Source organism: Ursus arctos, unplaced genomic scaffold (genome assembly GCF_023065955.2).
Source record: "Ursus arctos isolate Adak ecotype North America unplaced genomic scaffold, UrsArc2.0 scaffold_1, whole genome shotgun sequence".
Lineage (NCBI taxonomy): Eukaryota > Metazoa > Chordata > Mammalia > Carnivora > Ursidae > Ursus > Ursus arctos.
Window position 1 is genome coordinate 45543579 of NW_026622763.1, and position 144179 is coordinate 45687757.

Here is a 144179-nt window from a genome sequence, read left to right on the forward strand (position 1 = left end):
TTTGCTGACTTTTTTGTTCTACCAGCTCAGATTCACTCTTGAACCCCTTGAGTAAATTTTTCACTGTAGTTATTGTGCCTTTCAACTCTAGAATATCTGATCCCTCCTACCGTAGTCTGAGCTTGTTGTTATTATTTGTTTGGGTGCTTGTTTTTTAATTTTTAAAATTTGGCTGAACAAGTTTTGTAAAGTCTATTTCCTCTATGGTGTGCAGCCTCTGATTTTCCTGCTCAGATTGTTTTCCCTTATTTTTCTGTCTTAGTCTGGATACCTTGGTGTTGCCCTTGGGTCCACATTAACTACTTATTATTAGTCAAAGGTTGTAGTTAAGCCCCCTTATCCAGTTAGATTTTTACTCTTTGCTATTGGATGTATATGTGGCTTGGAGACTGTTGTCCCCGTTCAGGGAGTTTGGGGTTTTGGCTTCATGTTCAGACAGGGACTCGTAACTTGGAATTCTCCTCCGTGCTCCTGAGGGAGTACAACCTTAAACATGCACACAGTCTTAGACTGCCGGGCATGATTCTGAATTTATTTTTAGTGAATAAGAGTCACCCTTGGTTAGAATAGTTTATTGTTCAGTATTTGGTCAGAGATTGTATTTAAAACCCTTATGTAGCTGAGCAAACTGTCCTGTGTTAATGAGTTTGTGTGCAGTTTGGGGGCTTTAATGTGTGCTTGTTCTGATTTCTCCTGAACGGCTCAAGCCTAGTGCGTGCATATAGGCTTCTTGACCCACAGAATTGGCTGTGACCTCAAGAGGGTTTGTTTCAGCTTTCTGTTCCTTGGTTCACTCTATTAAACGTCTGGCTGTTCTACTGTTTTGCTTGTAACATTGTTGCAGGCACACGAAGAGTGGTGGGCAGCAAAGCAAAGTTTCTTGAGTGATAGTATAAAGCTCCTGGAAAGGGAGGGGGGCCGGAGAGGGTTGCTCTTGGAGTTTCTAAGTGTAGGGGTTTTTATGAGCTCTTTTGCAGAACTATCTTAAGCAATCAGGGTGTGCTGAGTCATGCTAACCAGGGTTTTGGTCACATATCTCTCTACCTATTAGGTTAATGTCAATGTGCTGATGGTCTTTTTGGCTGTCATCTGGGGGCTTATGTCCTAGCTGCCCCTTGCCCGTGATAGGGACAAATGCCTTGTGGTTAATTGTCATATTTTAGGATGTTTTGCATAAGTCATTTATGCAGAGGCTGCAAAACAGAACACTAGTGTGGTCCTGTTTTAGCTGCAAAACAGGATGTTAGTGCTGTTTTATCTCAGCTGTCCTGACTCCATATTTTCTTGCTGGGGACCCTAGCCCTGACTACCTAGTTGTCCAACTAACTCCAAATAACACAGAGCTACTAGCATTCTCTTAATAAATGTCCATCAAGATATCGATTGTTTTTTATAACACTCTTAGACATGGAATTCTGCACTTTATGTTCCAAATAGTCAGTCCTCTCAGGAATGTTCTGGAACTCTTTGTCTCCTGTGGCCTGCCTTCTCCTCTGGACAGAACTCCCATACCACTACAACTGAATTGGAGTCAGAGTCCTGCTTAAGGAGTGGGCACTCTATGGTGAGTGGCAGCCCCTTGTATAGATTTACCCCTCCTGGAGAGGAAACAGTGCCCTGTGAATAAGCTGTTGTGGGGCAGTTGGGATGCCAGTATTTTGGGCCGGCCAACCATGTAGTAGCACTTCTGCTCTGCAGATGGGACTGAGTTGGGGAAGAGTTATCCAGTTCTCTCAGTTATGCCTATTTGGAATAGAATTTCTGCAGTCTGTGGCTGGGGATGGGAATGGGGATGGGGATGAGAAATGAAGGCAGCTTGTTCCTCCTCTAACTGGGCACTGGGGCAGAGGGAGTCCTGCGTTCTTGGAGTGCCCAGGATAGAGCTTTTGTAACATGAAACTGGGAGCAGGGGAAGACAGTGAGTTATGGCTCAAATGCCACAGACGCTCACTGTTCTTAATGATATTTACTAGATTTTCTTGAAGAAATGTTTCTCTCTTCACTATACACTCTTAAGACGATTTCCAGAACTTAAATAATTGTTCTTAATACTTTTCACCACTTAAATAGTTGTTTTGCTAGTGAGAGAGCCCTCTGAGTCTCTTACTCTGCCATTCTAAAAGATGCATCTATTTTACATTTTTAATATATTGATGGATTTAGATTATATATATGTATATGTGTGTGTGTGTGTGTGTGTGTGTTTATTTATTTATTTATTTATTTATTTATTTATTTATTTATTTATGTTAAGAGTAAAATTGGCCAGTAATTTTTCTTGCTGCTACTGTTCTTGTGTAGGTTTGGTATCAAGGTTTAGTTTAGCTTCTAAGATGGGTTTGGGCATGTTTTATTCTTTTTCTAATCTGTGGAAAGGTTTTTATATGATTATCTTTTACTTGAAATTTGCTTGCAATTTGAAACCATATGTGTCTAGTCTCTCCTTATATGTTGGAGGGGCAATGATTTTAACTATTAATTAGACTTCTTAAAAATTAAAAATTTTACAAAAATGTTTGTTACTATTTTACTTTCACTGTTGGTGTGCTAATTTTCTCAGAATGCATTTATTTTGCCTTTTTTCCAAAACTTTTGTGTAAAGCAGTCTATTGCATTCTATTCCATTATTATTATTATTTTTAATCTCAGCAATACCTATGATTTTGTGTTTTTTTAATTCCTCATATTGTTTACTTTTTTTGGTCAGTCTTATCAGAGGTTTAAAATATATTAATTTTATTTCCAAGAACCAACTTTATTTTTGTTCGTTTTGTCTTTGTTCATTCTAATACATATATGTTTTTTTGTATTTCATTAAGTTTCTATCTATCTGTCTATCTATCTATCAGTCATCTTGCTTCTAAGTGCCTTGGAATTATTCTCTTGTTTTTAAATTATTCCTCAGTTCACTAAGTTTTAGCGATCTTTATTTTCTAACAAAAAGATTTCTGTTGATAAATTTATCTCTAAGTACCACTTTAGCTCCATGTCACAATTACTACAGTGTAGTGATTTTATATTGTCAAGCTCTATTTTCTAGTTTTCATTTTTAAAAATTTAAAAATTTTTTACTTAGATCTTTGTTTTCAGCAATGTTGTGTAAATTTTATTAACTAAGACTTGTGCTTTTTAAAAAAATTTCAGTATAATTAACGTATGGTGTTATGTAAGTTTCAGGTGTACAATATAGTGATTCAACAATTCTATACATTACCCAGTGCTCATCAAGATAATTGAACTCTTAATCCCTTTCACCTGTTTCACCCATCCTTTCACCCATTTCCCTTCTGGCAGCCATCAGTTTGTTCTCTATATTTAACAGTCTTTTGTTTGTCTCTTTTTCCCTTTCTTTGTTTGTTTTGTTTCTTAAATTCCACATACAAATGAAATCATATAGTATTCATCTTTCTTTGACTTATTTCACTTAGCTTATACCCTCTAGATCCATCCATATTGTTACAAATGACAAGATCTCTTTCTTTCTTATAGCTAAGTAATAGTCTATTGTATGCCACATCTTCTTTATCCATTTATTTATCAATGGACACTTGGGTTGCCTCCATATCTTGACTATTTTAAATAATGCTGCAGTAAATATAGGGGTCCATGTATGTCTTTGAATTTGTTTTTGGGTAAATACCCAGTAGTATAATTACTAAGCAGTTTTGAAAAAGAAGAACAAACTGGAGGTATCATAATCTTAGATTTCAAGATATACTACAAAGCTGTAGTACTCAAAACAGTCTGATACTGGCACAGAAATAGACACATAGATCAATAGAACAGAATAGAGAGCCCAGAAATAAACCCATGATTATATGGTCAATTAATATATGACAATGGAGGCAAGAATATACAATGGGAAAAAGACAGTCTCTTCAACAAATGGTGTTGGGAAAATTGGACAGCTATATGCAAAAGACTGAAACTGGACCACCTTCTTACACCATACACAAAAATAAACTCAAAATGGATTAAAGACCTAAATATTAGACCTGAAACCATAAAAATCCTAGAAGAGAACACAGGCAGTAATTTCTCTGACATTGGCCATAGCAAAATTTTTTTAGATATGTTTCCTAAGGCAAGGGAAACAAAAGCAAAAATGAACTATTGGGACAACATCAAAATAAAAAGCTTTTGCACAGCAAAGAAAACAACCAACAAAACTAAAAGACAATCTGCTGAATGAGAGAAGATATTTGTAAATGAAATATCCAATAAGGAGTTAATATCCAAAAGAACTTATACAACTCAACACCAAAAAAACAAATAATTCAATTAAAGATGGGCATAAGATATGAACAGATATTTCTCCAAAGAACATATATAGATGGCCAACAGACACGTGGAAATGTGCTTAACATCACTAATCATTAGGGAGATGGAAATCAAAATTACAGTAAGATATCATCTCACACCTGTCAGAATGGCTAAAAACAATAACACAAGAAATAAGTACTGTCAAGGATGTGGAGAAAAAGAAACCTTCATTTTATTTTTTTTAATATTCTTAAGTTATAAAGAAGTGTATTTTCAGATTTGTTAATTTCTATTGATCTTTAAGTTCCTTATCTGCTAACATTTTTAATATCCTAGATTAGATTATATCAGATACTGTATTTTTCAATTCTCAAATTTTCTTTTGATTTATTTTATAGTTTGTATTTTTTCTTCTGATATTTCCATAATGTTCATTCATTACAAGCATATATTCCTTTACAATCCTTGATTATAATTGAAACACTTTGGAATTCCTGGCAGTTAAATCTAACATTTGGGCCTCCATTGTTTGCCTTTTCTTTTGAGTATTGTGAAAGAAATCTTGCAGATTTTCTGGCTTCTCTCCTTTACCTCCGAAGAATATTGGCCGAACTTAACTCTAGACTCTCTGTCTTCTTGTGGTGGACAACGACTGAAAACTCTGAATCTGTATGCCTTGGCAATGACTGCTTTAAATCTAGCCCACACATGCAAAGTTCAAGAATCAGCCAGAGAATTCAGTTAATATGCTGAATTTGGGGCTTCCCATCTGTGTTTCTGTAACTCTTCAGCTGCTGTGATTGTTTTAAACTCTGTCCTCTGAGTTCTCAATCAGTAAGACTGCAGATTTTTATCTGAATTTCAGCTCAGTACTGACTGGTCCTGAATTCAGACAAAAGCCATAATAAACAGGAAGCTCACCTAGTGCCATTTCCTCTGGCTTTTGGGGGTTACTCTCTAGTACCCACAGATAAGTGTATTTTGTTCAAGATTTATGGTTGTTATCAGAGCATTGGTCTGATATTAGCTCCCTCACCATTTCTAGGACTGGAAACTAGAAGTGCATTTTTCAGCCCCCAAATATTCCAAAAAGTTAGATTCCTAATTTAATTGCATTCCTTTTTGGTGGGGGGGCAGAGGCAGAGCGAGAGAGAATCTTAAGCAGACTCAATGCCCAGCATGGAGCCCCACTCAGGGCTTGATCTCACAACCCTGAGATTGTGACCTGAGCCGAAACCAAGAGTTGGGTGCTTACCAGCTGAGCCACCCAGGTGCCCCTATTGGATTCCAAATAGACACCATAGTGTTCTCTGTTTGATACCAATTCTATGAAATTTTTTGACATTTGTATTTTGGTCTTTCATTTAATGCATTTTAATACATGTGACATGTACATTAAAAAAAATCCAGAGACTTTTTTGCAGAGTTGCAGATGTTGCAGAGTTCTTTGTATGTCTAATAGGTGAAACTATTAATTGTAACCATAATTTGCATATTCGTTTAGATTTTCTATCCGCTTGAGCCATCAGTTATTCAGGGAAGTATGTTAAAATCTTCTTTATGTGATAGATTTGTCTATTTCTCCTTGTAATTGAATAGATTTTTGTTTTGTGTATTTTAAAGATAAGCTTAATAGGTACATCCAGTTTGAAATAGTTATATCTTGGAGTTTTAAACCTATTTTGACTCTAATAATAAAAATATGTAATTATTTATTTGTGTTTCCCTTATTTTTTAAAATTTAAATTCAATTAATTAACATATAATGTATTATTAGTTCCAGAGGTAGAGTTCACTGATTCATCAGTCTTATATAACACCCAGTGCTCATTACATCCCATGCCGTCTTTAATGTCCATCGCCCAGTTACTCCATCTCCTCATCCCTCTTCCCCCCCGGAACCCTCAGTTTGTTTCCTATGATTAAGAGTCTCTTCTGGTTTGTCTCCCTCCCTGATTTCATCTTGTTTTATTTTTTCCTATCTTCCCCTATGATCCTCTATTTTCTTAAATTCCACATATGAGTGAAATCATATGATAATTGTCTTTCTCTCGTTGGAAACGGCAAGATTTCATTTTTTTTTTTTTTGATGGCTGAGTAGAATTGCATTGTGTATATATATATATGCATCTTTATCCATTCATCTGTCAATGGACATTTGGGCTCTTTCCATAATTTGGCTATCGTGGACATTGCTGCTATAAACATTAGGGTGCAGGTGCCCCTTTGGATTACTGCATTTGTATCTTTGGGGTAAATACCCAGTAGTATAATTGCTGGGTCATAGGGTAGCTCTGTTTTCAACTTTTTGAGGAACCTCCATACTATTTTCCAGAGTGGCTGCAGCAGCTTGCATTCCCACCAAGAGTGTAAGAGGGTTTCCCTTTCTCTGCATCCTCGCCAACACCTGTCGTTTCCTGACTTGTTAATTTTAGCCATTCTGACTGGTGTGAGATGGTATCTCTTTGTGGTTTTGATTTGTATTTCCCTGATGCCGAGTGATGTTGAGCATTTTTTCATGTGTCTGTTGGCCATTTATATGTCCTCTTTGGAGAAATGTCTGTTTATGTCTTCTGCCCATTTCCTGAGTGGATTATTTGTTCTTTGGGTGTTGAGTTTGGTAAGTTCTTTACAGATTTTGGATACTAGCCCTTTATCTAATAAGACATTTGCAAATATCTTCTCCCATTCTGTCAGTTGTCTTTTGGTTTTGTTGACTGTTTCCTTTGCCGTGCGAAAGCTTTTCATCTTGATGAAGTCCCAGTAGTTCATTTTTGCCTTTGTTTTCCTTGCCTTTGGAGGTGTGTCTAGCAAGAAGTTGCTGTGGCCGAGGTCACAGACTTTACTACCTGTGTTCTTCTCTAGGATTTTGATGGATTCCTGTCTCAAATTCAGGTCTCTTGAGTCTATTTTTGTGTATAGTGTAAGAAAATGGACCTGTTTCATTCTTCTGCATGTGGCTGTCCAATTTTTCCAACATTGTTTGTTGAAGAGACTGTCTTTTTTCCATTGGATATTCTTTCCTGCTTTGTCGAAGATTAGTTGAACGGAGAGGTGAGGGTCCATTCTGGGTTCTCTATTCTGTTCCATTTATCTATGTGTCTGTTTTTGGGCCAGTACCATACTGTCTTGATGATTACAACTTTGTAATATAAGTCCAGAATTGTGATGCCACCAGCTTTTTCTTTTTCAGTATTCCTTTGGCTACATACAAATTTTAGGATTATTTGTTCCAGCTCTGTGAAAAATGTTGATGGTATTTTGATAGGGATTGCATTGAATGTATAGATTGCTCTAGGTAGCATAGACATTTTAACAATATTTGTTCTTCCAATCCATGAGCATGGAACATTTTTCCATTTCTTTGTGTCTTCCTCAATTTCTTTCATGAGTATTTATTTTTTTAGTATTTGTCTGATATTCTTCCAAAACTGTTACTTTTTCACTTTTCTGAATTTTTATGTTTTAGGTTCTTAAACTCCCAATAACAAATGTTTTCATTTCTTTTTTATTCTTAAAGATACTTTTTTCCTGGATATAAAATACTGGTTTTAACAGACATTTTCTATTTAGTTTTAAGATTTTCTCTTGTACTTTATTCTGAAATTTATTAAGAGTTGTCTGGTTATGGTTTTCATTTATTTTTATTAGGATTTTTGTGATTCCCGAATGTTAGAATTTGTGTCCATTATCAATAATAAAGAATTCTTAATCATTTTGTAATCAAATATTCACTAATTGTTAATATGTTAATTTTTCTTTTGGCATTCCAAGTGTTTTGTACCTTCTCACCTTTACCGAAATTCTCTTAAGAGTTTCATACATCTTAGCTTTTTGCCTCTGCTGTTTTTCTTGTAAATTTTTCAGATTCTAATTCATGATTTCTCTCTTCAGTCCCATGTAACCCGATATTTAAGTCTTACAGATTGTTTTAATTTCAATTCATTTCTAGAAATGGCATAATATTCTTTTTCAAGTATGTCTCATAATGTTTATTTTTCACCATTATTCATACTTTTTAACCCCTCTTTTTAAAATGCTTTTAAATATGCTTATATCCTATATCTGAAGAATTTGTTGATATGTTCTCCGTTTCTCATCTGGCAGCTTTGTTTTCTCATTGTTTTGTTATTTTTCTTACTGTGATTTCATGTTTCTTGGACTTTATTTGTGGGATATCTTTGAGGCCTGGGCTAAGATGTTTCAGGAAGGATTTCAGTTAGTTTCTCACAGAAGCCTGGAACTACTAGCAACTTGAATTTTTGGCTTGTAGTATTTTGTACTAGGCGGATAGTATAAATTTGGGCCATAAATCCAGGTGAATTCTGGACCAATGGCTGTGAGTCTCAAGAGAGGCTTTTCCACATAAACTCAGAGCTAAGACAAGACAGAAAAAACTGCTTGCCTTGTTGCCTTCCTGTCTGCTTTTGCAATACTGCTTTTTGAAAATGCTTTTATTAAGTGTGTAGCTTTTGGGGAGGGGGGAAACAACTGTAGCTTTTTATGTGCCTTGAATTTATTCAGGGTCACTAACCCATACTGGAGCCAAATCTTTGTGTTCTATTTCTTGTACCTAATTAATTTAAACCAAGCTATAGGTCACTGGGATTAATAGAAGCCCACCAAGTATCATCTGACTTCAGTGTTTGCTTGCCTTTCTCCATCAGCCCCAGGGAATTTCCCTTGCTTTCTTGTATGCCCAACTATACATTAGAAATGGTCTTTTAATAATAGTTTACCCTCCATTTTTAGATATTTTATGATGGGGGGAGGTTAGGATAGTTGTCCCATTATATGGTAAAATATATGTTTATCCAGCAGATTCCTAAAGTTATTAGTATATTACCAGTGTACTCATGAATTATTAAAGTTAAGACTATCTACATCAAGATAGTGAGATTAAACCTGAGTCTGTTTTTATCTATGCAACATATTTCTACTGAAGACAACTCAATAAAGTTATTTCACTGCTAGAGTTTTTGTTTCAGTAGTTTTTGTTAGGTAAAAAAATTACTTGTTAACATAGTTACTAGGTGCACAGTATTTCCAAGATATTTGTATATATTTCAACTGATTATAAAGGTGTATTGTCTGAATTTACATGTTAATAAATTTGAGATGTGTCGTCTATAAGGACTGAAAAAGTTTATTAGTATTTCTTGTTTGGCACTTAAATATATTTGTGTGTTTCTGCAAGAATCAATTCTACTAACAATATATCTGAATATTGATAGTCACATATTCTGCTAGTCCTGAAGGAAAGAAGGGTGACGAAATTAATATGATCTGTCCCATACATTGGATGTGCTACAATCTATTAAAAAGTGATAAATGCAAAGGAGGTAATACAGCACAGTATGATCCACACCATCATAGATCACATTAGGAAGTCTCAGGAGAAATGATTTATTCTACTTGGCGAACTCTGAGTAAGCTACCTAAATGATGATGATACTTGAGCCAGTTCTTGAAAGAGAAGCAATGATTTGCCAGGGGAAAAAAGAGAGGGTAGGACATTTCAGGCAAAGACAATAGACAGATGTCCAAGACAGGAGAGATGTCAAAACATTATGTACCTGGAGAGTGTGCAATTCTGAGGGGTAAGAGGCATGAGTTGTAGAGTGGTGGTCAGTGATGGATATTAGCAGCGGAATAGGTAAGGGGCAGATTACGCAGGGATTTGTTCTGTTTTTACTCCATAATGGAAGGGAAAATTGATATTCTGAGCAATGGGGTGCTGTCAGGTTTAGAAGGTTTCAGATATGTATTTCATTATGTCAACTGGCTGAATTAGGGAGAACAGAGAGATTCTGCAGAGAAGAGGAAGGGAGAAATAATGCTGAAAAAAGGATCCATAGGAGTTAATAACAACAACAGTTTTTGAAAAAAATAAAATGATTTAGATGCTATTATAAGAAAATGATGTGTGTCTTTTACTCTTTTGTAATAAAAACAGTGCTCTAGGGAATATAAGACTAAAGCCCAACTTGAGGTTTTGTGGCAAATGTTAATGACAAAGAAGAAGGAAGTACACTGGTGGTTGTAGACAATTTTACAAGTAAAGTTGTAAATTATTAGTGACTTTGTTTTAGTATATATCTTTTTTTAATATCTTTATTTGAGAGAGAGAGAGAGATTGAGAGAACAGAAGCAGGGGAAGGGACAGGGAGAAGCAGACTCCCATCTAAGCAGGGAGCCCCATGAGGGGCCCTGGGATCATGATCTGAGCTGAAGGCAGAAGCTTGACCAGCTGAGCCACCCAGGCGCTCCTCACTTTTGTTATATATCAGGTGTTGTCTTTTAGAAATCTATAACACCATAAAGAAGAAATAATAGCCATCCTTTCATTTATTTAAAGCATCCTTCACCTTGTGTCATAAAATTTTTGAGGACAAGAAAACTTTTTTCTTAATGGGCTGAAGGCAAAGCCAAATGTGGTTCTGTCTATTTAAGCTTATCTGTGTAATGTCTTAAAAGGTTTATTGACAATTTGTATTTTTTCCTTAAGTATTACCCATATAGAGAAGATTAATCACTTTGAATAGACAAGTTGACTTTGAACATAGAATTTTAGAATTAAAGACCTACTAGAGGCAATAGCCTCATTCAAAAGAGGAGGAATCTGAGGGGCCAGAATTAGATTTGCCTGAATTACATTGCTAATTTGATGCCAGAACTGATATTGAGAGACAAGTGCTAGAATTCTTGGTCCAATCTTTTTGGTATTTTCCAACTCTGCAAAAATGGTCAGCAAGAACTTTCTTTGTGATTACTACTGAATGGTTTGAAATGCATAAGAATGATTTTCATGTTATTTTATTGTATTCTTGTTATTTGAAAATTAGTAAACACATAAATTTATATAGCCATTATCTTTTGGCTATAATATATAAAAACTGGAATATCCATTTTTTTCCTCCATACAAATGTTCTTCCCTTACTAACGGGCAGCCATTCAGTATCACTTATTGGTGAGTTTAAGTTTCCGTAATTTCATAGTATTGTTATTTCTAAGTTGATTATTTCTACTATTTTATTTTTAAAATTTTTTTCTAGTATGTTATTTTAAACAGAATTTTGTCATGAAGTTCAATAATATTTTTTTCTTGTGGAATTAGTTATTTAAAAAATCTATTAAACTATATTAACAGCCCTATATTCTGAACAGCATTTTCAGATTATCCGTTAGCTAGATAAGTATATATATATATATATATATTTAAAGATTTTATTTATTTATTTATTTGACAGAGAGAGAGACAGCCAGCTAGAGAGGGAACACAAGCAGGGGGGTGGGAGAGGGAGAAGCAGGCTCCCAGCGGAGGAGCCTGATGTGGGGCTCAATCCCAGAACGCTGGGATCATGCCCTGGGCCGAAGGCAGATGCTTAACAACTGAGCCACCCAGGTGCCCCTAGATAAGTATATTTTTAAAAGTATTTTTTTTCAGCTGAAGGCTCTTGTGACTATTTTGGAAGATAATCATTTAGCTGTAATGCCTATCAACTAATAGAATACTTGGCCAAAATTGTATGATGGGATGCATAAAAAGGCTAAGCGTTTTGCAAAGTAATACTTCACTTCTCTGTGGTGTTGGTGAGATCTGAAAACTGGCTTAGCAGAAAGAAGGCAATGAATTCTTCTGAAGCTAGTTTATATCATTTACATTGAGGAAATTATGAAATGCTTATTTAGATCTACTTTGCCTTACAACTGGGGTTTTCCACTGAGAATAAACATTTGCTTTTGAGATGACATAAATCCAATGGCCCTGGAAAAAAGTTAACATAAATTAATTATGTTAATTACTAATATTAATGATTAGTTATGTTAATTATTAATTATTAATACTTTATATGTAAATAGGAGTTCATAAAACACATTTAATAACAAAGTATATAACCTTTGCTACCTACTAAGAAATTTGGTGAAGGCATCAATAACACCGAGAGGAGTTGAGATTAAAATTCTTACAGCCAAGGGAAGTAATTAGTATTGACAACCACTGTCAATGGCTACTATTGTTGTTACTGAAGCTGCAAGTTGGAGCATGTGGATTTGATCCTTTGCACACAAAAAGTTCACAAAAACTGCTTTTCAGAGCTTTTATTCTGTGGTACTCCTTGGTGAATCATGTATTAGGTTGTTATAAAGTGCATGTGAACTTTTATGTATACAAATGTCAGACCAAGTACAGGTTTCATTAATTATGTATATTTTAAACATCCATCAATTAAAAAAAAAAACAGAGGCCAAGAAATTAAATATAATAAAAAATGAAATATTTATTCTTTTGGCTCAATAATGACGTAGCTCACCATTCTTTTTAGTAATAGCAATTCCCTGCATGCAGTTCATTAGTACACTACAAGTAAATAGTTTTGTAAAAGGTTAACATTAAACTTTTGGTCTGTGCAAAAAACAAAATTTATATTGTGTTAGGTAATTGCACAACTTTGCCACTTCGTTCATGGCTAAAAAGGACAGAGCCCATGTTATTTCTCTAATAGCTCTAGTGTAGCAAGAATTAAAAAAATAAGACTAGTCTGCATAAGCAAATACTACAAAAGTTTGAGTAAAAAAAAATTTCCATGAATAATGGGTAATATTGAGGCAACCATAGTTGGTAAAAAAATGATCTAAGTTTGCATGTTGACCAATGTATCTCCTATTGGAATGGTAGAAAATATATTATAACAAAGAAATCCACAAAACCCATTGTCTAACTTTTATTTTAGGAAATTATCCATTGAAAAGTCTTATGGATTCAAAAGTTTGGAGTTGTGATTAAAAATAAAAAGCAAAAGCATAAAGTAAAATAAATTGCCATGTCATCAACCTGAAAATAATTTTCTTATGTACAAAATGCAACAAATAAAATTGATCATATTTTTACATTATTTATATTTAAACAAGTTTTGGACATATTTTTAGCAAAATATGAAGTATAGGTTTTGACAATAGGCAGTACGCAGTGTGTTTTTTTGAAATATAGAGAGACACCATATGACACTCAAGTTGAATTAAAAATGCAAAAGTAAAGGTACTTCTAAGTAACTGCAAGCTATTCTGCTTGACATACTGGATAGAGCTGTTTGAATTCACTCTACCAACATGTGACTTCTTCTAACCAAGGCTTGTGAAGAATGGGTTGAGTAAAATAGAGCAGCATAGGCAATATTAACATGCATTAGTGATAGTCTTCAAACTATTTATGTTTAATGAATGGTACAGGATACATCCCTGTTGGAAGCTCGCAAAAGACACATACACTGTGGTACATATTTGATTTAATAGATGTTGTTTAGCAGAATATATATATATATTCCTGCCCAAACATGCACCACAGGATAAAATAACTATTTACATAACAGGGGGTGTTGAATTGACATAAAATGTCAGCTTTGCTGAGAGTAGAAGATGGCAAAGCAATACCGCAGCAAAAAGTGGGACAACTATTCTAAAGTGACACTTTAGATATACTTTTTCTAGATTTTTTTTCATTTTGTTTTTGGAAAGCATTTAACCAAATTAAATATAGAGCTCTGGAACTTAGAATAAAATTTGCACTTGCTGAAACAATATTTGCATAAAAATAATCCTTTAAAAATTAGAGAAGACTTTACAGGCACATAACTGTTCAGATATAAACAAATGTAACAGACTAAAACACTTTCAAAATTAAAGCCATCTAGAAAACGGAAGTACCTGAAATTATTGACATTAGAATATTTTTTTTCTGGTTTTGAGTGCGAATTTTATCTCTCAAAACACTTTTGCTAATTATTTGAGAGACTTATGGAGTAGGATCACAGGGCTCTTATATGTTTTTTCTCAACTTAAACTGCATTTACAAAAATAGTGACGTAGTATTATGAATAAACTATGAATTAGGGAGCAAGGAAATCCACTAGAACAAATTTTGTAAAAATATGGCAGATATGGAAGTTAAAAATAGAGTGGATGCAAGTACTGTACTAAAGGTGTTTGGTGTAGTTACAACGATCACTTTGCACAATTATCCCTACAGTCTAGATAGCCATTGAATTTCTCTTCAGCAGTGTCAGCTGGTAATGAAAACAGCAACCTCTTGTCAATCTTGTTGATACCCTGACTCACAGAGTTGTAGTGATGGAGAGGTCACTGTCTTGTTATAGGCACTGACCATGAGTATTTATTAAAACAGTCAGTTTGGCATAGACCTCCTCTGGGAGTCCAGTTGACACATAGACTTTACCATCGTAGGCTGTAAACAATTGATCACAAAGATAATTCTTTGTTTCTTTTTTACTTTTGATTTTCCCTGACCTCTTTCCCTTTGCTTTCTTTTTCTGGTTTGTCTTTCTCAAACTTTTCTTTGTCTGGCTTTGTTACACTGTCATAGGAAGGAGGAGATGTGGTAGAGGAACTTCCATCTGTTTTTTCTGGGGTGGAGTTTCCATTTAATTTGTCAATAATCATGTCTTCTTTGATAGGTAAGTCAATCCTTCCTTTAATTGCCTCTTTGTTATATTCACTTGATACCCTTTTTAACCTTTGTCTTAAAAGATAACATCTGAAATTACGCTGAATGATAGCAGCAGACACCTCCTCTTGTTTGCGTTTCAGAGTGGTTGTGATGGGCTCATAGGAGACTTTGGAGGGATTTGACGCCATGAACCGGTCTTCCATCTGTATTCGAAGGGCATCCATCTCTCCACTCTCACCCAAAACACGCTTTGTAAAGGCAAATAAAATGTCGAGGCAGTGGATCCGATCTCCACTGACCATGGGCAGGTCCATGGCAATGAGCTGGACTTTGTTTGGTTTGGCTATGAGAAGAGGAGGATCCAGGGCAGCTGCAAAATCAGAGAGCTTGGAGAACTCTATAAACTGGGTGGCATCAGGATCAAACTTCTCCCAGACCTCATAGAACATCTCAAAGTCATCCTCGCTCAGGGGCTCTGCACTTTCCTCAGTAGCAACACTGAAGTTCTCCAGGATGACAGCGATGTACATGTTCACCACGACCAGAAATGAGATGATGATATAACTGACAAAAAAGAAAATCCCGACAGAGGGGTTCCCGCAGTCCCCCTTAACTGAGCTTCCAGGGTGAATTGTGTCGGGATCACAGTCAGGGGGCGCACTGTTGAGAATAGGTGCTAGCAGTCCGTCCCAGCCAGCAGAGGTGGTAATTTGGAACAGGCAGATCATGCTGTTGCCAAAGGTCTCAAAGTTGAACATGTCATCAATTCCAGCTTCCTTTTTAACATAGGCAAAGTTGGACATTCCAAAGATGGCGTAGATGAACATGACCAGGAAGAGCAGGAGGCCGATGTTAAACAAGGCCGGAAGGGACATCATCAGAGCGAAGAGCAGCGTGCGGATCCCCTTGGCGCCTTTGATCAGACGCAAGATTCGGCCAATCCTGGCGAGCCGGATCACTCGGAACAGGGTAGGAGACACAAAGTACTTTTCTATCAGCTCAGCCAGAAACATGCCTATGGAAAAATATAGAAATCAACTAAACAGTGAATATTTTATGCTTATATGAATGCTTTATCTTTTCAAGGTTTATGAAAACAGCAAGATTGTTATGAGTATAAACTTTCACTAAATATTTGAGTCCCCTCCCTCATATTAGTAATTAAAGATTACAGAATTCTATTTAATGATGCTATAATGTTATAAAATTTGATTTTTGGAAAAACCAACAAATTAATCTCAGAGTGTCATAGCAATTTAAGATTATATACTCAGTTACTTTGAAGTTATCCCCACATGTGAAATATTCTGATTATAAACAAAGATTATTTCTGAAATTTCTAAATATATTGTTTTCTGTTTTTGAATACTGACATTCTTCAGTTAGAGGAAAATGAATGGTAGTGGTTAACTTTAGAATTACACATATTAACATTCTCAGATCTAATTTCCGTGTTGCACAGCTGTCAGGCTTTGGGGAGCTTTACTTACAATGGTACTTCTCTGTAATTAAACTATTCTTACCTACAATGGAGAGAATCACCACCACAAAATCAAAAATGTTCCAGCCTATGGTGAAGTAGTAGTATCTGAGAGAGATGAGCTTTAGCACAAATTCTCCAGTGAACAGGATAATGAACACAAGGTTGATCCGGGACAAAACTAGAGTCATGTATTTGCTCTGATCATCAGTTTCCACCATCATGGTGACCATGTTGAGGCAGATAAGGATCATGATGCTGATATCAAAGACTTGTCTAGTTACAAAATCAAAGACCATTCCTTGGAATTTGTTCTAGAAAGAGAGGAGAGAGCAGGTTTATCTGCATATTTCATAAATAATGATCCAGTAAAATTGCAGGTGAAGTCCTTCCATATATGGCCATGAGCTATACACCCTTCACATTAGTCTAAACAATTCTTTGTGCTCCATTTCTCTTCACATTAAAATATGAGAAGGAAATGAAAAAAGTCATAAAATTGGTGGCAGTTGGCTGTTACTATGCGTGGGCTTTGCTTGATTTAAAAAAACTATGATACTTTTTACAAAAAAATTATGAAAACATAATGAGGATTTACCAAGTAGGTTGATACAGACAGACTTTTAGATGGGTGAATACCCTAATTCATTTATCAATACTTTAGGAATTTTGGTTTATATATTATATATATCTTTCCCTCCTTCAAAATATGTCAGTCATTATCTGTTTTATTCTACCTCTTCTAATGGCTTTATGATTTTGGGTACGATTTTTTGGGGGCCTCAGTTTCCTTATGCATCTAAGATAGATAAGTTAGAGTACAGCTCTATGAACGTAACATTATTATGTCTTTTCATATATTGTGAAGCTCTGCAGAGTATGTGTTCTGATTCTTTTTCTTTTTTTGTGTATTTCGTGAAACAAACTATTTTGATGGTGCCCTTTTCCTTCCTAAGAAGGTTGAGTATTTTCTAGTCATACGAAATGGAGAGAACAAATAGTATGGACGGAAGTGATGGGGTGAGATGGGAGTTTTCCAGACTCCATCTATTTAAATGGCAAGAGAGTGCCATATAACAAGATTGGGTACATTCCTGGAAGCAGTAGATGGCAGCAGGAATATGAAGGCTGCTTTGGAAACAGTTATTGGGAACCTCAAGTGGGATGTTTTCAATTGACAAGCTGTAAAGAGCATTACCTCCTTTTTAAGAACTTAGTAATTCTTATTGAGTGTGGCAGTTGTAAACGGTGTTAAACAATATCAACTTTTACAATTAGGGCATATTATACATTGGTGATATCACTCAGTATGTTCTCATCCAGAGCACTGCCAATTTCATCACATGGAAATAAGGCTTTAGAATATTAAAGAAGATGAGTAATTCTTACTGCTGGCCGAGGTATGGGCTTCTGAGGTTTCTTGGATCCAAGTTTCTTCATTGCATTGTAGTATTTTTTCTGTTCCTCTGTCATAAAGATGTCTTGACCTCCAAAGTAAAGATATAGTATAAAACTGGTTACAATCTCAACATGTGTTAAATAGTATGTGTACAAAAATATTTCTGAGTCTTTAGTCTTTTCTCAATTTTTAAATGGAAATTATCCCATTTCATATATATATATATGAATTATATTTATATATATATATATATATATATATTCTGCTTTCCTCATTTATGTGAAATTCTGAGTACTTTGTTATTATGTAAAACCTATAATCACATAGATCTCTGATTAGTACAGGATCCTAACTTGATTATATTATGTTTTAAAGGAGGCTCAGGGGTCTCAAATATATTTTTGTGAAAGAAAAAATGTTTTCTTAGTCCATTTCACTGTTTTCTTTCTTTTATTCAATAATTTTAAGTACTTCCCATATGCTAGAAAATGTAACTTATCAGAATTAAATAGATACATGAGACACAATATCTTGTTGTCACGTGGAGTAGGAAAATGAAAACAGTTGGAAAATGTATAAGAATATATAAAAAAGTATTGTAGAGATCAAAATAAACCCTAAAGACTCAGAAACAGGCTTTATATAGGAGGATACCCTTAAGCTAGGCCTTAACAGATGATTAGAGGTGTGCTAGGCAAAGCATTCCAGGAAAAGAAAATACCCTATATAAAGTCATGGAGGTACAAGAGCATGGCTTGTTCAGAAAGGGCAAAAAATCCATGTAGCTATGTGTGTAATGTGTTTTAGTCGTGATGTCAGATATAGACTGAGGAGTAGGGAAGTAGATAAAGAAATGTGGTGTGGGAGAAAATGAAGCTAGAAAACTGGGTGGAAATAATTCCTGAAATTCTCTGTAAGCAAGGGTAGAGCATTAGAGGAGGCCCACTGGATGCTTTGAAGCAGTGGTCCTATTTTTTTGTCGCAAAGACACTATAGCAGCTCTGCAGAGGACGAACCTAGAGAGGAGCAACCAACTAGAGGCTTAAACTCTGCAGCTGAACTGACTACACAGTGAACTGAAAAGAATATAAAAATGATCTAAGTCTGTGTTGACTATGCGTATCCTGATTATTCGGATGTACAGCAGACAGAACCTCAGAATGGGGAAAACTGAGAGCTGAGGAATACTTATCTTCTTTTTCTGTTGGTTGAAGTTATCTATGATTACACCAATGAATAGATTCAGAGTGAAGAATGACCCAAAGATGATAAAGATGACGAAGTATAAATACATATATAGATTTTCTTCATATACAGGCTGAAGTTTTACCTAAATAGTATTGAAAATATTAAATAATATTTAAAAACATAATAAATATTTCAACTAAGTTAACAATTTGGTGAGTGTTCTTACTTAATCTAGAGCTATTTTTGCTTTGCTCTGAGATACTGCAAAAAAAGTTCTTTTTTCAAAGTAGTATGATTTAAGATAATGAAAATTTGTAATTTTTATGCTTGTTCTTGAATCTGTTTTTCCATTGTGGCTTACCTGTACATTTTCTTTAGAGTAAATGATAGTGGTATAACAAGAAATATTTTGAACCTATTATTAGTCTTATAAATTTTTTTGCAGCATTTTAAGTTTGGGTCTGGAGATGTTGGTTCTTGAAGATATTACTTTAATAATAGAACATCAACTTCTAAGAGGAATGCAACATAAACAGATGTGTTCTGAGGAATTTTTTTTTAATTCGTATTTTCAAAATTGAGTTTCCCTGAAACTTGCTTGCTGTTTTCATGATATTTTTGGAAGTTGCTTCACAAAATCTGATTTGTACTCTCCAGGGATAGGGAGAGGCAAGTTACTTTCTCATGAGCGATGTTCCTGATCTTGAGTCTCATTTATGGACCAGTTTGGTGTCTTCTGATCCATGCAGTTAGATATCCTTTCATAGTAGATATATGTATCAGACATATACGAACCAAAATATCATCTTATTGAAGTACATTAGCTTAAGAGGATCATTTCTGTAATTATTAATGTTCTGATTGCATCTAGTATAAAATTCTTGGTCATTCACTTAAATTATTACAAATGTTCACTACAGAAAATCTTTTAACTGTAAGTAGTATTTGAGTGATACTTACATCTCGTGAATCAACAGCTGCATACATAATATCCATCCAGCCTTTAAATGTGGCCTGTGAAAAATACATATTTGAATTCTACATAAAAAATTAATCCAAGAATATGGCATTTTACCGTACTACAAGTAAGTTTTTGTATGATATCATAAAATTCTGTGTCAAGAGATTGAAATTAATTGAATGAAAAATTGAATTGAAGTAGAATATGATTGTATTTTGAGTCTGGAATTCATTTTCTTTGTTTCTCTTGGAAGATATTAATTTTTTTCTACACAAAAATTTAACTGGAGGCTTGACTCATAAAATACCCATCTTAGTCTCAAATTCTTTCTATATCAAAATATAAGTTCTGTGATTCAAACCTATGGTGTGTTTAAACACAACTCAGTTGTTTTCATTAGTGAATTACTGATTACTTAATATGTGGTCAATTAAGTCAAAATTATTAAACATTATGCATTTTGAAATCTACTCCATAAGATTTGTATTTCTGCAAATAGTAGAAGCATACTCCTTAGATGTTGGCACAATAAATTTCCCGGCTAATAATTTATACATTTAATTCATCACTAAAATATGTATATTGTTATTTTAACATATAAAATTCCTCCTTTGGCAAGGATTGCTAAGGAAAGCTAAAAACAGTAATAGTGCAATAGCACTCAATAATATAATAAGAAAAAACCAGGAAGCAGGAATATATGACCATATTAAAACATACTAAAAGCTCAATACTGAGGAAATACATATTAAAATAACTGTAAAACATCTTGAAGTCAAGTTAAGCTAATAGTATAGGTGTTATCATCAACTACTTTTGTACTGTCAGGTATTAGTTATTCAAACGAAGGACATCACAGAAATGATCTTTTGTGAAACATTTTGAAAACGTTTCCAGAACTCATACAGTGGCAACCTACCACTTGAAGCAATGCAAGATAGCCAGCACCAACATTATCAAAATTTACTTTGACATTTTTCCATCGAGCTTGCTTGCCAAGAGCCTGACAGTCGCTCAAATTGTTGACTTCACTGACTTCAAACATGTTACCCGTTGTCGTGTTAACACAGTGGTAGAACTTGCCAGCAAACAGATTCACACCCATAATGCTAAAGATCAGCCAGAAGATGAGACACACCAAGAGTACATTCATGATAGAGGGAATTGCTCCAACAAGAGCATTCACAACAACCTAGAAGAGAAATGAGGATAAGGGTGCTTACAAATCACTAAAATGAAAACCATTCCTTTCATTTATTTATTTAATACTAAAATGGGTGTGAAAAGAGTTAAATAAAAATCTAGGTGGATATGTTGTTTTTTGTTATATTTTCTAGGACATATTTGATAAGGGAAAACAAACAGTGACACAACTAAAGAGCTAAAGGATTTAAGGAAAGCAAAATATGCCAAAGTGTGAAAAGAAATAAAAACCTGATATAGTAAGATGGAGTCAGAAAATGTTTGTATGCTGGGGAGAAAAGAAAAAAAAGGCATTAAATACCAACAGAAGAAATAATCATCATTCAGCAATACATTTTAATTTTCAAGAGTGTTAATGAGTGGTTGATGATTTGAAAACATGGTTAAACAAACCCTTTGCAAATAAAGTATTAATAATGCCTTAAATCTGCCTCCTTAGATCAAGTCAACTTTTTATGACTATGAAGAATAGGGTTAAGAATTTACAAGGTTCTTTTTTTCTCTATTGGTAAATCCCAGTTTAAGAAAGTTTATTAAATGAGATGTAATTTATCTCTGGACATAAAAATACCCAATACATCCTCATTATTATTCTAAATCTCTCAGATGTTCACTTTGGGGTACATGTTACTTCATCAACCTAAGCTGATCTGTTTCTTGAAGGAGAAATTAAGTTACCTATCCTCTCACTAAATTCAAAAGCTTAAGCTGTATTTTGAAATCCCTAGGGAGGTTGACAGTATTTTTTCTTATCTAATTTAATCTGATTCATATTGGACCATTTGTTAAGCATTTAACATGAATGAAACTATTAAATGAAACTACTGTTTTATTTTAAAATAATGTAAATTTTATGTTAGAAATCAACACCAAAAATTTTTAAATTGACATCAAAACCTGAAATCCAAAATCATAAAAATTTCATATGCTACTTGAATTGTATTTCTTTTAGAAATTAAGTTATATATATTATACTTGCCATGTTTCTTTGCTACTAAAATTTGTGTAAAATGACCTCCACAAATTTTCTTATTAAATAACTGCATGATACATTTTACCATATTTCATAGCTGGAACATTAATTCTGTCATATGATTGAATTAAAAATGCAAAACTGAATATGTTTTCAGATTAGAGCAAATATATAAGTTTCTTATTTTGTTCATTACTATCTTCCCTCAGAAAGGAATTGTTAATGTGAAACCATGCAAGCAAATGAGAGCTTAAGTAGTGTCAGTAATGGCAAAGATTGGTTTGAGATTGTATAATAATTTTTATGAATTTTGTCTTGTGACTTTTTTTTATCAAGTAGCACTGAAATGAAATTAGAATGTAAAACCAAATATTTCTTTGCTTATAGTGCTTCTGGGAAGCCTGGAGAATGGTTTCATTCTCCCTGATGAGTGAATCTCGAAGTCAAGGCTGAAGTGTTTTTATTGCTCTAAACAAACCTCCCAACATAAAAGCCTTACGGCCAGGGAAACATTCAATATCCATGTGCATTTGCATGCTGGATTAAACAAACCTGGCCTTTGCTAAATAGTACTTTGAGGGATGCGACAAGAGGTTGTGTATCTAAATAAGTGTGTACTTTATGTGTAGATGCATAAAATACGCACTAAAGAAGAGAGCTGAAAAGGAAAATACACATGCTGTGGAAAAAGTGAACCTCATTCAGAATGCTCACTTAAAAGGGTGATCTTTAAAACAAACCCCAGGGGTTGCCTGAAATGCCTAGTTAATTTTTCTAACCCCTTATTTTGGTCACTTAGGATGTATAGATTTTATCAGAGGCTACAGTTTAGAGTTGTTTTCTTGTACAATGAGTATTTTTGTTACTGATATTAATTGAAGAAGTAAAGCACACAAAACCATTTACCTTTCATTCATTACCAGTGATTTTTGAGGAATCAAACTGCCTCTTGGGAGGAAGAAAAACCCCTACTAGGTTGAATGTCATAGTAAAAAAATCATCTAAATATGTATAAGTGATGAAAAGAAATAAATGGCAGCACGTGTTTTTTTGGATGTTGTGGAAACATCCTTGAACTATCATCAGAAGACTTGGATTCCAGTCCTAGTTCTGCCACAAACAATTTCTGAGGACCCATTGAAATAAACATCAGTTTCAGGCAGCTGGCCTTAGTGATAGCTAAGATTCCTGCTCTGAAATTCTGTAATTCTATGAAGTAAATATCAGAGGAGTGTGGTACCCCTCTGTATCTAAGTCATTACCTACATTTAATTCTGATATGAATTGTCAGAGAGCTTTTATTCTTCTTACCCTCATGCCTTCAAACCGGGACAAAGCTCTTAGAGGTCTTAAAGCTCTCAGTGTCCGTAGAGATTTAATGGCACCAAGTTCTGAATAGCCGAGAGCATTGGCTACCAAGCTAACCAAAGAAACCTACAAAAAGAAAAGATATTAATAGTTCACCTGGAAATAAACTGCTAACTAAAAGCATAGGATGTGGTGTCTATTCTTTAGTACCAACTAAATAAAATTCAGACATATCTTGGCAGCCATCATCTTCCACATAGTGGGTTCATCTTATATTGCCAGCCTCATGTCATGTTGTTGCTTTTCTTACCAATGAAAACAATCTTTGCCCATTTCTATAAACATGTAAACCCTTCCAGTTAGATATTTAACCCCCTGGGGCCCCTTTCAACCTGTGCATATATCACTGATGATTCAGGATTTGGTTCAAAAGCCAGATCATCCATGGATCTGTGCTTAATGTCATTGATTGGAAATCATGTTTCTCTCCTGAACTTATGTAGTATCTTGGTTATGTGTACTGGAGGCATTTCCCATTTAATAGAATCAATTGATTAGATATCTTCTTTCCCCGTTCCAGGTCACATAAACTTTTAATGGGCTGTGATGAAACATTCTTCTCTTACTGTGCCTAATACTGCCTGGTTAAAATGCTTTAGTCAATATGTGTTGGATAAATAAATAACGGAATAATTTTTTTATCAGACCATGTAGTTTCATAATAACGAAGAAATGTTTATCCAAACTTCTGGACTTATAATTCATAGTGAGAATACATCTTCTGATATTTACACATATACTAAATTTTACTTAAATATATGAAAGGTTAAAGAAGACATGCCCTTTTTTGAGAGAAAGAGACTTTATTTGCTTAGATTTTCTTTCAATATAACAAGATTTATTGAACATTTACTATATGCAAGGTTCTAAGTGCCTTATGCATATAAATCTTAAGAAGTAGGTACTATTACTATTGCCTTTTCACTGGTGAGGGAGTTGAGCCCCACTCCCACTCCCTCTCCCCACCCCAAGAAAAGGGATGCATAGTAATAAGAGGTGGAGTTGGGTGGGTCTTGAACCCAAGTGATCTGACTTCAAAACCATATCTTAACCTTTTGCATACATTATCAAAATTTTATTCCTCATCTGAGCCATGAAACACAGAAAATGGTTTGAGTGACTATCTTTTCAGTTCTTGCAAGGACTGTACAAAGATAGTACTTTCCTTGCTGCATAGGGAGGAGTTAATTCATTATATCTACTGGATGGTTTAAAGGCATTGGAGCTTAATTTCTTTCAAGAAGGGCTGTTGAAAATGGATCTAAATGAATCCTTCCAAGAGTCTTATGAGGTAGGATGGAAACTGATCTGCCCAAGAACACATGGTTTAAAGGGTGACACAAAAACTAGAACTGAAGCTGTAAAGGCAAAGGGAGCCACTCTTCCCTCGTTGTTTAATTTAGCATACATCTCAGAGAATTTAACAGAAAAATAAGTGACTAGTGGCAGGATAATTTATTGAGTTATTCATTTCTGTCTACCATTCGCTGCTACAGAAGACTGGAAAGACGGGAAAGGTTATTAGAGAACATGCGGGCTTCTATGTTCTGGGCTCCTTTGCCTCGGAAGCATTAACAGCTTCTTTAGGCTTCTGGAGCTCCTGTCTGAAGACTTCCCTCATGCTCTCCTAGTCCTTTATTTGAGAACTGGGCATTTAAAGGGAAGTGCTGCAAATTCCTCACAACCTAAAGTAAGGAAGCTTATGGTTTGAAAAGAAAAGACAGGCAATGGCCAGAATCAGAGAGTACTGGATGGATAGGAAATTTGGGATTCAAAGGCTGGGAGACACCACTTGCATATAACCACCCCACAGTGGGGTGACTCTGTGAATTCCTAGAGAAGTGGGGCATTAGTGAACTGAGCTTCTTATTTTAATAGACCTCATTCTAATTTGTGTAGGACAAAAACTAATTTATTGAATTAACTAATGCAAAAAACTTAATATGGCTTAAAGGCAATTTTGAAATAAATAATTTTAAAGATTTGCAATGTACTTAAAATTTGAAGATACCAACACATATTGGTAGTGTGCTTTTTTACTTATTTTCTCTGTCTGAGAGTGGTCAAATGACTAGTCTAAAAAAGGTAGCAACGGACATAACTAGAATTTATGTCTTCTGTTTTCTAGTCCAGTGTGTTTTCCACCTCAGCAAACATGTCCCCAACCTTTCAACATCTAGTATTTTTATCCTCATTTCTTATGTGTTCAACATAAGAGGCTCTCTTGCTAATGTGTGCAAAGTGTAACAGAAATGCTTTAACAAAAACTGATTTTTTAGTATAAATTTATATGAGTCTAGGTGCCTCACAGTACAGCAAATATAGAAAACTGTCCCTGTTAGAAGTTTCAGGAGGCTGGTTTGGTTGTCATCCAGACCTTTCTGCATTCCTATGGCAGCAAGACTGAGAAAGAGAAATAGTGCAGGAGGGATTTGATGGTTCTGAAGAAGACCTTAGGAGTTCTGTGATTGCTTAACAAACCACATAATACGAATGTATTTCTCTTTAAAATGGCTAAACATAATTTTTTTAAGCTCAGTATGAGCAAGTTGAGATAAAAAACATATAATCACTTCCATGCATTCCAATGATACATTTCAGTCCAAACACTTGCATAATTTTTGATGGCAAAATCTAGAAGCATTCTCATTGAAATGGGCTAAAAGAATATGCCCACTACCAACGTTATTTTTTTTTAACATTTTCTGGAAAAAGAAATAAGAGCTGTATGAATTTGAAAAGTAGAATTCATTATTTGCAGATATGTTTTTGTTGACCTCAAAAAAAAAAAAACCCAAGAGAATAAAGTGAAAAACTATTATAAGCAATACTATAATTATTTTAGGTGCTAGCTGATATATTTTTTCATATATTTTTTAAAAAGTTATATAGGAGTCTTTTGGAACTACATAAACTTTAAAATATTAGCATGAAAAAGTGTAACTTAAAATATTATTTTAAGAAGAATGGAGAGGACTGATCCCATCAGATATTAAAACCAATTATAAATCTGCAATAATTAAAGCTGTCATATTAGTAGACAAAGAAATGAATGAAACAAAATAAAGTCCAAATTAGACCTAAGACATGCTGAGATTTAGCATGTAGATAAGGGTAGCATTTCAAATGAGAGGTGAAAAAAATAAATGAGAAACAATTTTGAGGAAATTAATATTGGGTCCTAACCTCACACCTTACACCAACATAAATTTCAGACTGATAAAAAATTAAAATATAAAAATAAAGAAACACAAAACTTAAACTATAAAACTGGGGAAAAACATAGAAAAATGTTTTAATAATCTTGATATGAAAGGGTTTTCAGAAGCATAAACAAACCAAGAAGGGGAAAAAAATAGGACTGGTAAGTTTGACCAAATCAATGTGAAACATTTCTTCATGACAAAAAAACAAAGCCAAGAAACAAAAACCCAAATAGGAAAAACAATCATATCACATGTGACAAAATAGCTTATTTTAAAATTTTATTTGTTTACCTCTTTACTGTTTGTTCCTGCCTCCCACAAGGTGCAAGCTCTAACAGGGCTTGGTCTGTTCATGTTCATACCTCTTTTGTTTAAAATGGCATATGGCCCTTTTTAGGTGCTCAACACATTTACTGAATAAATGAATGAATGTTAGGAGGTTGGATAGATAGCCCACTGCAGTCTACTTTTACTTTTAGGTAAGGAATTGAAGAGATTACATTTTTTACACAGACAAATTTTTCAAGGTTTGAAAGCATATTCTTTCTGGTTTGAAGTACTTTACTTACACCTCAGATTTTTTTTTTTTTTTTGTAAGCTTTCTATAGCTTTTTAGTTTCTTTACATCAATATACCTGATGAACTGGTGAAGCTCTTTTAAGTATGTTTTACTTGTACTTTCAAAAACAGTTTTATCTCTACATTTACCGAGGTTATATTAATCCACATATTTCCATCCTGGCTTAGTAAAGAATAGATCCATTTAAGAGACCATAACTTGTCCCAAAGTAGAAGGTTTTAATTACCCAGTTTCAGCCTACTAATTGAGACTAAGAGGGAAGTAATTTTTTTTTTGGCACATTCTTTGAAATTAAATTTATTCATTTAGACATTATTCAATGGATACTTAAGTATCTATAGTAGATGTCTCTAAGGATATAAACAGGATACAAAACCCCTGCTCTTGAGAGATTTTTGCATCTTACTCATATTTTATATATATATATACATATATATATACACACACACATATATATATAAAATACTTGAAGTACAAGGTAGTATTTCAGTAAATGTAAAATTTTTAGTAAGTGTAAATATTTCAGTAAATTTCAGAATTCTCTGGAGAAGTTCTATCACATTTGTAAATGATCTTCATGCATGACAAAATCTTTCTGAACCAGAGAGGATTCTTCAATGTATTCAGTGTTCCATCATTTCAGTGAAAAGCTGGAGATTATAAATGCTAAATCCCAAAGCCAGTATGAAAATATAGTATTACATTTATAACAGTTAGGAAACCCCTGGAGTAAAGAAGAACTGAATTGAGAATTAGGAAATTTGGACACTAATCTCAGCTTTGTTACTAAGTAGTTGTATTATCTTAGGAAAATAATTTAAACTGAGGCTTCAGTTTCCTAATGTCTAGAATAAAGCGTAGATGCTCTTTGAAGCTCGTTCCAGCTGCAGATTATAAGAATATTAAGTGTCCCTTTATGGATAGCTTTTCAGGATAACATTAAAATTCACCTCTATTATCCATTAAAAGCTAACCATGGAAATTGGAAATCATTTCTGGTCTATGAAAGTGACTTGGTAGAAGATTTCTTATCAACTCAAAGGGTTAAACACATTTTGGTTATAGACTCTAAGTATGTATGTGTGTGAGAAAGGGGAGTAGAATTTAGATAGGCCCTTACTTATCAAAATGATAAAAAGAATGAATGTACACATACAGCAATTATTGATTCTTATTGGCAAGTGTTAGAGCTAAAAATAAAGTGCTTTATGATTGTTAGGGAACAGCTAGAGATAGTGCTTAAAGTACCTTGTTTTGTTGGGAGGCTGTGAAGCCTTGTGCAATGGAATATCACAGACTACAAAGAACCAGATGACTGTCATTTTGCCCCAGTGCTTCTTCATTGCTTGGAATAAGAAAATAAGCTGCAAGTCAGACAGATCCTATAATTGGTAATGTTTTTATGACTACTTACCCCAGGGTAATCAGATTCAGAGCAGGGCTCCTACACCTAACTCTGCATGGTAAATTTCTGCATAGCTACTGGGATATATCTAACTACTGATTTAAGAATGGAAATATATTTTATTGTCTCTGGGGGTATGTGGCCAAATGAATACAGTAAGTGGGATATTTTTACATTTTTTAGTAACAGGTAATCTAGTAAGGGATTAAAACACAATCTCACAATTCCTGGCCGAAAGTCTGTCTTTTTTTTTTTTTTTTTTTTAGATTTTATTTATTTATTTATTTGAGAGATAGCAACAGAGGTACAAGAGAGAGCACAAGCTGGGAGAGGGAGAAGCAGGCTTCCCACTGAGCAGGGAGCCTGATGCAGAACTTGATCTTAGGACCCCAGGGTCACGACCTGAGCCAAAGGCAGATGCTTAGCCAACTGAGCCATCCAGGAGCCCCAAATCTGTCTTGATTTTTATCTCCTGTAGTTGTTTTTTTAAATGTAAATGTTAATAAGCTAAGTGCTTAGATCTGTCAACAGATTTTTAGTTATTCCCTACCTTGAGGTCCTTAACTTTCAGAAAAAGAACTGTCTGCTTGTGGCATAGAACACTCTCTGTGTTTTCCTTCCTTACCACTGTCCACATTTTTGGGACCTCTTCTACTGTTTCCCATGAAACTTTCCTAATTTTTACATTTATTGTAGGCTGTTTTTTTTTTAACTGCATAGTTGTGTCAGCATTAGTGAAACTAGGTTCTCAAAATCAAGGTTTTAATCACAGGAATATATGAAATGTCAAATGTGCCTCTTTAAAAAATAGTTTCATAAAAATCACTCAGGATACTTACATCGACAATCAAGAAATCTAGCCAGCACCAGGCATTGGTGAAATATGTTTGAAATCCATAAGCTACCCATTTGAGGAGCATTTCCAGAATGAATATGTAAGTGAAGACCTTGTCAGCATATTCTAGCATGGTTTTGATAGTCTTTCGCTGTTCGATGTATATATCTTCAAAAGCCTGTGAATCAAGAATGCTTTTATTTTACCTGAATGGCTTGCCTCCCCCAAATACTTGATAAAATTGCTTAGTATAATATTGGTCACAAAGCAGTAATTTGATAAATAGTGGCTAATATCTCACAAACATCAGACAAAAGCTAAAGACTAAAACTAACAGAAAATGTTGGCAAGGAAATGTCAATATCTTTACTGATTTAGTATGTTTGTTCTTTCCTGCCTCTCACCCCAAAATCTCTATCTCAATTACTGCTATAAAGACATGCTTTTAGAGAAGTAATATGAACTCAGGAAATAACTAGAAGTTCTGTTAATGAGGGATAGGCTTGGCCTAGTCCAACATTACTTTCAGTGATTCCCTGACTGATCTGGCTTATTTTGAAAGAATAAATTGATTATACATAAAGAAAACAAAATACACTTTTAGTTCATAAATGTTAATATAATTATTAGGGTGAACTGGATGGTATTTGACATGGAAGTTAACATAGTTACAGAATGTCTCTGTAAATGGTTGTCTCAGTGAGGAAAACATCTATTAGATAAACACCAGATGAGAAATTCCATCTGGCTGTTCATAGTTCTGATTTATTATGTACTGATTTTGCACAGTTAAACCCTGGGTGCCACGTTCTGCCAGGCATAGATATGCCTCCTCTTTTGCTTCTTAAACTCAATGTGTGTTTGTGGTATTTTCAGAAAAAAAGCTATTTCACTAGAATCTGACTCTTACCATTTTGCGTTTCACTTACCAAAGCACCACTGCTGAGAAGAATCATGAAGACAATGAAAGTCTCAAACCAGTTGTGTTCAACAATGCTATAGCAGGTTTTCCGAAGATTCCACCAGACCTTTCCTTTGCCTTCTTCTATACTTACTTGACAGAATGGAAACTTTTTAATACATCCTAAAATATAGCATTAAATATAAGAAATTAGAGAAAAATGTATTTTGTACAACATATGGATTCAACAGTCGCTCACCACAGTAAGTGTAGTCACCATCTGTCACAAAGTTATTGCAGTATTACTGACTGTATTCTCTTTCATCTCTATGACTGACATCTTATAACTGGAAGTTTGTACCTGTTAATTCCCTTTATCTATTTTGCCCATCACCCTACCAACCTTCTTTGCTTTCCCACCCACCTCCCCCCTTCCTAGAAAATATATCTTAATCTTTAATCTAGGAAAAAATAAACTTTGTTGCTTTCTCCCCATGCCAATCTCAGATCATCATTTACGGGGTAACTGACTACTTCATTCCTTAGTTATCTTCAGCATCCCTTCTATACAATGAGTCATTCTCAGAGGCATATATTTAGCTAGGAACCTAAAATTCAAGGAATTACTTTATCTAGAGTTGTATGAGTATAAATAGTTTCATTTTTAACACTAGTTAGAATGCGTCTTTGCCTCAAGGCCATTGAAATAGGGTCCAAGAACACCTCTCAGGTTTGGGGAAAAGCTCATGTTCAAATAATTTAATTTTTTGACGTGATCCTGAATTTTTCTACTTCCTTCTTTTCACGCACAGGAAAGCTCCGTCTTCCTAGGTATCAGCAACTGTCAGTTTTCCCAAGCTAATTTATTTTCAGCCTCAGTGCTTTTCTTAGTTACACCTATGACTCATCTTGTTAGTCAGTATCGCTGTTCCTTTGTCCTCCCCCTCCTAGTTTTCATATTATTTCTCATTTCCATCCATTCTTTGCTCTAACTCTCTGAGCTACTACTATTGGATTAAATCCAATCACATTGAATCAGCAAATCTTTATTGATTTGTGTGCAAGACACTGTACTGATCGTTGTGAGAACAACTACTGTTTTGCCTGTCAAGGCTCTACAATATATCAGCATCCCCAAACAGCTCTAATCACAGCACAAATTAACCACATTTGAAACTGTGAGGGATGGGGTGTAATTATTGCAGCATCTATAAATCAAATCACAACATTGCCAATGAGGTCTGAAGGGATTGCAGTCAGTATCAATGAGATGACATTCCAGAATGCCATTTATCTCATAGGGTTAGCTTCTCCACATTCTGGAGGATAAAGAAAACAACAACAAAAAAGACATGTCAGATCATCTTAATTGTCCAGGCACAGTGACTGCTATAATATAATTTGGAAATATAGATAAATTAACTTTTCAGAAGAAAAGAGAAAAACGGAGATAAACATGCCTTTACCATTTCTTTGAAATAGTTCTTTCAAGTGAGGTATTTTCAGTCACTGTAAGAAAAGAGGGTAGATTGCATTTTAAGCATGCTAGAGCTTGTTTACCTTCAGTAAAGCAAGCTTCCGGTTTAAGGTCTTCCTCAGGTTCAATTTCAGCTTGTTCACCTTCTCGGGGTGGAGCAACATCAACTGTGCTTCCTTCAGATGAGCTGGTTGCATTTAATTTCTAGAAAGAAAACCCCATTGCAAATTGTGATTTTTCTCCCCTTTTATTTAGCTAATTTGTCATAGTGTGAAAAAATGATAGTGATCACATTTGACTCTATTAACATTGCTGATAAATTATGTACTAATAATTTAACATAATTAATGTCCTAATATTTAAAACAATGAAACTACTGACCTGATTCAGACAGAAAAAGTTTAGACAGCATTCAATGTGGGTGATTTGGGAAGGATGAATTGTACTGGTTAATTTGTTTTATGATCTCTATTTGTATATGGATGTCATATGAAATAGTTTAATAAATTAATTCTCAGGCCAAATAAAAAATAGTTTGATAAAAGTTTGGTATGCTGACATTCACTACTGATTATATTAATTAAAATGCATCAAATTAAATTGTAATTTCCACCTCTTACGATGGAATTTTTCAGAGCAAAGGCCATTACCAGTTGTGTCTAACTACTGTCCATGTTTCTATAATTTTAGAAAGGAAAAGCAGCACATTAACATTAGTCACAGTCATTATATTTCAACTTTGAGCTATATTTTTCCTCTGGCTTACATAATCTTCTTACTTTACTAGCAGAAAAATGATAGATCTCTCTCTATCTCTTTGAACTGCTTAAATGAGTTCAATACTTGCCAAAGAATTCTAAATGAAATGGAAATTTCTTCATAAATGGCATTGGGTAGAATCTGTATAGACTTTTATTAGGAGCACATTCTGAATTCATCATGTTATCAGGCTGTGAATTTTTCCTTTAAATAAATCATTGTGACATGGTTAGGAAGAGCCACTTTAATGTTACAAGAATAAATATATAAGTACTTTGAGATCACTTGGGAAAACATTTGCAGTGTTTTATGAAAACAGATGCAAAGACATGACATACAACACAACCTGGCCAATGTAAAGCTTTTAGGATGAAAAAACAGCACATGGACTTGGTAATGGTTTCTAAGCCCCCATTAACTTTAGTAGCTAAGTGGTAGGGGTCACTCTGCCCTAGCGTTCTGAAAGAGTTAATGTGTTACTGAAAAATCCCCAAATGACTCCCTAAACATTGGTCATATTGGAGAAAATTTAGCTCATGATTCCTGATTTACTGAAATCATAACACAAATGTAGTTTAATATTTTATAATGTGAACTAGTTGTAAAGTACTATCCAGATGGTATTTTCTCTGATGTTACTCTGAAGGTGAGGTTAATCATGTCCAACTAAATATATTATGAAAATTAAATATATTATGAAAAATAATTTAAATCAAAGCATAATTCTATTTAATAAAATACTCCTAGTCTGGAGTATGCTAACGAGAGAAGCTAGGCCATCGTTTTTGGCTGATGGTTCTTAGGATCATTATAGTGCAAGAGTTTTTACCATTAAATTCCTCTATTTTTTGGAGAGGTGAGAAAGGCCAAGACATATTTTCTTCCCCCAGGATTTTTCTGCTTCTTATAACCAGAATACCTTTATTCTTTTAAGAAAATCCCAGGAAAGCTATTGCTGATTAGAACTGTAACAGCTTCTGATATAATGAATTAAAAACCGAATAGCTGTTTGAACTCAACAACTAACTCTTCCCTTCCAATTTCACTGGTGGTTGATGGGTTGAACCCTATGACATTGGATGAGTGGCAGCAATAATATCCACAGTGTAAATAAATCCAATAAGAAACCAAATTATTTTGAGGTTAGTTATAAAAAGCTTCATGTTTCTTCGCCTGTTGGTCAAACCAAGTTGGATAATTTCTTCTGAGTCTAGTCATGGTCCACCTCCTCCATGAAGCCTTTCTTTCTTGCATGATTTCTCCATGCTAAATTTTATAGAATGTTAGCCATTATACTTGTTTTGCTTGATCTGATAGTCTCATTAATATATGTAAATTATATATGTACATAAAATTATACATAGGTACAAATTATTTATGTACATAAACAAAAACATATATACCAAAAATACACGCACACATACATATACCAAAAGACCCAAGCATAGAATAGACACTAAATAGTTATATCAAATTTATAGAGAGCCAATAAATGAACGATTGATTGCATTTTGAATTACTTTTATAGACAGAATTATGTTTAGATAATTTCATCTCTCTACTTTGTTATATAATTCAATAATGACCTTAACAGAAGTTTATTTAGTTGTATTAGAAAATACATTTTTAATGAATAGGAATTATTTAGTTAATAATATTTTAGCTGTAGAAACACATGGTATTACAAAATGTTTTTCTAAAATATTGGCAGACACTCAATAAGGAAATATGAGTGAAGAAAGTAATCAGTATATGTGTATATACACACAAATACACGTATATTTTTCCATTTGAAAACTCTAGAAAACACACTGTTCTCATTTTACCACTATTAATATAATGTGAAATGTTCAATTTTTTGTATTATAAATTTCTGCCATATACTCTACAGGTGTCTTATATTTAAATACAAATACTTACTTAAAACAAACCCAAATGGCACAAGTAATGGTAGCCACTAATCTGGATGACAACTGAATCTACTCTTTACCAAGTACTGACCCCGGATGTATTTTTGTTATTAGTACTCTCTTCAGATATAAATATTTTTGTGAATGTGGTTAACATGTTTGGATGTAAATACTTTCAATTTTCTAAATAGCTGTGGAGGTTATGCTTTTATATATTGTAAAGATTGTAAAGTAGAGGGACAGTAGTGAGTTCGTTTGCCTCTGTCTGCATGGTATTATGAGCCATAACATGTATTGTAAAAACAGATACCCCGACCCCCTGCCAAAACTCCGCATGTATTCTGCTCTTTCAAATGAGCAGAACCCATTTTACATGGAGAATTACTTCACTGTTATTCAGGAGTTTTTCTGATTATAAGGATAAGCTTTTTAAACTTATACTCTGGAAAGCTTCTTAAGGAATGTTCAGAGTCTCTTAGACCTCCATGCACCAAAGCTTAAAAGATAGTTGGTAGGCTAGGGTTTATTTCATTAAGAAGTGTTTTGTGGGAGCCTCCTTTCCCTGTGGAGGTTGACATAAAGTTAATTCTTCTTAACTTGGAGAATCAGGCTTATTCATTTTGTAACCTTCATAGGCCACTTTTTTTTTTTTTTTTTTGTCGTAGGAAAGCATATACGTTTTTTCTATAAAGTTTAAAAATCCTGTGTCAACCACATAAAATTTCAAAAGTTGTGAATTTATTTACATTTTTATAAAGTAAAGCTTAGGGTGTGTTTTTATTAATGTAGAACAATTTACCAATTATGATACAGTGCCTGATATGCTTTAGTCATTGTATACGTAAAGAATTTTACTACTGCCTTTTTAAGTAATTAATTTCTGCCCTAGAAACTACTTAAGCATTTAAAATCCTATATGTTGATATAATACCATCCATGTAATGTAATGTAAATATTTCCTAATTAATTTCAATACTTTGGCAGTCATACTCTAGTAGAGTGTACTCTGTGATGCATTTTATCATAGCCATACCAAAATGACTTCCAAATTTATTAAAAGCATGTAACTGATTTAAAAGCAAGTGACTGACGATAAATACAAAGAATAACTTACTTTCTGTATATTGCCATAGTTGTGATACTACAATGGTATAAAAAAAAAAGCAAAGAAACCTGAAATGAAATTTTCCATATTAAGGAACTCAGTGCTATACTGAATAACTAAATCAATACTTGTTCAGAAGTAGTTAGAAAAATATAATTAGTTATATAGGCATAACTATAGGAAGCTTCCATATAAAACCATATAGTACAAGTTCAAACTTGTGTTCTTGTACTATTTTCTCCTTACCCCTCCAATATTTTATGGCACTTAAGGTTTGATTCTTCCATCCCTTGTAGAAGGTACTGAGTCTACAGAGGGATGATGGCTTATGCTCTACAAATGCACACTGGAAAGCAGGTTTTAAGATGCAACATTCTCCAGGCCTGATTCAGCCACAGAAAACATGCCTGGCTATAGCAGAAGCCTGGCGCAATACTGTGGAAGCCGCACGCCGATCCAAGAACCATGTTCTCAAAGACATGGTACCTGAATATGAAGTTTTCAAGAAGATTAACTGCAAATACCATTCGTAAGAAATGACAGAATCAGCACCCATAAAGGCCATGAGACCATTTTCCCCTCTAATAACATGAACTTACATAGAAATTCCCCCTCATGATGCATATTGCTCTTGATTTTTATCCAATTAAATAATGAAATTTAACTTTCAGAGATAGAAGAGAATGTTAGCAACTGGCCTACTTCCACTGAAATGCGCTTACATTTCATTTATTTTCAATCAGCTATCAAATGTTTGACTCTCACAAACTGCTGTATGATTCAAGAGGCAAAAAAAAAAAAAGATTCAGCCATTACAGATTGCCTTTAAAATCTAGCCATTTCTCTCACAACTTCTGAGTTTTGTCTTACAAGTAGATGAGGAAAATCTTTTGGTCACACATACTATCAGGGCCTTAGTCTGGTCTTTTGGATATGCATATCCATATCTTGACTTATAATATTTCACTGAAAGAATAGGTATACACACCAGGAGGCCATTGGGCTGCTTGTTCAGGGCAGGAAGAGCAAGATTAAAACCAGGCGCTCTCTTTTCTAGACCACTTATTGAATGGTTAAAAGTATGAACCACCTGTATGTGTTTTGCCTCAACATATTTTAAATGTGCAACAGCCCTGGTGCTGCTTTAATTTGAAAATGGCCTTAGTAACAACATGATATTTGAAAGTGAAAATAATTGTGTGGTAGTTGAAGAGTAAGGTACAGGGCACCAAGAAGCCAAAAGAAAAAGCTGGTTTATCTTGAGAAGATAGATAAAAATTTCCATCTAAACTAGCCTTAGTTAGGTTTTATTTCAACAGAAGTACATGAAAGCACCAAAACAGTTCTCTGAAGGTCAAGATGGGTTTAATATGGTATTCACATACTCATCTGTGCCTCTGGAAGAGTTGCCTCACATTCAAGTTTCACAGAGAGTGTTTGGAAGACACTGAGAGCAAGGTAGAGAAAGCCTAGAGGTACTTCCATTGCTCTCCAGATTCTGAAAACAGAACACAGTGCCTTTTCCAGAAGGGCACGTGCTTGGGATCTTAATCAAATATCTATTTTCAGTTTCCATGAAGGCTTTGAAAAGGAGGGAGTACTCTTATAAACATGATGTAAAAGATAATTTTCCAATACCATTTAATTCTGTTCTGCTTGTGAAGAAAGAATAAATTAGATTTTTTTTCCACGGGCTAATGTTGGTTTACACCCAAATTAAAAGTAATTGCTAAGTAAAAATTGCATAAATCAGGGACCTATATATTTTTTTCTACATTTTGTTAATAGTTTTATTTCTGAATTTGTTGCATTCTTCAGCTAATTCTCAGTTATCCCTAAGGAAGAAGAGAGCAGGTATGAATTGAACCTAGAAATAACCTTAAACTCTAATTAGGTATTCTTTTTCACCAAAAGTATTGAAATTGCCAATACTCAGGAACTTTCTTCTACTTTTGTTTTGTAATTTCCCTCCCAGAACCCCCACCCTGGCTGAGATTCCAGTAAGCACTGATATCAACAAGAGAAGGTTGAGTCAAGAGAATAAACTAAAGGTTTAGTTAATCCACAAACCTATAGTAATCTTGGGAGATGCCCTTTACTCCTCATAAAACTATAATTAACATAAAAAAACAGGACATTTTCTATGTATCTTTTTTACCTGCTCAGTTTTGGGTAGAAAATTTAGGAAAGATTAATGTAGATTAGGGAAATTTAAAAAAATGGGTACACTGGACCATTACTTAATGATGAAGATGCAATGAACTATCCCATATCATGATGCTTTCCTTCTTTTGATTACTTTGCACTGAACACTTACGGTTTTACAGACATATGACTTAAAAACTTTCCTAAACTACATGAAAATCCAAGATATGTGGTGCCCAAATACATACAGACTATGGCCCTTCGTATCCAAAAACTTACGATCACCCTGCTTTTATTTTTTATAGAGCCTTTCAAAAAAAAAAAAAAACCATGAAAGCACACATTTCCATCTGGAACAAATGAATTATAAGGGTTGAAATTATATTCATGAATCTGAATATAATGATCTGAAAATGGCACTGTCAAAAAAATCCCATGAGGCTCATTTTGGTAATACAATTTACTTATAAGGGCTGAATCAATAACAACAAAAAGTTGTGGTCTCATTTTAATGAAATAAAAGCAGAGAAATAAAAAAAATGCATGCTCTCTTAAATTCTTGACTATATTGAACTTTAAACATTCCTATCATGTTTTAAAATAGATATAAATCCTATAGAGCATGCAATTATTGCTTTTCAAAGTTTAAAAGACTAAACTGGAAAACTCATTAGCAGAATCAAATATGATGTGGGACTGCCCATCTCGCCTGACCATGCTATGATGTGTCACACAATTCAGCAGAGAGCGGCTGGGCACATCTAGCACTTCCTTGCCATGGCAGGGGAAGGAACAGCTGAGTAGCATGCAGGCCAGTCAAAATTCTCTTCGAAAGTGATTGTACATATACAACTTGCTTGGGTAACCTGGGTAAAAGTGGTGGCACGAGCCTCTGGCTGGTTAAAAAACACCAGAGCTGCACTCTTGATGGCTCCAGCTTGATTTTACCCCTGTGAGAAGTAAGAACGGTAAGCAGTGAAGGTCACAATATGATATTGCTAGATTGTGCTTTGGAATTCAACTTCAGATACGATTCTTAAGAACATTTAGTCCATATCCTCACCTAGGAAGACAATGAAACCTTTTAAAAAACTAAACTGTAAAAATTCATAGTTCTATAAATATTTGAAGAAATCATGGTTACATGAACGTTAAAAATATAAAAACAAACAAAATTCTACTTTATATCGTGTCACAAGATTTGTATAATTTCAAGTTTTCCCAGGATAAAAAGATCACTATTTTGCAATTCATATCTTTAATTCTTACATTTCTTCATGCAAAGCTTTGTATTTGTTTTCATTCCAGCCTGTTTATGTTAGCGATCCATATATATGGATATAATGAATATAGATATATAAACACATAAAAATAATAACTGCAATTCATATCTTTAACAGCTTTCAGGGATCATTTCTCCCCCGTTGCGCTATAGCTAGATATACAGTATTATGAAAATGAATGTAAGGAGTAGAGTGACTAGAGTTTTCAAATACCACCTAAGTTAATGATTAACTTACTGCCTCTTCTTAAAGCAGAATGTATTGCAAGTTTTTTAAAGTACTTATTAATTTTTTAGTGAGAAATGTATCACCCTGTTGGTTTAGTTTTTATGATTTCTTACTTCGTCAGCAAAAAGAAAGGATATTCTGTGCTCTTCAAAACATAGCTCAATGTTCTTTTTCTACTTATGGTCAAAAAACTAAGAAGCATGAACCAAAATTTTACTTTATGGATATGTTATTTTTCATTTGTGTGTGTATGTGTGTGTGTGCAATGGTTATTAAAAAAGAATAACACAGCCAACATCTGAAACGTGACCTATGTTCAGTGCCAGCAGTTTTCAGAAATTTCAGGTTAAAATGGAACTTTCCTGGAATTTATCTAAGCCTACTGTATGTTAGAAAATGCTGATTTTTTGCTTTTTATTTTAAAAACATTGTACTTTTAATCTTTCAGCATATACGAGAATTTCCCTGTTACTTTTTCAGGGTTTTTTTGGGGGGGGTACTAATTTTAAAAATCATCCATATAAAATTTATTGTTGAATTTAGGATATTTAATAATTTAATAATTATTTCTACCATGTGAAATAATTTGAAATTTTATCCTAGCTTTATAAAAGTATTTAATTTTATATTTAGTTTGATAAATTTTCACACTAATATATCTGTACATTTTAAACAATTTCATTACACTCTATAGTTGGTTTCCATGTATCCAAAATTTAGCTTGGAAGAGGGTAGAATGGTTATAAAAAGAGTCACCCAAAATGGAATTTTTGTTCAGATCATAGAATGTTTCCCAGACATTGTGTCTCCCTATACCAAATTTATGATTTTCTAGCCATTAAAAAGACATCACAATGAGGTGGTATATTTCTAAGCGGTCATTTGAAATATTTGTAGGCATTATAGAGTTTTTGAAATATTCTGGAAACCAACTTTTTGGTAGAAAGTAATTAAGACATTTAATTTCCATAAATCCAACGTGATAAAACCTATGCTATTAATGTAACAAAATTTCTCTACCTCTTTTGTTTTTCTACCTCTTCTTGACACCAGGCTAGTCTTGTCCCTAGTCTTCCCTTATTTTCTCTTTATAATTACTTCTTTGGTAAGCTCCTCTATTTTCAAGGAATCAGATAATTATCATATCTATTTTTAAACCCTGATTTCTCACCCAGCCTCTCACCCCCAACGCTGTCACTTCTAATTCAGTATATTCCAATTGAATTCTTACCTCTTCCCAACTTAAACCTGGTAACCTTCCTAAAAAGGCCCTTTCAGAGAGTGGAATTACCTTTTTCCAATTTCCTAGTCTTCACTAGTTTGTCAGATTGCCAGAAGGTCTCAGTGCCCATACATATTACCTTACCTGAGCCCAGAATTTCATCACCTCATTGCTATCAAATGATTGTTACCACATTCCTCAAGATAAACCCCTTCATCCCTCACTCTAAACTGTTTTACTCATTGATATCAAATAAACTTTCCTAAAACATCACTTTCTATTTTGCCTTTCCCCTGCTTCAGAACAAATAGCTCTGTATTGACTATGCAGGCAATTCTAAATTTTTCTACTTACTTCAAAGACTTTACAATCTGAAAATACCTGACTCACCCAAACAAATTTTCCACTATCTTCTCAACCAGTACTTTGTTCATGCTGATCGTTCCATGCTACTCCTTGATACCAAGCTTATTCTCAACTGTGGCTTTCCTTCGGTAGGGTTTTGCTTTGACTTTTTGATCATACATTTGACCCAAATTGGAGGCCTATTTCAATTTTATCTCTTCCATTTAGCAACTGGCTATGTTCTTGCTGTTCTTAGTACCTATAATTTTTATATTCAGTCCTGCAGGATAAAACTTTTTAATAGGCCTTTAATGATTTTGAGAATTAGTGTTGGCTTCCTCAAAGATGTTGAGATTTCCCAAAGGGAGTTATTTTATAGAGCTCTCCTTTAACTCTTTCTTACTCTTAGTATCCAGCAGAGTGCTGAGTTCACAAAAACTGCTCAGGAATTTCTCATTAATTAATTGATGTTTTTTCTTAAATCTGTTAGGTGATGAAAAATAAAATTAGATTGAATTTTTATTTTATCAGAATGAGCAATATATAAATTAGAATTGAGCCCAGTAAGTGGAGTTTGGGTGGAATTCCAAGAATATTATATATATTGTATATATATTTTGTATATGTTTTTACCTTTAAAAATATTTTCAAATTTACTATTATAATCTATCTCAGCAGCGCTGAAATGCTGGAAAGAAAGGATCAGAAACTATGAGTTATGACATTGTCAGCTACTTATTACTTATACAAATTCTGTGGATACTTTTCTTAAAAAGAGAAGTTTTTAAAATATGCTTATAAAAGCAGACATCATTGGTCTGATTCCTGTGGTGCTAATATCGTACCCTCAAGCTAAAATCTGTCTAACTCTGTGCTAGACTTACTTCCCACTGGTATATTAGAAGTCCAAAACTAAGTAATAGTAAAAAATTTTAATCCTGTTCTCCATAACACGGAATTGCAGAATTAATACCCTTAAGCTGCTATTAGGGGATTCTGTGAATTCTAATCATACAGTAAGAACAATTCCCTTTCTTCTTTGTTTTATTTTGAGCAACTAGTGATATAAGTAAGAGCAGCTTTTCAACTTTTACCTCTTAACTGTAATCCTCAAGTGGAGCTTTTTAAAGTAGGTCTTAGCATTTTCAAGTCAATGTGGAACACTTTGTGGATTTGCTCATCCTTGGGCAAAATGTAATCAGTTCTACTTGCACTTTCCAAATATGTGTAACACTTTCATGAATGTATAACACTCTGTCATAGTCAGTAAAACTTTCAGAGGTGAACAAAAACTACATGGAAGTTTCACATTAAAAAAATCAGAGCAAAACCTAAAATAGATAATAAGGAGATGACACTTTCACACGATCAAGAAAATATGGTTGGTTGATTTGTCTAAAGAGCATAATGAAATGTATAGAATAGAATGTATTAAATATGGTTTATTTTTTGGCAGGCCACATTTTTGGCCAGATTTTCAAACTATCAAGAAGATAAATAAATTATTCAGAATGATGATTTCCTTTGGAAAGTTGGAATTTCTATGAATGGATTTCCCAATAAAAAATATCTCATTTTTTCCAACACTGCCATATATAACTTTCAATATACTTTTTAATAGTGCATATAAACGCAATAAAAATACTAAATAGCCATAATGCATGGTTATTATAGGAAATGCAACAAAAACTTTAAAAGCATTCTTACCTCTTTGCTTTCTTCTAGTTCTGACTCACTGCTAAACTCTTCAGTATTTAAGTTTTCAAAGTCAGACTCTCCAACAGCAATTGGCACTGTTACAGTGAGGCTGGGGTTGTTTATGAATGACATATAATCATTTTCATCGATTACATATTTTTCAACACTGCTTCCGGTACCTACACCACTGGTGGTTCCGTTCCCATCTTTAAGATAATTAAGTTCTTTGCTTATTTCTATTCCCGTATTATTGGATATGCAGCTGTCTATTTTGTTGCCTTCATGGATCTCTATAACTTTTGGCTTTCTAAAAAAAGTTTTTCTGAAACACTCCCGTATCTTATTTTTCACATAATCAATTCCCTTTTGCATCCTTCCTACTGCAATCTGGAGATTGTTCATTTCATTATCATCATCTGTAGCAGCAAGATTGTCTGAGCTAAATGAACTCAACAATAAGGCCAGAAAGAGGTTCAGAACCTAAACAAAAAAAAAGAAAATTTGCTACATTAATATGAAATATGCATAAAATAATAAACAGGGAACTCATAGATCTTTGCTAAAATTAATTCAACAAATGCTTCTATAGTGCTTACTGTATTTTAGACACGTGTCCTAACCACACACTATTTAAAGGACCTGACACCTTCTACTTGCTGTAAGGGCAATATGATAAAACAAGTGCCTTTTCTTTCATACCAAGAAGGACAACAGGAAACCAGACTTCTAAGGCTGAACTTGTCTACTCAGGGTTGCCAGTGAAGAGAGAAAAATCCCATTTTGATGGTTTTGGCCAATGAGAAAAAAAGATCATTTTAGTCACTTTACTTCATGTTATGTTTGTCTAGAGAATGTCTAGCTTCATGTGTATAAACAATGAATTTATTTATTTGATAGCCTGGTGATATGTGTTAAAACAGTATACTTTTAATATAAATTCCTTTGTCCAGTGGCCACAGATTTATAATAGCCAAAATGTCTAAAGCATATTATGTAAGGTTAACACATTTCCCATCAAAGCCAGAACCATAGTTTGTTTCCTTATTTCTGTATCAGATTTTCTGCAGAATCTAGATTTTCCTAATTTACTATTCTGAAAAAATTGCATGTCTACAGTTATCCCACAAACATTTTTCCAAGCAGTCTTACTTGAAATGTACCTCAAAGGAAAGGTTAAGTATGACGGCATAAAGAACACTATGTACACACATAATTGAGATATGTAAGCATTAAAACACATAAATACGCAAATTGTGCTTTTACATTAGCGCTTTTAAGTCAGAACTAAAAGTAGGCTTCTTTAGGTCAGTGTCCATACACGTGAATAACTTAAACTGCAATAATTTATTTTCTTTTAATAAAGCAAATTCAGGGAAGGAATTTGTCCCCTTCCAAGTCATTTAAATAATTATAGTACATAGCTACAATATAATATGCTATTTTATTGAAATTTATCTTCAAAATTTGGTTAAATGCAACTTATGCTTCTTAGTAAGCCAACAGTATGACCTATGAAGGTGTAAAGAGCAATTTCAATATAGAATAGACAGTTATATTTTTAGATTTAGTGGAGATAATTTTCTTATCAAAGTAGTAATAGGATAAAAAATAATTGAGGCCATAATGGTAATACGGAAAAAATTAGTCCTCATAAAAACATTTCCTCGAAAAACAAAGAAAAAAACTTTTGCTCCCCAACTTTCACAGATACACTTCAGTTAATCCTCACACCAACCATAAGATTTCAGCTTTGTTATTCAGCTTTCATAGTTGGGAAGCTTCAGGCTCAGAGAAGTTAAGTAACTTGCCCAAGCTCAGAGTGCTAGTCCTGGGATTTGAGTCTAGGTTATTGATGATAAAACCAGAGCTATCTATTGTATCAGGCCACCTTCTTAGCTACTGTCTGATCTTCTTCTTAATTATAAGCATTTGTAATATATACGTACCACAAGGTTTCCAATGACCATGACCAACATGAAAACAATAAGGCACATGGTTTGGCCGGCGACCTCCATACAGTCCCACATGGTTTCTATCCACTCTCCACACAGCACACGGAACACAATCAGGAAGGAGTGGAAGAAGTCATTCATGTGCCAGCGTGGGAGTTGGCAGTCACTGGAGATCTTGCAGACACATTCTTTGTAGCTCTTACCAAACAGCTGCATGCCGACCACAGCAAAAATGAAGACAATGATGGCCAACACCAAGGTGAGATTACCTAAAGCCCCCACAGAATTGCCAATGATCTTTATCAGCATATTCAGCGTGGGCCAGGATTTTGCCAACTTGAAAACTCGAAGCTGTAATTAAGTGAAAAGATATTCTCAGAAGAAGTCACAATATAATTTTGAAAGTTAGTTAGACATCGTTTTATTAATATACCATATTGTAGACCTACCTCTGAGGGATATAAGATCTGAAACCATACTAAAATTCAAATCCAGAAAAAATAGTTAATAATACACGAATTGTAAATCAAATCATTAAATGAAAAAATAAAAAGATAAAATATGTCAGGATAACTAAAACATTTCTGATTCATCAACAGATATATCCCTGAAAAATTAATATTTTGATTAGAGACATTTAAATTGAATTGATTTTAGCAAACTAATGTCACCCTCAGACTATATTTTAGAGTAAAAAGAAATATTAAAAGTATAAGTTACATATTTTAATGGATATTTATAAAATAAAATTACTTTGATAAAAAATAACTTACGTAAAGGCTTTCTTTCAATTTGAAAAAATACACATTTTACTTAATTCAACAAAATTTTATATATTTTTAAATAAATTTTTTTTGCCAAATTAAAAAAAGTTTGTTAGACCGTTGTTTAAAATGCTAACGATATCAAATATTTTCCTACATGTTCCTTTAAAGTAGTTCCCACTAATATAAGTAAGGTTGATAAAAAGCTAAGGTTAATTGAGGCCTAAAATTGTCATTTGCATTTCTTTAAGAGTTGAAGCAAAAAAATTTTTGAGTGAATTTAAAACATAATTTGAGGCACATGTGTGTTTTTAAATGTGCGTTATATAGCTAATCATTATGAAGTGTTTCAGCCATTTTTATCATTCTTGGAAAATAGCCACTCTTAGCTTTAAAGAGAATGTTTATATATCTTCTTAGAGTATCTCGTGTACTGGTGTAGATTTAAAATATTGTTAATAGTAAGTGTAAGATACACATTGATTCATTTTCAAAATAAATTTTATGCCACTGATAGAATATAAACATAGTCTAAGTAGATACCAGTCTGAATGATCTCAGTACAGACAATCCCTCCACATTTGCCAGGCCAAGTTCCATCAAACTAAGGCTGACAATAATTCCATCAAATATATTCCAGCCTTCTTGGAAATAATAATATGGATCCATGGCAATGATCTTGAGAACCATTTCTGCTGTGAAGATCCCAGTGAAGACCTAAAGTAAAATAGAGATCACAAACACTGAAGAACTTTTGACACTGCAAGAATCTGTAAAGAATATTAAATAGTCCTGAGTAAAAATATTTAACATTTAAAATGGAAAAATGTGACAAACTGATACAAGTTTAGCATTTTTTTCCAGGGGAGTATTTTAAGTGGATTTGTTTTATTTAACAAATCTGCTAGATAGCCAAGAAAATGCTGATTTTAAAACATTTCCTCATTCACATTTTAAATCTGATACTGAATAGTAACTACTGAATTACTTCCCTTTTTGGTACACCAGACTTCTCCCATAATCACAGTGAATTTTGTTTTTAATATTATTGCATTAGGAACGAATCTATATATTAATTGAAGTTACTCTAAATTTATTTTAAATTTGGTAAAAACCACATTTTATTCTTGATTTTTGTGGGTTTTTAAAGGGACACCGTCTTATTTCTGTAATTTTATAAATATTCCTGAAGTAAGAGTTAGTTTGCCACAAATGTTTTATAATAATATTCTCTGGATGCATGCCTCAGAATTAAGGTTAATGGATTAATAGAGTAAGGAGCTGCAGATTTAATTGAAAGCAGCAGGAGAACATTCTCACTATGCATACACCCATAATTAAAATTAATAAATTATTTGAGTGGTTGGATGAATGTCTGTTTGACAATAGAAACAAAATGTAACAAATTCAAAATTTGTTTTTTAACTTAGCACCACAGGCTAAGAGACCCAACGGCATGAAGAGTTATGAAATTACTCTTACAAAAAATCTTTTAAGGCAATTATCCTAATTAACAAGTAAAAGCTCATTTTATGACTGTAAAGTCATAAAGCTTACCATTTACAAGGTAAGTCAGCCTTTACCTTGAAGGAACTCTGTCAAAATAACAGTATCAAAATTATTTAAATTTCCTAAAATATCATGTTAATTAAAAGAAATCATTATCCACTCTTAAAAACGTATAAATGCAGCTAATATAGGGGCACCTGGGTGGTTCCATCACGTTCCACCTGACTCTTGATTTCAGCTTATGTCATGATCTTAGGGTCCTGGGAGAGCCAGAACTCCCCTCCTGGCTCTGAGCTCAGCAGGGAGCCTGCTTGAGGATTTCTCTCCCTCTGCCCCTTTGCCCACTCGAGCTCTCTCTCTGTCTTTCTCTCTCTCCCAAATATATAAATCTTAAAAAAGAAATAAATGCAATAACATATTATTTTCCTAAACATAGAAAGACCTTAGGGAAATACCCATCCCAGAAAAAATAGCTTAACTTCAGTTCATCATGCATTCACTTAAGTAGAAATAAAATGTTTTTCAAGTAATCCTGGTGCATGAAAATCCGGATATATGGTGGAATGCACACTGAATATTATTTCTTTTTTATTTTATGCAATGACTCACCATAGGATTTTTTCCCCTGGTGAATTTAAAATAAATTCTGATATAAAGAAATTTTATTTCTTATACTAAGTCTCAGAAACAGCTATTTGAGTTAGCAGCCTGATCATAGAGATACATTAAACCGAGGTAGAAACTATCCAGGTAAATCATCTGTAAATATTCCTTTCTACAGAAATATCATAGGATGATCTTTTCAGCTCTTCTGAAATAACCAGATCTCCTGCATTATAAAAAGCTATACCTTAAATGTACATTCTTTCATCTAAAATGTAATCCCAACATGAAACTCCTTTTTAAAAATAATATTTTAATTATAATTTGCATTTAAAATTATATTTATTTATATCCTTAAATATATTCAATTTAGGCCCTAAAAAATCATTGGTATTGTTTTTTTGGTACATTTTAGTTTAAACTGCATTGTCAGTGATTACGATTTTTTAAAAATTCCTTCTCGTTCTAGCAAAAGTCAATCCAGCATGCTGATTTAATGCCTATGTTTACATGATTTTAAAATTCCATAAAAAATTCTAAGAAGAAAAAGAACTGGCAACCTCTGGATATGTATCAGATCATGTAAATAATTCCCATGTGTGGTTTATAAAAAATGCTAATGTGTGGTTTAGAAACATACATTCAGCAGCCTTTGATTTTTCTATACCATAAAGAATTTTTAAGACTCAAGACAATTAATAAAAAACATATCAAATGTTTATTGCTTGGGCTTAGCCTAATTCTGTCTTGTTTTCTTGAAGAAGCTTTTTGTCTTTTGAAATTTTGGGTTATATGCTTCTGTAGCCACTCATTCATTCAGAAAAAATTGCTGAACACCTAAATGGAAGACATTTTGCTGGTCTTTGAAAATATAGTAGTAATTAAGATATACAGACCCAAGACTGCATAAACCTAGTTCATTTAGGCTGATAAATTTCTTATGGACAATGAATTTATAGGCTTCCTAAGCCAGCTTCTTTAGTGAGGAGGTAAGTTCGGTGGACAGTTCCTAATCTGTTGTACATTATGACACATGATAAATAGCAGAAGTGTAAGTGCTAAGGGTGGAGATGAGAATCAGCCTGGGAGTCTGGACCAAGAATAAAGAAATTTGCAGCATTTTGAGTTGTTTTGGGGGGCACAACACTTAGGATGATCAAATGTTGGGGAATAAGGTCTTATTTCAGGAATGGGAAGGTTTTCCTATTAAGTATTTCCTATTGAGTACTTGGAGAGGAAAGTTCTGCTGATGTACAGTAAAGGAGAAATGTTCATTCTAAAGGCTGAGTACTGGTCAGTTTGCTCTACGGAACCTCTACTTGCCCAGACTGATGTTCCATTTTTTTTTTTTTTGTAGTGAATTTGATGTAACTATAGTCTATTTTTGCTGTATTATTATTGGCCTCTTGTTTTAATGGTTTTAGTTTTATTATTCCCATGCCTTTTGGATACACATCTTTAAATATTTTTTGTTGTTGTTGATTGGGTGGAAAAGGTGAAGTTGAAATATACTTAAAGAAAAATGATGGGAAATCATTTAACATTTATGATGTTCTTTTCTCTCATCTGTCAAATGAGGATATTCATTGAGATGACTAATAAGATCTGCATCTGAAATTCTTGGGTTTTTGTCAGCATTGTATTGCCTACCAAATTTTATTTGGAAATCGGTGTACACACAATTATTACATAAGACCCTCATTATAAATTGTTAGTTTGGAGACAAGATAGCTTTGTATTATAGTAGGAAAGAAGTTAGATGGCTAGATAGCACTCTTTCATTGATGCAAGATGCCTCCAGGTGAATTTTAGGATTCGGCTCCTAAGTGTTTTATCTTTCAAAAAACGAGTTATTTTATTTTTTTTCCCTTCAAGGGGTTATCGTGTCCCTTTCCTGAGATGTTAAATTCATACCCTATACCACACCACTTAACTGAAATAATTTTCTTAATTGTGTTTCTTTAGGCTTTTATTTGCAAATGACCAGAAAGATCCTTAGTACAGGTACCATGTTCTGAGTTCCCTTCAGGGTCCAGCAGAATAAAGGGATATCATGGGCTCTTAATCATTGGTTACAATGAGAGTTATAGTAAGAAAAGTAATCAGTGTAGGAGCTACAAACCTCTATCTGTATTCCCTGAAGAAAGAGTTACCGGTTAGTTGGGAATGTTTGTATGATAAAGAGGTTGTCTAATCTACTATAATTGTTGGAAGATTTCTTGCTTATAAAATCTGTAAGGTGGGTGCATGGGTTTTATAATGTTGAAACAAAAACAAAATAGAGCGTCTTAGAGAAACTCAACAGATATTTGAGGTCTCCTGATACTCAAATTTGATCAATCAATCCAATTAGTAGAGAAGTGGTGTAATTTTTATATGCTCCAGAAACAGGATACAAATGGGGCACATTGATCTAAGTAAACCTGAAAGTTCCACAAGTCTTTTACAGGATGTTCCTTTGTTAATAACTCAACCCAAACCTAGATGTCCTTATTTATAAGGTAAAGGTAATCGTTTGAGTAGTAATAACTACTCCATATCAACTAAATTTATTTAAATGAGCAAACTATAAATTCCACAAAATATGCAATGCAACCATCCATGGTGTATAATATAATCCAAAGTCAGCTAAGTACACATGATATAAGTAATATAGTCTCTCCCTCTCCCCCATTCCCTCTTCCTCTTTTCTTTTTCTCTTTCTCTCTCTCTGTCTCTCTGTTTGTCTATGTATTGATTTTTTTACATGTTCTTTACATACAATTAATTATATATAATTTTTTTAAAAGATTTTATTTATTTGACAGAGAGAGAGACAGCCAGCGAGAGAGAGAACACAAGCAGGGGGAGTAGGAGAAGAAGAAGCAGGCTCCCAGCGGAGGAGCCTGATGTGGGGCTTGATCCCAGAACGCCAGGATCACGCCCTGAGCCAAAGGCAGACGCTTAACGACTAAGCCACCCAGGCACCCCAAATGTATATAATTTTCTATACATAAATATTTATTATAAAGCTTGTTATGGGTATAAAATAAGATATATAGGAAACTATAAAATACCTTATACATATGATATTATTAATAATAACAGGAGCTTTCAGCTAATAGAAACAGTTTACACATTTTCCTACTCTTATGGTTAGAAATAGTTAACTGAGGTCTGTTTCCTATCATGTGTACTCTCTATCTTGATGAGCCTTGTATCCCCATTGCTAACCTTAGCTTATCAGTGGTTTTACCACAATCTCTCAGTCATCAGTGTTCCACCCTACTTCTGTACCTCATTATCTCCATTGCTACACATTAAGTTACCAAATTTGGAACTGGAAGGGACATGAAAAATCATCTAGTCCAATACATTCTACTCATTAGAAAACAGACCCAAATATCTAAATGGCTTTTTCAAGAGCACCTAGTTATTTAGCATGGATTATTGGACTTGAACCCAGCTTTGGTGCTTTAGTCTAGTGCTTTTCCATTTGATCATCCTGTAATCCAACCTCCCTTATCCTGTGCTTCCAAATTCTAGTGCTTCAACATTGGAATTCTATAAAACCTCAGTTTCCTGCTTCACTCTGGCAAATTTCCAAAATTTCTTTCTAACTGTCCAACTTCCTAACTGTTGAGTATCTTGGGAAAAATACAGAAGCTAGAGCAGAACTGTTTTCCATCAGTATTTCAGAGAAAGGTTAATAGCATATATTAGAGGAAGGAAATTGTTTATTGAGCACATGCTAGATGCCGGGCTCAATATTGTTTTCATATTACCTCATTCGGCCTTCACAACAACTCTGTGAGATGGGTATCATTATATCCATTTCAAAATAGAAAACAAGGACTCAGATTTTTTATCAGACTTGTCCAGATGCTACATTATTAGTAAGCATTGGCAACGAGGCCAAACCCAGTTCCGCCGACTCCAAAGCCCACATTCTTTCATGAAAGCATGCTACTTTAAACAACCCGTTTGGGTAGGAAACAACCAGTTGGTTCTTTATTGAGCTACAACCATGTAATCATGGTGTAGGAGATACAAAGGAAAAATGGGACGTAACCTTGAAGAATATGAAGAATTGAGATGAGGTGATTTGAGTCAGAACACTCTAGATGTGAATATAGAAAACAGTGAAATATTTTCCCATACGTAAATATATAAACATGTGGTGTTTGTGTGGTCTGGTGACATGGTTGTTCTGATGGGCCAATAGTGACTGATTAGGAAGCAATGGACAATAAGATGTTATAGAAAGGATAGGATCAGATGAGGAGTCTTGAAAATCAGATAAGACCTTTGAACCATAAATACAGATAATAGTGCAAATATACTGAGTGCAGAGTGTTAAAAATGTTATTTTAATCATAGTTATAGGATTAAAAAAGAGGTACCTTGAAAGAAATAATGGGTCTTCTTATCAACTTGTATATAAAAAATAAAGGAAAAGTACGTCAAAATGGCTATCAGATTTCTATCTTTGAAGTTGGAAGGCTCTTTGAAGCTGGGAGGCTACTACTAGAGGTAACAGAAGACTGAACTGAGATACTTAGGACTTTCAGTAAGCTGTGAGGAAGATGATCTTTCAGCTGTCACATATTGTGTTAAAGATATCCTTAAACAGTGTTCTGTAACAGATGGAAATATAGGCAGGGTACAGCTTATACCACGAGAGTAGATAATTCCTACAGTTGTTGAGTACATAGAAACATTGAGTGGAAAACATAGTCGTAGTAGACATAAGAAGTCCAGAAAAGAAGGCAGACATGGAGTGATTGGAAAGATCAAGGAACAATCATTAAAAAAAAAATCCATTCACAGATGCCAAAGATGAAGAAAATCTCAAGAATCTGGTAGGTGTTTTACTAAGTCAAATAATGGAGTAAAGATGAGGTCACTTACTGGGTAGACATTTATGTAATTGTCTGCCCAGTATTCCCTTTTCAACTTCTGTTGGGAATTGCTCCTCCACCTGTATGATTCCACAGGTCTGTCATGTTTTCACATGGCTCCACCTTCTTCCTCTGATTAAACCAGAGGTGAGCGTCCGACCTAAGCTATGCCAAACAAGAGTCCTATCATGAGTCTTTGAACTAGAACTGAAAAAGAGATACAGGTTTTTTTCCAGTGCAGTGGTTACAAGATATAAAACCAGTGAGCTATGGCTGAGCATGTTTCCTGACCGAGACAAAAGATGAAGCGAACATTTGGGCTATATCCAAGCTCTTGGTTAAAGCATTTCCTGAAGCCCAACTGCAAAATTACCCTTTATATGGTTTGGTAGTTCAGCTTTTTCTTTCCATTCTAGGAGTCGGGTTTTTTTTCCCCCCCTTAATCTAGTTTGAGTTTGTTTCTGTCTTGTGCCAAAAAGGAAGCTCTCTCGATTAACCCTTTTTTTACTTGTTTATCCATTTCAGTTTTCTCATATAAATGAGGAAATGTACATGTCAGCATACACATACACAGATGCCTGATCAAATAATTTGAACCAAAAGTATGGCTAAATTACAAATGCATTTTCATCAACTATTTCTTCTCTTGTGTGAATACTACTGAAGCATTTTATTAGGTAATTCAATTTGAAACAACGATGTCCTCTTTTGTACAGAAATCAGTGTTTATATATTTCCTTCAATGGACATGATTTCTTCAGAGGCTGTGTATATTAAAACTGTATTTTTGTGGAGCCAGAATTAGATATTATGGTTTTTCTGCACCTATATTTCAGCAACAATGACAGTAAAAATTTAAATGAGCTTACAACTGGTAAGACACCATGGTCAATTAGTATGGATATTGGTCTGAGCAGTCAGCATTCATACCAGTTGAATTTTAGATCTTATTGCTGAGATTTCCTGCACAGGACAAGTGGATTTTTTTTTTTGGTCTATAATCTCCCACCCCTGCCAAAGGATATAAGTAAACTACAGATGAACTTACCAAGTTTCCTACGGTCAATACACTACTGAATTGACCAGTCATTGGGTAGTGCTCCATGGCCATAAAGAGGGTATTTAAGACAATGCAAATAGTGATGGCAAGATCAACAAATGGATCCATAACAATCAAATTCACAAGATGCTTTACTTTTAACCATGCATCACAGCAGTCCCAGATCAAAAACACATTGGCAAATCTGTACCAGCATGGTGGACATTTCTGTCTAGATTCTTCAAGTTCTAGGGGAATAATAAAGAGGAAGAGTAGTAAATAACAATAAAATTGAATTATTGTTGCTATAGAATATACATTATTTTATAAAATCAATGCTTCTACCTGGGGATGGAAGTTCATATTGCTTAGCTTAACAAGCTTGAGAGGGCAATCCCATTAAATATTTTCACAAAATACTCATTAAAAATTTCATAAAAGCATGTAAACATCTTTCTCCTTTAAATACAGAAAATAAACACCTTCAATCTAATATTTTGCTTCAAATTAATTTTATTATCTAACAACTAGGTAATTATTGGTTGTATTGCCATATTTTTTATCAAAATAATTTTTATTTTATTTTTAAATTTTTTTAAGATTTTATTTGTTTGAGAGAGACAGGGAGACAGCATGAGCGGAGAGAGGGAGAAGCAGACTCCCTGCTGAGCAGAAAGCTAAATGCTGGGTTCGATCCCAGGATCCCGAGATCGTGACCTGAGCTGAAGGCAGATGCTTAACCTACTGAGCCATCCAGGTGCCCCAAAACAATTTTTAAATAAGCTTTATAGAAATATTAAATATATCAAACGCTTATTATTTCTTTTGGAAATGTCTGTTTTAGAACACTGTCTAAAGCTGTGATCCTTATTAATGTGTGCAACCATTCAGCATTAATCTTGCACACAATGAGAATGTAGTATGTTCTTTTTAGTATAGATTCAAACCCATATCTACTTATGTTATTCATATTTATTCGTATCTTTCAGAATTTTAACATAAAATATTTTAAAACGTTTTTTATAATTTTAATGGGTGAAACCTGTTATAATTATTATGTGACTATTTAGATATCATACACACCAGTAGGACAAGATACAAAATGTAACTGCTATTTTCTAAAGAACACATGTTAAATACTACTTATATAAAAGGCTTGTAAAATTGCAGAACTAATGTAATACCCCTCCAAACTTCATGAAGTGGAGAATTATTTAATGAATGAACAGGGGGGTACTAGTTGCTGCCTGTTCACATGTGTCAAAATTGGCAAGTGTTTGTGTAAGCTCTCCTTTGGAGGAATGTAATGGTTTCTGTGTATGTGGAAGATGGAGAAGAGATCTTTTCTTAGAGTCAGTGTTGAACACAGGTTTTCATTTGTTCAATTCTTTCACATGCCTCCCCCATCCCTATCACTACCTCCCTGCCCGGAGAACAGACTAAAGCTTAAAAGAGATGTTTCCTAGTGCTTTTGCATACCAAGACTTAAAAAGGGAGGTGTATATTCTAATTTGTTAAGGATGATGTAATGTAATGATAAAAACTCACTGACATTATATGGAGTGGGGAAATACCACTCTGCAGACAAAATAAGGAGTTAAAAAGAAAAACAAACAGTATTAGTTTTTGTAACCAGTGTGATAATACTGTATTTTATATATCATCTGCTTAGTTCTGTTATGCAGTTCTGATCTTGGGTAATTGACTTTGGTAATTCTATGAGAAAAAGAAATAGCTCCAAAAAGCATATAATCATGTAAAGCTGACTGTCTCATGTCCTGCTTCTTACCCTCCATTGTGTTGGTCAGGATACTAGCTATGCTCATGGCTCTTTGCCTTCCAGAGGAATCCTCCATCATCTCCATTGAAATCTGGTAAGAACTTAGCCTTCTCTTTCTGACTTCCGTTTCAGTGGTGGTGCCCTGCAAACCAAATACTGATGGTTCAGACCACCCTTTCAATGAATAATACAACACCACATAGCATTTCTTTGGAAAATCATGCTACATGCAGTTTTTCCAGGTAATAACTTTCAAGTTATAATAAAATACTGAGTCAATTGTTAAGTTATAAACACTTTTTAAAAATTATCACAGGTGATAGTGTTTAACAAGAATTTACCAGTTAGATGCATTTGTATAGGGCAATTTTGTTGCAGGAATGTTTTAATTAACCTGTTGGAATTTTCAGAGAATTTTTCATAAGCATGCTAAAGTCATATATTGTTTTATTTCATTCAAATACAGATTATTTTCAGCTTATCTCAATAATTAATAATCAGATCAGTCTTCTCCCCCCAAAATAGTAAGGTTATAATGTTGCAAGGCTGAATTGTTTTCTTTAAAGCTATATTGACAGTATTGACATATATGGGCCAATTTTTTTCCATGCACAAACACAGATGTACAATGAAATGTGTGTGCTTTCCTGAGATTTCTTTGATTATTTCTATATGCCATCCTATAAGAAATCAAAACATTTTAGAGTCATTTTAATACACATCAAAACATTTTAGGATCCGTGTAATATTGATATTTGTATGGAAACTGCCTATTGTCAATGTATTGGTCATGATAATACTTAATTTTAAGTATATTAAATTTCCAGAATATGAATAATTATATAATTGTGTGTGAGCATACATTTATAATAACAATTTAGTTTTCACAGTGCCCATTATTTTGTGTTGGTAGGTCTACTTAATTTGCAGATATGTTTTCTCTCAGACTCTAAAAACTCTAAGGCATTTGAGAGCTAATGGTCCCATACAATTCAATTGGTTCTAAAGATTCATTGTTTTTCGTTTAATAGATCATATATTATTTTTGAGGCATTTCATCTTGGGGAGACAGGATAGCATAACAGGCTAAACTGGCCAGGCTTTGATTATTTCAAATTGGTGTATAATGTCAGTAGTAGCTAACTTATCTATTATCACCTCTGGCGGAAGTTGTCCAGTAGGTGAGGTTAGAGCTGATGGTCCACCCACCAAGGAAACCACACCATTGCAATCCACAGTGCTGTGCATCTTCCCATTTGCTGGAAGCCCTGGCACCATCCTGGATGACATACTGGCCTGACTAACGTTACTGTTGCGTCGCTCTCCATGTCTGTGCGGCACAAACAGTGAGTCTCTCCGGCTCTCGCTGTCTTCAAATGTACTGTGCTCATCATCAGCAAAGTCATTTTCAGAACCGACATCCTTTGCTCGACCTCTGAAGCTGAAAATGCTTGTTTTGCTATTGCGTCGTGGGGAAAACAGGGAGCCACGGATACTTAACAGAGACTGAGGAGAGAGCAAGGAAGAAAGGAATTGGGGAGGGGGCGGGGAAACACAGTTACTTAACAGGTCTTAATATTGCAGAATCTATTTGCATTTGGATTAGAATAGTCTTGCTCTTAAACACAGGTAATCAAATTTATAGAGAACACATACGTTTTGATATTTTTATTAAAGACCACAATGCAAATTTTTAAGTATAAGGAGTGTTTTTTCTGATTGAAGACTCCTAATTTGCAATTCGCTAAGTGCATAACCATTTCATTTGATCTTAACTCTAATACTGTGAGGTGGATTTTGTTATCATGTTATAGGTGTGGAATGTGATGCTGGAAAGGACAAATCTTTCTGGAGGAAGTGGTGGTTAAACAAATAGTAGATGGCTTTTACTCTGAAATGCTATGATCTGAAGGGCATGCAACTTGGAAAGTAAGTTATGACTCAAGATAGATTGTTGGCTCAAATTTAAAATATCTGTACCAAATATGTTACTTATAGATAATGTTTTAAAAACAAAAATGTTATCTCTCTGTTCTCTTCTTTTGAATTCTAAAAGGAAATTAGTTTACTCTTTTTCTGGATCTGTTTGTCTCTGTCCACGTGGGAATAAAAGTCACGAAACTTACCTATGATGCTGTCTTCCAAATTTGCTAATAGTTTCCCAAATAGCTACTAGTGAGTGATTCACCTTAAGAAAATATATGTCGTAACAAACACAACAGAGAGAATTCCTAAAGTGCCATATAAATAGTTATTATTACATAATTTCAACACTAGATTAAAAAAGCAAGACATACATACATGACTTTACCAAAGAGAGTGATGTGTAAAAGACAGCTTCTCCTTCTGATCTCACTTTAATTTTATTAAAAGCAACTGGGTGATTCAAAACCTTTTTATTACATATGTTCACAAATAAATTGAGTAAATGGTTTCTGGTACTAGAAAATGAAGATTTAACATGAAATCCATTCTTTCACCTTTTGAATGAATTTTCAACTAGCAGCACCAAATATCTCTATTCTAGCTTTGGTCATAGTTTTCAAAAGCATCTCTATTCAGTCTGTGGAATCTTTGTTTACTCTCCTTATCATTAACAATTACATTCCCCATTGTTCCCCCTGCTTGGACTCTTGTGACCTCTCCTACCTGTCTTCATAGCCAGGGTGTATATATATATATAAATCTGTGTGTGTGTATATATACACACACACACGTATATATGTATGTATGTGTTTATATATTTGTATGTATATGTGTATATATATATATATATATATATATATACACACACACACACACACACACACACACACACATATGCATACATATCCATATGGCTGCAGCAAACATTCCTGGACCTTCCCATTCTTCCTCCAAACTTCAGTATAAAGCCAAATAAAATAATTTTAGTGGGAAAAAACATAGGAAAGGCAGACTCCATCAAATTTATTTTTGGATCCTCTGCCTAATTAGGTCATGCTGATTTTCTTAGGCCCCATTTTTAGCTTTATTTTTATGGCTTTTCCCAGACTGCAAAGCACCAGAATAATCATTGTTGCCCTCTGTCATAGTGATGTTCTGGAAAGATATTATTCATTAAGAACTGTGCTGTTGCTTTGGACTTAGTTAAAATATCTACAGGAGCTATTATTGGCTATCCAGCTTGTCCAACCCAAGACCGTGTCTTTGTGACACTCAGTTTGTATACAGTTGGCTACCAAATGTCAGACAGTAGTTAGACTGATTTTCTAGTTAATCAAAGTGATCAAGAAATCAGTTATTATGAAGACTTAAATTCAACCCCCAATATTGAAGAATGTTAATGTTTTTATCTCCTTAGACTCAATTTTAATTATCAATATTAGTTATTATTAGACTTACGTTTCAAAACTTTAATATGTATTTTTAAGTCCCAGTTTTGTTTTTTGTTTTGTTTTGTTTTTTTGACTTGGGATTCAGTAAGTAGGGGATAGGAACTCTGGAATCTGAATATTCAACACACATTCCAGGTGATTCTAATGTAGGTATTAGAAGAACACTAACTTTGTCTTACATTAATTCCTAGGGTGGTTCAATGTTATCATCTTAATATACCTGTGTTCGGTGACTGTCTTTGGAAACTGAAAGTCAGTCTGTACGATATTGGAAACTGAAAATCAGGAGGTACAGTATATGGAATGTATGCATGTTTATAATGTATCTGGTACATGCCTTTAATTTGGATGTTTTTATGTTGGGGTGTTTTCAAAGGCATTCCAGAATTTTGAGTTTATTTGAAACTTCTATTCACTCTTTGGAAAGTATAATAATGGGTGTGAGCACAGCTTTCAAGGCAACAGAGACTGAAAAAGAAGATAACAAAAATAGTATTCAGAGAAAATAAACCAAAAATAACACACTAGAAGATGCAGCAAAGTAGAGGGAATACCCACAGCTGTGGCAGCCCTTTCTCTAAGGAAAATAAGCTTTTATGCTTTAAAGACCAAAAGGCCATTTTTCTTAGCCTCAGGCATGGCAAAACACAAATCCCAGGTATCTTTATTTTTTTGCTTGTTCCAAGAAGGTAAATAGGAACTTTCTCTCTTATAATTTTCATTAACAAAAGGGAAAATAGAAGAAATTAGGTCTGTAAAACATAATCCTGAATGTAGGGATTGAACTTGAAGTGAGCTGGGAAAAGTCAAGGTGCAAGATGATGCAGAGAATGTAAAGATATTCTAGTGGAAACGTAAAGTGAGTATTGGAAATACTTAATAGCATTTCAGGTTAACTGTATGTACCTATCAATATTTTCAATAAATCAACAACTATACTTGGTTAGAGCAACAAACCTTCTGGTTTAAAATAAATTGTCTTGGTGTGTCCAAACAACATAGCTAAAATCTTCGGAGGGGATTCACTTTTCATTGTACACTCTTAAGTAGCTTTTCATGTTGTACTATGAACATGATTTGTTTATTTGAAGATAAAATAATGTAATAAATGTAAAATAACATTTAAAAATTTATGTTAGTAGAGGGTAGGACACCCATAATTTGTGACTTCTCTGCCTTGACATTTTCAGAAGATAAATTTGTTTTGAACGCATGCCATGTCCATCTTACACTTCCTATTCCTACTGCCTTCACCGATTCTCTGTAGTAGCACAGAGTCCTTTTTAATTTATACAACCGGAAATTGTAAACTGCTTCTGGCATATTTTTGCTTGTGAGTTGTGTTAATGCTCCCTGCCTGTCTTTGCTGGGGTTTGTAAATATCAATGTTAATAGCATCTTTCTTTTACTTTTGAAATATCTCCCATCTGTCTATCTGTCCTTTATCTATCTACCTATCTATTTATCTAACTACTTACTATTTATCTACCAATACTACAAAATGAACTACATATGACATATGCATATACTGATTCTATTTTTAGTATTAAAACTCTGGCTGCCACCTAATTTCTCTCTGCCCCCTAACCTCTCTGTGGTTCACTCAACACAGGCCTCCCAGCTGTTCCTTGAGCATTCCAGGCGTACTGCCATGGCAGGGCCTTACATTTGGCTCTTTCATGGGTCTGGGATGCTCTTCAATGAGATAGTCTCTTCCCTTGCCTCCTTAAAAATCTCTTTGCTTAAATGTCTCCTTTGGCCTTACATCGAAAACCGGGGATGTACTGTATGGTGACTAACATAATATAATAAAAAATCATTATTAATTAAAAAAAAAAAAATAAAAAAAAAAAAAATAAATGTCTCCTTTGCAGTGAGGACTTCCCAAACCACCGTATTTAAAATTTTTACATCTACTTAGTGCTCCTGATCCCCTTCTTGTGATTTGCTTATTTTTTCCCATAGCACTTATGCCTTCTAACATATTCTGTAGCTTATTTATCTTATTTATTGTCTGTTTTCTTCTTTAGTATAAATTTCCATGAGATCAGTGAATTGTATCTTTCTTTGGTTCACAAAGTATTTTCATTTTCTAGAACTATTTCTGCTACATAGTAGGTGGTCAATAAATATTCGTTGATTGGCTGAGTGAAGTAATCCAGTTTCTATTTGAGCACAGTGATGAAACAATGATGGAAACACTACTGTTTTCAAAAACATATAAATATGCTTATGTAAATATTGCTACTGTGCATACACATTTGTGATCATTGCAACTACTCAAAAGTTTTTAGTTTCCCTCATTTGGAATCACTCACCAATTTTAACCTAATAAGAGCTTTACTGCTTGTCACATAAGGTTTCTATATATATTATGTAATCTCTCACAACTCTTTAAGGTGGACATTATTACCCCCTTTTACAGAAATCTTACAAAAATACAAGTCACTTGAGTAGGGTCACAGAACTCACTTGGGAGTTGAGATATGAACACAAGCTTATGTGGTGTCAGTCATTATAGTATAGTGTCAAATACTCCTAATCCTAATGACTCCTAAAACAGTCCTAATAATGCTAAAATATCAAGGTGACAGTTTAAGACAAAAGAATCTAGTCAAAGAAACTAACTTCCCCAATAGAGCTTCCAGTTAATCCCAAATGTGTTGTACTTATTTAAACCATACTTTATATTTGTTTTGGGCCAAGATAGTAATTGGATCTCTTGATATTGGCATTATCTGGAGGAAAATGGTTTTTATCCTTTAACTTCTCGTGTGTACATCTATTTTGTCCTACTATGAGAATTCAAGTTATTAATAGGGAGTTTATTTATTTTTTAAAATTTTATTTACATATTTGATACAATTGATAAACACCCATTGATAACTTGCGTATGCTCTTTCCTCCCAACCAAGAGCTAAACACTATGCTGAATTTGTGCTTATCACTTCAATTTTTTAAAAAGTTTTTTTTCTTTATAAGAAGGATATCATACCTCTTGGTTGATGTATAGTTTTTTGCTTTATCTTAATTACATAGTGTCCCTCAAAGCATTATTTTTAGGGTATAATTCTGAGCCAGATTAATATGATTAGAAAAGTTAATAATTCATCGCACATGAAATTCTAGTGGAACCAAATAGTGTTCAAAGTCATAACTATACTTATCACAGATTTCACAATTATTTACTCTTTACATTATGCAACCCATAAAATGTATTAACAAACAATTAAAACCACTTTCCCTCTTTGACTTGAAAATATGTTGAAGAACTGTGTAGTTGACATTAAGTCAGAGCAAAAATAGACTGTCTTCAATTTAGAACTCTTCCAAGAGCATTTAGGTCATCATTTCATTCTAATGTCTCATAGCGTGACACCATGTCAGCATATATAATGGAGACTTATGACAGCATGGTTCACATATCAAAAGATCAAGGCAAAATCCAGAGACATTTCTTTTCAAAATTCATGCATATGTGGCAATTACAACCTCAGATAATAAAGGCAGACACCCATATGCAAAGATAATAAGTTCATTTGAGGTCTCAAAATGAAAAAGGTAAACAAGAGATTGCGAAACTCTCACTGAAGAGAGAAGTCTGACAAGTTTTACCCCTGCAACCCCCAAAAACAGAAAATTAAGAAACATGGTCTCAAAATAGTGTATGCTTAAAGCTGATTGCCTTTAAAGTTATTAATGGTTTAGTAAAAGTCTCTTTTAAAGGCAGCTTATGATACAAATTAAATAATCATGTTAAATGTTAGTTCCCTGTCCCTCATTTATATCAGATATTACAAAAATATACCAAAACAAAATACAGTAATTACAAAGCAATAGCAATGACAGAACAAACTGGAGCACTTCGTAGAAAACCATACCTGATGAGGGGAGTAGAATTTCTTGTCACTAGTCAGTCGGTTTCCATCCATGGAGAAAAGGAAACTTCTTCTTTTGACACTGTCCTCAGATTCAGATTTGGGAAACCTGTCTCTTTCTCCTTTGTTGTTTCCTTCAAGATGTTCCCTTTGTCTTCTTTTCTTCCTTCGGTTCCTCCACTCCTTAGCACTTTTAGAACTTAATTTTGATGCTTCTGATGAACTTTCCAGGAGCTCTCCTAACCCACCTATTCCACTGAAATCTCTTGAAGCAGCTGATGCTGCTGCAACTGCCTGTTTAAGACAAAGCCAGGCACTGTTTACAACAAGTAATTTTGGAAACCGTTGACTATGGTACAGATATTGCCATTAAGACTACTAACTGTAGGTTAACATTGTGTCTTCTGGTCATTTCATTGTGTCTTAAGAGAGTTTACCTAATAATGACAATTTAAGACAGTATAAAGCAATATGCTAACCTATGCATTAAGGCAAGAAAAGTCTGGTTTGGCACATCTCTTGGAAAGCCTTTAAAGAAAATCTGTTTTGAGATTAGCTTCATTTTCAAGGAAAATTGCTCTCTTAAAAATATCTTCTACATTTTAAAAGCAAATGTTCTCTTAGTGGTGCTTGCTGGTCTGATTACTATTCCAATTCCATCCACAGGCTTGTTCTTCCCACATGTGATTGTGAACAACCGAGTGGTATTTTTTCCTTCTAAATCTAGGTCTAAGACTTTTTCTTTTCCCTTTCTGTGAACTCAAAGCATTTAAAGTGTCTACTATTTTACCACTAGTTAGAAGTACTGGGAATATATTGGCTAGTTTGACCTCTTCCTCCATCTGAATTACACTTAGTACCATAGTTCACATCCTTGGGCTTATGTTAGATCCAGAGATTAACATGATTAATTTATTACATAGCACTTTGTTTTAAATTTTTAAATGTTTATAAATTATCTATTATTATTATAAATAATAGCAAATGATTAACATATCAATCAACAGGTACCTGAAATAATCATTTAAGGGATTATGAGATCTTCTTTAAATATTTTCTTTTTATGGTTCAGCGCTAAATATATTTAATCATTTTGAATTTCCAAATATACTAAAGAAACAACCAACTCTAAGATGAAGCATGGCAAATTGTTTTGTAATGAATATTTTTAGTATTTTTAGACTGAAAGTGATCTAACCATGACTAGAGGAGATGAAACTGTGATATAGTTCCTAACAAGGCTAAGTTCTCATTAAGTACATTCCTGCTTTTAAATATAATCATGAAAGTAGAAATGATTAGATTATGAGAATACTGGTTCAACTCTTTACATATACAATTCTTTACTAAATATAAACAACTCTAATTTATCTACCCATTTTGTTTTATTTTCTCGACTAGATATATGCTACATAGGAATTTTGTCAAATGAGTTTGTACACATTGCCTAGTATGTCACCTGACATAAAAAGTGTCCTGTAAATGTTTGGTGAATACAGATGAAAAAGGCATTATGCTGTCAATTGTATCAGACACTGGGGTGGGGGTGGGGGAAGAATAAGAAATATATAGACTTGAATTTTCAAGATATTGTAAAAAACTGTGTCAGAATGGTCTGTATAACAGAAACATTTTAGGAAAGAAGATAAAACTATTTATAAGGAGTTTGACAACATGTACGTTTTGTTTTTTTCTTCCTGAGGAGATGCAAACCCCCCACAGTAGCTTCCATTTCTGAATCTCATCTCAACTACAATTACAAAGAAAAAAAAAGGTTTAAAACCAAAGGTGCTATAAATACAAATTTTCTAGGATTGTCATGATCTCAGCAATGGGAACCATAGTACTACATATAGTATTAAATATGTGTGTTGGGCTAAGCAATGTAAAATGTACGTAAAATGTAAAACAGGTATTTGTTTATATTGAATACTGTATTCAATTTAAGACTCAGTATAAGACAATGCCCAGCAATTAAGTGGAACAGTAATTTAGAATTTGGGAATTTTTGGAATTACATAGTCATATAACCAGATTTTTTATTCAATTCTTGATTGTTAGTATCACTTTTAATGTCAGTAATGGAAGATGAGAAATATTAAAGGCCTTTTGTAAATATGAATGAGGCTAATGTACATATATATAAAATAAAACGAATAAATGAGGCACTTATTTGTAGCAAGTTAAATATAGTTGCTTGGTAACTGATACATAGAAGATACATAATATATAGCACTTGTTGAAAGAATGAATATATATATTTATTTTTATCCAAATAAAGTCCTTAATTCTTCTTTCCACATTGTATACATAGTAACACAGCGCAACACATAGTGTTAATCATTTATTGACTTGTTTGTGGTTAGAAACAAAGGAAGTGGTGGTAATATTCCTTTGCCATAATCCTGAAACTCATGTTCATTTAAATCACTTCCGGAATTTGTTTTGCATAAAACATGATTTCCCTACCTATTCTGGATAACAGTTCAAATAACTCAAAACTAAAGCATCTCTAAGGCAACAATGGTAACCTCCCGACACAACACATTTTCTGTGTCACTCATCAACTCAATCTGTCACTTGTTCCACTGCCAGTGATTTGCCAATTCCCTCAAAGGCAGATGTTTCCTGTCACCTCGTATGTCTGTGTACCTGTTTCTATCCATCTCTGTGACAAGATCAATGTCCTGCTTACTTAGACTAAGAGTACTGCTTTCACTGGCTTGATGAATTCCTCTCTAAATTAAAAAAAATTATGTGACAGAGAGAATGAGAGAGAGAGTGAGCACAAGCAGGGGAAGCAGCAGAGGGAGAGGGAGAAGCTGACTCCCTGCTGAGCAGGGAGCCCAATGTGGAGCTTGATCTCAGGACCCTGAGACCATGACGTAAGCCGAAGGCAGACCCTTAACCAGCTGAGCCACCCAGGTGCCCCTTGATGAATTCCTCTTTTAACAAATAACAAATATATGCTTAGTATTTACTCAAGGAGTAACGTTTAGTTCTTCTGATAACATTTCTGTGTGATTCAACATAAGCTGTATAACTCACTGTATTTGTGTGTCCTTAGGAAATAAAGCCATGTGACTGCTTGTAATTACACTTCACTTTAAACATAAATCCAGTTTTAAAAACCCATTCAAAATTACAAGACATTAACTATAATACCTTTTCCATTTTACCTCTAATTATATTGGGTCTCTTAAATGCCAATATTTCTAATTTTGTCCCAAAACTTACTATTAAATTTTTCCTATCAGACCTATATACACAACATATGGGATATGTTGTGTTGGGCACCATTAGGCATTTTTTTTTTTATAATGTTTTTTTATTATATTATGTTAGTCACCATACAGTACATCCCCGGTTTCCGATGTAAGGCTCGATGATTCATTAGTTGCGATAACACCCAGTGCACCATGTACTACGTGCCCTCCTTACTACCCATCACCATCCTATCCCATTCCCCCACCCCCCTCCCCTCTGAAGCCCTCAGTTTGTTTCTCAGAGTCCATAGTCTCTCATGCTTCATTCCCCCTTCTGATTACCCCCCCTTTCTTTATCCCTTTAAGTGAAATAAGTCAAGCCGAGAAAGACAATTATCATATGATTTCTCTCATCTATGGAACATAAGAACTAGGAAGATTGGTAGGGGAAGAAAGGGAACCATTAGGCATTTAAAGATCACAAATTAAATGCCAGACACAATGATGATTCAGTATAAAACCTTTTTTTTTGTTGTTGGGTTTTGTCTTTAATCATTCTTTAAAGTTACACTTGATTTGTGAGCTCACAGAGCTAACTGTTACTTTTTCATGTCTAAACAATGACTAGCTTCAGGAGGTCCTTCAACAGATATTAAATGAAAGTGGAAGTGATGGTAGGCTTTATGAAGTCATTGGTTAGATGGTACATTTGAAGAGTGACAGGTGGTTAGCAAGGCATAAGTTACAATGGAGCACCAGTGATCTCATGGGTAGACTATATCTCCCTCCCTGTCTTGCTTCCAACACCTTCCTCTGTTTCAATATTGGCCATTTACTACATCTCCCTCCCTGTCTTGCTTCCAACACCTTCCTCTGTTTCAATATTGGCCATTTACAATAAGGAGGTAAAATTGGATTGGTACTGTGTCATCCCAGTCCAAATTAAAACACTAGAATCAGTTACCCTAGGATCAGTTTAAATTTTTGTACCTATGAAGCTAAAGCTGAGCCAAATCATGATTTGATCACTGGAATCCAATAACTGACTTTTAAATGAAAAGAATGCACATTTTTTAGTTGACCTAATTAGGATGTGGATAATTAGAATCTTTAAACTTCTCATAGATATTGTGCACTTTTACTTCTAAATTTAAATGATTCTACTCTTTTAATTGATGCTATATTTTACCCTAAAGTGCTGAATTTCAGGATGTATTCTTACTCCTGTACTATGTATCTATGTAGTATTTTCAAGCACATTGCTTTGTCTGTTTTTATAAATGATAATAGAATAATCCAATGCTTTCAAGTACATTTATATACAATCTACAAATATTATTTCCCATGTTTTTTTAAAACTTTGAAATAATTTGCCCTGTAAATAACTAACGTATTTCATTATCTTACAAATGTGTTTTATTTATAGTGTTCTGAAATAAACTCTTAAGTACTTAAAATGTAGTAGAACTTTCTGCCAAGCATGAGGTATATTTTATAAGATTTTTAAGTATCACCAAACTTATTTAAAGCTTTCCTTATAAAATCACTAAAATATAGCCATGATACTACTCTGTACATAGTGGTAAGGTGAAAATAGCAAAGCCAGCATGTTTAACAAATGCTAAGAATATGATTGGGCTGGGTTACCAGCTAAACAATCCATTGTCAAATCCGTCTCTCACCCAAAAAAAAAAAAAAAAAAAAAAAAAAGAACTTAATGCTATATGTTGTGCATCTTCAAGTAACTCAGAATTATTAAAAGCTTAAATTTTGACTTTACCCATTGAATCTATAAATCTGCTGTCATTCAAATAATGCTTTAAATATCCGGACTGTCCAGCTGAAAAAAATTGCTACATATCAAAATGTCACTATGTACAAAAGTTATTTGGACTACTTCCGGTTAAGCTATAGTAACAGTGATTTTCTCTCCCTCCTGAAACAACCACTAAAACAGACAAAATACATGTAACACTGGTTTTGAAGACACGGCATTAATGGGGCATTGGGTAGGGTGGCCAAAAGATCTTCCCTCAGTGGTAGGGAATAGTCAGCCTTGGACTAGATTCTCTGCTAGTTCTACCTAACAAATCTCAAAGGTTTCAAGAGGGAAAAGGATCAAGCTGTTTATAAGTAATGTAACTAATGTGCCCAAATAAGGATCAAGAATTTTTATAGGAATACAAATATATCCAGCACCCCAAAAAGGTAAAATTAACAGTATCTGGAATTCAATTGAAAATTGTCAGGAATACAAAAAAAAATCAGTAATGTATGACCAGTAATGAAGAAAAAAATTAATTAAAACTGATCAAGATCTGACATAGACATTAGAATGAGAAGAAAAGGACTTTAAGGACTTTAAATAGTTACTATAACAATATTGTTATGTTCAAAATGTTAGAGACATGGGAAATATAAAAGAGGTGCAGATCAAGGTTTTAGAGATGAAAACTATAAAAACTGAGATGAAAAATGCACTGGATAGGATTAATGGTATAGCAGACATTACAGAAGAAAAGATAAACTTGAAGACATAGCAACAGAAACTAATGGAACTGAAATTGACGATTTCAGTCTGATCCTGAAAGTCCTGTGAAGCTGCAAAGGACTTAGAATAGTTAAAACAGGTTTGGAAAAAAAAAAATTGGAGAGCTATAACTATCTGATTCCAAGATTTATTAAACAGCTACAGTAATAAAGAGAATGTGTATTGCTGTCAAGAAAAACAAATCAATTGAACAGAATAGAATCTAGAAATAGATCCATTCACATCTGGACAACTGATTTTTGACAAGGTTGAAATGCAATTTAGTGGAGAAAGAATATTTTGTTCAACAAATGGTGCTGCCGCAGTCAGAATGGCTAAAATTAACAAGTCAGGAAACGACAGATGTTGGCAAGGATGCAGAGAAAGGGAAACCCTCTTACACTCTTGGTGGGAATGCAAGCTGGTGCAGCCACTCTGGAAAACAGTATGGAGGTTCCTCAAAAAGTTGAAAATAGAGCTACCCTACAACCCAGCAATTGCACTACTAGGTATTTACCCCAAAGATACAAATGTAGTGATCTCGAGGGGCACCTGCACCGCAGTGTTTATAGCAGCAATGTCCACAGTAACCAAACTATGGAAAGAACCCAGATGTCCATTGACAGATGAATGGGTAAAGAAGATGTGGTATATATATATATACAATGCAATTCTAGTCAGGCATAAAAAAAAATGAAATCTTGCATTTGATAGTGGGTGGAACTAAAGGGTATTATGCTAAGCGGAAAAAAATCAGAAAAAGACAGTCACCATATGATCTCATTGATATGTGGAATTTAAGAAACAAAACAGGGTCATAGGGGAAGAGAGGAAAAAATAAAACAAGACGAAATCAGAGAGGGGGACAAACCGTAAGAGACTCTTAATCATAGGAAATAAACTGAAGGTTGCTGGGGGGTGGGATGAGGGGATGGAGTAACTGGGTGGTAGACATTAAGGAGGGCATGTGATATAATGAGCACTGGGTATTATCTAAGGCAATGAATCATTGACCTGTACCTCTGAAACTAATACATTATATGTTAATTAATTGAATTAAATTTAAAAAAGAGAAAAACAACAAAAACAAATGGTGCTGTAGTAATTAGATACCCATATGCAAAAGAAAAAAACTCAGCATAAAACTACACCTTAAACAAAAATTAACCTAAGATGGGTCATTGACCTAAATATAAAACATGAAACTATAAAGCTTCTAGGAATAAAAATAGGAAATCTTTATGATGTTGGTTTGGCAAAAATATCTTAGATACAACACCAAAAGCACGACTAAACAAACAAAAAAACTTGATAAAGTATACTTAATCCAAATTTAATTTTTATCCAGAAATACTAATAGGAGTATTGAAACTTGAAAAGACAAATTACAGATTAGGAGAAAATATCTGCAAAGCATATATATCATCAAGGACTAAAGGACTTATTCCCAGGATATATAAAGACAATTCAAAACTCAAGAAAACGAAAAGCCCAGTTTAAAAAACGAATGGGCAAAAGATTTAAACATCCATTTCACAATAGAAGCTACACAGATAGAAAATAAGAATGTGAAAATATGCTGAGTATCATTAGTCATTAAGAAAATGCAGAATAAAACAATGAGGTGCTTAGTAGAATGGCTAATAAGACTGACCATACCAAGTACTGGTAAAAATGTAGAGGAACTTTTACTGCCATGAATCAGATTTTACTTCCTTCCCATGATTTTCACTTTTCAATTTATGGTTTTTTTTTCCTTTTAAGCAAATACTGTTCTGTCTCTTCCCTCAAGACATGAGTGCCCCATTCACCATGCCCTAAGCTCAAATAGCCTTTCAATATTAATGAGAATTTAAAGTTGTCATCTAATGCAGATGCTTTCCTGATATCCTGATAGGGGCTGTAGCAAACACCTTTTATGCTACAGAAACCCCAAAGAATGGTTAAGAGTACGTATACATAAAGTTTTCTCGTTAACATTTGAGATCAATTAACTTCAGAATAAAACCTGAAATGTTATAATTAGGGATGAAACATGAGTGGTTGGAAATATCAGTTATGTATCTTTTCACATTAAACTGATTGCCAGATTCTCCCGTCAGGTTCCATGAGACACTTTCGTAGTTTACCTTATCCTGAATGCGTTTTGTACTCCAAAGTAATTTCTTTATATATAATGTCAAAAAGTTCCTTTGATTTCAACTTCAGAAACAATTTTAGGTTTAAATAGCTTTCTCTCATTTCTAATGGCAGTGCTTGTATACCAAATGAAAACTGGTTCCAGTTTGACCTCTATGCTACAACAATATTCCTACTTAAAACTTAAAATAATAATAACAATAACAGTAATAAAACTTTGCTTATTATCACTCAGTACCTGAGCTTCTTCTTGTTGCTTTTTAAGCTGTTCGAGCATTTGCTGAAATTCAGCCTCTTTCTGTTCTGCCTCTTCCAAGGTGGCCTGATTCTGTTCCTCATAGGCCATGGCCACCACAGCCAGGATCAAATTCACCAAATAGAAAGATCCCAAGAAAATCACCAGGACAAAAAATATCATGTATGTTTTCCCAGCAGCACGTAATGTCTAGGGGAAACGAAGGATAATTTCATCAGTATTTTCTGTAGTGTCCCCCAATAAAGATTTGATTTCCTTAATTAGATAGTGAAGAGATGAATACTTTTTAGCATCCAGTGTATTTTGACCAAGATTTGTTTGGTGTTAAAATGAACACATGTAAGTGCCTGCATGCGTGCACGCACACATACACAAATAATATTTAAATTGAGACTTGACTGTAGTGTCATTTGACACAAACACACACATTTCAAATTAGTATATATTGGATATATACGCAAAACCCCACTAAAATCTTACAGTCCATAATGGGGTCCACTATTAACATATAAGAACTCTATCTTTAATTCCTTTCAATGGAGTTCTACTTCCATGGCAGCCTACTCTCTACACTATCTAGAGATAACATCTTTCTTTCCTCCTTTTCTAGCCCCAATTAACCATGGGTTTAACTTGAAATTTTTTTATATAATTGATTTTTAAAATATTGTCACATGTTCTTTTTATATCTACAACTAGATTATGAACTCAAAGCCGTGAACATCCTTTTCATCTTCCATAGTTCCTAGAAGAATGTCCTTCATATAAAAAGTTTTTATTGTACATGTACTGACTGAATGAACAATTGGGATTCTAGGGGTACTTGCTTTGTACTGGACCCCCCTCTGTATTCAAGAGTGTTATTAACAAGTATTGATACTTATCAGATCATGTATGTTCATGAAATTAAATCTCACACATGTTAATTTGAACCTTACTGCTGTGTTCTGAATGCTTGTGTCTCCCCAAAATTCCTAAGTTGAAATCCTAACGCCCAATGAGATAGTATCAGAAGGTGGGGCCTTTGGGAGGTGATTAGATGGTGAAGGTGGAGCTGTCAGGAATGGGATTAGTATCTTATAAAAAGTACCCCCAGAGAGATCCCTAGCATCTTCTACGCAGGTGATGACACAGCAAGAAGATGTCAGTTTATGAACCAAAAAGGGGCCTTTGCCAAAATGAAGCCATGCTGGCATCTTGATCTTTAAACTTCCCAGTCTCCAGAACTGTAAACAATACACTTCTGTTATTTATGTGGTATGGCTGTGGTATGTGGTAGCAGCCCTAATGGACTAAGACACTTACCAACTGGTAAAGGTTCTCCCAGTAGTCTTGAGTCATGAGTCGAAATAGCGACAAGAAAGCCCAACTAAAGGTATCAAAGCTTGTGTATCCATAGTTGGGGTTTCGACCAGCCTTCACACAGATGTATCCTTCTGGACACTGGCTATAAGAGAGAGAAATGGTGCTAGCATCAGGTTGGCAATTATAGCTATTTCAATCGATGTTGATTTATAGGAATTGTCAAAACCCAGAGTTGCTGTCTATGATGGATTTTCTTGCCTTCATTTCCAGAGCACTTTAGGTAATTGCTTACAGTGATACTGTTATTAGATGAAATTTATTAGGAAAACCAATAGAAAACCGGGATGCAAGGAGTCAGATTTGTGGACATTTGGAATGGCAAAGAGGCAGCAACCACACACTTTAGCCTCTGACATCATCAATGTCCTGCTCTTTACAAAGTGGCAAGAATCAATAATTAAAAATGCAAGGCCAGAAAACAAAGGGTAGGGAACCACTTAATGAGCTACTTCAGCAGGCACTTCTGCAGAACTTTATAAAGTAAAGCTTATATTTTAGAATAATTCGAGATTTACAGAAAAATTACAAAGAAGGCCCAGAATAAATGCCCTGTTTCCATGCCCAGTTTCCTCTATTGTTGATCTGTTAGCGTGGTATGCTTCAAACAATATGATACATTATTATTAACCAAAGTCCATACTTCATTCAGATTTCCTCAGTTTTTCCCTAATATCCTTTTTATGTTTCAAGGTCCCATTCAGGATACTACATTACATTTAGTCACCATGTCACTTTAGGATCCTCCTGATAACGTTTCTCAGACTTTCCTTGTTTTTGATTATCTTGTTAGTTTTGAGGAATACTTTCAGGTATTTTGAAGAATGTCTTCCAATTGGGATTTGTTTGACGTTTTTCTCATAATTAGATTGGGGATGGATTTTGAAGGAGGTAAAGTATCATTATCGTCACATCATATCAGGGTACATGTGACCAGTAGGACTTATCACTGTTGATACTAACTTTTGCCACCTGATTGGACGTAATGTTTGTCAGGTTTCTCCAGTGTACATTTACTCTTTCTTTTCTTTTTTTTTTTCCATACTGCATTCTTTGGAATAAAGTCACTATGTGCAGCCCCCACATTATGTTCCACCTTTCTAAGAGTACAGCATGTACACAAATTACTTGGAATTCTTTTGCATGGGGGATTTGTCTGTTATCTCTCATTTATTTATTTATCTATTTACTTACTCAATCATTTATTTCTGAGTAGGTACTCATGATATTCATTTCATGCTTTGAATTTTAATTTAATTGTTTTATTTATTTTGTTGCTTAAATTATTCCAGTTTTGGCCATTGAGAGCTTTTCCATTAATTCCTGTATCTCTTTGATGTAACCCCATGGTTTTGTGTGTTTTGTTTTTGTTTGTTTTTTAGCACTTTCTTACTTTGTGGCACTACAACGTGCTTCAGACTCGTCTTTTATATTTCCTGCTCTAGTGTCAGCAATTTCCCCAAGAAGTCCTTGTTCTTTTACTGGAGAACAGTATTAGAACCCAGGACAAGTGTCGGTGTGTGTGTGTGTGTGTGTGTGTGTGTACACATATATCTCCTCGCTTTGTCAACTGAGGGCCTAGAAGCAGTGACACTGCCTTAGCAATAACCATACCACCCAGATCTGGTTTCTGATAACGTGTATATGTATATGTATATGTAAACATCTGTGCCTCTATTAAGCTAAATAGGACATCATACTCTCTTCAACCCTATTTCATTACCACATGATATCATTCTAGACTCCTACTTTTGCTTATCTATAACTTCTCACTCCAAAAGTGGCTGGCTTCTGTCATCTACTATCTATATACTTAATTGTTCAGTACTAGTATACATGCATAGTAATTTCAGGATTGTTAATCCATACTAGCATGGGAAACAACTTTACCAACTAGAGTACAGTTTTTTTTTTTTTTTTTGCCTTTGCCTTACAGACTCCACCCATTTCCAAAGTTGTTTAGATCAACACTTATTCTCCTACTCCTTCAGTGAGGTTATTTCATACATTATAAATATATCTGTATCCCTTTGTTACAGTCTGTATTTCAACCATACAAGTGCTTTTTTAAAATTTGCATATACTGTTAACTCTTTGTGCTGTTAAGTTCAATGAGCTTTGACAAATGCTTAATGTTCACCATTACAGAATCATACAGAAGTTTCTTCACCCTAAAGAATCCCCCACACATCACCCAATCAACCCCTTACTCTGAACCCTTGAAAAACACTGATTTTTTTAAATCATTTCTGTTGTTTATCTTTTTCAGAATGTCATGTAATTTGAATCAGAAAAATATAGGTTTTTCAGATGGGCCTCCTTCTTTTCATGTATTAATATGTATTTAAGGTTCATCAGTGTCTTTTTATGGCTTGATAGCTCATCTTCTTTTTATCACTGAATAATATTTCACTGGATGAGTACATCATATTTATCCATTCACCTGTTGTGGGACATCTTGATTGTTTCCAGTTTCTTGTGATTATGAATACAACTGTTATAAATACTCACATGCATGTTCAAGTTAATTGGCTAAATATCTAGTAGGGAAATTGCTGGATCATATGGTTAGACTGTGTTTATTTTGTAATAAACTGCCAAATTGTTTTCCAAAATGGTTGCACTATTTTGCATTCCCATCAGCAATGAATGAGAATTCCTGTTGTTCTGTATCCTCACCAGCAGTTGGTATTACCAGTTTTTTTTGGATTTTAGCCATTCTAATAGGTATATAGTAGTAACCTATTGTTGTTTTAACTTTCAATTCCCTAATGACAAATGATGTTTAGCATCTTTATATATCCTTATTAACCATCTGTATATATTCTTTTGTAGGGCGTCCAGATTTTTGCCAATTTTTAAATTGTGTTATTTGTTTTCTTTTTGTCGAGTTTTAAAAATGTTTTGTATAGTTTGGATACAAGTCTTTTTTCAGATAAATGTTTTGCAAACATTTTCTCCCAATTATGGCTTGTTTTTTCTTTCCCTTTATAGTGTCTCTGCAGAGCAGAAGTTTTTAATTTTAATTAAGTCCAACTTATCAATTTTTTCTTTCATGGATTGGGTTCTTGGTGTTTAAAACTTACCACCAAATCTGAAATCGTACAGATTTTATTTTATGCTTTCTTAAAGAAGTTATGGTTTTGTATTTTACATTTAGGTCTATGGTTGATTTTGAGTTAGTTCTTGTGTAAAGTGTGAGATCTGTATCTAGGTTCATTTCTTTGCATATGGATTTCCAATTGCTCCAGCACAATTTGTTTGAAAAACTTTACTGTCTCCATTGAATTGAATTTTCCTCTGTCAAAAATTAGTCGATTATATTTGTGTAGGTCTATTATTTTGGGGGGGTGTCTATTCCGTTTCGTTCATCTATTTATCTCTTCCTTCCCCAGTACCATACTGTCTTGATTACTGTATCCTTATAGGAAGTCTTGAAATTGGGTAGATTTCTTTAGAATTTTATTTGATATTTAACAAGAGTGGCTATCAATTTTACCATGTAAATCACCTAACCCATACTAAGTACTCAACAAAGAGTAGTGATTCTTATGGTTTAATAGTGATAAAGTATGTATCATCCAACCTTATCCAAAATTTTATCTCGGGTTTTACATTAACCATGATAATAAAAATAATACCTAAAATGCAATAAACACTTATGATGGACTAGGTGCTAAACCAAGGGCTTTATGTGTATTAAGTAATTAATCATCAAAACAACCCTAAGAGACAATATTACTCTCCACATTTTAGAAATAAATAAACTCAGATACAGAGAGCTTAGAACACCTTTCCAAAGTCAGAGTTTGTAAATGGTGGAGTGAGGGTTTGAATCCAGATATATATGAACTCTAGAATTCATGCTCTTATTCACTACATTCTCCTAACAAAGATTAGGAAAAATATCAGAAAAACAATTCCTATACCTCCCCCTCCCCCAAACACCATCTCCAGGACTGATACACATTTTTAATAATACTTCTAGATCTTTACGGCCACCTGAGTTTCCCATTTTCTAGGGTGACTCAAAATACCTCTGTGTAAATTCTGTGGTTTAAGAGGCACTAACTGTTGCTATCCTTGGCTTCTAAAAAAATTACTCTACACCCTGATCTAAAATCAATTTATAATACTCTTGGGAAAATATGTTAAGTATGAGTGACCAGCAGGATGGCTAAGACATTAAAGTGTCTCTTACATAAAGTGTCTCTTACACACACAGAATGTGACCAAAAAGAACTATTAGGCATGCAGACTCAGACCTAGACATGCCTTTGACATATATCTGTCCCTTGGCTTTTTTGCACATGGGGTTTTCATGCTATTTCAAGAATACCTAACTCTCTTGAGGCAGTTTCCCAACTGCTGAAGATCATGTTACATTCTGGATCTTTTCCAGCCAGAGCAAAACTTATCACATCAACACATACCTACAACAATCAAAATGTTCCCTGTATTTATTAAACAGCTCTGATGGGTTTACAGAAAAAGACAGACTAGGGGTATTCACACTTTGGGGTAATAATCAGGTATAATAATCAGGCTTAACTATGGAATTCTGGAGAAAAGTTCTTCACCCAGAGGGGTGATTTTAATGACCATAAGTTTGGAACTGATAACAGTCCTCTAACACAGAGAAGGTACTTCCTAGGTAGGTGGCATCACTATTATATAAATGTAAGTATACCCTTGTATTTTTTTCCTATCTGCTTTTTCTCAAAGTGTTCTACATTTTTTTTAATTGTGTTTCTTACCCTGCATCTGAGCCATTTCCACAGAGTAGAGGGTCCTTTTGTCCGTCCAAAACATAAAAGTGACCTGTTAATATAAAGAATAAATTATTTCATTTCATATCTATCCTACTGACATTGGGAAAAAATGAGAGTTTGACTATCTCAGTTATTTCCAAAGTGGACACAATGAAGTATATTTACAAAGATGGTTTCAAGCCCATAGCCTCAACTATTTATAGTTGAAAATTCATTCAGCAACCCTAAGGTTAACAATGTAGCAATATTTCTTACTGTCATCTTCAATATAATCCTTCCAGTTAAATGTACTCATTGTTACATTAACAAATATCCCATTTGAATCCACTGTGCCATTAAAGTAGGATGTGGTGTTGGTATCAAAAGCAGAATCGCTTGGGGGCCATTGCAAGCATTTATTCCGCAGGTTGCCCATGAACAGCTGCAGCCCAATTAGCGCAAACACGCTCAGACAGAACACAGTCAAGATCATGACGTCAGAAAGCTTCTTCACGGACTGGATTAGGGCCCCTACAATGGTCTTTAAACCTGAGGAGAGACAGCAGTAGGTCATCCAAGGAAGAGAGTCATAATCCGCAGTGTCTTCTTAGTCACACACATTCTCTTTTCCCATAAATGGTTGCTTGGCTATTTAGACACCAAAGCTTTATGGATAGCCAGATGGTTTGGAAAATGGATGAAAAGCAGATTTTATTTATGAATAGTATGCTTCTGGAGGTTTAAAATGAAAGTGTAAATATCTAGGCAGGAAGCTTTTTTGTGTGTGGTTTTATGTGTTGTCATGAACATCTAAAGAAGAACTTGCAGTTATTTTTCATTTCAGATTGTGTTTCATGAGGCATCTCCCTCCAACCCATTCTTTACACCAGCCTACAAGTAGCAATAATTCAGAGGAGAAAAGAATTGTAAAGTATTAAATATTCTATGCCATGCTGTTCAAGAATAATCTTTTCTCCTTTATAAAAGGAGATCTATTTTCAGAATAGATCTGCAGTGAATGGTAAAACCCAAGTAAGTTAGTAAAGGCATGGTAGCAAAGCTTTTTCCAGATTGTAGAAGAGAAAACTTTACATCATAAATGCAAAAGGAGAGAGAAAGCATGAGAGAGAGTGCACACACGTGCACAAAACTAGTATTTTTATAGACAACTCATGCAATTCTCTGTTAAACTCAAAGGCTGACTTTATAAATAAGCATGTAATATCTAAAATTTTAGGAACTGAACTGTTTTGAAACATTGTTTGGCATTCTTGAAGTTGACAAACAAGAATAATAAACAACAAGTCTAATGATCTAGTGTGATTTCAACCTGAATATTATTACAGTATATTTAAAGTCAGCCCCAGTGTTTAACCTAGCTCTCACCTGGAATGACTGAAATTGTTTTCAGTGCTCGGAGAACTCTGAATGTTCTCAGCGCTGAGACATTGCCCAGGTCCACAAACTCTGTCACGTATCTGTAATAGGGAGTTCACACACAACACAATAATACACAAGAAAAGTTGGAGATACAAGGAGCCTGTCATCTTACACCAGTTTCTTACCTGGAATTACAGAAATAGTTTTCAGAGCTCTCAAGACTCTGAAAGTTCGAAGGGCTGAAACATTGCCTAGGCTTACAAATTCTGTTACATACCTGTAGAATTAAATCAAAGTTACTGATAGTTTTGGCAAAGTTTATACTAAATAAAGAATGAAAGCTGGGTTTGGTGTATAGAGCCCCTTGAGTTTAACAAATGGAATTGCTACAGACCTCAGGGTGCCATATGCTGAAAGCTGCTTTTAGGGAATTAAATTTTGCTGCCTTATTTCAATGTAATTTTCACTAATATGAACAAGTTTGTAAGAAATGAAAGTACAATTGGAGGTATTCCGCTCAATGAATAACTTCATTTTGATGAAGTGGAAGACTATATGACATCAAAGTAATTGTTTATTGCTCATTTACCAGATAGATTTACCTTACTATATGTAGTCTAATGTCTGTTCTCAAAATATATGAGGCATATAGTTAATTTAACTAATAAGCAAACTCTGCATTTAAAATATGTCACAACCACCTGGTTTGTGCTACAACTATTTTCATTCCTTTGAGCTTAACAACTTTCAAAAATACTCACGCCATCACAATGACACTGAAATCCAGCCAGTTCCATGGATCACGAAGGAATGTAAAATCTTCTAAGCAAAACCCTCTTGCTAAGATTTTTATGAGTGACTCAAAGGTGTAGATTCCAGTGAATGTGTACCTAGGAAAAGCATCCAAATAAAAATTAACAATTTTGTTTGAGCTGCTAATATACATGGTTTCAAATGTGGCAAATCTTATCCTTTTGTGGTTTTTTAATTTGCTAAAATCTTATTTCATATTTCCATTTACAAAGACTTGACTAGTCTAATTAATCTTATAAACCTGAGTAAAGGGTTGAACTGAAGAGATAGTATCTTCCCCAAAGAATCTGATCTTGCTTAACTATTTAGACTTTAGGATAAGAGTTTCACGAGTTCTATGGATAATGATCAAGCTTGACCCTCTAGAGCAACACTGTTTGATTAAAATATAATACAAGCTAAATATGTAGTTTTCAAATTTTCAGTAGCCAAATAACAAAAGTAAGGAAAAACAAGTGAATTTAATTTTCATATTATATTTTATTTAAACCAACATATCTAAAATATTATTTCAACAACTAAGACTAGACAAATTTCAGGTTTCACATGTGGCTAGTGTCTCCCTCATTAGACAATACAGCTCTTGAGGTAAAATTTCTTGGATTTATTTATTTATAATAAAATATTTCATTCAAATTTATTAATGATTAGAAATTTTTAAGCGTATTTCCCATGTCTAATCTAGAAAATATGCTTCCCATTTTTATCTTTAAGAGTCAGGCATAGAGTTTTAAAACTGCTTCTCTCATACATATCTACACAAGAAAAATTATAATTTATTAATATTTTATGTGTGCGCACTGACATAATTACCAAAACTCAGAGCGAAACCAAATTTCTGATTCTTACCTTCATCAGCTACCATTTCTGTACTGTTGAGCCAAATAATTTAAATGTGCTCACATTCAAATTTCAGCCTCCAAAATGGTGAAAGGCTTTTCTATGTATTGTTTGATATTTAGTGCATTTTTAGCCCTCTCTCCTTTGAGTGTTGACAATATTATTTCTGTTTCTTCCAAAAATAGTTGAGAAAGAGTACTTGTTTTTCAATATTGTGTTCTTTTAAAAAGTGCAATTTAAGATTATCCTTGAGATTATTTCACCTAAGCCACAAAGATTAGATTTACTCATATTAAAATTAATTATATTTCCCATCTAGTAGTATTTTGTATGTGAGTAAAGTTAATAGAGTTATTTCTGCATTGTTTTCTGCAGAAATTTCTATCAGATGAGGGAACAAAGAAATAAGAGGAAAATCTGTGCAGAAATCTTCACATTAAGTTTCCCTAAGAACATTCCTCTTCCTTTTTAAAATAATTCAGTTGATTTTTTGAGGAATAAATATAATTGCTATCTTTACTTATCATGAAATAGCTGACCTCTTTAGGAAAAGATATAATTTACAGTGCCAAGCTTACATTTACTTTTGTTTTAGTTTGGACCTTTGCACATTACACATAATCACTCTGACATTTCTGTTCAGAGCTAGCTACCTTGTGAAAAGCTGTAAGAGACAGGTCAATGTACGTTTTATTTATCACATTAATGGTTAATGTCCTATGGTCTTTGCTTAAGCAATTCTAAATTATCTAAGATTAAAGTCCCTATTCCTATCCCTGTTTTTGTTGATAGCTATCCAAGGAAGAGTGTCCTGGAGCTTAACATGTGAGACAGAGCTTTGCCCAGAACAGGTGTTCAGAAGTGCCTATTAGCAAGCTCGACTGAACAGGTAAGTGAGAATCAAGGGGACCTTGATCCTTCTTAGCTCTGCCCCACCAGGCTCCTAATCATATTATTGATTCTGTCCATGTCACCCAGGTTTTTTTTCCTGTAATTATGATGTCTATAGATCTGCCTGCCTTTCATAACATGACCCTCACTATACCATATGGTCCTCAGCCTATGCTGTGCATATCATCTCTTTGTACTTGGACTGTTTATGCTACCAGTGACTTGTTTTCATATCAGAACTGAGTTCTTTCTTTGCCCTCTCGTTTATTTGGTTTGGCTTGTTGGCTGTAACCACTAATTTTGCTTGTTTTCCTTCTACTTTGCTGTCAAGTAATGAATGATCCTGTTAAACGATCAGGAAACCTGTGCAAAGTTTTCCCACTGAATGAAGTTAAAACCTTTTGTAGGGGTAAGACCATTTTCATAATGGACATAGTAATCTATAAAAATGACTTTAAAAAGAGAGACCTGCTGGGGGGGCCTGGGTGCCTCAGTCAGTTAAGCATCCGACTCTTCATTTTGACTCAGGTCATGATCTCAGGATCGTGAGATTAAGCCCCACATTGGGCTCTGTGCTGGATGTGGAGCCTGCTTAAGATTCTCTCCTCTTCCCTTGGCCCCTTCCATTTACCCCCCCTCCCTCTAAGAAAAGAAAGAGACTTGCATATTCAAGTAATAATATTCAAATGTGATCTTTACCTATCTTTTCATAATGTTATACAAATAAATGACATTTGTACATGTTTAAATGCTTCAGTAATTTCTTCTAGGAAGAGTACATACAGAATGGATTTTATAGGTATGTCCATTTGTTAATGCACAAATCATAAATAATAACTAAAAATTCTGTTAAATTGCTTGCCTCAACGTAAGAACTGGATTCTCTAGTAAAATGATTTCTAAGGAGCATTTCCAAGCTACTATTAAAAAAATCTTTAATGTGTTAAACTGACAAATGATGACTTAGAATAGTGCATTAAATCCTCGTAGAAACCTATAAAAACAGAAATAGAAGTGGCAATATTTGTCATAATAACTTATCTCCTAGTAGATATTACTTTTAAAAAATACAACAATAACAAGAACATACTAGAAAATTTTTTTCACTAAACCTTATCATTGTATTATACAATGCATAAATAGCCTACATAACCTAAACACCTTCTGTTTCACTAAATAATGTTTCTTTGTCATGAATAGCCTCATATGTGACTGATAACGTAGGGAATAATGTTATAATGCAGAAATTATGTTAGTTAATGCAAAAATTTCCCCCAGCACATTGATGTTTTGAATCAATTAGTGGCATCTTTTTCTTCACACTTAAATAAAACGTCCTTAGCATTAAAGGAAGACCTTTGTACTAATGCAGAAAATTGACATATAAGAGTCTTCTTTAGTGGAAGCAGGGGCTAGTTTAACATGTCCAAGAACTATTGTGCTTAGACCTTTTCCTTTGTATTAAAATAATAAATCAAATGTTTTATTTTGATGATATGCTAGAAATGTCCCCAGGTCTTCATCTTAAGGGAGGAAGGACAAGGCCTCGAGTCTGAGACTGCAAAGGAGTCTCTGGCTGTGATTTTAGGTACAAATGTCTATAGAGCTTTAACTAGGCCAATATGTTTTTATTGGGATTGTTATGGTTTTTATTAGTGTTCTAATTACAAAGTTTCATAAGTTTTGAGTGATCTGCTCTTAATCATGTTTTCCCCTTAAGCCCTGTTATTTTTTGAGCTATGATTTTGTAGAGACCTTTTATTTCTTTTATGGAACACATCTATGGTGTTTTAGCACACATGCTGTGTCTAAATAAACTACATATCTAAAGATAACTAAATATCTAAGTTACTTAAACACCTAAATGTATTTTCCCAAATATAATGATGTAACATATAACCAAAATACATAATATAATAATATTGTGCTAAACACCTTATCTGTTTTATGAGAATATAACAATAGTAATATACTAGAATAAAATAATTTTATTCATCATATTACTCAAATAGTCATTTTTTTTAAAGGTTTGTTAATTTACTTGAAAGAGAGAGAGAATTCTCAAGCAGACTCCCGGCTGAGCGCAGAGCTTGAGGCAGGGCACCACATAGGCTCCCTGAGATCAGGACCTGAGCCGAAATCAGGCGCCAGGTGCTTAACCAGTTAAGCCACCCAGGTGCCCAAAATAGTCCTTGTTTTTTTTTTTTAATCTAAAACGCATAACTATGATTGAATCTTAACTTTTATGCAAAATGATTCGTTTAGTTTACCAGCTAGTGTATATACTATTTATAACCTTTCTTAAACAGATACTATCATGAATTTGTTGGAAAGAATACTTACCTCATAGAAGAGAAACTCCCCCAAAGAACTTCCCTTATCTTCTTTCATGTTATGGAAATAATTTTTTCTTAGAAGTTTTTAGCCTGACTCCACAAAGCCTAAAACTTCTCAGAACATAACCATAATGCGATTGCTAGAGAATTTGAGTGTGCATTTCTCATTCGAAGAAGTCATTCTTACTTACTCTACATTCTTCGTCCAGTCTGGAGGGTTACTCAAGGTCATAAATACGCAGTTGGTCAAAATAGTGCACATGATAAGCATGCTGAATAAAGTAGATTATAGTTAAGGAATAAATGCTAGTATTTTATCATGGCCATTTACAAACAATCCAATACCAAAAAAAATCATCAAAGTTACCTGTGAAATTTGTCTTATTTGTTTTAAAACAATGGCAAAAGTAATAAGAAACCTCAAAGCCTCTCATACATTCTTAGTCTGCTCTTTTTCATTTTACATGAAATGTAAAATTTCACAGAACTGTATTTAATGGAAAGAGGTCTCTATTTTAAGCAATGAGAATTCTGCATTCCAATCAGTTATGTGAAATAGCACTGCAAGGGGAAATGACCATTCTTAAGTAAGTTCACAATATAAGTGTAAAAGTGTAAAAAATATAAATGTAATTATATCTAAAGTTGTACTTCAGATATATTTAAAATCACCACTGACTGACAAAATGTTAATGAATGCAATATAAAAACCCTGAGAATGTATACCCCAGTATATTCAAGGATTGCATTGACTGAGAATTCTACTGTAATTAGGTACTCTTAATAGTCTTATTGTGCTGTGACTCATTCTTTTAGTGTTTATTAAAGAAGAGGAAAGGGAGAGAATTTTTTTCCTGATAAGTTAATATTGTTTTCTAACTTTTTATTTTCACTATAGACTGTGGGGGAACTTAATGGGCCATCTAGCTATCCTTCTGTATCCATACCTAACCTAAACCTAAAGTCCACACCATACCTAAACAGATAAATGGTATTTTGAAAACTTCCTGAGAATTAGCTGTAATTAATTTCTATTAGGATCTCAATCAGACTTCACTCTAAGGAAGATTATGATTATTTTGGGGTAAATCTTTTATTTAAAAATATAAATCCTTGCCAATATCAAACAATAGAATGAAAAGAATTCAAATGAACCTCAAAAAGTTCAGTCCTATTTGCCTATCTCTAGTCTTTTGTCTTTTAGTTTTTATAAGGCTATTTTGAATCTGTCTATATAAAATTCTCATTCTTGATTAAAGACCTAAATGTGAGACATGAAACCATTAAAATCTAGAGGAGAACACAGGTCATAATCTCCTTGACATCGGCCATAGCAGCTTCTTACTAGATATGTCTCCTGAGGCAAGGGAAACAAAAGCAGTAATAAACTATTGGGACGTCATCAAAATAAAAATCTTCTGCACAGCAAAGGAAATAATCAACAAAGCTGAAAGGCAACTTACAGAATGGGAGATTATTTGCAAATGACATATCTGATAAAGGATTAGTATCCAAAATATATGAAGAACTTACAAAGCTCAACACCCCAAAACCAAATAATCCAATTAAAAAATGGGCAGAAGATATGAATAGACAATTTTTCCAAAGAAGACATACAGATGGCCAACAGACACATGAAAAGATGTTTGACATCACTCATCACCAAGGAAATACAAATCAAAACTACAATGAGATATCACCTCACCCCTGTCAGAATGGCTAAAATTAACAACACAGGAAACAACAGTTGGTGAGGATGTGGAGAAAGGGGAACCCTCTTACACTCTTAATGAGAATGCAAACTGGTGCAGCCACTCTGGAAAACAGTATGGAAGTTTCTCCAAAAGTTACAAATAGAACTACCCTGTGACCCAGCAATTGCACTACTAGGTATTTACCCAAAGGATAAAAAAAATACTGATTCAAAGGGGCACATGCACCCTGATGTTTATAGCAGCATTATAAACAATAACCAAATTATGGAAAGAGCCCAAATGTCCATCAACTGATGAATGGATAAAAAAGATGTGGTATGTGTACACACACACACACACACACACACACACACACACACACAGTGGAATATTACTCAGCCATCAAAAAGAAAGAAATCTTGCCATTTGCAATGATGTGGATGGAGCTAGAGTGTATTATGCTAACTGAAATAAGTCAGTCAGAGAAAGACAAATACTATATGATTTCATTCATATGTGGAACTTAAGAAATAAGACAGATGAACATAGGGGAAGGGGGAAAAAAAAAGGGAAAGAAACCATAAGAGACTCTTAACTATAGGATTAATGGAGGGGAGGTGGGTGGGGAATGGGCTACATGAGTGATGGGTATTAAGGAGGGCACTTGTGTTGAGCATTGGGTGTTATATCTAAGTGATGGATCACTAAATTCTACTCCTGAAACCAGTATTACACTATATGTTAACTAACTAGAATTTAAATAAAAATTTGAAAAAGAAAAAAAATGATAACATTTCACAAGAAACAAATGGTGTTGGCAAGGTTGCTGAGAAAGGGGAACCTTTTACACTGTTAGCGGGAATGCAAACTGGTACAGCTACTCTGAAAGACAATATGGAGTCTCCTCAAAAGGTTAAAAATAGAACTACCCTACAATCCAGCAGTTGTACTACTAGGTATCTATCCAAAGAATACAAAAATACTAATTCAAAGGGATACATGCAATGTTTACAACAGCATTACCTACAATAGTCAAATTATGGAAAGACCCCAATGTCCATCAACTAATGAATAAATAAAGAAGATGTGGTGTACACACACACACACACACACACACACACACACACACACACACTGGAATATTATTCAGCTATAAAAAAGATTGAAATCTTGCTATTTGCAACAACATGGATGGAACTAGAGGATATAATGCTAAGTGATACAAGTCAGTCAGTGAACAAATACCATATGATTTCACTTGTATGTGGAATTTAAGAAACAAAACAAATGATCATAGGAGGAAAAAGAGGCAAACCAAGAAATAGACTCTTACCTATAGAGAACAAACTGATGGTTACCAGAGGGTAGGGGAATGGGGAATAGGTTAAATAGGTGGTAGGGATTACGGAGTGCACTTGTGATGAGCACTGGGTATTGTATGAAAGTGTTGAATCACTAAATTGTATACTCAATACCAATATTAACACTGTATGTTAAACTAACAGGAATTTAAATAAAGACAAAAAAATAAAAATTAAAAAAATGCCCACTCTTAAACACAGCCTCTGAATACCTTTCTATTTTATCATTGCCTGTTGGAGAATTTTCTTGAAACCCATACCTATTCTGTCCTTGTTTGTATGGTTTTTGACTATCATTGTAATAAAAGTGTGAAGTAGATTTGCTGTTGTTCCTTCTACACAGTATGTTTCACTTACACGTTCACTAACATACTTCATTTTTACTTCTAGAATCATAACATTCATACTAATCTTTTTATAAATGGCAGGAAATCAATGAGAACAGATTAAATAACAATGTCACCATTAATCTCAAAGAAATAATATATAATATATAAAACATATGTAAAATATAAGTATTTAAAAATAATATAAAAGAATGACATTTTCTATAAAATCAAGCGATTGCATTTAGTCACATGAAAAGGATATGAATGTACCAAAATCTTAATAGCAATTTTCCTAACAGGGTTTAGCGGAGTTAAAATATACAAGGCAGAGGTGGCACTGAATCGGAAAATTGCCTTCCCTTTGTTCAATACTATAAAAGTCTGAAAAAAAATATGAAAAAAAATTACTAGATTAGACATGTAGCTTACTCGAAAAGCTTAAACACATGAAGAACTTTTTACCTGATTTGTTTGTTCAAACGTGTTTATTTAAACAATTTGGTATATTGTAACTATAAATATGTTAGATGTTTCTCCCCTAAATTAACATATAGCTACAAATAAACATATGATTTACTATTATCTAATTTGTCTCTAGCGTTCCAACTTTCTGATACAAACTGATGATCATACACAAAATTTTTTATCAAACTGTTAACTTTACAGACTCCAATTTTATTTAAAGCTTACCATCTGTCTCCAGCTTTGGTAACTTTTTCAGATTATTCTGTACATATTGCTACTAAAATAATCTTTTTTAATTTAATTATTTCAAGTCTTTGAACTCTAAAGTTTATGAAGCCTCTCTATTTTCCCTATGGTAGTTGTCCTACTTTAAAGTGTTCGAACAGGCTGAATAACCTGGTTTTGCTGACTCTGTGGATCTGCTGGTAATACTGAGAAGGAAGAGCTGCATTGAGAATTAGGCTTAAATACATCATTTCAAAGGGCATTCTGTAGCTAAAATTTTATGACCTGAAACCTATAATCATCAATTTAGCATTTAAGCCATGCTACCCAGTGATTACCCGCTACCTCTCTAGGATCATCTTTCAGTTTTTCCCACTAAAGCACCTCTGCTCCAAACAGGTCAGTCCACTTGTCAGTTCCACTCACAACCTGTCAGCTTCCCCCTCTGATTCTGAAAACGTGTCATAAAATCCTAGAGGAAGGAGGTCCCTGAGAGGTCATCTAATATGAACTCCCCCCATTTCAGGTCCATAACAGGCCTGACAGTGAGGTCCCACCAACTATCATATCAAAGGTTCTTAGTCCTCTCTGCATATTAGAATCTCTCTCTCTCTCTCTTTAAGATTTTATTCATTTATTTGACAGAGAGAGAGAGAGAGAGCACACAAGCAGTGGGAGGCAGGGAGAGAGGGAGAAGCAGGCTCCCTGCTGAGCAGAGAGCCTGATGTGAGGCTCGATCCCAGGACCCTGGGACCACAACCTGAGCCGAAGGCAGACACTTAAATGACTGAGCCACCCAGGCGCCCCTGCATATTAGAATCTTCTGAGGTGATTTTAAAATCGCCAGTGTTTGGGTCCTACTCAGAACCAATTGAATCAGAATTTCTGGAGGATGGGCAAGACGTGGGTATTATTTTAAAAATTTCCTCAGGTAATTCTAATATGCAGGCAGGGTTGAAAAGCCCTACTCTCAGAAAATGTCCTCAGTTATCAAAATCACCTCCTCCATCATGTCTTTCCAGATAAATCACTGCCTTCTAATCACTCCCTAATTGTTTTCCTTTACCAGTAAGTCTTAGTATATTAATTTGCACACATTGGCATGTTGCTTGTAATTACAGTCAAGTAGCAATTTACATGTAGGGTTCATTCCACTGAGGACTAGGTTAGAAGTTGTTATAAACTATTAAGCATAAAAGCCTGTAATCTACTTTTTCTCCGTTTTTTTCACAGTATTTAATAGTGTGGTTTGAACATAAATAGTTGTTTTAATTAAGTGCAGGCTTACCTTTAAGATGCCATTTACCTTTAAGACATCAATATATCCATTTGCTTAATAATATGTTTTTACTGTTAAACTAAGGGCTATATCCCATACAATCATGTTCATTGACAACATGGTAGTGTTCGAATAGGTAGACAGAAATATTTATATTTTGAGTATAAAGGACACAGAAAACGATTTCTCCATACATTGCCCTTTTGTATTCAAGACCATGGAGCCAAGCATTACCTAACCAACCATTTTCCATGACTGTAATCTATAAATTTGAACAATTCTATAAGGAGGGCAAGTAAACTTTTTTACTAGCATTGAGATCGTCCATAAGGGGCAGTGGTATTGGGAAAACTGGCCTCGAAGCACAAATGCATTAAAGGATTTTCTTGAATTCACAGGATTAGATCATTTACTATTGCAAACAATCTAGATCTGTTTAGGCATTCAATGACGTAAAGTTCACAATAATTCAAAGTGCATTTACTCGTGCTTTTGTGAGGCAATTTCCCTGAAAAAGCAGTCACCACTTGTAACATTAAGAAGGAATTTATTTTGAAAAATCTCCAAAAACAGGGTGACAGGAATGAACTGTCCCTTTCAACATGGAATCCTCCGCTCTCCTGAAAGATTAGCCTTTGTGGAAATAATGGGATTAAAAATGACATGCCAAGGGCATCTTCATTGAATTTTCAGGTTCTGGAACAGAGCAGGCCCAATTTCAGTTTATTTCTGGGGAACACCACCTAACACAAAACTTTGAGTTCTGAGAAATGTGGAATAAAATACTAATATCCTGTATAGTGAAAACTTACAAGGAAGATACTTGAAATTTGGGACTCTGTAGTTATTGAGAGAGGTACCTAAACAAAATTATTGGAGTGACAGAAATTGGAGGAGGGATAAATAGCTCCAAAATCTGGTCTCCAAGTAATGATAAATAAGGATGTGACTTAAAAAAATCACTACATATTGGTACGAAGGTGATGAATGTTATAGTTGAAAGCATGTCAAACTAATTGAGCACTCTGGAATGCTGCTTGCTTTTTCCCAAATAAATATACATCTTATAGGTTCACTAAAATTTTTACTACTTGAGGCAAGAGTAAGCTTTACATCTCTGATTAGGACCATATCAAGCAGAGAATTCAAAAAAGTATACAACCAATTTTTTAATGTTTTCTTTCATTTTATTAATAAATGTCGTGTAGAGTGTTGCTTAGTGCTTAAGAGCTCTGACTGCCTGGGTTTAATCCCTGAATTCACCACTTATGGAGTATGACTTGGGCAAGTTACTTAACCTCTCTGGGCTTGACATCCCTATGTGTAAAATGAGGCTAACATAGTACTTGCTTGACTGGTTCTTGGAATATTTAATGAATTATGCCACTTAAAGCACTGAAACGGTGCCTGACAAAGTAGGAACACAACAAACGTAGGCTGCCATGATTATCACTGTAACTATTTTTCAGCTATTACCTGGTCAACTTAAACACCATTGAAATACATTGTGATGTGGCTCATCTGATTATCTGATTAAATTAAGTATGTAAAATATATCATAATGGCAGCAAACTGTTACATAATGCTTCACAGTTTTGAAGTGCCTTTCACCTGCATTATTCATATACTTAACATAAACTTCATACCATATTTTCAAATTCCAGAACTTTTCCATTAGCTTCTTACGTTAGCTCCTTCAATCCTAACAATCACAGACTACCTTTTTCTTCAGTATCACCTCAGTCTTCCTTTTTGTAGATACTTCATAAAGAAAGGCAGTGCACCAACAGTAAAAAGTAAATAGTCTAGATGTCTCCCAAGATGGAGCATGGCCACCAGGAATAAATCAAGGTCCAAGTCTGGTTCTCAGACAGGGAGGCAATAAAAACTGACTTTGTTAGCACACAGAGAACAATTCTGTTTCTTAGCAGCAGACTCACATTAACCAAGCCTGAAAGCCTGACATACAAAATCAGAATGCCAAACTACTTATTTACAAGGAGATGTATTACTGTCACATGGACTGAAATAATTGCAGTGGCATAACCAGCATATTCTTTCCTTTAAAGCAGATCTGTAGGAAGACAAATTATAATAAGAAGGTTCTTTGCTGAGGGTGGGGTCCAAACAAGCTGACTTAATCAAAAGCTGCACAATACTTAATGACACCTCTGTTAGGTAGCTCCGTGTAGCCCCTCTACAATGAAATGCTCTTGATTTGGGGAGGAAAATGCTTTCAGGGCTGCTACTTAAGATCTGTTTCCCTTGGAAAATGCTGGTGTTTGTCTCTCTTATTCTCCCCACCCCTTAATCTTACCAATTTCCTTACTTAAGGATACTTCCTTTCTTTAAGTAGCTAATACTTTTAAGCATGTCAGAGTAAGCATACGCCTGTCTCTTAAAGACATCTTTGCAAATATATACTTTGAATCAGTAATTTTAAGGAGAATTTTATTCTAGTTTCTTGGGGGATGTCTCACTGTCATCATCATGTGTAATAATACAGTAACTAAATTTCAAAATTTTCCTTATCACTTCTATAGTGGAGTTCTGGAATAATTTACTTTTAAAAATATGTGAATCTATATTAAGTGCCACCTTCATGAATCTAGTTTCAAAGGAAAAAGAAAAGCCTGTTTAACTATTTAAATTGATTTTATGACCTATAGAAAGCACTTTAAAGCTTGCTATTCCAAGTGTGGCCCGTGTATTAGAGCAGCAGGAGTCTCTCGAGGACTTGTTAAGAGATGCAGGATCTCTAGCCCCACCCAGACTTCTGGAATCTGAATCTGTATCCTAGCAAGATCCTCATTGTATACACATGCAAGTTTGAGAAGCCCTTCTGTAGGGCAATAGGGCTAGTCCCGCCTCTGGATGGGTAACGGTCAGGTTCTTCACCCATCACTGACCTCATAGGATAAAATTGCATACTGCTTAAAGAATGCAGTTTCCTTAGCCATTCTTTTTAAAAGGACTGGCTCTGATTAATAAAGGTATTCAGTATCTTCTTTAAACCACAAACCATCAATTCATGGTGATATTTATTTATCTTTAGTTTCTACATAGACCTGTTTTTATGCTTATGAATGTGAAATATAAATTGCGGTTATAAAATTCCAAAATACCCAATTAAATGAAGCACAATCTATCCATTAAAAAAAGTATTTACTATAAAACTCTGCACAGCTGGTTTAACATAAAAAACTAGTTAATTCTTACAGAATTATGTGGTTATTATAGCATTAGGAAGGCATAGTCATAACTTGATTCAAATCATATGTGGATAAAGAAAACTTGAGGGTTTGTTGTCTTTTGTTCTTGACATTTTTTTTCACAGAGTGATGTTTTAACAATAAGTAGGTGTGACTGTGCTTGTCAATGTATTATCTTCTTATAGGAGGATGCTGAGTAAGATTATTACCCACTAGAATATAAATCTATTGTGAGGAAACCTTAAGCCAATTAAGAACTAAAAAATAAGAAGTACATATGCCCATAACTCTTCTTTTTACATGGCTGTTTTCCTGTTGTCTACCATGTGCTTAAATATGTTGGTGATAATGGATATTTTGCTTTGTAGGTGTCAATTTTAATTTTGACTCTCTCAGTTACTGTGAAATTGTAGAAATGGTTCATCTCTCATATCTCTTCACTGTAGCCAAACCTTGACTTCAGTTTCTTATAAATGTTTCTGCTTATTGTACTGTGCTTAAAAGTAAGTGGAAATAAAAAGTATAAAATCTTTAACAGTAGAAAACTTACGATGCAGTATGTCTATGAGCCAGAGAAAAGTATATTAAAGTTAGTGTTTAATTAAAAACTTAAATTTGGAACTGTAACTTAACTTTTGAAAGTATAAAATCAACACTCACTTTCTTGTTGATATAGTACGGGTCCAAATCCTCCAAGGGCTCTGACACCATCTCTGGAGGAATGTCTCCATAAATAAATGGAAGGTTCTTCCCAGCTTCCAAGTCACTGTTTGGCTTTGGTTTGTTCTCGTCATCATTGTCTTGTTCTCTCTTGGGCTTTTTGGCTTTCTCTTCTGCAGCACGTTTTTCGATAGCAGCAAGAGATTCTCTAGTAAAAAGGCGGAAGCTTTCAGGCCCCGGGGGTACCAGCAGTGCCTGTGCCATCTTTTCATCCTGCACATTTAATTACGTTTAGCTTCTTGCATAAGAATTGCCTACCAAGGAAAAAAAAATGCATGAGAGTTAGGAAAACAACTGAGTGAGAGGGATTAAGAAAATCAACCAAGATGTCATTTAATGTTTCTTCTAGTAATTTCTTTGCTAGTATATTAATAAATGAATATTACTTTATTTTTGGCAAAAAAATATTTTCTTCTTCAATGCATAGACTTCTTTTCTTTCTCAGTGCACAGTATAAACATTTTACAATGTTCCTTTGGGGATTCTTTTGGTAAATTTTTAAAAGTATAAACATTTTTGTGCTGCACTACAAATTTTAACCTGGAAGCATCATTATCCAATCTAATTTACAATAAACCAACTTTATAAGTCTATCAAAGTCTGGTCTGAGACCTTTGAGCCAAAACATATCATAGTATACTTTGGTAAAAAGAGTAATGCCAGTAATGCTTGTCAGTGAAATTACTTAAGGACCCATCATTCCCCCCCCCTCCTTTTATCACATCTTACTAGCTCTCCAAATAAAGAAATGCACTGGTATGTGCCTGACTCATAAAATCTCAGAATAGGAAAGGAAGTTTTGCCTAATCCAACCACTGTTCTGGTCATCAGCATTAGCATCGTTGACCATTGGTTCTCCAAACAAAGTCAGACCATCAGCAGCGACAGAGGAGTCAAAACTATTTTCACTTTTTTTCCCAAAGATTTTTATTTGTTTATTTGACTGAGAGAGAGAGAGAGAGAGCACAAGCAGAGGGGAGGGGCAGAAGGAGCCGGAGCAGCCGACTCTTGCTGAGCAGGGAGCCTGACGTGGGGCTCGATCCCAGGATCCTAAGATCATGACCTGAGCTGAAGGCAGACACTTAAACGACTGAGCCACCCAGGTGCCCCCAAAACTATTTTCTTTCAGCTTTTCACCCTGGATCCTTCTGAAGCATTTTCTGAGGCAATGCAGAATGTATTTCCTTTTCCAGTCTGCTGTTATTCAACTATTCCAAGACACTTTTCATATTCTTTCTTAATCTTCCATTTGGTGTAATGGTTAGAAGCATGGACTGTGGAGCTAGGCTCTCTCTGTTCTTCACCCTGGCTCTGTCATTTATGAGCTGTATGACTTTGCAAAATGTAACCCTCAGTGCTTCAGTCTCCATTTATAAAATGGGGATGCTATGAGAACTAACCTCCCAGATTATCATAAGGAATAAATGAATTAATTTACATTAAGTGTCTAGCATAGTTTTGGAATGAGTAAGCATAGTGTTGGTGTCAACTATCATAATCTAATTATCTTTCATTCCCTAAGGTGTTTCCTCTGTTGTGGTTTCAAGCATCCTCACAATTCAAGCCATTCTCCTGTAAGTAAGGCCCTGACTTGGTGGAACCACAGCTGACCATGGAGCTCCAGGAGAGGACTAGGAAGTACAGAGTACAGGGGTATATTCACACATGCCAAGCAACGGTCTTCGATTAGAAAGGAAAGAAGTCAGACACCTGCTCAGTTCTCCAGGAAAGGTAAAGAAAATTCTGCTAGAAATGTGACAGAACTGTCAAAAATACAAGAAACCAGCAGGTTTCTTGTATTTTCTTGTTTTTTGAAACATAAGTTAATGGTTATTTTATTTTGCATTGTGCCAGAAATCACACTTGAAAAATCAGGGTAGAAAATAGAAACGGTAACAACAAGATACAGTGAGTACATCAGTCTCTTATAGAACAATCTACAACCATGACATCAGGGTAATCAGCAAAGTCATCTGTGATATTTTCCCTATCCAAACCACCCACCCCATCTCTGCCCCCATATTTACTCTGGTCTCCATAGTAGTTTATCCCTAAATGGCCTTTTAATTCTTAGCTGTTTATTGCATGGATATACTAAGCTTACAGACAATGAGAAACTCTAGATCTTACAGCAAGATAAGAAAAATGATATCGACTAAAATGATTATGGATCATTATATGTGTTTTTTGAGTTTATATCTGAATTATTAGTTCCCTGGTCTATTCAATAACTAAAGTATTTTTAATAGCTGTGTCTTTTCATTGACTTAGTATTTATAATATGACATTGCTATATTTTCTGCTGCTATGAAGGTATATTCTAAGTAAGTTATTAAATATCAGATGCCAAGGGCCATGCCATTTTTGGCACTAGCTCTGAAAAAGAACTCTGATTTATGGTGGGATGGGGCTTTTTTGTTTTGCTTTGGGTTTTTTGTACTCCATCAAGTGAATTTAGAAGACACAAAATAAATAGTTGGTTCATTTTTTATTAAAATAGAAAAACTATTCTCAAATCTTCTAATTCAGCTATGTATTTTGTGCTTTCTAATTTCATGGCAAATGGCACAAACTAGAACTAAAGTTTTTAGCCATTTTATGTCCATTTTGGTGTCCACATAGCCCAGCATTAGGCTGTATGGAATAATCACATTTATACTTTTGAATGTGGAAGGAGTTCGCACATTAACTGCAAGCCTTAAATACCAAGCCATGTAATCCACCTATCTCTCATCACCTTTCATGAACTGACTGGATAAGGTTCTTACCAAGTGCTAAATGAAAATGAAACAGCATGACAAAGCTATCTTAAGACATTTCTATGAAACATGGTTGCTTTCTTAGAGGAGAAGAAAGTTACTTTTGTATTTGAGCATTTAGTTAAACTAATTTTTGTTTCTTTACTAACAATGGAATGGAAAACATGCAGCAATCAGAATCTGAGTTCTGGGTTCATACTGAGCTTGTCACTAACAGTTTGCTTATGACATTTACCTTTCCTCAACCTCAGTGTCATTGAAATACCTTACCATATATGGGGCAACACTTTGCCATAAGGAAATAACCAATTATACTCATTTAACTGGAGTTTCCTGATTTCCTAAGTTTTAAAATGAAATTAGGTTAAAAATATCTAATGTGGAGAAATTTTAATCTGTATAGATTACTTTCATTTCTCTGAGATGACATGGAACAAGGTATCACAAAATTGTAGAACCATATTTAAACAGAAATAATTTTTTACCTTCCTGTTCACTTATCAAGGATTAGAACAAAGAATTTGAGTCTTGGTCAAAAAGAAGTAAAGAAGCTCTTTGAAACTGCCACACTGTTGTCTCTAAATCCTGAGAAGATAGGCCAGTTCCAGACCCGTGGCTTTTCCTCCAAGGCGAACTAAGGTTTGCCCAATATTTGGATAGATTGAGACATTAAAAATCACAGTGAGGGGAGCTTCTCATGGCTTCTTCTGCAGCTTTGCTGTTTAGAAACATCTCATAGTTCCATGGCAGTTCTATTTTAATTTTTTTCCCTCTTCCTTCTTATTCTTTGTGAGCCTATTATATAGACCTCTTACATAATTTTATATTCCTATTAGAGCAGACTTTTAAAAATTAATTCCTACTGATGCCTTGGTGTGGGATATATATTATTAATGAATATATGTGCATTATAATGTATTAAAATACATCAAATTTAATATGCCAGATTTTCTCCAGAACTGTCCTTGCAAGGACAAAAAAAATAAAAGAAGACCTAAGGAGATGATCTCTTTGATTAAAAACCAAAATGTGTGTGTGAATAAAGGAAATGCATCCCTCTATTAATGAATAAAGAAAACTGCAGTTCAAAAAATCCTATTATAGGATGGACCACAGAATTTTAAACCTGGAAGGATTAGGATCACTTATTCAAGAAATATTTATTGAGGGACTATTATGTATCAACACTGTGTTTGGATTAACACCCATGGTCCCTGCTCTTAAGGAGCTGACAGTCCAGTATGAGAGATGTTGACACAAATAATTATAATACAATTATGTACAGTTGGTTATTGTCTGATCTCCATAAATGGGAGTAATTTGTTCTGCCCAGGTAAGGATGGGGAGGGGAAGTTCAGGGAAATTTCCCTGAGGAAGTTTTATTAGGCTATTGGGATTTGACCAACTGGTGTGGTGGTAGTAGTTGGGATGAAGTTGGTAGGAAGACACATCAGTCGAGACATGTTAGACTGGGAGACAGTATATGCATGGGAAAAAGCAGGGAGGGCCTGGGAAGAACTAAGAAGTTCATTATGGGTAGAGACCAACCTGCTCAAAAGGGAGTGGTGAGAGCAAGGACTGAAACACTGGCAGGATATAATCACCAAAAGTCTTGTACAGCATGCTTAATAAGCCATGGATGGGGAGTGATGGGATCAATTTGAAGATGAGAAAAATGGTGGCAGTATGAAGGGTAGACAGGTGGGCTGATCCTAGAGCAATGGTTTTCAAACATTTTAGTTTTAGGATCCTTTTATACTCAAAATTACTGACAATGTCAGAGAGCTTTTGTTTATAGGGAATTTATCTATTCATATTTACCATATTAAAAATTAGAAGATTTTTACAACTTTTATTAACGTAATAATAATAAGCCCTTGTATGTCTACATATAAAATGTATTTTTGATAAAAATAACTAATATTATCACAAACGAAAAAAAATGGTGTGAGAAGGAATTTATTTTAAATTTGGGCAAATTTCTCTACTGTCTGGCATAATGGAATACAGCCAGAGTCTTTTATCTGCTTCCAAGTTCAATCTGTTCAGATATGTTGTTTTGATTGAAGTACATGAAGAAAATCCACATATTATATATAAAGAAAAAAATATATATATTATATATATATATGTAGCTGGAAAAGGAAGGGGTATTTTACTTGTCTTTTCAGGCACTTGTGAATGTTCTTTGATACACATCAAAACTCTACAAATGATAATTTCTTGAATTAGTTTCAATGTGGAATCTGAAACTGCATCAGGAACTTTTTACTGCTTTTGCCTTTTGGATGGATTTTGTACCTTTATGCATGGATCATTTGGAAAATATTGGCACAGTTTTTTGCAGATTTCCCGAAATTTGACAAATTTCATTAACATTCAAAATCACATTTGTTAATATCACCGTTGATCTCATGAGAAAAGTCATAATATATCGGGAGGCTGTCTAGTTCCCAGTGGCAGGTAAAAGTTTTCCAAAACTCCAATTTCCACTTGAAAGCTCCAGTTTTAACATTGACAACGAATGCTGTCATTTGCTTTTCCTGAAGTGACAAGCTTTTCCTTTGTTCATTTTTTAGAAAATATCTGCTAAATATCTGAGTCTGAATAACTGTAGTTTGTCAGGTCTTCTTTCAAGTAAAAATGGTGTTCCATGAAAAAAAGAAAAAATGGCTTATTCAACTCCTGACTCACGCAATCACACAAATGCTTTTCCTTGAGACAGCCGTGGCACTGCAATATGCAGCAGAAATGTATTTTTCCAGTTTCATTATATAGAATATTAAAACACATGTTCCTTAGGTCAAGATTTAATAAAATGAATAATATTTACTACTTCATCAAAGACATTCTTATGTGAACTGGCCCTTTTTTCTTACTGTAAGTGCGTGGTGGTGAAGAAAACAAGGATTCGTCCTATAGTTTGATGCTGCTGCCTTGCTTCCTACTAAGGCATGAGCTGTTTCACTCCATGACTTTTGCGCTCTCAGTGAAAAAGGCAAAGGTCATCTTGGTATTGTATTAGGAAAATAGTTTAGACCTCACTGCCCCCCTAAAGGACTCAGGAACCTCCAGTTGTCCACAAACCACCTTTTGAGAATTGCCCTAGAAAGAAATGGATGGACAGCAGGAGTCTAAAGGAGAGGGCAAGGAGATGTGACTGTAGGTGTACTGTTTAAGGGCCTAGACATGGCCGTCAGAACTGTATTCAAGCTCTGGCTCTGCTACGCTCTAGCAGTGTGACCTTGGGCAATTTTTTTTATCCTTCATAATCTTCAATTTCCCTAATGCATATAATGGTAATGATAGCAATGATAACACATACTTCATAGAGTTAATGTGACATTAAATGAGAAAATCCTCCTAGAAGGTGAGCAACAGTGCCTGGAAGAGAGTAGGCTATCAATAAGTTAGAGAGAAAACAAACCATAGCCAGAGGACTGTATTCAATGCAAAATTAGAAGAGAGAAAATCAATGAGATTTTATGATGTCTTGATATGTGGCTTGATGAAGACATATGAGGTCAAGCTCAATCCCGGATTGGTTTAAGCCACAAGTTGTCATTAACCCAACAGAAAAGTGGAGAGGATTTGTAGGGCATGATAATAAATTCTGTTTGGCATTTATTTAGTTTGAGATGCCTGTGAGACAGCTGGGTATGTAATTAAAATATGGGTCTGAGAATCGGAAAGCCGTCTGGGCTGGGAAAATGTTGATTAAAGAGCCACTGGTTGAAACTGAAGATAAGAATAAGCATTACACTGTCTAGGAAAAAACTGGAAAGTTTAAAAGGCAGGACTCCTGTGACTACCAGTTTTTAAGGAGAGGAAAATTAGACAATGAAGTCAGAACAGTTACATAGATGCCAAAAGAGGAATTTTGAAGATGCTAATTAAAAGGCATATATTGGATTTGACAATTAGTCAACTCCCTGCATTTAAAATAAATGAAGAACAGGCACAGAGAAGCTAAGTAACCTTCACCGAAACGTCTACTGACAACACAAATTGTTGCTCTGAGGCAAAACATTTTCCACACATTCTCTTCTCGACTGACTTTTCCTATTATAGTTGACATTTTTATCTTGAATCTTACTATTGTGTGATTTGATTTTAAAGATCTAAGCTGTACATAAATAACTACAGAAAAATAGATTTATATAGTTTAATTCGGTTTTCCAGGCACACATAATCTGTATGCTATGATATTAACATAAGCTTATAAAACTATACGAAAAACCACAAATACAAATACAAAGCTAATATTTGTTAATGAATCATAATCTGAAAAAAAAGGGCATGGTAAACATTTGGGATATGCCATGGCATTACATAGCAAGGACAAAAGTATTGTTTTTCCCATTACTCATACAGCCTGTGAGTTTTCATCCTGCCTAATTTCCGGGATAGCAGACAGTTTGGAAAATTGCATTGGTCTATAACCTGTTAATATCAATAGTTTCTCTCTCCCTTTGTAGGGGTCTTTATGATTATGTTACAGACAAAAATCAATTAGTTCTGGTCTGTTCCCATGGAGACAAAATTATGTCAGAGGCTGTAAATTTGCCATCTTCAAGGATGGAAAGCTGCTCTGTGTCATTCAACTTGAGAAATCAGAAAAAAAAATCCACAATGTATTTTTATGTCCTCGATGATGAGAGAGCAAATTGTTGGGGAAGGATTGGGTCCACTGCTGAGGAAAGGATGCTGTGTTTTCTTGGTATCAGTGAGGACTATTATAGGAAGGGCATAATCTAAAAGACAAAATGGACTGACTAACTACCCTTCCTTTTAATAAAGTTATTAATATTTTCTAAAAGGGTTTTCATCTGGGGTTAGTGATTATCTGGTATTTACTTTATTTTCAGGTAGCATATGTGACAAAGAGAATAATAATTTATTAAAGGCATATACAGAGCATTTGGCATATTATAGTGATAACCACTGGACGCCCTCCAAGGCAGAATTAAACATTATTTTCCATATTTCAGAAGATTTTTGAAGTAACATCTGGTTGGTGTGCTTACCTAACTAGGTGGCTTTGAGAATTAAACAATAGTAATAGATAAAACTCTGTTACATTGTTGCTATGTCTCAGATACTCTGTCATGTAATTTATATACATTAACTCACTTAATCTTATGAGGTTTAATCATTTAATCTTATTTAACCTTATTATTCCTATTTTAGAGATCAAAAAACCAAGGTATATATAGGTTGGATAATCTCCAGTTACAAAAGTAGTAAGTCAAGAAGACAGGATTTAAACCCATATAGTTCAGGAAATAGCCTGGGCTCCAAGCCTATGAAATGAGATTTTTAGTTCATGTGTTCTGAAATGGAATTAGGATAAGTCCACTACCTCACTGGGAAGTTACTATGTATACAGTCCTATGTTCAGAATGGAGTGGCGTAATCTAAGAAACAGAGCAATGTAGTCATCACCTTTGTTTTTAATGTAGAAGATAAAACAGGAATGGATTAATAACAGACATAAAACCCACATCTAATGGATACACATTGACATACATATATTTTAAGTACTTGAGAGTTATTTGAAGATAAATTAAAAGCCTCGGCTAGCTTCTTATATATCCTTACCTCTTGCTCTCATTGTGGTGTCAAAGAATTATGCAATACTATTGGTCTGAATAAACCTGTCAAGAAAGTAACTGTATAGCAAGGATATCACTATGACATGGCCAAATACTAATGAAATTTCTACTTTCTCTGTCATTGTTCTCTTCCTGTTAGCTAAACTCATGATTGTCCACACATAAATGTTATTTATTGATTTGCTAACTTTTTAATAAGACAATCTATTTCTGCCTTTCTCTACCTGGACTCAGTGGCATACCTCTGAAAAAAAAAAAACAGCTGAGTAGAAAAGCATGAGCTCATTTCTGTGATCAGAACAATCTTTATCTTGGAAATAATAATTAGTTTCTAGGAGTTGATGTTCCCAGTGACTTTGTCCTTATCAGACAGCTATAAGCGCAGAGAGACAACTGCTAAGTAATAACAATTAAGCCAACATTGTAATAGACAAATTGTTGGTTTTATTAGCTCCTCAATTTTTCTACTGTATGTTTTCAAACTGAAGACAATTGTGTGTTTAACTCCCCAACATCCGTTCTACTCCAGATACCTTGTCCAAGCCCCTTGCCAATCATTGGCTCAGGAATAAGCTTGTGGTCCAGTTCTGGCCAACAAAAGGTGAGGGGAAGCCTGCTAAGTGAGTGTCTATAAAAGGTTTCTTCACTCCTAACAAAGAGACTAAGGAGGAGACAGAATTCTCTGTCCCCTGGACCTTGGTGCATTGAGGTATGATACATGGCATTACTTCAGTCAGCTTGCAACCAGAAGGGATGCCATTCTGAGGGCAAAGCAGATCTGACACACTGAGGGTGGCAGATCACAGAGACAGATCTACCCCTGGGCTCTTGATGGATCACTCAGCTCTTGGACCCGAACAACCTCTGCACTGCTTGTTATATTCAATAAACATCTTTCTTGACTAAGATAGTTTTAGACAGTTTTTCTAGTTAATTGCAGATGATACACCAGACAAGTAAATACTCCTTGGTCAGTTCAAAAACTTGGCCAGTTCAGAAGCCAGCTTACAACCAAATACTAACCACATGTTTGGATGTCCTTTACCCATGCAAACAGGTGAGCTATGCATCCACTTACTAAATAAATATAATAAAATGCAAGTAAATACAATCTGGTTAGTTTACTAAACACACAGAATGAATGTCTCTTTTAAAAGAAAAAGAGAAAAAGCTGGGTTAGTTTTTCTTTCTTACATCAATAGCCTTTGGCATTGTTCCACTCCTGGAGGTCATCTCTTCCATGTTTCTAAGTGTTTGCCTCTTTGGAGGAACAAACTAGCAACGAGGGAGGTAATCACTCTTTTGCCTTCTCTCCCCACCCCCCATACAGCTGACCTTGTTAGCTAATAGAGATTTTAGTTTACCTTCCACAAACACAGATTTATACCCACTGGTAGTTTAGATACCTTAGGTAGTTACAGCACCTTTTTCTGGAAAAGCTTCAGGCCACTTCTGGGAATTATCTCATTTGTTCTTAGACTATCCCTAGAAGAGTTCTTGTATTTTTATTCCTGTAAGCCACTCTGCCACAAATCCTTGACAGATATCTCATCCCTGATGAACTCTGATGTGGCTTGGTGTCAGCTTTCTTGCTCCATAATCTGTGTAGAGAGAGAAACAGGTGAAGTTAGTCCAGCATCTTTGGCATTTGGATTGAAATGGGTGCTCTGGGTCTGGGTCTGGGTGCCCTGATGTGCTTAAGGAACGATGGGGCCAGGAACCCCTGCCAGGGTCCTGGGGTGGGGGGGGGGGGGCTCTTCTTTCTTTGGCAGCCTTGGTTTAATTACTCTTTCTGAAGACATGCCAGAGCTCCAGAGCATCTTCCTGTTCTTGACTTCCTACCTCCTTTTTTCCGTCTCCCCTTTTTGCTCCCCCTTTCTTTCTTCTCTTCAAAAGACCAAAGAAGTAGACCAGTGGAGCGTGTGGTCCACACTGGTGTTGTGGATCATTATTCTAGTTTGTTTTTAGCTCCTTTTCCTCTCCACCTAAAACCCCATCTGATTGGCTGACTAAGATAAGACCAAAAAGCCTTATTCAGTGGCTTCTAAGAGTAAATTTTAGACAAGCAGAGATGAAAAACTAGCATGCTAAACCAAGACATAATGGTAACCCAAGTATTGCAATCTGATGTCATATTCCTTTCAGCTTTAACCATTAGCAATAACTCAGCCCAGTTAAACCAGTCATTATTTCAAAGGACAAGATATGTAATTTTAAAATCAGCAATTGATATTTAAAACAGTGTTTACATCAGTTCACTTATTCAGTGCCCATAAACCAAACTGGCAATGGATTCTCACCAATAAATCTCCCTTTACAATTTACTATGACAAACAAACAAAACCATTAAATCTCACCTTTTTCTTTTGTACATGGTCTTTTAAAATCTTCGTCTCCAGATGAGAACTCACTCCTAAGCCACCAGTCTTTTCTTTACTGTCATCAAAGTGATCTTTCTAAAACACATATCCTACCCTTATTAGAAATTGTCAGTGGCCTTCAGTAACTTACAGTCACTTTAGCAAAGTGTGCAGGCACCTTTATGACCTTCCCTCTGCCTCTCCTCTCTTACCTTTCATTTGGTAATAGCACAGATCTAGCTCTGCCATTCACTAGCCACATCCCAGAACATGTTACCTAACCAATCCAATTTTTAGTTTCCCATCAGACAGCAGGGATTACAATACCTAGTGAAAACAGGGCTGTTGGTAGAACTAAATGAGATAGATATTTCATACACACACACAGATACGCACATGCTGGTAAGTAACTCACAAGAGCTGGCATAAAGTAAGTTTTCCATAAAAGCTGGAGGTTTTAGTAGTATTAGAAGTAGCAATAATAATACTAATAGTCTTAGAGTTATTATTATACGACTAATAATACCCATCAGACAGACCCATGCATCAGAGCTTGAAATATTGATTTGTTAAATAAATGTATAGCCCTTCAATAAATGTTCCCTCTACTTTATAGCCACAAGCTTGATGAATGCTGTGCTTCTCCTCCCCAGAACACAAGTAACTGGGTTTATATACCTTAATCTCCTGCCTGACATATAATGAGCATGATGTTGAAAAACCAAAATGTCAATTTAGATATATTTCCAAAATATTTTCCATCTTTAGTCTGGGAACAGGGAGGGGTATAAAAGTAGGGAGGATGAATATCCAAGGAAACTAAGACATTAAGGAGGAGCAGGAAAGTAGTTTGAGAAAGCATCCCAAAAGTTCTGATTTGCTTGAGTTCTCTATCCTCTCCCTATTGTGAAAATCACTGATTCATGGATCAGAAAAATATATCCTATGGCCTGGGCTCCAAATGGGAAGGATTTGCCAACCCCGAATATACGTGGGAAATAGTAGTGATTTCTGTAGATGGCCGCGTGCTCCACTTTAGGCTTCATACTTCAAGTTGCATTGTGTCTTATTAAGATCTCTGCCTCAGTCATCTTTAAAAGCAGACCATGGCTTACAGATTAACTAATATAAAATTGGCCTAATCGAGTTATTTAGAGAATGAGGATTCTTTCAAGTAGTTCTGAACTTCAGTGAGCATAGGAATCATTTGGGCTACTTGTCAAAGATGCATTTTTCTAGGTTCAGTCTCTTGAAATTCTGAAAAAGTTGGTTTGGGTCATGGCCTAGAGATCTGCATTTTAAACAAGCTCCTTGAAATGAATTTAGTGCAGGTGGCACATGGATTACAATTTAAGAAGGCTCCTCTGAAGGGCATGAATAGAGGTTATTAGAAATTTGAGATGGGTACTTTACACAATCAAGGCTAGAATTCAGCTCTGATGTTCCCAATAGGTAAGAAAAAGTAGAAGCACATGGGATTTAGAAAAAAACAAAAACAATTCCTAAAAGCTATGTATAAAAAGACAAACTTTCTCTGAGAACTAAACAGAGAAAGGACGTTTTGCTTAGGACATAGCATAAGGGACACTAGGTAACATGGTTAGCAGAAGTCCTGAATATAATTGCACAAAAGATCCAAACAAAGTTAAATCAAGTAAGTCTTCTACTAATGGCTAAAATTAGTTGAACTCAGTGAATTCCATTAAGAAGGTGATAAAATAAGATGGTTCAGAAACTTTATTTTCAGATTATCTAATACAAGTATTGAATCAGGACATCCCCCACCCCCAAATTTTGAAATTATCTTCATAGAATTTCAGCATTTTGGAAATTAAGGGGACGTTCTTCTTGCCACAAATGAGGAAGTGATAGCTCAAAGAACATAAGGCTTTACCCTGAAAAGGGTAGGTGTCACCAGCTGAGGAACTTTGGACAAAGTTGCTTTGATTTCAATTTTCTTAATCCATTTATATTAATGTTATTAAATGTAATGCTAATGTCGACAATTGAATTTTGTAGAGGTGAGTTTAATTGTTTATATTCCTTTTTGTGGTATTTTAGTTTATCCTATTTATTCTTTAAGACCTAGACCCAGTGTTTTTAAAAAATTTTTGTCTTACTCCAAGTTCATTGTTTTTAACCATCAGTTTTCCTCTTTAGTCTATCTTTTCACTGTTTTTGGCCATTTATGCTATTCTTTTCCTTCAGTACATCTGTCTTCTTTTATACTCAAAATATGATGTACCTGCTTTAGAATTTTCCAGATCAAAACCATTTCTGTCATGCATTAGCTGTAAAACTCTGGGGACTTAGTTAGCTCTTTATGCAAAAGTTGAAGCAGATCCAAAGCCTCTTATTGAGGAACTCACAGACTTTGCCAGCCGGTCTCTGGCAGCATTTCCCCACAGGGAAGGGGCAACCTTCCATCTGGGCGGGAATGTTGGTTGGTTCTCCAATGTCTGTAATCATCCTACCCTACCAGCTGCTCATTTGGTTTTAAGACTTGAGGCCGTTATCAAGGGGACCATTCCAAATGGCCAAATCACCAAGATACTATGAAATGAAACACAGAAAGTTTGTCTAGAAGGTAAACCGTACATCCACTCCTCTGGGTGTTCCAGAGATTCTCCTGGATCAGGTTTGACCATCAGAAGGCTGCATGGTGATTCACGTTAACCTAAAATCTGGTATTTGTTTTTCTGAGTTCTATAAAATTCATTCCTGCCTTCACTCTAACAATGCTGAGTCCAGGAGGCCCAGAGCTAAATGTACATTCCAGAAGAGTAACTCCATTAATCCACAGTCTTGACAAGTTATCACCTCCATTGTGTCCATTGGCCCTGTCTTCAACTTCGTGTTGCACATGGATTTAAAAAAAATAATATACCACTTTTGATCATATTTTTATAAAGAGATGGGGTATAATAAATGTTAAAATTTTCTACATGATTTAAAAAATTTGTTGTAAGCATGAGTCTATGCTTCTTACAAATGAATTATTTTTCTCGAGGAATATACCTAATTTTATTATGAAAATAAATGTGAAAAATTGAACTTGGAAAGCCGGTATCCTAAAATTGAAAAGGATCTGTCAGTCCATCTATTTTCACCATTTAAGTTTAGAGTAGTGGTTCTTCGTTGTTAGCGTCAGAGACACCTAGAAGGCTTTTTGTTAAAACACAGTTTGCCAGGCCTCACCCCAGAGTAGCCGATTCTATAGATAGGAGTGAGGCATCCAGTTTTGCATTTCTAGCAAGCACACAGATGATGCTGGTGTTTTTGCCCCAGGAATCATACTTTGACAATGGCTGGCTTACAGAAACCATAATTTTATTTATTTATTTTTTGAAGTTAGAAATATATGTGCCATTAATATTGCTCTCATTTTTAGGATCTCTCAAAGATGACAATCATAACTTCTTCAGTCTCATTTGTTCCTTCATTTAACGTCTTGTGGTATAATTCCTCTGAACCCAGAACCTTGGAATGATTTATGGCAGTATTTCACAAAAGCCTGCGAAAGCTTCCTGTCTCCCTGGTCCCAGCCTATTTTCACCAGCAGTCAGAGCAATTTGGGAAAAATGGAAATCAAATCATGTCATTCCTCTGACAGAAGCCTTCAGGAGTTACCCAGAGAAAAGACTAAACTCTTCACAGTTGCCTATCAGGCCTTTTGATATGGGCTTCCAGTTACCTAGCTGAACTCATCTCTTCCTGCTCTCCCACTCCCTCACTGCTTTTTAGCCAGCTTGGCTTCTGTCTGTCCTCTGCATCCACCAGGCACAAATATACTGTTCTCTCTCTCAGGCGTGTTCTTTCTCTGGGTAGCTGAATGCCTAACTGCCTCAGCTCTTTCAGGTTTTGGCCAAATATTTACCTACTCAAAGAGACCTACTATGCTTTCCCTCCAGCTTCTTACCCCATTCCATTGGTTTCTAAAGCACTATCTATCACCTTATTATGTGCTACATAATTTACTTATTTGTAATGTTCATTATTCATGTTCTGTCTCCCCTGGGTAGAGCATAAGCCTTGCAGGGGCCACAATATTTGCCTTTTTTGGTCTGTTTTGTTCACCAATCAATCCCAAGTGCTTAGAACAGTGTATGACACATAGTAGGTGCTCAGCAGACATTTTTTGAATAAATGGATTTTTAATTTTGGTTTTCCCCCCAAATTTAGTAATTTTTATTTCAACCTACAGTACTCTTTAGAAAGGCTTGTATTCTACTTATGGCAGCACATTTTGTAATAACAAAGCCTAGAAAAAACTGAAATGTCGACTAATAGGGGATTGGTCAAGTAAATAAAGTAACTTAGTTTTGTATCACACAACCATTAACATGATAAAACAAAACACAGCAATGAAAGCCAAATTCTGTATGGATTTCCTAATACTGTATTTCCTAATTATGTAGTCCTGTTTGATCTAGATCAAAATACATGCACTGAGATCTTGTTTACCTCAAAGGTAATTGTTTAAGTAGGCTAAGTTTACTAGACTTTCTTTAAAACAAAGCAAAATGAAGACGGAATGCTTTACTCAAAGAATTCCCCACTCCAAAATATCTTGAAGAAATAATAATGACAATACAGGAAATTAAGCACTTACTGTGCAATAGGCACTGATTAGCTCATTTCATCTTCACAGTAACCCTATGAGATAAATGTGATTATTGCCCTCGTTTTTCAGATAAAGGAGCTATAAGGTCCAGAGAGGATAAGTAACTTGTCCAAGATTACATGGCTAGTAAATGGTACTACCAAATCCAGTGTTGTTTTTCTTTAGAAAAAGTAATCAAAGTCTCTCTCTCTCTAAAAATATTTTACCATCTGTTTCTGCAGTTTCATCTTATATACTTTCCTATATATATGCTCTTCTCTAGTCAAACTGATCTATTTGCCATTCCCTGAAAGTTCCCAGTCTCTGGCCTCGGGCCTTCAAAAACATTCCTTCTGCCTGAAATATCATTCACCACCAGGCATTGCCTGTTAAAATCTTACCTTCACTCCAAAGTCAGAAGTGATTTTGCATTCCTCTAAACTCCCAGAGCACACAATATTGTCTTTAAAATTCATATAATAATTACAGTATTCTATCTTCTGTTGTTCTTAAGGATGTGCCTAATTGCTTCTACATGTACTGTTAAATTCCTTGAGGAATAAGGATTACTACATTTCTACTTTACTGTTAAATTGCTTGAGTCAATAAGGATTTTATTGACTAGCTACTACTGTAAGCAGGAAGTTACAAATTTTACAAATGCCCTGTCCAATGTGGTAGCCACTGGCCAGATGCAGGAGTTGAGCACTTGAAGTGTAGCTAGTGCCAAATCTTGAAATGAGAATATTTGGGGCGTGTTGGCTTAAATAAAACCTAGCATTGATAACATTAATTTCACTTGTTTATTTTGCCTTATTTTTTAGCACCTAGAAAATTTCCAAATACGTTCTGGGTCTCATTATATTTCTGTTGAATAGTGTTGGTCTGATGTATCCCTTTGTCCTACCCCCCCATCCTCCTCCAAGTGATCAAACCCATCAACAAACACATGAGTTAACAAGGGAGGCAATCTCCTGATGCTCAAAAAGGGTGGGGGGCTGTCTCTGGATGGATAATTTTTCTGTTTTACTTGGTGAGATTATTGTTTTTGTCCTTAAGTCGTAGGATTTGAGACCAAAAAACACTATAGTGAAAAGTTACTTTGTCCATAAGCAAATATTTTGTGTGGTGTGTCCTGAAGCACATGTGTTTCTGGAGAGGAAACCACGTTTCAATCTGAATATAGCAGAATTATGGAAAGCTTTCTATTTTGAAATAAATTGGAATGATGACAAAGAGAAAGCAAACAGCATTCTCAGACCAGTAATAAATCCTTGATCCATAACACCAGCGTAGCATCGGTGCCGCTTCAGCCGTAACAGAGAGCCCTCTGAGTTGCCCTCAGCCCCGTTTCTCCTCCTGCTTGTTGGTGCCGTGTGCTTTAGGCAGCTTCTTTCCAGGCAACCACAGACTGTTTACTGACTGTAATCAAAATGACAGCACACTGTTTTCACAACCGAGTGTTAAGAGTTGATTGCCTTTTTCACTTGGCAACCTGAGGGAACTGAAGAACTAGGATCTTGAGGTACAGCTTGCGTTCATTCAAGATGGTAGTGCTTACTTTCCACATATTACCTGCATTCCTTTGTGGTTTGCAGAGGTTTGAGATTTATCTAGCCAGGAGCTGAGAGGTTGTAATCACTGCTTTCAGATCACTTCTACTGGTAAACTCCACTGGAGCACAGGTTGATTTAAGTGGGCCTGAGTGTTGGCTGTCATGTGATTCTCCATCCGTCAGAACCCAGCCATGTGAGGGACCTTCTCTATTAAGCGTGCCCCCTGAATAGATGATTATTATGCCATACGCTCTGACCCTGAGATGGTGCCACAGAAGACGGTGAGACATAATGGAAAAGTTTGCTGCACTCAGTCTTTCTAGAAACAAGATTTAATGAAAAGGTAACGGAGAGAGGGAGGAGAACAGGAGGGGAATGGAAGCTGCAATTCAGGTAACCTGTATTCTAGACTTGTGTTTGCCGTCACTTGCTGTGAAATATTGAACGCTCAACATTTTAGGTGTTCATTGTCCACATCTACAAAAGAGAGGGGAGGAGGAAAATTGACTAGCTCATTTGTAGTGCCTCTTTTGTTTCTAAAACTCTAGTTCCAGTGTCCAGACTCTGGGACTGTACCAGATGCACTCCAACGTCCGTCCCTCTGGAAGAGAATGATGGGTACAAAAATAGTCCTGTACTCTGAACAAGGATTATTGAGTACTGGACTAATCATGTATCTGAGCTAGGCTGTGCTATACCTATTAGAGGCTATCTTCATTTCAGAATACTTTCATGAACTATGGGCTTGCTCAAATTTAAGCCATGTTTTTTGATGAACAGATATTATGAATGCCTTGAGTATAGCATAGCTGGGAGGTTGGTTGCTGAAAAGAGCTACCCCTCACATCCTTTCTAACTCTAGATATTCCATTCTGTATGCATGAGTTCTTCATGTAATTTCTTCATATAATTCTTATACATGTAATTTCTTCCTAGATGAGAAATTTATACAAATAGCAGTTAAAAAAACTCACAAAACTTTGTCTAGTTTTCAGTGAATATGACAAATCACTTGGTTAAATTCCACACACACACATCCCCCCCGCCCCACCAAAATAGGGGCTTTTGAAGTAAAGAGAAGCTGAAAATATTTTTCTAGGATCTGAATTCAGGTCCCAAAAAGTCAGTTTTTTTGTTTTTGTTTTTCCCCAACCACAGAGCACATCATTGGCACCAAAATTAGAGCAAGGGCCTGTGTGCACTGCTCTGATTTAGGTGTCAATGATGCCACTTACTGCAGCAGGAACACACAGTGGAATGCCTCTGCATGTAAAGGCAGGAAGGATGCTGTTCAATGCTCAGTTCTGTTGAGGCTAAAGACAACCAGAATGCCACAGGTAAGAAAAAATTACATGTGATGCAAACTTGTATTTCAGGCAAGGATTTGCAGCAACCAAACTGCTAATGAGAGCCAAGATGGGTGTAGCTTGCCCAGCCTGGTGGAATATCTAGCAAGTAAGACCCTGGCTAGAGAGGGCAACAAACAAGGAGAAATGTAAAAGCTCAAGGGAGAAGATGCTAGAAAGGACATCACTGGAATCTGTGATCTTCCTGCAGTGTTCTAGGTGTTCCCCCTGAATTATCTCCTCAAAGACATGGGTCATTCAGGATTATGACAAAATTGCTTCTGCAATGTTGAGCATTGAATTCACTAATTCTTCAAGTGACCCCCTTTTTTTAAAAAAATTAATAGACTCTCTTTTTTTAGAGCAGTTCTAGGTTTACAAAAAAACTGGTTGTGAAGGTACAAAGAGTCCCCATATTAAATGCGCCTTTTAATGCTTTAAATATTTAGCCCTGAAACTTTTGATTCAGGAAGAATTTAAGAGAATAAATAGAAAGTATTTTCTCACGCATAAAATTCTCTAAATTTAGCTTTCCTGAGGGATATGGATTGTTGAAAAATGTGTATTATTTTATGATTAAATTGATCTCATAAAGTGTTGTCTGAGACGTATCATCGCTGTTGTGCATTTAACGGATGTTTAAAAGAAACGTGCCTTACAGTGACTCTGAATAATTTTAAGACACCTAGTAAACAACATGTCTAACAAAGGTATAAGGGAGAGCTCACTTTTGTGGCTTTGGTGGTGTAGCTTAACTCCTTTGTGTTGATTTGCATAAAGATCTGCATCTGATTTGGATGTGCTCTGCCACTTTTTATTTACTCCAAAGCATTCCCTTTTCCCTTTTCAATTGTACTAAATGCTTTTGAATGACAAGTTGAAATGCTTTTCCCCAAAGAATCAGGTTAGTTATCACAGTTGTCACCATGTTGGTGGAGGGAATGTTTATATCAACAATAAATTTTTTACTGTCTATATTCACTGAAAAATTTAAGGTGACCCTTCTTCGAAAAACATTTCTTCTCTGGTTCAGGCTTCAATTCTTATTAACATTTCACTTGTTTGTTTTTTATATTTTCATTGTTTACTACCCAAGTACTTTGCATATAAAGATAGGACATCAATTATTTTTAAGTAAATGATCTGATCCCAGTTTACGAACCCAGGGACTGTTTCGCAGACATCCATTATAAATCTAGCCTCAAACATAACATTGTATTTCTTCTGTTTACTATGGAAGCACCAGCCTCCTGCCTTAAAATATGGATATTCTCATCTTGAGATTTAACAGATCTTTTCTCTATGGGGTAATTTTACTGACCAGGTTGACAGAATGGTAGCGGTTATGAAGAAAGCAGAGTCAAGTAGTAAATATTAAATGGTGTTTATCTAGAGGAAAGACTTTAGGATATAATTTGCCCTGGAGGACACAGAAAATTGTTTTATTAAAGGCTACCGCAGTCTCCTCCCAGCTGTGGAAAGGACTGCGCCTCCACGAGAAGCCGACATAAAAAAGCAACTGAGGTGTTAACCCTGCAAATGTCTTCTTAAAGAGCTGAAAAAGCTGACTCACCTTGGTAATGGAATCCTTTTAAGAAATGCAATTCATTATTAATTCCACTTAGCTATTAGGTTAATTCATTTCTTCCTTATAAATATCACTTTCTGAAAACACACTTTTAAATGCGTTTTGGCTTTAAGAAATTTGTTGGTTTACAGATCTGCCTTTCCTCTCAATCTGCCACAGTTCAGTTTCAGAAATGAGAAATCAATGTTTTGTTTCCAGTTGGATGACCTGGACATTCAAAGAGTATCTTTCAATAGAAACTCTTATTTGATTATTTAAGACTTAATTTTCAAAGGAGCAATTTATGAGGTACAGAATAAATAGAGAGCAAATCTCCGGTTTTTACAAATTGCAGTTCATGGATGCTTATTTCTGAGTATGCACAATTGTTTGTATTGTTAGTTTGCAAAATATACCATAGCCAGCAGCTGGGTCAACTTTCAAATAGAGGTAAGGGTAGGAAATTAGCAATTTGAAATATAAAACTGCTTAAACATATAGAATAAATACCAGCCTTTCTAACCAAGGAAGAAATGGACACGAGTATATTTTTTGTTATTTTCCTAAGTATTTGCATAGTCTCTTTGCTTAACACACGCCCACTTACTAGAATTTTGAAATTATTTGGGAAGGCATTTCTAGCTATCTTTTACTTCTGAACTGAACTAGCCAACCTTTCATTAGCTTCTCTTATTTTTCTCTGCCTTCCTTCAGTCAGCTGGTTTTCAAACCTGGCCACATGTTTGAACTACTAGCAGAGCTTTTAAACAAACACTGATACCCAGGCTCAGCCCCAGAGAATATAATTGAATTGGTCTAATGTATTGCCAGCATTGCTCTTTTTAAGCTTCCCAGGTGAATCCAGTGTGCAGCCAAACCTTATCATATTGTACCTTTTTCTGTTTTCTCTCAGAATGTTTGCATATCTATTTCCCTTCAACTGTTCTTTTCTTCTGTCATTTTTATTAGTGAGGTTTTAAAAATCTAATTTTTGTCATTTCTCATTTTGCTTTTTTTTTTTCTTTCTGATTTTCCATTTACTGGCCTAGAAGTTCTCATTCCAGGCCCCTGTATTTGTTTTGTATTCTTATCTAATACTACCAGATTTTTATGTCAATGAAAGAGAATGCGGTATGATAGTGAATTATACTTTTATCTGTTCTTCCAATGCTGATATAATAATATACTTTAATTTTCGGTATAAATATATAAGATTGATAGTGGAGCCCACCACAATGGTTGAAAACTAACATTCAGAATGGATTACTTGAACTGTAATCATTGTTGGCTACGATTAAAGATAATTTAATATGATATTTTAGAACTTTGAGGTTATATGGGACTCAGGAACATGTAAATATCCTATTAGAGGATTGATTTTTGAATTTTAATTTAAAGACATATTTCAGTAGTTTCAGAACAGGGCAGAAGTGGGAATATTACATACTATATCAACTATCATATCAGTAACATGATAATGACAGCAAGGGAAGCACTAATAGCAACCAAAATGGGGTAAAAAGGATCTATGATGATAATTAAAATTTGGTGACTTAAATATCAGCAGGAAAAACAGAAATGGGAGGTAATGCATAGAATATTCAAGAGTTTGAAATGAATGTAATAGGAAAATCGCAGGCAGTTGGTTGAGGCCTGGAGTAGTAGATAAGAAATATGAGTGTTATTGTGACTGTGCCTCGAAATGCAGTCAAGCCATTTCCTCTCCATCAGGTTTATTTTTCCTCACTGGTAAAAATACTGGTTGGATTGGCAAAAGGAAAAAAAAAAAAACCTGGCCAAACTCCCTTGGCCGTATCCTGCCTGTAGGTATGTTTTGTTGGATTTATCCAGTATTGTTAATAATTTGAAATAGATGACAATATTTAATAAGAGGGAGTTTTCTAATAAAAATCTGGATTTTTAGCTTCTTTGGAGAAATTGTTTGATTCATCAGTCTCCTAGCCCTAAAATGGAACTTCCCCTCCTTGGAAAGGATATGGTTGTTTATGGCTGTCCAGTTCCGCAGTCTCAAGCTGGCTGGCTTCACTCTTTTTCTTACCCTTCTGCCCATGTAGAAATTTGGGGGTGTTTCCTTAAGAATTTATTTGCAAGGTTATTTCCAACCATGATATAAGTTTCACGAAAAGAAAGTGCTCAACACTTCATTAGGTAGAATAAAAATAATTTACAAAGAGAAAAATAAATGTCACAAGCAAAAACACCAAGGAGACAGAGAAACTAACAGATAACTGGTTCTTAACTAGAGGCGTATGGCCCTTAAAATGTGTCCTGTTAAGCCCTATGCAAGAATATTTTGGGTTCTAGATCAGAAGCACAATGTCACTTAGCAGTAATAACTGGGATTTAGTGAATTATTCCAGTCAGAGCTCTTGGGAAAGGAAAAGGACACAATGTTCTGTACAACCCCGAGTAAGAATATTCTGAATATTAGGAGATTAAAATTCCCCAAAGTGAGCTTCTTGGCACAAAGTGGCCAAAGTTATTTAAAGAGTGACTTCCCATCTTTGAATTCACCCATTGAATAAAACAATATTCAGCCACCTTTTAATAATTTAAGGACCATCACTTCTTTCACTTTGCTCCAGCACAGAGCTTAATCACATGAAGGGCTCCCTATATGCAGTCTCCAAAAGGATGAAAGCCTAATTCAATTATTACAGAAATAACTCCAGACTTTTAAAAGGTTTCTCTGAACTGAAACAACCCCTGAGAATTCCCTTATCCAAACCACCACCTAGCATATGTTTATATGCACTGTGTTTGTTCAGAATATATATATATATATATATATATATATATATATATATATATATATATATATTTATTTAACATTGTAAACCTGCTTATAAGTTACTTTGCAGTTGTTCTCTATTCATATGTCTTGGGACAAAACATCTTTAAAATTCTTTCTATAAGTTCCTTCAGCACTTCAAATCCTGAAGAAAAGAGGTAGGGTATAAAAAAAATCAATAAATAGGGCACATTAAAACTTGTAGTATCCAGTAGGCATTCATATATATTTTAAAGAATTCTTCTACTGTGGCTAATTATATGTCTGGGTGTAGATTCAAATTTTAGATACCCAAAGAGTTGATGCTTGTCAGGCAGTTCATAGAACAAAGCATGTCCTTGAATAATAGGAGAGCCAGATTTTCTTTATTACCATATTATCAAATAAAAGAAAATTAAGACTATTCTGCTCTGAAATAGCTATCTACACTTGTTAATACACCACTAAAATGTATCCGAAGAATGTGTTAACTTTACTTCAGGGTGAGAAATATCATCAGGTAAAACTGAACTAAAAAGTAGCTTCCTAATCAAAGATAAATATATGACCTTGCAACACAAAAAAATAATCCAATTGGCTTTTGTCCTTCCCAAATTTTATAACTACCTCAAACAACAATCTACCTCAAGAAGTAATAGTTCAGATACCAGGTTCTATGTTGAATTGCCATTAAAGTTGTTTCTGGGGTAAAATTCAAGTGGAAGCAAAGATCATTTAGAATTGAAATTAATCAAAATTTAAAAATAGATCCTGAAAGTGCAGAAGTGTACTGTTAATATCTTCAATTATACTTCAGGGGCTGGTAGGTAATTCATCTTCATAGCTTTGGAAAACAACCATCAATATTAAGGTAGAATGAAGAATATATTTTTAGATGACAAACAAAACACTAATTCCCAACCTTCAGTGAGTTCATAATGTTCCTATGCATGAATGATAATGAGAAAAAGTAATGTGTAGAGCCACTCAAGCAAAGAAATTTCACTATCTAGTCACTTGTTCATTCTTCAGTGGGGAAAAAGTGCATTTGTCTTCATATCCTTATATTTATGCTTGCTTTCAGTTAATTTCAACCCTAAAAATAAGGAATCACAAAAGCTGGAGTTACCTAGAATCAAGGAAGAGGGACTAACCAACAAATTCCAGGCAGAACACGGTGTAATTGAGAAATCTTCCCCTCTTATCGTTAAGCCTCCCAAACTCTCAGCCTTCTCATATCTGTCTACTCGTGAGCCCATTAAGTCGTCTTGGCTGCCATGAAGATGAAAATGACAGTGCATTTACTTGAGTCCGTGTAAAGAGGCCCAGGGTGGTTGAAGGGCAGGATTAGGAGGCCTGGGGTGCTGAATGGTCATCCCAGCTTTAGCTCCCAAAGATCCCAGGAGCACAGAGCTGTCAAGAGCACAAAACTGCACGTGGAGAAAACCTTTGGAGGGAAGTAGGGATTTTGCAGTTGTCCACAATTTCATCAGGCACAATTTGCCTTTCCACCTTTTATTGTACCGTAAATAGGACTTAAGCAGGAGAGAGTTTGTGAGTTGATCGCATAGCCAACGCGTGTGGTCATTTCTGGGATTTAGGCTCTGTAATTTGATGGCTGTAGTAGAAATTTGGGAATATTTAAATGTTCTTGGTGAAACCTAGATTTTCTTTGTGAATCTTCGAAGAGGTCTTTTGTCTGATGAGTCTATCCGTTAAGTAACAAATGAGATAAAGCTCCTTGACCCTAATTTGTTAAAAAGAAGGAAGCCTTTGAAGTGGAGTCTCTGATAATATATCATTGGGCCAAAGAATGGTTTTCTAGAAGGTATTACGAGAGTTCTTTAAACTCCCAGGAAATGCCCAGGATGTTAGCACTAATTGATATTATTATAGGGAGCACATTTGTTGTTGTTGTTTCAGCAAGGGCATTCTTCCAGGATGAGAATTATCATTTTTCAGCTACAGAGTTTCTTGGCAGTTTCATTCTGTCCTTCCTGGTGTGGTGGAAGATATTATGTCACCATCACTAATAATGGGGGGCAGTGGGTGAGGGGAGGGTGGGCATTCAGTCATCACCCAGGATGTATAATAAACACTGAACAGACATTATTTATTTACACAATCCTGCAGCATTAAGCGCTATCATTCCTATTTTATAGATGATGTAATAGAGGCTTAGAAAGTTTAAATACTTTGTCATTTAATAGTGAAGCTAAGATTCAGTCTGTCAGCCCTACTCTTCTTCACTTCTCCATATTGCTTCCTGGTCATTTCCACCTTCAGAAGGAACTGACCAAGGACCTTTAAAACATCTCTAGTCCTCTATTTTTCTATCTCCAGGTTTAGTGCACCATTAGTGGTAATATACAACTCAGTAAGAGTTAAAGTTGTATCATATTACAGTTAAGCTGAGAAATCAATTGGTGAAAATCCAGGTAAATTAGAATCATAAAATTTTAAAAATGAGAAATGTCCTTATATATTTTTGCTTCTTTTTTTTTTTAAGATTTTATTTATTTATTTGACAGAGAGAGAGAGACAGCCAACGAGAGAGGGAACATAAACAGGGGGAGTGGGAGAGGAAGAGGAAGAAGCAGGCTCCCAGCGGAGTAGGGAGTCCGACACGGGGGTCGATCCCAGGACTCTGGGGTCACGCCCCGAGCCGAAGGCAGACACTTAATGACTGAGCCACCCAGGTGCCCCTATTTTTGCTTCTAATAACCATACAGGCAAGGAAAATGTACTCAGTAATACATGTTATCTTTTCTGAGGTGATAAAGCTCATTAGTAACAGAACTTGAATCAGAAACTGAGACTTCCAGCTCAGTGCTCAACATATTTATCTCTACTACACCATTAAATTAAAGTATTATTTGGGGCACCTGGGTGGCTCAGTTGGTTAAGAGTCCAACTCGGGTTTTGGCGCAGGTCGTGATCTCAGGGTCGTGAGATCGAGCCCCACATTGGGCTTCCTGCTCAGTACAGAGTCTGCTTGAGCTTCTCTCTCCTTTTCCCTCTGCCCCTCCTGTTTGCTCTCTCTCTAAAATAGATAAATAAACCTTTAGAAAAATTACAGTATTTTTCTTGACCTTACAAATGAAGTCACTGTTAGATTCTTCTAAAGAGTAAGATACTCACTTGATACATCACTAATCAGAACAGGTTTGATTTTCAAAAATTTTCAAAGAGCCAGTTTTGTGAAGAACTTTGTGTACATATGTTCTTCACATCATGACTACCTATATAGACAAATAAGGGATTATTACAAATATACTGAAAAATTTCTCATATTGAGGGCTGAAACATAAGCATCCATTCATAAATCTAAAACAGTTCAATCAAGAGCAGCTCTTGTGTTTACATAGAACAAAGTTACTCAAATTCAGTCCCCTGTAGAGAAGCACAGAGTACACAATACACTGAAGCCAATTAACATCCATTTCTGGAAACCCTTTTTAAAGAAACCGTTTTCTTCATATCCTATGGTAAGAGTTCTTCTGAAATACACAAGACTCAGGGCTTTTCTCTGAGGCAACCACTGTTTTGTGTTTTTAGGGGGAGTATTATTGATATTTATTGTAAAAATATTGAGAAATCAGTATTTTGCTATATCATTAGGAAGTACAGTTGCTTTTTAAGTACTCAAGTTCTGTCCTTAGGCCATTTTGACCAGTACTGACTGGAAACCCAGGTTAAAATCAGAGGTCTGTATTTCACATAGAATACACACTACTTGGAGTGGTTGTGTTGAAATTTTTCCATGCGAATTCCTACAAGCACGTATGCCTTTATCTTTGTCCTCATATGCTACATTACACCACCTGTTGTATTAAAAAAATAACAACTTTATGATATTTAAAACCCTTCTTTCAATTAATACCTACAGATTTTCTGCCAATGATTTCTTATTCTAAGTATGTGATTGCTAACTGAATGCAGCATTTGTAGTTATGCTATAAAATATTTTAAAGAAAACTACAAAAAATACATATTATAGATAAAGTAAGTAATTGTTTTTTGGCTCAAGTGGCTCTCCCTGGTAATTAATAGTAATAATAACTAGTTGTTAAATCTACACAGAAAAAAATAAATATATCAAGCTTCTGAAATAATTAATCAAGAAAATAGAATACCCTTTAAGTCAATAAATTTAAAGATAAATATTTAATATAAAAATGAACATATTAAAATATAAAAGAAATAACACATTATGGAGCATATAGGGATCATTTTATTATTAAAAGGTTAAACCTCTTTTTAATGGTTAGCATTGGTTATCTTCTTCCCTCCATGAAAATAGATTATTACACCTCTATATTGTTATCACTCCCTATACACACGGCCCCTCCAAAGCTGTTAAATAAAAGACTAAAGCACAAGAATGATAGTTCCAATTTCACTATACATTTATGTTTAAAAAATACTGGGCACACTGGACATTCAAATAGATGATGTATAGCCACGAAATCCATTAGATCAGCTTTGTGCAATAAATATATTTTCCTTAAATACAATGAATCATAACAATCTGCATGTCTCAAAAACATGAGATCAGTAATGCCTAGTCTCTACCATAAGTCACCATTTCTAGACAGAGGCTCTATTTCCTTTGAGAGATAAAGGAATAGTAAGCAGTTTACACATCAAATGATGACTTTGGTTCCTGTAATTTACATTAAAACAGCATTAGGTTAAAAATAATAGCATGAAGATGATTTTAAAATAAGAAAAATGATCTGGTGGCTAGATTCTATGGTGCAGATAATTAAATGTTTTGCCAGCTTACCTGATAAAACAGAGCTTCACAGATCACAGCATAACAAAGCCCCGTATCCAAGATGGTTAGAGTATAAGGTGCCTTCCTCTGCAGTTCTTCAGATTTTTGGCCACAGAGATTTACAAATTAATTACCATGTTTTTGTCTTTGCTTTCTCTGTGGACAAGAAAACAAAGAGACCTTTCCAGAATCCTCTCTGCTTATGCCTCCGCTTCCTGTTCTGAGATTCACTCTATGGTACCCAACATATATCAGAAAACAGCTTTGAGGGGGGGGAAAAAAGGCTGACAGCACTCAACATGGTACCGCCATCTACTGGCAGACACACAAAATTGAACAAAAGGAAAAACATCCTCATTATTCTTTATCATAAGGTAAAATGTAACATCTCCCTGCATATGAATATGTACAAAGAGACTCTTTCCCATACTCACTTATTTGGGCCTCACCAATATTTTTTCTAAATTTTATAAATTTATGAAGGTTATTCACTCAGAAACTACTACAATGAACATACAACCTACAAATATCTGTTTGGAAATTACATTTTTAGATTACCTTACACCCTGCATGTAGAGTTTTGCAAAAATCTCTTTTGTGGTCTGTGCTGGTCATCTGAAAATTTCTTCTCACAGGATGGATTATTTTCCAAGTGAGTAATCTGACTCCTTAAAGAACAGTGTAGTACACATTAACTGATAGTCTTTTGTGTTGCTTTTGGTAAAACATTTACAAGAAACAATATCTGAATGTAGAAAAGTATTCTAAACTTTAGTGAGGTCTAGCTAATTTAGATCTGTGGATTATTTTGGTGTGTGTATATGACATGAAGAACAGTTAAATTCACCTTACATGAGATAATTCAAATCAGTTATACCTAGGTCTTTAAAATACCTGAGAACACATTGTTTATAAGAACATTGAAGCACACTATACAAAGCAAAATGAAAATGACTTTTATCAATTTATTAAAAGAGATTTGTCAACTAATGAAACTGCTATTCATTTTATTTGACTTTTTATATTTACTTTATAGCAAACAACTATAATTTTATTAGCTTATCATTAATTAATTAAAATATATTCATATTGATGGAACACCTTAATATATGTTAAGTGCTATATTAGCTTTGAAAAGACAAAGATAAAAACATACACTGCCTGTCATCAAGGAGCTTATGTATAATGAAGAGAGACAAATATAGCAGGTACCATATTTTCAAGCTATGTGCTCAAGGAGTATTATTTACTTAGTTTTTAATTCCAGCCATATTTTGTCTAATGGCAAATAATAAATCTAGTCAGTTAGAGGTAGACTGAGTCACTTGAGGCTTTTCCCAATGATTTCAAGTTTATACTAAACCAATGTACAGTTTTCCTCTTCCGTATTCTTACACAGGGATTGATTTAAGTCCAGGAATGCTTATATATGTGGAGAAAGCACAGTATGGTTCCCAGCCTCCTGCTTTTCTGTGTGGGCATCCAATGAGGTGTAGACTCCTGTATGATTTTTGGGTACCAAAATCCCTCCACATGGACATCTACCAACGTGCCCGCATTCCCCTTTGGTCCCAGAAACACCATCCTCCAATTTTGCATGGCAGCATCCCCTCTTCATAAGCATTAGTTACCTCAGGTTTGTCAACTCTTCCTCTCAGGTAGCTTTTGTTCTTGTCCTTGGGGAAGGAAGGAAGAAACACGATTAGCAGGCTTCCAGAGTCACTTGGGGCTGTAAGTAACTGATGTAAGTCCCACATCTGAGGTATCCCAAGCCGCCATCTCTGTATTACTTTTTCCATCTCAGTGGAGCATAGGTGCTCTATGGGCTTCAGACAAGTGAAGCACAATCTCCGCTACATTGGAATATTCCAACTTCTCATCTCTCTACCTTTTAGCTAATCCTGGTTGAGCAAGCTATGTAGGGGACCCCATCAGAGACCCTCTTTGGTTGAGTTCCCTTGCTTCTTCCCAAACTTCCTTTCCAGCCCCCCAAAAAAGTTATGCTTGGATCTCTCTTCCTTCTGTGCCAGTAGTAAACTGGATCCACAAGTTTTCCTCTCAAATCTTTCTGTCTTATACCTAATATATTAGTCTTCTAGGGCTGCTGTAACAAAATACCACAGAGTGGCTCCCACCAACAGAAATTTATTGTCTCACAGTTCTGGAAGTTAGAAGTCCTAAAGCAAGGTGTCAGCAGGGCCATGCTCCTTCTGAAACCTGTGGGGGATGGCTGCTTTCTTACCTCTTCTGGCTTCTGGTAGCCCAGACATTCCTGGCTTGTGGTAGCATAACTGCAGTCTCTGTTTCCATATTTCCATGCTGTTTTCCCTACATCTCTTGGCATAGTCTTTCAGAGGAAAGACTGCATGTCTGCATGTCTGCCTCTGTGTCTGAATTTCCCCTTTTTATAAGGACACCAGTCATTTTGGATTAGAGCCCACCGTAATGATTTTATGTTAACTTGATTTTCTCTGTAAAACCCTATTTCCAAATAAGGGTATTTTCTGAGGCACTGGGGATCAGGACTTCAATATGCCCTTTTTTTTTGGAGGACGGTAGACACAATTTAACTTAAAACACTTAAGATCAAAAACTTTTAAATTTAAAATGCAAGAATTTGATGATTCTTTTATCTGTTTCCCATGATAATTCCACTTAGGAAATAATAGCTTTGGTATCTGGCCAGAATTGGGTAGAGGGAAAATCTTCAGGTAATAGTGAAGAAATTCATTAATAATAACAACAGTAACAAAAAAAATTTATTCAGTATTATGTGTCAGATACTTTTCTAAGCACTCTGAATATATTCAGTTAACCCGTACCTATGGGAAGAATTATACACATTTTACAGTTGAAACAAATATGGGGGGAGGTAAAAACACATGACCTAGTACTTCATATATCATATCACCACACGTATGACACCAATATGCACTGAGTCCTGGAGAAGCATAAAGAAAATGAGATTTTATTAATTTAGACCATTGTTACTCACACATTTAATGCAAATTCATGACATTTTACTATTTCATTATGTAAGTTTTCTGTCATGAAACATTTCTATTTTCTAGAAACGTTGATGTTTTTTCTGTAATCACTGCCAAATTATCCTTGCTCACCATTGCTTTACTAAATGTTCATTAACTCTGCCAGTCTCTAGCACCCCATGGTTATTTCTCCACCAGTAATAATACTTAGAAGTATATTCATTCCGATGCCCAATTTTGGTAATATATTCAAAAGAACATATCCGTACACTCAAAAGATTTTCTTAATAGTGTGTTCTGGGGAACTGATTTTTGTATGGGTATGTATGTGTGTGTGTGTATTTTAGACTGTTCTAAGGACAATAAGATGGAATTATCATAGGATGAAATTTTGAGGAAGAAAAAGAAAAACAATGCAGTTCTATAACAAATAGAGTTATACAAATTTAATAGAATTATTACAAATTTAATAGAATTATATGGCTATAATAAACATCAATATAAGTTGAAAATATAAATAATGCCAAATTTAATAGAATTTGCAGGTAATATTAGTCTCATCTGATTTACATATTCATTGCTAATATTTTTAATTGCTTCACTAGATCTGCCAATGAGTAACAATTATTATTCCAATGTCCAAACCTAATTTAGAATTCCCTTTAAAGTTTTTCTAGATATCTCCACTCATTTCCATCCCTACCTTAAAATTTGGAACGGTGGTCCCCTAGGTCTAGTCCAAATGCAAAAATAGTATAAGTGTAAATATGAAGAATCAAGACAATATATGGAGCTAAGGCAAATACATAAATACTATAATCAGTATCCTGGAGAAATAAAAATATATTGCATCTATGAAGTGGGAATGGGAAATCTTGGGGGAAAAATAAAATATAATAAAGAGTGCTCATAAATTGTATATACCATACATAAAGCGGAGAAAATAAATAGTCTGAAAGGAAAAATTAAAGACATCTTTTAGAAAGTTGAACTAAACACAAGGATATGAAAATATGATAAGAAAAAAAAAAGAGAGAGAGCATCAATCCCCAAAGTAAATAAATAAATAAATAAATAAATAAATTACAAGAAAAATTTCCAGAAATGAAGAGACTCACTAAGGATTCACTTGATGTAAAGGAACACACATTTAGATGCATTATAAAATTCAAAACATAAAAGATAAGAAAACAAAAAAGAATCAGATCACCATCAGACTTACTAACAATAAATGATAGTAGGTACAAGGAAGGAAGGATATTAAAAGGTGTAGAGAACATTGTTTTATCGTTTTGTTCCCAGCCAAGCTGGAAAATCAAACCTTGTATGAGAACCAAATAAAGGTATTTCAGATAATCTAACCAATAAAATTTTAGCCTCTCTATGTCCTTTTTTGAAAAGTCATTTGAGCATATACTCCAGCTCCCCCCCCCAAAAAAAAGAGGAAAGGAAGGAAAAGAAAACCAAGGAAGACAAAGGCATAATATCCAGAAAACATTCAAATTCATCTGTGAATCTGCCTAGTAAGGAGTAACATTCCTATCCCAGAATCAAATTTTTGTGGAGGCTGAAAATACAATCAGTCCACATTATAAGGTGGAAACAAAGGATATCCACAAAGGAAATTTGATGTAAGTTTTAAACACAAATGGGATGATTAAATCCTTTTTGTTGCCTATTGATGTGGTGGATTACATTAATTCATTTTTGTTTTTTGTTTTTGTTTTTTTAAAGATTTATTTATTTATTTTAGAGAGAGAGGGAGAGAGGGGGCAGGAAAGAGAGTACATGAGCAGGAGGTGCAGAGGGAGAGGGAGAGAATCTCAAGCTGACTCTGCGCTGAGCGTGGAGCCCAGTGTAGGGCTTGATCTTACGACCCTGAAATCATGACCTGAGCCAAAACCAAGAGTCAGACGCTTAACCAACTGTGCCAGCCAGGCACCCCGCATTAATTCATTTTTGAAAGTTGAACTGATCTAGGCCACATTTTAATAACTGGTTTGAATAAGACAAGAAAAACAAATGATAATGATTGGGCCAATATACCTTATAGTAAAAAGAAAAATAAATGTCAGTAAAGAGATCTTTACTCTTTTTTTGCTAAAGAAGTTCATTTTATTTGAGCAGGATTTATCATTTTAAATACAAAGAAGAAGAGGGAGAAATGACCAGAAGGGTGATATAATTTGCTATGATTCTAGCTTCATTGTGGCTTGTATGCTTTCCTTCTGCAGATGGAATGACAGGTGATTTTCAGGTCTTCAGTAAGTGGTCCTGAGGTTTAGGTAAAATAGTTGTTGGTTACAAGTATAGGGCTTCTGGAACCTTAGTGGTATTTGACAACACTTTGTAAACATATCTTGCATAAATCATAGAAATTCATAATAGAATAGAGCTAATAACCTTCAGTTAGGACTTTTGAGTTGGTCTTTTTCTTCCTTCAGCCTCTGGTTTCTCAGGATCTTCAAAACCTTTGTGGGTAGAGCTCTAACTCGAGTGGCTCTGTTTCAATTTTATAAGCTTTCATAGCCAAATAATGCTTTTTCATAACATCTATAAACTTTATGATAAAATTCCCAGACCCAAGCCACATTTTCTTATTCCCTGGACTGTTATTTCCAAGACAGTGTTTAAAGGAACACTATTATCCTGTTGGATCAGTGAAGTACCACTATATACCTACCAGAATGGCTAAAATTATAAAGGCTAATACTACTAAAGGTGAGGATCTGGAGCTACAGAAACTCTCATATACTGCTCATAGGAATATAAATTAGTACAATCACTTTGAAAAATCACTTTGGTATTATCAACTAAAGCTGAACCTAAATGTAGCCTGTGAGCCAATGAGTTGTACTCTTAGGTGTATACATGACAGAAATGTGTGCATATATATAAGAATGTGTAATACAAGAATACAGCATTATTGAAGACTGTTCAAAGGAGTAGAACCACAACATCCATCAACAGGAGCATGGTAAAAGAGTTATGATATATTCTTAATCCATAATAGTGTGCACAGATGAAAATGAAGAAACTAAAACTGCCTGAAACATGATGACTTTCACAAATATAACACTGAGCAGAAAGAAGGCAGACACACATAAATAAGACATTGTGATTACTTTTATTAAATTTAAAAACAGGTAAAATGAATTCTAATATTAGAAGTTAGAATAGTGAATTGCCTCAAGATAAGGTAGTCTTCGGCAAGAATTGGTTGAGATTGGGGCTGATCTGGGATCTGGTATAGTCTTATTTCTTCACCTGGGTGGAGGTAACACAGGGATTCACTTCATGATCATTAATTGAGTCCAACATTTATGTTTGAGGCACTTGTTTTGTATGTGGATTATATTGAATTTTTTAAAAAGGGACATTAAGGGTTTAACAGTTGTTACTTCTCGAAGGAGGAAGGGAATGAAGGATGAAATGTATGGAAATTTCAGGATTTGCTCTGTTTATATTTCTGTTCTGTTAAACCTTGTGCAATTACATGTGCGTGCATGATTAGTGTAATTTTAAGCATTTAAGATATTAAAAAGACATTAAATATATACCTTCATGCCATTTACATTTATTTATCGCTCAGTTGTTCCCTTGTGAGTCTAGAATGGATCCTTTCTGCTGTTTGAAGAGATCCTGGAAACTGCCTTCTTCTAGAAGGCCTAATTCATGCTTATATTCAGCTTCCTGTGTTTCTATCTTTAGTCAGCTTCATAGCAAATGTACCTACCACTATGCTTGCATTTATTTTTATTATTATTAAAGTAAACATAAACATAATTCAGATTCATACAGAGAACATATGTTCTTTGTGCCTTTACACCTCTGTAGTCCATTTTAGATATTAATCTTCTGCTGATAAATACTGGCACTAACTCATGTTTGCCAGTGTTTCATATATAAGGTGTTATAAATTATAAAAAGGAATAATGGTCTTCTTCTGATAAAAGATAATGCAATACTTTTACATTCGTTGTCTTTTTTTTTCTTTATAACATCTCTAAACTTGACAAGTATAGATACTTTTCACATTTTTAAGGTGGTAAAAATTGGTACAGAAAGGCAAAATTGGTAAATTTTGATGGTAAAAATCAATCTAAAAAACAAGATAATTGTCAATTTAAAGTCTACTCAGTAGACAGAGTGATTTTATATTAAGGACTCACATTTCTCAGATACAGTAACTGTCAAAATTATTACCTATAAGGTGTGCTTTGATTCAGTAATATTAAATACTTTTACCCTTATTATAAAAGAGTAAAAAATATTCCATTTTCAAATGGTATCCAATATAGATTTCCCTCCATGTTGTTGCTATACTATGTAATTGCAATTTTCAGAAGGTATGTTGGCCACTATGCCTTTCTAGTTTCTACTAGTTTCTAGTTTCCACTATTTCCTCAGTTTGAAATTTCTGTCGTTGCCCTTCTCAACCACATTTCACTTCAGCATGTGGCCAACTGCTATTTATTCTTAAAGACTCAGAAAAGATAATGAACTTGGTATCCTGTCATGCTCTCTCCATAAACGATTTACAAATCCTCATCTGTGTTCTTCAGAATATATGGGTAGCATTATGTTATTTGGTTATATTTTGTCATGTAGTAGTATTTTTCATACTGCATTGTAAATGTTGGCTTATCTGCTTCCAATCATCTTCTTCAACACTCTTATACAAGACTATGAGGTCCTTAAGAGCAAGCAGTATACCTTTTTATATCCTTTTCTTTATTAATACAATGCCTGACACATAGCTCGTGCTTCATAAATATCTGTTGTGCAGAGGATGGTGTGTGACTATGCATACCTTCGTGTACTACCTCTTCAGAAAGCCAGTATTGAGAAAAGCCTTGTCATCTAATACCAGAGTTAGAATAAGATTTTACTCTGTTTTTATAAAAGGTAGGCAAATTTATTCCACTTCACTAATAGTGTAACAGCTGTGGTAACCTGTACCTGAGTGCAAAGTATCAACTTAACTACAAGTGTTCAATAATATCTTTCATACTGTTGAACAAATTATTGGAAGTGAGAATGTGTCATCCATTCAAATGACTAAATACTCTTAGATGCTTGCAAATGCCCATTGTTTACCCTGGGGTTTCATTAGGAAAAGACAAATGTGAAGTAGATAAGGCCAGGTATTGAAGATAGACTTTTCTGCTTCTCTCAGGAAAGATCACCGGATAATTACCTGTATGCACACACACTCTCCACTCTAGGGCTTGTGACTAAGCAACAGGCTTTTTTTTTTTTCCTACACAAACTTTGTTAGTGTGACATTGTCAGACTATCAGATCAGCTAAGCTAAAGGGAAAAATGCAGTGTTGTTTTTTTCCATGAGCTCTTAGCATCTAGTACTAATTATAAGCAAGCACTTAGAAAATTCAGTTATGCAGTCTCTCATTCTGTCTTCTAAAATTTGGTGCATGCAAGTAACTATGTTCAAATCTATACATGATTAAGTCAATATGGGAAGAATTGAAATTTTAATTTGATAGGCTCTCATTTTTGAAAATATTTACTTGACCTTACATTAAATTTTTACAACATTTTTTAATGTTACCTGAATAAGATAGAACACTAAAAATAGGAAACTGTGCTTAGACAATATATCTTCTAAGTCTAGAGAGTGTAACTCTTTGAAAAACTTTATTTTATGGAAGCCTATAAAAACTTTATTTTATGAAACCTTTTATTTAGATTATCAATTTTATAAGAGGAATTTAGCCAAAATAAATCCCTCACAGTTTGTATATTCATTTTATTAGTGGAGGAAAGAAATCTAAGTAATTATTTTTAATCCATTTAATCACATTTGAAATTATATATTCATATTTCAGAAAATTATTCTAAGTTTACAAAGGTAAATAGGCTAATGCAACTTTCCAATGTGCTGTAGGCAGGAAGAGTGGTTGTTAAGAAAATTATGAAGATGGGGGATGGGTGGGAGGGATTGGGAGATGCTAATGAAGAAAAACCTAGAAAAGAAGCGAGACACTCCATCTAATAGATGGAGGCCAAGAGGAAAGGCAGAGAGAAAAATAGAATGTTGCTGTTGTAGACCTGAGAAAGATGATGGATGGATAATGCATGCACAAGCTGACAAAAGTGGAGATAGACAAGAGAATTTGGATTTGAAAGATATTACAGAGTTTATGTTGTATATATGAATTTCAATCTATGTTCAGGTGTGTGAAAAATAATATTGATAATAATTTCAACTTCAGTGATTACCAGGGCACCTCTACCCATCATATCAAAGTTCCAGAGTCTTGCATGGGACTAAGGCATGAAGGTAGAGGTGAGGGGTTCAATCTTTGGTCATATATTTGCATAGGTTGCAATAATTCAGTTATTCAGTAAATATTATTGAGTGTCCGCTGTTTGCTAGGAACTGCTTTTGGTACATGTCTGTGAACAAAACAAAGATCTCTGCCTTCATGAAGCTTGTTTTTAGGGGTGAAGAAGATATAGACAATAAATGATAATCATAATTAATTAATTGTATAATATGTTAGAAGATTAGTATTGAGTAAAGAAATAAAAATTTGGGGCACCTGGGTGGCACAATCGTTAAGCGTCTGCCTTCGGCTCAGGGTGTGATCCCAGCGTTCTGGGATCAAGCCCCACATAAGGCTCCTCTGCTAGGAGTCTGCTTCTTCCTCTCCCACTCCCCCTGCTTGTGTTCCCTCTCTTGCTGGCTGTCTCTTTCTGTCAAATAAATAAATAAATAATCTTTAAAAAAAAAAAGAAAGAAAAATTAATATGTAGTGAAAAGGATTAGAATAGTTGATGGGGTAGGAGGTTGTAATTTTAAGTTGGATGATCATACAGAAGGGTTTATTAAGATGATGACATTTAAGCAATGGCTCGTGTCTTTGGCAAATTTTGTCAAAATATTTTATGAAGCTGGGAATCTAGGTGCCTGGGTTACATCTTTTAGATGTAAAAGTCAGCCATTCCTCTCTATAGTCTTGGGCCCTCTCTGGGCTGATTCTAGAGAAAAGGGCCCAAATTCCTGTTTCTCAAATACCTACTGCTCTCAATCCACACATCATTTCAAGGGATCTCTGTTGAAACCTCTCATTTTCAACTGCTTCTCTAAATTTGTCTTCATTCTTTCAAATACTAACCTCCTTCTTGTTCCTTCACACTGTGCTTTTATAACGTACTGTATTCTATTTAGTTTTCCAGCTTCAGTAGTTGTGACAAGTTTTGGGGTGCATTTACTGTAAACCTTGTGTGCTTTCTCCGAGTCCCTTGCAACTCTCTTTCCTCTTACTTGATATCTAACTACACCAGGTTTCCCTCCTTTGGACTTGAAACAAACACCACAATATTCAAGTTTGGGGAATCTACTTTCCTGAGTGGCTGCTGAGTGACTAGATGATGCAGCCCAGAAATGCAGGTAGTTAGCTTTCCATGGCATCAACCTGGACCAAAAGTAGTAAGTCCAATTGAGTGTCCATAACCTGGGCATGCAAGAAATACCACATTTCCTTACATTCTATGAACATGTTTTATTTTGACTTTGGTGCCCCATCCCACTGTAGTGATAGGAAATTCAAACTGTTATTTTTAGGATTTATTGTCTGCCTCCCCCATCACACAGAAATGAATTCTCCAAGGTTTTACCCAATGCCATTAGTCTTCTATTTAATCAGCTTGCTTCTTAGGTTTTCATTGATTTGTCTATCTGAACTTTAACCTCTCTGATACTTTGGTATAAAAATATATGACAATAAATATTAAATTGCTCATATTTAGTGGGCACAGTGACTGGCACTGTGTTATGTGCTTCACATGTATTATTTCACTTAATCCTCATAATTTTATGTGGTAAGTGTTGGTGTTGCCTTCATTTTAATTTTAAAGATGTAGAAATTAAGGCTCTAGGAGGTCAAGTAACTTGACCAAGATTACACAGCTGGAGAATTTGGAATAGAATGTCAAAGATACAGCTTTGACTTTTTTTTGGGGGGGGAGTGTGCAGGGAGGGGAGGGCGAGAGGGAGAGGGAGAGAATCCTAAGCAGGCTCCACGCCCAGCACAGAGCCCCAAGCAGGGCTTGATCTCATTATCCTGAGATCATGACCTCAGGCAAAATCACGAGTCAGATGCTTAACCACCCGAGCCACCCAGATTCTTACATTAAGGATTTGAAAGAAGAACTGGTTTACTCTCTTTTTGCATTTATTATGTATAAACATGTATTATAATTGTTAAATATCTAAATCACCTAGTAGATTGTAAGTTTCATGGAAGCATAAATATCATACTTATCCTTGTAATCTCTAAATTTTCTAATGTGGTCCCCTGTACACAACAGTTTATGTTTTAAACAATTATGGAAATGAGTGGGACAAAATCATAAAATAAATTACAATCAGATATCTCTGAAGAAATGATTACTTCTTTGACAACGAAATAGGTAATGCATTTTGTAAAGCTGCATCATTTCTAATCTGAGACCTAATTAAGGAACTTGGAAAAAAAGTGGTAAATTAAAAACTACAGACAGCAGGAGTGCTCATATCAGAAATTTTTAATTGCTAAGTGTAGAGACAAATAATTTTAAAAATGAAGGCTAAAGAATTTATGGATAATGATTCTCAAGATTGACCTAAATGAAAAGGGAGCACACACCACTGTTTAACAGAGTACAAATCCTGTAGGGAAATGTTAATTACGTTAATAGTGTTTAAGCCTGGAGAACAGGAAGACAAAGAAGTAACTTTAAGCATACAGGGTTTGGTTCCATGGAGAGAAACTATAATTTACTACAGATCTACTCAGTTGTATGGATAGATTCAAACAATTCTTATCTCCCCTTTGATAGCCAATACTAAGTATCTTTTAAAATTTTTTGGAGGACAGCTGCATATTTATTTTTCTTACAATGTTATCTCTAGCAACACTAGTTGTTTTTTTTTTTTAATCTCTATCTGGAAAATAATACTACCTTTACTTCCCTTGCAAAGTGTTCCTCCAGGTAGAGACATTAATTTTACCCAAATTGGCAATGTGTAGTCTTCTAGAAAAATCTTTCCTTCTGTTAACCAGCAAGACAGGTGGCACTGGCTTTGGTCCCTGTTGCTATGGGTCACTGCACACCTGGACCCAATTGTTCAGCCTCCAGTAGAGCAGGTGGGATGAGGGTGGGCTGTCCTGCGGGACATAAATGGACTTAGCACAGTGCTTTGCTCCTGTGCCAGGCAGCCTTGCTGAGTGGGTGGGCGGGCATGGCTCTGGGAGGCTCAGGAGGGAGCCAAATAGAAGGACTGATAATGCAAACACAGACTTTAGATTCTAAAATAATTCCTGGCAGTAAGTAGGGCTTGGCAGCCACTTACACAGTAGTTAAATGCTGGTTAACACCAAGGCAGGTGCTCTGCCTAGGCTGGACAATTGTAAGCACTTGGATAAATATTAGTTGTTGATTTATTCTCACTGTTTTAAGAGTGTCAGTTTCCCAGCCTTCAGGTAGATACTACTAATTTACTCCATCTAGCCTATTTATTTATTTATTTATTTATTTATTTATGCAGAATTAAGAACACAGCAGAGGAAATAGCAGCATGTTAAAGCAAGGCTGTGATTCACTTGATCTGGCTAGGTTTGTAAACATAAATAATAGTTTAGAGCCAGATTATCTCTTAGGGCTGGGGACATCAAGATAAGAATCATGTCATTCATCTATGCTATTTGATTATTAAAATAGATCAGAGACATGCTCAAGGTGTCATGTGAAGAATATAATATGTAATATCACTGTTAAAGAGTACCTTGAGAGAGGGAACCGCACCTTCGGAGCTTACAGAATTATTTGCAACAGTAATTTTGATGTTTAAAAATACTGAAGCTTACTTAACAAGCATTTATTGAAAGCGTAAGATATGCCACTCATTCTGCTTGATGGTGGAACACGAGTAAGAATAAAACCTGGCCTTGACCTCAAGGAGCTTTCAGACAAGGGAGGGAAACTGACAGCACAGCAGTTTTAACATGATACACGTCTGAAGATGGAGGTATGCACAGGTGCTAGGGGACGGGACATCTGGCTGGAATTGCTCTTCAGAGAACAATCATTCCTTCTTCTTTATGTTAAATAGGAATGCCTGAAAAAATGGGATAGCAGGCTTTAAAATGTGTAAATGTCCTGAAGTCAGTCACCTTACACAGAATGATCTCTGTGAAGTGTATTAATGGGTGCTTCTAGAAAACTTTGTCAAAGAAAATCATGTGGCTATATTGCCAGCATGTGCATTTTAGAGCTCTGTGGATTGTAAGTGAAAGAACCCCTGTTTAAAAGAACTCAAGACAAAAGGGGCAATAACAAGGTCATGAACTAAAAATTGTAAGAGTTAAAGGTGCTCTGGACACATCTAGGTCCTGTGTCCTGAAATGAGGGCATCTGGAATCTGTCCCTCCATCTTTGGATCAGTTTCTTCTTTGCTGCCTTCCTTCTTAGACAGGTTGTCTGCACATGGTGTACTCATGCAGGTCTTAGCTTATAACCAACCAGATTCACGAACAGCGAGAATGAATTACCAGGAGCACTAGCGATAATCTCAGCATCAGCCCTGGGATCACCTGTAAGTGTAGTAATTTTTCTGTTCTTACCTCTTTCACAGGATTGTTGGCAAGACAAATAGAAGGACAGTATGGTTTTTAAACTGTCAACTACCATATTTCTTCACAAACTTTATTTTTCAAACACATATTTTTACTTAACTTTGTGTAAAGATTTCTTTCCACTGTATTATTTCTTTCTCTTAATATACATACAGAAAACATTAGAAAAATCAATATCTAATGTGATAATTCAGCTTCCTATACTATCAAGAAAACTAAGATTTGGATTTTTCTTACTCCTCTAGATTCCTCTAGACTTTTTCAATGGCTTTTTATTGCTTATTTGTTAATTACTTATAAGTTAGTCATACTTATTCCATTGTTTGGAAGCCTTCAAAATAAGATAAGCATTTTGTTGGTAGCTAGGTGGCTACTAAAAGGCCTGAACAAATTATAGGCAACGACTCCCATTCAGGAGTTCTCGGAATAAGTGTGTTTATATACATAGTGACACTGTGAATACTAGGCCATCAATATGTTTACAGAATACTCATAGCCAAAAAATACATTGAACAGCTAGGGTTCACAACATACGATATCAAAGACAACTGCATTTTTATCTTCAATTTTTTAAAAGATTTTATTTCTTTATTTTGAGAGAGCTTGCAAGCAAGAGAGCAAAAGCAGGGGGAACAGCAGAGGGAGAGGGAGAAACAGACTCCCTACTGAGCAGGGAGCCTGATGGGAGGTTCCATCTCAGGACCCTGAGATCATGACCTGAGCTGAAGGCAGACAGACGCTTAACCGGCTGAGCCACCCAGGTGCTCCATCTTCAATGTTTTTAAAAAAGATATAGAGTGGAAGAATTTCTTCATCTGTTCATGGTTCAAATCTTGGGCATGCTCAATAATATTTCTGGTCACTTTTAAGTAATTTAAAATCTTGTAGTCTCGTTTTGTAATGAACATATTCTCAATTCACTAACTATGTGTATCTAGACCCACTTAGAAAATAAAACTTTGAACTTGATTTAAACTTAAAACTTTCTCCTTCTCTGACGGAAACAGGAATGCAGTCCTCTTTCCCCTCCTTATGATTCTACCTCTCCTCTCCAGCATGCCACTCTTGGATTAAAGATGAGAGAGATGGAAAGTAGAAGGAAAGTTCTTACTTGGCTGATAAGGTTGTAAGACAGCTTCAACATCTCATCATCCCAGGAATTGCCAAATTGTTAGAGGTAATCACCTTCTTTCAAGAGTGATTCTTTAAAGGGAGTATTTGAGAATATTTGACTACCCTTCCCTTCATAAGGACAAAGCATGTTTTCCCCCCTGGAAAATGCTGCTTCCTCAGCTCCTGTTTATTTGGTGACCCACTTCATGCAGATTATTTGTCCATATCTCATCAGCCTTTTCAGGTGGACAATTGAAAAGGTTTAAAACTGATTCCGCATTAACTGTCTCTACCATGTGGAAACTCTTACTTTTTTTTCCCCCGGGCAATTTCTGTGGATAAGTTCCAATTCCAGTGCAGAAACCACTTCTCATGCTTTGCAAGAGCAACATTTGCAAAGCAGCATTTTAGATTTTTCTGTGCACAATGCTGATTAAATGCTGGGGACTTGGATCAAGCTCCTTGATAGCTTCTGTTGAAATGCCTATAACTATGCTTGAGGTGAAGATGGGGTTACCTCCACCTTTCTCTCTTGCTGGAGGGTGTTTTAGAAACTAATCGGTAGGAGTTTCAAAGATAATTTTCTTCAGAAATCCCCTGTAATTTCCACGGACCAAATTTTGTTTCCTTGAGGCATAAGGTTGTAAGAGTCATGAAACTTCATTCAGATATGGATGTCTGGAACCTTCCTTGTAATATAGCATTGCATTTATTTCATCAGTTGAAATTTCCAATTTAAACATTTTGATTCACCTACTCTGTTTAATCCACACCTATTTCATCTCCAAATCCTTTGTAGTGAGCTGTTGCATCTGTGTAAAGCCTCAGTGTTTCACTCATTTTCCAATATCTTCATAATCCACCAAACTTTTCACCAGCAAAATTGATTAAACACTCCAACAATTCTGTCCTTGTTGTGTTCCTCCATTTGCAGAGTGTTCTTATACATTATTTGTCCTAGCATTGTTTATATCATCACTGACAAGCAGCATGACATATAAAGGATAACTGCCGGTAATGCAGTTCATTTTTTTTAAGATGAAGTAGCATGAGCAATTTTTCTTCACTAATTAGAAATTTGTCCTACAAATTCCTGAACTTCTAGCAATAACTTTAAGAACAAATAAAGATTAAGGAAGTGTATTTTACTTCTTAAACTACTTGATAGTTTTTAGTAATTGAGTGGTAAAGAGTATTAAAGAAAAAGTAGACAAACTGACCAGCAAAAGACAGCCATATTCGTAAACCAGAGTTCTCATCTCCAGAAGTCCCACCTCCAAACCCAAGTTTGACAGAACTAAAAGCACATAGTCAGTTAAATCAATTAAGTTCTTGATCACCCCTGATGAGCTAGACAGGAAAGATCTGCCAGAAAAAAAAGGTTATTCTGATTATGATGGATTGGTGACATGGAGAAAGACTAATGACTCAAGTTGTAGACAAACTCCGATTATATACACACAAATGCACACACACAATTTTAACTAAAGAGATATATTAAATAACTTCTAGAAACCTAAGTCCTAAAATTCTATGTGTTACTACACAATAGCAGGCTAGCTGCTAATAAACAAAGCATTGAAAGACTTCATTTTATAAGTCATAAACTTGGGGGAAGTAAATGAGGTGACGAAGCGAGGTCTGGCATGTCTCTTTCACAAGTTGAAGGCATTGCGTTTAGGTAACACATTCTGTCTAATGGATAGTCTTCTTTCCATTTTGAATATGGAAGTTGATTGAAGGAAGCATAGAGAACATTTTCCTTAAAGCTTAATTCACAGGGTGTGTCCTAAGCATTAGCAAAAGCAAAGCCCAGTGCATGGTAAAAGCAAATAAAATGAGATTGCCATTTAATAAACCAAATTTGTAATTGAGTACAAGAATTTCAAGTGCTAGAACTGAAACTACTTTCAGAGAGCTATCACATATCTGATAATGTTTTCCCAGAGCACTTGCAAATAAAAAGGTTTCTTTAATATTGTGCTATTCCATTTATGTGTTTTACATAGAGTTAAGTCAATCACATTAATAATCAATATCATTTGGAAAGAAAAGATGTTTGGTAAGCCAGCCTGAATTTATGACTTATTTTTACATAGGGTCCTTCGCTGGCTATAAAAAAGACTGTCCAGTTTTCTTTTGCCTGCCAAGAAGCCGGCATTTTAGAATCAGTGATATAAAAATCAGTCAGGATTATTTGGCTTCAAGTGATAGAACACTCATAATTGGCTTAAGCACAAAGACTTTATGGCTTAGAGAAGTGGAAAGTCCAGAAGGTGCTATGACCTGAGGCAAGTCCGTACCCAGGGGATCAAATGAAATTGCCTGGACCCAATCTCTATAACAGCTTCCTCCTTTTCTTTCTCCACTCTTGGCTTTATTCATAGATTATAGTCTCCTCTTTTATGCCAAGGTGGCCTCCAGGAGCTCCAGCTTTACATCCTCACAACTCTAGTCCAGTTAAAAAGGAAGTGTCCCTCTCTTCAAATAGTTCCAAAACTTTGATATTTCAATCCACTGGCTCTGATTGAGTTTCATGTCCAATTTTGAGCCAGGCTTGGTGTCCAGAAGAATACAGGATCTTGACAAAGTCTAAGTACCAAAAATTTGGGCAGGAAAAATCTCTACAGAAAAATTGGAATGCAGGCATAAAAAGATGGGGTGATATGTGTAGAGTGGCAAGTACAGCAAGTATCCCTCACAGAGTTTTCTCCTGTTGGTCAATCTAGGAAGAGGATGTGAAACAGAGTGTCTTTGTGGGGACATCTAAAAACCACCAAAATTACATTCCCTGGAAATAATTATATGAAAGATTATGTCTTGTAGGGAATATGTTTGTGGAAGCTGAACACCCAAATAAGTGACAGTCCCTCTCCCTAACCCAAATTCAGGTAAATTTTTAGCCAAACTCTATTACAGTCAGGCAGTATCTTCCTATGTCTTGCTATACCTCTGATTAAAAACAATAAAAACATACTTGTATGTAGAAATTTCAATTCTTAGGGTGTTTCCCCATTTGTCTTCTTCTGAAATATTCCCGTAGGAGTTTTTCACTTTATTAGCTAAATTAAATTTGCTTTGCATTAATACCAAAGTCATATATAGAGAGCCAGAGAGAATGATCACTGTAATGTTTTAGTTTGAAGATTTGTTCTAAGCAGCCAGATGCTACATTTTTCTTTTTCAGATACAATTTTATTAAAACCAACCCACCTCATCCTAAAGTTAAAGTTAGACTTTATTATATCCAAGACCAAAACTGTATGTTTAACTGTATTAACCATTCCATTTTCTTTTGTTTTTATAAGGTTTAACTTATTTTCCAGCATATGGAGATATTTTGAGGTCTAGTTTGTAATGTAGTAACTCATAATCTCTGCATTCTCCTCTCCCTACCCTCTAACATCTTATCTTCTATGACTTGGATTAAAATGAAGCTTCAGTGATTTGTTCATCTAATGTCACAGTCATCTCTGCTCAGGGCTTCTACCTGTCCCCAGTGCCAGACGTGGGTGGCATGCACACTAGAATTCTTGGAGCCAGGATTTACGATCAGGTTCTAAGTTGAAGATTGTGAATGCATTTTGGGAAAGGGTATAGAAAGAAAGTCCCCTAAATTCTTGACATCTGGGTGCAATGTGGCAGAGGAAGAGGAGCAAAGATATTAAGTTTAGGTGAGAAGGAAAGAAGATTAAGTGTCATTTAGATGTTATATTTGGTTTGTGTGTTCTCTCAGTGTAGGAGAGATAGCAAAATGGCCGGTCAAGTCCTTATTTAATCTTAACTTGACTTATTGAAATTTGATTTCACCCCTACCACTCCTCAGAAACCAGTTTCCTTGCAGTCACCATTGTCTTATTATTACCAAATGTAAGGACATATTCCTGTTCTTAGGTTACTTGATATTTCTGTTATTTTGCACTCTTGACTTCTTTTTCCATAGAATTCTACTCCCTGTTGTCTTTGGTGAAAACATTTATCCCAATGACTTTTCTCCTACCTTGGTAGTTTTAAGTGTCAGGTCTCTAGTCATCTAAGCCAGAAACAGAGGCAGCCTAAACTTACTCCTCATACATATTCTTTCCCCAACACATTTGATTTGATTTTTAAACAGCTTTATTGAGAAATAATTTGCATGTCATACAATTCACTCACTTAAAATATACAATGTAATGGTTTTTAGTATATTCAAAGAGTTGTGCAACTATCATCACTATCAATTTTAGAACATCTTTATTACACCAACAAGAAACCCCATATTCAGCAGCAGTCACTTTCCATTTTCCCCAGTCCTCCATCCCTGCATCTCCAGCCGTATGCAACCGCTAACCTACTTTCTGTCTTTATCAATTTACCTATTCTGGATCGTTCATACAAATGGAATCACACATTAAATGGTCTTTTGTGACTGGCTTCTTTCAATTAGCTTAATGATTTCAAGATTCATCCATCGTATAGCATGTATTAGTATTTCATTTATTTTAATTGTCATATAATAGTCTATTATAGAGATTTACCACATTTTAACTATCCACTCATCAGTTCATGGACTTTTGAATTGTTTCCACTTTTTGGCTACCGTGACTAATTCTGTGATTGGCATGCATGTACAAGATTTTGTATGGTATACAAAATTTTCTTTAGTATATTTAGGAATGGAATGTCTGTATTACATGGTACATCTTGAAGTTTTTGAGGAACTGCCAAACTGTTTTCCAAAACCATTTGAAATTACCATCAGCACGTGGAAGTTTTCAATTTCTCCATATCTTCACCAACACTTGTCTATTTTTTTAAATTGTTATTGTACCTATCCTAGTGAGTGTGAAGTCATATTTCATTGTGGTTTTGATCTTCATTTCCCTAATAATCAATGATGTTGAACATCTTTTCCTGTACGTATTGACCATATATATTTTCATTGGAGAAATATCTGTAAAAATCCTTTGCCCATTGCCTATTTTGGAAGTGGAAGTTTTTTATTGTGGTTTTTTGTTTTAATTGTCAAGTTGTTAAAGTTATTTATATATTCTGGATACAAGTTCCATATCAGACGAAGGTTTTTAATTTTGATGAAGTCAAATTTTTTAATTTTCCTTTTGTACATATGCCTTTTGTGTTGTAGTGAAGAAATCATTGCTTAACCCAAGGTAAAGAAAATTTACTTCTGTGTTTTCTTCTAAGGGTTTTATAATTTTAGCTCTTAAATTTAGGTTAATGATATATTTTGAGTTAATTTTTCTTCATGATGTAAGGAAGTGGTCCAACTTCATTCTTCTGTATGTGTATAGTCAATAGACCCAGCACCATTTGTTGAAAAGAATGATCAAGTAAATGAATCTGTTAATATTTCAGAAGGGCCGTTTGGGAATATTTAATATATAGTCTTGCTGGAAGACTCAGGGAATTGAATAGATTTTTGAATTATACCTAAAAATGTGTTTCTTTCTGTAATCAAGAATATAATTAACATGGGGTAAGGCACTAGGTTAAATAGGTGATGGGGATTAAGGAGTGCACTTCTTGTAATGTGCTGTTGTATGGACAGTGTTGAGTCACTATATTGTACACCTGAAACTAATATTAAACTGTATGTTAACTTACTGAAATTGAAAGAAGAACTTATATATATAATTAACATGAATAAATCTTCTCTATCATAGTCTATGACATCATTTGTATAGAAGTTATAATGGCATTTATGGAACATCTATTATGTTCTAGGTATGCTACATTTTTTTTTTTTTTTACTTACTCACAACCTTGTAAGATAGTTACAGGTGAGTATCACAGAGGAGTTAACTGATACTAGAAATGTTAGGTGAAGTGTCCAGGGTCACAGAGCTAATAAATATTTGAACTGAAATTTCATCCAAGCACTATCTTGCTCCAAAGCCCACGTTCTTTTTAGCCTTAGCACACATCAACGTGTTGACCATATACTCATCCTATTGTTGTCAGAATCAATGCAAAAAATTCATTGTTTAAAGAAGGAAGCCAGTGTGGGCCAAGGTAGTCAGGACAGGTTCAGAAAGAGGTGACTCTGAAGCCAACCCTAATGAGGGAATAAAGAGGGATGGTGGAGGTGTTCTACCACAAAGAATATCATGGTATAAGAAAACAGTCTCTTAGAACGTGCAGTCTGGGCCTTATAAGAGATTACTTTTTTGATTCATCACTTTGGGACAAATGTTCTTGCCTGATTGAATAGAAATGGTATTTTTTCTGCAGATACCTTTGAGCCATACTCTGAATGCAGAGATATTTCTTGTTGGAACCAGCTCTGCCAGCATGCTTGAATAAGCAGAATTATTCCTTTAAGCTATCTGAAATGGAGCTGAGTTACCAATAAGCAAATCATAACACACAAGAATGGAAAAGACAAACATTTATCCCATCCAAATAGGGCTTACATTAATCTGATTAATTAAAGCATGAATGAAAACTATTTACTTGTGAAAGAGCAGCATTAAATTAGCTCTTCATTCTAGGAGACACACTGTGATTGTTGGCTCTCATTCTGTTTTTAGCCTCATAGCTTTCTTCTTTAAAAGCAGTGCCTTATACTACATTTTCTCGTATCTCCTACCAGTTGAAGCTGGGCCAGTGCATTGCCAGAGAAGAGGTTTTCTTTGTTTCACCAATGACCAGATTCAAACAAAAGCAGGGTTTTTATATTGAAATTAGTCATGAAATTTGTCATCAGATAAGTGTATGTGCACAACAAGGCAGCTACCAAATGGAATCAACAATATAAGGGTCATCTTAAACCTTTTTGAAGATTTTTCCAGGGAGCTTTCGTTCCCACTTGGATTCTGTACAATCACTTTTTTCTAAAAATTTTTATAAGCAGCAGGTTTATTTCCATTGCATTTACTAGGGGGTTTCAGTGGAGATAAACTGTTTTTATTGACTCTGTTCTGAAGGATACTTCAAGATTCCTTGAAATAGATAAGAAGCTTAAAAATCTAGTCAAAATTGCTTTCTACTCATTAGCCTTTTACTCAAATGATACTGGTTTAGCTCTGGTTTTGACCTTGTAATATTTGTCTGGAATGGCCTTATTGAATATGTTAATGGGACTTACTATGATCCTCTGTGTTTATAACTGGGTCCCCAATCTGTTCAAAAACTAGAAAGTGTTAATAATTTTGGAAATGCAAAAATGAAAGTAGTAGGGCATAGAAAGTTACTTAAAAGTGAAATCAGCTTAAAATGAAATTTAACTTGTAAATAATTGACTGCAACATTTAATGCCATAAAATTTATAATATTTGACTATAAAAAATTCCTTGGTAAGAAAAGAAAAATATAAAATAATAGCTTAAATATAACTTCAGGTTATGTTTAAATAAACATCAAATTTGCTTAAAATTCAGGCTGGATAGAAGGCAAGAGAGGAAAGTGCTTTAACTGGTAATTCCAAATGTAGATTATAATATTTTCCCAAATTTAGAAGAATTTGACCAAGTGATAAATTCATAGAACATATGCTCTAAGGGGCTGGGCCAAAAAGCAAAATAAGTTTAGGTCGAATGTAGTATCAGTACACTAGTAGATACACATTTGTTATTTTTTCACCTGAGAAAACTTTCTTGATTTTCTCTTTGCTTCCAACCTCAAATTGGTTAGCTCGGTCATCTGCTATACTTGTCTGCATTATAAAATGTATCTCACCCCTGTGTTAATCTTGGTTTCATTTTCCTTCTTACCTATTAGAAGGTAAACTACTTGATGCAGAGATTTTGCTTTGTTTATCTTTGGATCCCTAACACCTAACACAGGGTCTGCTATTAAACATTTATCCCATTAATTGGATCTACACAATGGTCTGGATATGCTCAGACATTTGGGATTGCCTTTATTTAAAGAGACAGGGCAGGTTTGAATTTTTTTGTGCTATCTTTTTAAATCCACATGACTAACACCTAGAGGTGCAAATGAGGTGGAGGAGAGCCCAGGAGCTATTTCTAGGAAGAAAGCATTTCTCTGATCCTTTGCTTCTGCCCACAGTGTTAATAACACTTTGTTCAGCACCCACACTGTCAATTTCATTCCAGCTGGGACTCTTCTGATTAGCAGTCTGCTCTTTGTGTTCGCAGAGACAGGCTAAAAGAAGGAGGGGCCACAATGACAAAAAATTAAATAAATATGATATTGCAGTGTGACAGCATCTTACGTCAATACCAAAGGAGAAAAACAAAGAAGCTCAAAGGTTCTCTTGGGATTGTTATCCAGCACTGCCTACTTATAATTTCAAAATGATTTTGTAGCAGTTTGTTCTTTCAAAAATAACTTCACAACTTTGTTTGATTGATCCTTGTAACAACCTTGTGAATTTGGATGATAGAGAGAGCTATACTACTGTATCCAAGATAAGGAGGAGAAGGGAATGATGAATCTGCTTTAGATGGTTAGCAGGGTCTGTACAGTTCCTGAGATTTACCAGATTGGTAGATTTCCAGGCAGATGATGGAAAAGGAAGAAGGTTCACTGTGGAGATAACAATATGAAGGAGGGAACAGAGACATGAAAATATATGCTGTGATTGGGAATATCCAGTAATATGAAAACTAATGGCACATGGTAGAGGAATGGAGATAAACCTGAAAAGGGAAAGCAGGCAGAAGTCACATCACAAAGATTTCGCTTCCCATCCTAAGGGCTACGACTTCATCCCTTGACAGTAGTGAGGCATTGAATGTTTTTTAGCAGGTAATCATAATTAGTTCTGTGCTTAGCAGAAATTATGTAGAAAGCACAATTGTAATATTTGGAACAGAGACATGTAATATTTTTCTGCTTCAAAATATATGCTCTTTCCACTAGTGATCCAGTTTCATAGTTCTACCCAAGGTAAAGTGCATCACCAACCTGCCAACTGTAAATCTAACTTTCTTCCCCTCTAAAGAAAGTATCTCTGAATGATAGTGAGTGGGACTCATGGTATTATAGGGATAATCTCAGATACACTTTAAATTATATTAAAAATTAATAATTTTGAAAGGTACAGCATAAGGAATATAGTCAGTGGTGTAATAGTATTATATAGTGACAGATGATAGGTACCACTTGTGGTGAGCATAACATAACGTAGAGACTTGTGAAATCACTATGTTGTACACCTGAAACTAATGTGACATTGTGTTATCAACTACATGACAATTTTTAAAAAAGTAATCATTTGCATCTATGGGCCTATTATCATTATTAACAAATTAAATATAGTATTTTTATAATTAAAATACTGCATCTGATCAGATAGAAATGATAGTAGAAGGAGGAAGACAAAAGAGCAGTCAGAGTGAGATAGAGAGCCAGGAGAGAGACCTAGAATTATTGGCACATGGCAGAAAACCTGAGTTTTGTTGCTGTAACCACAACTGCCATTAAATTTGTCCCAACAGCAATACTCCCACTCTTATATTTTAAGCCTTCTGTGCTGGTACTCTGTTCTAAACTTATAAGGCTGTATGACTCCTAACTAACAAGTGTTAAAAATACTGACTGTAGTCTGTGGATAATATTTTAATGTGTGGGTAAAGTGTTTTTCTCCTTCAAAAAGTTCAATTGAAGAAAGCCTTTTATGTTTATTTCCAAGCACATATGCAAATTTGGGAGCAGCAAGATAAGTTCTCTACCGTTATTTTTATTTTTGTTGTTTTCCTTTTAGAATCTATGGACAGAAAGTGTTATATTAGGTTCTACATCATTAGTTTATTCCAATAGAACTCTAGAAGTGAATCTAGAAGTGGGGGATTAGAGCAGTGGTTTCCTCCAGTGGCCACTCTTTTATCCTTTCAGTGGCAGGTGAGGTAGATAGGTTCCTGCTTTTATAACTAGAGGAACTTGATAAGCCAGTGTTTCTGATGGTATGTTCTATAGAACACTACCATATAGAACACATAATATGCATTAGTGATTTAAATATCTTGAGAAATCCTTCAGTAAAAAAAGAATTTAATATTTTTAATCCAGTGTGGTAGACTGCTAGTTTTCCCTCAAAGTGTGTTCTCTCCTTTTCCCATAGTAATTGAGATTAACCTGGGTATATAGCCACCCAACATTTTCCCTTGAAATTAGATGTG

The 144179-nt window shown here is 34.8% G+C and overlaps 1 protein-coding gene across 1 annotated transcript; it reads right to left on the reverse strand.

Annotated features, from left to right (window-relative positions):
- Positions 1 to 12524: 12524 nt before the first annotated feature.
- SCN3A (sodium voltage-gated channel alpha subunit 3) lies at positions 12525 to 119589 on the reverse strand. Its single transcript, XM_048214437.2, has 28 exons — positions 119358 to 119589; positions 101752 to 101946; positions 91912 to 92225; positions 86333 to 86451; positions 82878 to 82967; positions 78568 to 78696; positions 77813 to 77904; positions 76703 to 76975; positions 76433 to 76496; positions 71619 to 71760; positions 70296 to 70502; positions 62186 to 62476; positions 56086 to 56433; positions 54937 to 55069; positions 53157 to 53395; positions 45660 to 45833; positions 44347 to 44703; positions 42410 to 42880; positions 31789 to 31909; positions 30257 to 30411; positions 29332 to 29505; positions 23245 to 23367; positions 20677 to 20949; positions 19757 to 19810; positions 18801 to 18938; positions 17599 to 17703; positions 16253 to 16523; positions 12525 to 15744 (listed from the first exon to the last, which is right to left on the reverse strand). The coding sequence occupies exons 3-28, from the start codon at positions 92173 to 92175 to the stop codon at positions 14549 to 14551; spliced, it is 6003 nt and encodes a 2000-aa protein (XP_048070394.1). The 5' UTR covers positions 92176 to 92225; positions 101752 to 101946; positions 119358 to 119589; the 3' UTR covers positions 12525 to 14548.
- Between the last annotated feature and the right edge of the window lie 24590 nt (positions 119590 to 144179).

What these genes read in the sequence shown, in the direction of transcription:
- SCN3A (XM_048214437.2), bottom strand. Translation starts at nt 92,175, where the DNA reads ATGGCACAGGCACTGCTGGTACCCCCGGGGCCTGAAAGCTTCCGCCTT. An exon ending in GGATTATATTGAAGATGACA is followed by an intron (nt 76,497 to 76,702) that starts GTAAGAAATATT and finishes TTATATTAACAG; the next exon opens with GTCACTTTTATGTTTTGGAC. An exon ending in GGAAGCTTGCTTTACTGAAG is followed by an intron (nt 30,412 to 31,788) that starts GTAAACAAGCTC and finishes GCTATATTTTAG; the next exon opens with GATGTATTAAAAAGTTTCCA.